Source organism: Oryx dammah, unplaced genomic scaffold (assembly GCF_014754425.2).
Source record: "Oryx dammah isolate SB20612 unplaced genomic scaffold, SCBI_Odam_1.1 HiC_scaffold_4, whole genome shotgun sequence".
Classification (NCBI taxonomy): Eukaryota; Metazoa; Chordata; class Mammalia; order Artiodactyla; family Bovidae; genus Oryx; species Oryx dammah.
In genome coordinates, this window is record NW_024070188.1 from 25,302,634 (window position 1) to 25,446,812 (window position 144,179).

Here is a 144,179-nt window from a genome sequence, read left to right on the forward strand (position 1 = left end):
TTTTATGTAATCTAGCTGCTGGATGAGGATCTTTTTTAAAAGTAAAGGATGAAGACTTCAGTACATTTGTATAAACTCAGGTATTTTCACACTTAACAGAGTACTTTAACTAGAAACAGTTATTCCAGAAAAATACTTGATGAATAAGGAAAATATATTCATTCAAAGCGACATAAACTTACAGTCTCAGGATATAATACCAAAACTTTGAATCTGAATTAAAGCCAAGAGAAGTTTCATGCAAGATGAAAATTAAACCAGTAATTGCTCTGTGGAATGGTTATCATCTAACTTCCCACAATAAATGGTGTACCTTAGTAAATTCTTCTTCTGATATCAAAGAGTTGAGGCTTTTGGTCTCTTACTTGTTAAAGGAGAAAGAGAACTTTTATTCAAAATTAATTTAGCAGCAAGAAATACTTAAGTCATATTTAAAAACAAATACACATATACACATTGGAAAGATATTTAGGTACTCTAGATTTTGCCAAACTCATAAGGAACAAAATTCTTAAATGATAATAATCATGATGAATATAACTTTTCAGAAACCAATGAAGTTATACACTCAGGCACTCCTTACTTGAAGTGGCAAGATTATATGATAGATTCTGTAATTAAAACAAGCACATAAATAAGTAATAACTGTTCAAATGGTATTATTTCTCCTTTTACTTAGAGGATACCATTTGAATTTACATTTGAAATTTTAAAAATGACAAATAGAACATTTTACCTTCCATCTCTGCCAAATCAGTAAAATGGCTACAAAAATCTATCCATATGGCCAATGAGAAATGCATAGTTAGAGAAGATTGGTAAATCATTTAAGCATTTAAAAAGTCACATATAATAACAATTAGACCTCCCATATTTTGGTCAGTGGACCACCCATCTTTTCAGAACACTTTTTTAATCCTTACAATAATCTAGCAGAGAAATGATACTATACCCATTTTATAGATGGGAAAGCTAAAACAAAATGAGGTGACTTTCCCAAATCTTAACTGCTTAGTGTCCAACTCAAATCCTGTGTTCCTTCTACTACACAGTAAAATCTAAAGGGGTGAATTACTCATTCCTCATTCCAATGTAGACAATATTAAGTATGAAATTGCTGTGACAGTTTACAGGTATTTCTGAGTACTTCTCTCACTGGTAGAAGTGTCCACAAGTGCCCTTTATGTGTTAGTACCATCTGTTAGGCTTTCTATCACAAGTTTAGATGTTAACCTTGAACAATGAAAAAAAGAAAAAAAACCTAAGTAACACATAAAGTGACAATTGCAGTTTCATCCCCCTAGTTGTGAGAAGATGCTGTACATCAGTGTCAACCATTAATCCTATTAATTAAAAACAAGAAACATCTACCATATTTCACTTCAGATCACAGCAAATGTTCATGATGCCCTTTACATTACCTAGTCTATAAATAAAATGTGAAGATGTTTATATTGACTTGTTTCCATAGTGATGGAAGAGTCTTTCCTTGAGTTGTCAAGGCAATGTGCAGTAGCCTAGCAAATTGGACAAGCACAGGACCCATTTGTCAAGTAACAGGTTTAAGAAAAGTCAGGATAATCCAATAAAGATGATCTAGCTATAAATAGAGCCATGAATCTAAGAATGTGAGCATTTTAGTTTTAATGACATGCTAGGATCATTTTTTTTCATGAAATAAATGTGAAGCCATAATAAGAAAGCACAAGATATACTGTGCACATCCAGGCAGCCAAATTATCTTTATATTAATGGTAAGATTTTCCCCCCAGAACAGCCAAGCTTTTATTACAGAAAAGGAGTCAGAATTTTCTGAGGTTTAGTTGGCAAAAGTGAAAGGTTCACCAACAAATTTGATATGTTCAAGGGGATTTTTGAAATCAACAGAATCCCCAACTATGAAAATAAATTTAGGAAAATTATTCCTTGGGTGACTTGTGGCAGGGAAATCGTTGAAAGAAGCAAATAGAGTGTCTCTCTTTCATGATAGAAGTAAAAAATAAATAATGCACAATTCAGCTTTGTATTTCTTGGGACATAGATGCCTGTTCTAAAACTACCAGGATAGTTGGGACCTAATATTAAAAAACAACAACAAACTATAATCACAATACAAGCACATCTCCTTGAGTTTTTCTAGTGTCTATTCACTAATAGACAGACTGAAACTATCAGGTCAGAAAAAGCAAGAATTTTTTCTCAGAAATAAAAAATATATAGCAACTTACTCCTGACTGAACATGAGAGAAGAAAGATAAGTCACATTTTAAAACAAATGTTATAAGAGTACTCTTGCCTGGAAAATCCCATAGACAGAGGAGCCTGGTAGGCTACAGTCTGTATGGTCACAAAGAGTTGGACATGACTGAGCGACTTGTCAATGTCAATAAGAAGACGTCTGTTATATCCTTGCTCCTGTGAACTACAGAGTAAGAAGATTACCCAACTACAGACTATGAAACAGGCAGCAAAAGACTGTCCATCTAAAACTAAAGCTTCAAGGCACTTTCTAATGAAATTTACAAAAGGGAAATGCCAGTGACAGCCTTAAATGACTACGATAACTAGAACTCTTCTTCAAATTATAAGGAAAGTTTTAAAGCCTTTTAAAGTTTGAAGCCTTTTAATAATGTCTAATGAGTTAAATTATTCTTTATGTTCAATTTCCTTTAGTTGTTTACTTAAGCCATTGACACAATGAAATCAGCTAATAACTTACAGTGAAAAGTGGAGCCAATTTTCAAAGCATTTCGTAACAACGTAATGGTCATTGTTGTTTTAGTCAAGGTATTTTTTCCATAAGAACTTTTGCCACAAGCAGTTTTGCCACACAACTGGCCATAAGACAATTTTGCCCTGAAAGATAAAAAGAACAAGGAAAATGAAAAGGAGATAATTAAACATGGATAATAACAAAATTCTGTAACAATTTTATTGTGAAAGTGAAAATACAAAAATTATTTGAATACATTTAAAATGTGTGTAGATTTATGGTTATAGTTGCATTCAGGTCTATCTTAGAGAAGCAATGGTACTTCCTTTCTAAAAGTTGATCATTAGGGATATAGGATCTAATGTCTGATATAAGTTCCTTATGATGAAAAAAATACCAGATTTCTTTGGAAGGGATACTGCTATTTCTTAACAATACATGTAAACACAGATAATTAGTAGTACATATCTAGACTATAATTTGGGCTTCCCCATTGGTTCAGCAGGTAAGGAACCCACCTGCAATACGGAGATGTAGGAAACATGGGTTCAATCTCTAAGTTGGCAAGATCCCCAGAGGAAGGCATGGCAACCCACTCCAGTATTCTTGCCTGGGAAATATAAAGGACAGAGGAGCCTGACAAGGTACGTTCCAAGGGGTCACAGAGAGTTGGACTTGACTGAGATGACTGAGCACAACACACAGCACAGATTACATTTAAATCTTCCATCACACGCCTAGTCCTTATATTTCACCAGCTCCACTAAGCCAGACTCTGTGCCAGTTACCAAGTTTCTACACCACTAAAAACCAAAACCTGTTTACCATTTTCAAAACAACTTGTACTTAACAGGAATCAAGTCACCATTCTTTGAGGAATGGGAGGAGCCTGATTCTTCTTTTGCCTCCATATTCTAACATTGCTGGAATGTACTGTTTAGTAAAGATGGCCTTAGAGAAGAAGCTGCTGCTGTATCTAAATTAGCTAAAGAATCAATAACTAACACTCTTGAAGACTGTTGTGAATTATAGGTTATTTCATATTTTATGATAAAATGGACTTATAGCCAATTGGTTGTGGGGCAAACTGCTTATGGCAAAGATGTTTATGGTGAAAATAGGAGACACAGCTGTTTTAGTCTGCCCAGTATTCTGCATCCCCTTCATTGGAAACAGCAGACATCCTGTCCTCATTCCTTTGGGAGAACTACTTGACACTAGATAATTCTGGTAAGTTGCCACAGTTCCTTACACTCCTGGCTACAACTGCCAAATAAGCATTGGAGTCATGACCCAAGCCAGACCAATTAGAATCTTCTGGAGTTTCAGATGTGGTTGCTGGCAGCAAAGAGTTCTCTCATGCCTCTGTGGACACTAGCTGAGGTAATGCTAGCCATCACCATCACCCTTTTGTCCCCTCCCGAAGACAGCCATCTGTAGCAAGAGAGAAGAGCCAACACAAACCAGAGTCAATAAGAACCAGAGCTGATGTCTGAGAGAGATGCGGTGAGGAAGGGACCAGGAGCACCATTTGAGTTGCTGAATGGAGTTCCACATTAGATAAATGTAACTCTGTCACCTCAGATTTTTAAAAAGACAATAAATTCAGCTATTTTCATCGTAGACACTATTTTAAGTCATCTTTCTCCCATTTGCAGTGCTGTGTTACAAAAGCATAAAAACCCCTTTCTTAATTTCCAATACTGAAGGTAAAAAATCTATAAAAAATATATATTTACATGGCAGCCTAAATTTCCCTTCGAAACATTTTCCTTGGTTACTTTTATTTTGCACTGAATAATTTGCCTATCTCCATCTTCAAATTTTAAATAAGGTCAAAAAATACTCTTGGCAATTTTCCTTAAATACATCAATGTTCTGTTGCCTTTGATTAAGCACTTAAGACTATCTGAAATGACTTGGCAAGGTGATAGGTTGCTGTTATTTTTACCCAAGGATTAGCTCTAAGTACAGAAGTTAAAGTGACTTTTCCTTGTCAAAATAATTTGGGGTTTTCATAGAAGACAGTGACTTCAAGGGGCAGCAAATTTTAAACTAAAGATTCAATGTTGGAGGATGGATGAAAACAGGGAAGGGAGAGGCAGAAGGAAGGAAGAAAGGAAGAGAAGGGAGGAGAATAAAGGAGGGAGGAGAGGAGAGGGGAGGATTTATATGATTAGATTCAGTTTCTCCTCTGACATTTGCTATCTCAAACAAAAGACACAATCCCAATTCATTTTCTCAAGTCAGAAATCAGAGCAGTATTTTGGAGTTCTCCTTTACCACTTCAGTGCCCTCACTAAATCAAGAACCAAGCTCTATAGCTCTAACTTCAAAATATCTTTCCTGTTCAGTAACTCATCCCTTTCTTTGGTGCTGCCCTAATCCAGGTCACAAGGATCTCTTTCATGGACTACTGCAAGGCTACTACTTTTGGCTAGCCCTGCAGTCTCCTTTCCAATTCCTACTAGCATCACCATTCATTTCCTACTCTTAAACCAAGATGAGAATTATAAAATGCAAATTTGATCATGCATGCTTTAAATCCTTCAGTGGCTTATGCCTGGTATATGCCATCAAATCCGTTCTTTACCTTCCTCAAGGGATCAGGTTGGTGTCACTTATTTTAGGAAGTATTTTAAAAGTCAAAGTACAGTTAGGTGCTTTTCTGATTTGCTAATCTTATAAGTAACTTACAATTTATTACAACTGTCCACTTGTTCCTCAGGACATTATAAACTGCAAAGTAAGAGAAATTGTTTATTTTGTTTACCATTTCTGGTAGTTAGTACAATTTCTAATGTATACAACAGACACTCAATATTTAAATAAATGAACAAATAAATTTTTAGTACTCCTTTTATCATTTATTACTTATTGAAATGGACAACATCTAAAGGAAAGTTAACATTAAACTGAAGCTAAGTATTTTTGTGTTGTGCATTACTTGCTAATTTGACATTCCTACATATTAAATCAAAAAGCCATTTCATCATTTACGTGTTACTCAACAAGAGTGTATTAATTTAGTAAAATGGATACTGTCTGAAATTAATCACTCTTAATTACCCAATCAACTAGAGATAAAAAATAATATTTTTGGAGATGGAGAAAGATAAAAAATAACAGTCCATAGGGCTGCAAAGCGTCTGACACAATTGAAGTGACTGAGCATGCACACGCATGAAAATTTTAAAAAGCTGGATTTTGAGTGCTAGTGATAGAATGCTGAAAACTAGCTGCTTTATTGACATCTGATCTACATTTTCCTGGAAATTTGATTGGTTAGTTTTCTTCGTACATTTCTTTATAGTAGTATTTAGTCAAGTGCTTTACGAGCCACTGTGTGCAATTACAAGCTGCACTAAAAATACCTGCCTATACTTCCTTAACAATTCTCAAAGTATGGGAAAATGTACGACACAGACCGTAGTCTACCCCATCAGTTAATCTCCCAGCAGGATGTTCTGATACCCTGCAGCCCTACATCTAAGATTCATCTCCCTAGAGCACCACTTGGATCACACCCATTCCTCTGCTGAACAGTCTTCCATGTTCAGTGAGGTGTCCTCTTCCCGTTTATAGTAAGCCTAAAATATTTAATACGTGTACATTAAAAAGAGAAATACTGATGGAAGTTCAAAAAGGAAAATATTACAAAAGTGAATGAAAAGAGGGCCATAAAAGGAAAATTCCCAGAAATCTTGGAAATTCTAAAAGCCAGAGAAAGATATCTTAGCTATGTTTATACCAATAAAAAGAAAAAGAAATAATGTGAAGTAATTTGGAAAATGAAAAATCACTCAATAGTTTCTATATATCTTCTTGAGAAAGAGAAGGATAAGATAAAAAGTATAAAGAGGGAATTGAAATTCAAAACAGTGAAAAGAATGTTAGTGAATATAGGAGAATATTAAATGAGTTTAAGTTTCCTTCTTTGGGAAAACTATCTCAGGTTACAGTAGTAATTTACAGGTAGGACAGTTTTTATCTCAAAGGAATTGACAGTAATACTGAGAGACTGTAAAAGAGAAGAAATTTTCTGGAAAACTAAAAGGGAGCACACCCTGCCAAGGTAATGTGAAAGCAGAAGAATCACAGAAATAGCACACAAGTAATTCTAAGGCCCAAAGCAAAAAAAAGAAAATGAAGAAAAATTGGCTGATCAGATATCTAGTTTTCAGTTGACACATTTAATGTAAATCAACCTTTATAGCAGATAAAAAAGCTCATATAATGTTAGTATTATAGATTTTACAACTCTAGATTAAAGAGTTCCTTTACTCACTTTGATAGTTAAGTCCTATACAGTGTGTTAGATTCTCAGTTGTTTCTAAGAAACATTAATAGTTCTGAGTGTGTGTAAATAAAAAACAGTCATGCTTGCAAAAGATTTACAGCCAGTGACAAAAGAAAAAATTAAAAGAAATTATCTTTGAGAAGGCTCAGGAGAAATAGAATAGCTCTATTCATCTATTCAAAAATTCCCCATGCAGAACAGGTTATTTCTCCTACTTGGAGAAAGATAAGATCAGAGAAGTGTTAGAAAGTAGAAGCAGAAGGGAGAGAGGGAGGGAGAGAAGGCGGTGGAGAGAGAGACAGACAGACAGACAGACAGACAGACTACTTACTTTCAAGAAAAGGGCTGCAGTGCCCTGAAATTTTGCCAATTGGATTTACTTTCCTGTCTTTAAGGAAAACTAAAAGAGGAGGTGAGACGGCAGAGCTTCCACTTGGGTGTCACATTTAATGTTTGCATTTTTATAATAAAAGGATGCGATTTTAAATTGATGACTAATGAGTTATATTTTGACATACTATTTTTCTGAGCACAACTACATCCTCACTTTGTCTTGACTACAAGGAATGCATTAAACTATGCTTTGTTGTTGTCATTTAATCGCTAAGGCATGTCTGACTCTTTGGCAACCCCATGGACTGTAGCCCGCCAGGCTCCTCTGATGAACATTTTTACTTTCCTTTTACGTTCCATGTTCTTTTACATTTAATTTGGTTAATTTGTGAGGTTAGAATTTTAAAAAGATCTGAACCAGGAATTTCATGACACCCCATGAACAGGAATCATAAACAAGCAGAAACAGAAACATCTGGAAGAGGTATTAAGAAATGATTTCAAAATGCCATGAGTCCCAAAGCCAAATCAAGGTTTTCTCTGACTGGGAATGAGATTCTGTCGTGGCTGCAAGTCCCAGCTGGAAGCACTGTAGTCTGGGCAGCAAGTGCAAAACTCTGTGTAACTATCCTGAAAGATATTATCTGCTATATAGAAGCAGGCTATTCATACTTGAAATCTAAATTCCCTCATGTATAAAGCCTCTGGATCTTCCTAAGCAACTACATGGAAAAAATGATTTGGGAACAAACAAGTTCAGACAAACCATTGCAATTTTAATCAATATTACAAATATCACCTTTTAAACCACCTGGACCACATGATTAAATAGAAACAAACAAGCATGAGGTCCTAAAGCTTGACTCTGCCTTCTGATGAGATCAAACGAATTTCTCAATGTGTACTGCACCCAGAAGAATGCAGTGATTCATCATGCCTGCCACCAATTTGATGGTCTTTTAAGTACCATTCTCTAACTACTTGTACAACATAACTTCAGGAGACACAAATTATAGTCAGTAATAATCCTTCAATAAGCTAGTTGTATATGTGAACTACAACTATAACATTTAGAGAAATCACACTTCTGTGGGAGGACACATTATCTTTTCAAAACTAGCAGTAAACAGAGAAGTCAGACCTACTACAGAACAAAACAGAGATAACTCTCTTTTGACATCACCATCACAAGAAAGAGTAAAATATCCAGACTTCAGAGTTTAACAAAACAAAATATAATATTATTCTTTCATCTGTTTATATCATGGAATCTGAACTAGTTTCAAGATTAGATTGAGATCTCATTCAGTCTAACTTATAGACTTTCCCACTAGTCCTCTTCATGCTGCTGCTGCTGCTGAGTCGCTTCAGTCGTGTACGACTCTGTGCGACCCCACAGACAGCAGCCCACCAGGCTCCCCCATCCCTGGGATTCTCTAGGCAAGAACACTGGGGTGGGTTGCCATTTCCTTCCCCAATGCATGAAAGTGAAAAGTGAAAGTGAAGTTGCTCAGTCGTGTCCGACTCTAAGCGACCCCATGGACTGCAGCCTTCCAGGCTCCTCTGTCCATGGGATTTTCCAGGCAAAAGTACTGGAGTGGGGTGCCATTGCCTTCTCCGCGAGCCCGCTAATTTATCCTTATACGAGTATATCAGGACAGTGAGTGACCTTTTCCTGTTGCCATGGAATTGATGATTAGGGCTGAGAGCTGGGAACAAGGGCCACCAAGCACTTCACTTTATAAAGGAAACTCAGATGTGAACCCCCTGCCATAATCTGCACACCCTACACATACACATCCTACACACACACCCTACACACACACACTCAGAAATCCAGTTAAGCAGCAAACTGCAGAAGGAAAAGAAGGAATTGTCAGCTCTATGAGTCCCCAGCCTTGCAGGCTATCTAGTGAATTTTCCTTCCACACTTCAAGCCAATGGAAAGAGCATACCCAAAGAACCACACAGAGAGACAGAGTGCCCTCTAGAAGCTGGCATTGGCATCTCATTCTTCCTTGGGATTTCCACTAAAGCAGAGGATGTGTTTGTCTGTCCCTTGTGCCTGATACCAGTGTCTGAATTTGAGCCAGCCTGTTGGTATCTCATCCAAGAAGGCAGGCTTCTGGGCAATGAGCCCAGCAGAGAAAGGCTGGGCGGGAGAACAGTGGGTGTACATAAGGCAAAGGGATATAGAGACACTGTTGTAAGAGATCCCCTATTATGCACTCAGGAGCACTCCATAGCCACAACCACTACCCCCACCCCAGTTCACACCCACTGAGGATCTCTGTTATGTACCCCCAAAAGTCAGCATTTGAATTTCTGTTCTCAGAGACCCTGGGGTTGCTTACGGTCATTCAGTGGTATCTAGAGGAGAAGCGGCCGAGAGACAAACATGTTAAGCACTTGAACTGTGCTGGACACAGTTAGTAGTCAGTAAATATTAACTACTATTATTTTATCCTTGGCATTCTTTACAATTCTTCTGATTGGCTCAAAGTATTTGTCTAAATGGTAACATTAAATATAACTAACAGATAGTTAAATAAGGACTTAAAGCATCTGATACAAATTGTAAGATACATAAGTCACAACTCCCAAAATAGGAGATTTACTCATTCTGCTTGAGATTTTAAATGAATATGCTGTTACAAGATATAGATCACTGCATGTAACATATTAATGTAAGTAAGTGAAATACAAGTTCAATCAGAGCACTTGAAATTACCATCTTTGAGTATTACTTCCTGCCAAGAATTATGAAGTTTTCATGAAAGTTATCTTGGTTTTCTCCTAAACCTAATTAGACATTTTGAATAAACATGCTGCAGAACTTGAGTCAAATCAAATGAGTCTGGGTCATAGATAATTTCAATAATTTGGAAGACAAAATTTAAGAGAAAAAGTTATAATTTAGCTAGAAAGTTTAAATAAGTAACTGATAAAAGTAAAAGATAAAATATATCTTTTTATATCATGAAGTAATTGTTTTTACATAGTTTTGCAAGTGAAAATGAATAAAAATGCATTATAAATCACCTAACTTATTTCCTCCAATAGCTTTGATACTTATGTACTTAAGAGAGTATAATTTAAATACTTAAATAACTAAGTCTAAAAAAGTATTTGAAAAACTAGAAAAGTAGACATCTTTTCATGCCCTATATTTTGAGAATCTCATTCATTTAAATATGTTATGAACAAGTTTTATCTCTTGTATTAATTATCTCAGGAGTATATAATAATTTTAATCATCTTTTAATTAAAGTCTGGTCTTACTTTGCATTTCTAGTCCTTTGAGTAATATTCTGCTAATTGCTTGCTCAAAGGGTTGTCAATCAATAAATCTTAATCTCACTGTGACACAAAACCAAGCAGAGCTGGATCCAATGGCAAATTACTTAAGTAAAAAGAGTGACGTCTTTAGAACAGACAGTATGATTTACTGCAGCACTACCGTATTGTAGAAGATGCCGACTGTTGGAAAGAGTAGATAGAGACTCCATTTTGTTAAATGCTGTGCTGTGCTTAATCACTCAGTTGTGTCTGACTCGTTGGGACCCCATGGAATACAGCCCACCAGGCTCCTCTGTCCTTTGGGATTCTCCAGGCAAGAATACTGGAGTCGGTTGCCATGCCCTCCTCCAGAGGATCTTCCCAACCCAGAGACTGAACTCAGGTCTCCTGCATTACAGGTAGATTCTTTACCATCTGAGCTACCAGGGAAGCCCACTTTGTTAAATAGGGTTTTCTTATCTAAAGGAAGTTACAATTGAAAATAGAGGTTTAAACTCTAGCACCCAGTCCTCACCAGGTAGGTATATGGTTATAGAGTATAGCATCTAAATAAGGATCACACAGAAACTTCTGCAAGTTCCACTGGAAGCTCCATGGCTACACTGAAGCCTAAGATTACATTTTTAATAAATAGTAATTCTAGTAATTCTGCATGGAAGCTAGAACAGATGTAGATCAGAGGCTGCTTCACCTGAGCCAGGTAGACCTCATAAATCTCAGGCTTTTTTTTTTGAAATTTCATTAGTTTAATTAATTTAGCACATGTTCATTTTAAAGCAGATGCTTGAGACTTGAATTTATCAAATATTTTGAATACTAGATTTATAGGAGAAAGTCCATATATGGACAAATACTATCTCTGATATTTCTAATATGAATGACCAGGTTCACAAACTATACTTACTCTATTTCCTTGTTAAAATGTTTTTTTTTACAGTACACCTGGATGCAATGCAATAGTTCGTTATGAACCAAGTCTCATTTACCATGTTCATCCTTTCCAGGATAACATATCCCAGACCCCACACTTCACTGAAGAATTTCAGAATGAGAATAAGGATCAGATGTCTCTAAGAAACATGCCAACAGGTTTTCAGAGCCTCAGTAAACTCTGAAGCTACCAAAGAATATTAATAAATACTTCCCTATTAGTTTCTCCATACAGTCTTCACGCACTATCTTCCACTTTTCTGGGACCCCTCTGGGAAACACTGGTGTTCTAAGACCAATAAGGTCATTATCATTTCTCCTACTGCTTTATAATTAGTAGAGTTCTAAAACTAAACTTTGTTTCATTCTTTCAGAAAAATGACAGTGAAGAAAACAAAAGTGCTTGTGAAAATATAAATGATCAGCATTCTGCTTAATCTTTAAAAGGCCAAAATAGGCCAATTTATTTTTGTCAAACTAATTTGAAGTCAATTCAAACAAAGTTATTTTTTACAAAACCACAAATAACATACATACAGTATGAACAGCTTCTTTCAAATGTCATTCTTTTTTTGTTTTTAATTTTTATTTTTACTTTACTTTACAATACTGTATTGGTTTTGGCATACATTGGCATGAATCTGCCATGGGTTTTAATTATCTGAAACATCTTTTTTTTTTTTTTTTTTTTTTATTTTTAATTTTTACTTCACAATTCTGTATTGGTTTTGGCATAGATTGACATGAATCCACCACAGGTGTACATGCGTTCTAGGTTCACACACATTTTAAAAATAATCACATGTGTGAAACCTCTGTGTGGTACAACTTTTTGCAAGTCTTTTACAACTATAAACATTGTTGGGATTATTCCTAAATTTTCATCCAGTAGGACAGAATTATTAAGCACATCCTATACAGAAATCACTTAAAATTTGATGCATGGCCAAAAGATTTTGGATATAGAAGCTTCCCTGCCATCATATCCATAATCTCATCATGGAAATAAAGCAACACCATGAAAATGACAGGTCAGGTGAAATTCTGCTCTTATAAACTAATCCCAAATAGTGAACCAGTAAAAGCACAGGAGAATCTAGCATTGAAAACTTATTAGTATTTTCATCTTTTCCTTTCACAAAGTCCCACAAAAACTGACCTTCAGTGGATTAACACAAGCTTTGATAGTATGTGTCAAATCCTTATGATTCAAGGGAAAAGTTACATGGCTAAATATTTAATGAAAAAGACTAAAATTAGTTTATTTCTTCCTGCTTAAAAATAAAAATAACAGAATAGCTTCCTTTCCAGTGTTTTCCCAGGTAATTTTTGCTACTGTGATACAGTCAATGTCAGTGAATTATGTATATGCATTTTGGAATGGGGTCAAGACTGAATAAAGGGGCTTGAGATAGAACTAGATGTGTGAAAAATTAAGACAATTGTCTAGATGATTAATTCATACAACTTAAAATCATTCTATCCGTTTAATCCAGTTTCACAAAAGGATGTGTTCCATGCAAAAATGACAAGCATCAGTAGAGTCTGTATATTGGCAGTCAATTTTTATCGATTTGACCTTAGAAAACTCTTAAAGCATTAAGAACCTAATTGGACACAAAAAGAATAAAAAAGAGGGTTTTTTTAATTTTTTGATTAGAAATTCTAGAAGAGAATTTTTCCTATTTAAAAATTCATTTAAACTAAAATCATGTAATCTCATATTGACATAAGATTATCTTACTCAAAAAGTAATTATAGTGAGCTTTCAGTCTATATAAGATGGCACGGGGTCATTTCTACCTGCTGTACCCTGGCAAAGACAACTAGAAGCCCTGCAAATAATGCAAGAGACAATCAAAGGAAAAGTCTGAAAAGGGAAAGAAGGCAGTGATTTGGATAGGGACTTCAAGACTTGGGGAACAAGGTAACAACAGGTCATCCTGTGACCCCTCACCCTCAAAGGAAGGCTATCCAGGCCTGGTGTACCCAGACTCTCAGCACAGCAATAGGAGATAGCCCAGGCAGGCCCATTCCTCTCCTGCTAGAAACACCAGGCAAAGTCTGGCAGAACAAGTGAGCAGGGTTTACTGGGGCCCTGCAGATAAGAAGAACCAGGGGCAATGCTATCCTTCCCCATGAGCCTGAGGACCTCCATCCAAACCCAGAGATGTTGGATGGCAATAGCAAGAGGAATCCCACCACAGAAAGGGGACCAACCTAGAACATATGTTTTGTCTCCCTAGCCTGGGGACACCATCCCCCAGCTGGAGGCTCCCAACAGCCAGGCCTGGGGAACTTCTTCTTCCTCCTTGGCATGCCAGTGAGGACCAGTGGAGCAGACCAAACAACTCTATAAAGGCCTTGAAAATTAAACCACTGAACCACCGTCCACAAAATTACATCAAGCCTGAACATGGTTACTGCCTGCTAAAATAAAAGCTTTCCGTAGGACCCACAATTTCCTTTCACCCAGTCCCTTCCATATTTCACTTTTACCCACTTTGATGGTGTCTCCTTTCTAGAAGAAGACCCATTCAAAGCAGCCAAATCATTCTATACTGAGTCTGCACAGATCAGAGAATGTACTCTGGAGGCTTCAGGGTGGCATGCTGAGAGTAGCAGAGAGGAAAAAAGAGAATGGAGTCCTTGCATAAGCCATAGCAAGAGAGACATTTTTTCCCTTATTGTCACATCGTTTTGCAAATTGACTCTTGATCTTGCTAACTACTGGTTAAGTGCAAGAAACATCTAATTTCTCTAATTATGGTAAATTGTAGCATTTCCTTTTTTTTCTTTTTTAATGGAAATCTATTTCCATATCTTTATGGTTGAACATCTAGAATTTTCATATATTCCCTCATGAAATTTAATATTTTCCTATTTCTGAGGCATTTTACATATAAAACCTAATCTAATGTAGGTGTATAATTTAGCCCACCTGAACATCACTCAAATGACACAACAGACCATCACTCAGTGTACAGGGAATACATGATTTCAACAAATCCACAACTTTGCACCACCCAATAGCAAACCAGCAAAAAAATTTTATAAGATCTACAACTATGCACTAGGTGAACTGATTTAAATAGAATTTTCATCATCACATCAAACCAAATAAGAGATTATTTTTCTTTAATGTGTCTTGACATTTAGTATTTCATGATTAATCCATCCATCAAAGTGTAGGATAAGCTATTACTATCTGTAAAATGGTGAGTCGTTACAATGCCTGTTACTAAAGGCTCAATTTTGTCCTCAAAATACTTGGTCCCTTCTTCCTCTATCTTGACAAATTACCAAGTAGAAGGAAATAAGTGTACAACATTTCTAGTAAAGCAGAAAGTCTCAACTCGCATTTCATACTAAGATTGCTATAAAAACTTAACCTTGTGAAAATATACACATATCTGATGTGCAGTAGGGCTGCACTGAACACTTCAGTCAAATAGTGATCTGCATGAGAAATAAATCCTTCCCTTTATGTAATTTAATTCACTCAGAAATGTGTCATAAAGGAATGCTTGGCAAGATAAAGAGCCTTTAAAATCCCTGCAAAGCTTACCTGACTGAATGGAAACAAAGGAACCACTTGCCTTACTAATTTCTTTTATTTGGAATGGGATTCACAAGCAAGTGACTCTACCATAAATGTTAGGCTTCAACTTAGAGCCTACATGACTACATTTACTCTGCCACATGTGTGTGTGTGTTGAGGGAGGGGGTATGTGTATATTGGGAATGGGGATAAAAAGCCCACAAGAGCAACACCACACAGCAGATGTGAATATGTGATAAAACATTCAAGTAGACTATTGTAACGGGCCTAAGTCAAGTGGCCACCTATGCTGGCAAGGTAAGACCCACATTAATAAGGTCACATGTCTGCAATTCAGGTTCATAGAGACTTTAATCTGAAGACAGCAGGGTAAATCATGGAAAAGGCATGTCTCCTTTATACCCATGGCTGATGGGTAACATTTTCAGTGCTGGATCTGGGCTCCCAAGGTCCTCAACCATTGCCACAAATAAGAAGCCCACCCTTGAACTACTTTCGATTAATTTCACAAAATTTCTGGGCAGTCTTGTGAAATAAACCATACATGAATTTTATACTTTGTAAGGGTGTCCCAAATGGGTGTGTGATACTGTCTTTGCTCTCCACCTTCCTGTCACTAGGAAGAGTTGGTGGATAGTTTCATCCACAATTCCCATGTGAGGATCTTGGCTCCATCCATGGATGTTAGGAGAAGCCAGGGAGCACTCCTCCTTTACCAGGACAGCACCATAGCCCAGTGTATAAACCATGGTGTATGGATGCATGTGTGCTAAAATTCTAGACCATATAAGTCAGCTTTGGGAGCCAGTTCTTCACGGAAACAGAGATCCATGCAAATTTACTCCATAGCTGTTATACCCGCTTCCAACCACAATTTTTCTTTCTAATAATATCTTATTTTGGAAAACTTTTTCTTTCACTACTTTTAACAGTAGCAAATAAGGCTAACCTTCAGAGTCTGAATTCATATCCCAGCTTCACCACTTATAAGCTATATGGGAAAGTAACATGGGAAAGTTACTTTAACAGTTTGTGCTTCAATTTTCTATTTTGTAAAATGAGAATAAATGAGTAATCACCTCATAGGTTTTCTCATTGAATTAAGTCAGGTAAATTATGAGAAATTATTAGAATCTGTCTCTCAATAATTAATAGCTATTATTAACATTATTATTTAAACAGGGTCTCAAATCTGACCAACACTGTAAAGATTTTAGTACAAATTAAGTAGACAATCCATAAGGGAAAGAAGCATGCAATTCTAAGTAATTTCATATGAAATTCTACCAAAAGTTTTCATCCTTTCCCATGGGCCTAATAGTTTAAAACTATTGAAATAATTACTTTTTGTTAAGGTGACAAGAACTTAATGGTATAGGAACTCTGCATTTTTCTTTCTACCATAAAACCAAGACAAGCATATGCTATGCTGTCTGAAGTACATCTTTTTTGTAATAAAATATGAACTACTAAGTTTGGCTCATGGTACATATAAAAATAAATGACAATCGCTAAGCAAAAGCATTAAGAACATTAAAAACAAGTAAGTTTGAAAATCATAGAACAAGTATTGGTATAAGGAAACAAAAGTTCAAATATTAAGTGAGGGTGGTAAAGTGTAGAGTCTAGGAAATTGTTTTTAAAAGGTTTAGGTCCTGTGTCCTAAATAAATCCAACTACAAAGTCCTAAGCAGCCTCACAGACTCTATGTTCCCTTGGTGGTCCCTGACGTATGTGCATAACCAAGGGCACGGGGACAGACACAGATAACAACAGCAGACATGTGTCAAACATTCACCCTGCATTCCGTTACTGTTTAATTCTGAATGGAACACTGACACGTAGAAATAATTATCCCAATTCTAAAGCTGAAGATAAAAGAAAACTCAAATTATTTGCTCAAGGTCATATAGCTGGAATTTGAAATCAGGTCTGTTTTTATTCAAAGCCTTTCCATTATCTTCACTACAACATGAAGGCTGTTTATATACCATGTCGCTTGGTTAGATTCTAAAACATATCATCCCAAGCATCTTTCTGATCACAATGCAATAAGATTAGATCTCAATTACAGGAGAAAAACTATTAAAAATTCCAGCATATGGAGGCTGAACCACACACTGCTGAATAACTAAAAAATCACAGATGAAATCAAATAAGAAATCAAAATTTGCATAGAAATGAATGAAAATGAAAACACAACCACCCAAAACCTGTGGGACACTGTAAAAGCAGTGCTAAGGGGAAAGTTCATAGCAATACAGGCATACCTCAAGAAACAAGGAAAAAGTCAAATAAATAACCTTACTCTACACCTAAAGCAACTAGAAAAGGAAGAAATGAAGAACCCCAGGGTTAGTAGAAGGAAAGAAAACTTAAAAATTAGGGCAGAAATAAATGCAAAAGAAACAAAAGAGACCATAGCAAAAGTCAACAAAGCCAAAAGCTGGTTCTTTGAAAGGATAAATAAAATTGACAAATCATTAGCCAGACTCATCAAGAAACAAAGGGAGAAAAATCAAATCAATAAAATTAGAAACAAAAATGGAGAGATCACAACAGACAACACAGAAATACAAAGGATCATAAGAGACTACTATCAGCAGTTATATGCCAATAAAATGGACAACATGGAAGAAATGGAAAAATTCTTAGAAAAGTACAACTTTCCAAAACTGAACCAGGAAGATATAGAAAATCTTAACAGACCCATCACAAGCACGGAAATTGAAACTGTAATCAGAAATCTTCCAGCAAACAAAAGCCCAGGTCCAGACGGCTTCACAGCTGAATTCTACCAAAAATTTAGAGAAGAGCTAACACCTCTCCTACTCAAACTCTTCCAGAAAATTGCAGAGGAAGGTAAACTTCCAAACTCATTCTATGAGGCCACCATCACCCTAATACGAAAACCTGACAAAGATCCCACATAAAAAGAAAACTACAGGCCAATACCACGGATGAACATAGATGCAAAAATCCTTAACAAAATTCTAGCAATCAGAATCCAACAACACATTAAAAAGATCATACACCATGACCAAGTAGGCTTTAACCCAGGGATGCAAGGATTCTTCAATGTCTGCAAATCAATCAATGTAATACACCACATTGACAAATTGAAAAATAAAAGCCACATGATTATCTCAATAGATGCAGAGAAAGGCTTTGACAAAATTCAACATCCATTTATGATAAAAACTCTCCAGAAAGCAGGAATAGAAGGAACACACCTCAACAGAATAAAAGCTATCTATGACAAACCCACAGCAAACATTATCCTCAATGGTGAAAAATTGAAAGCATTTCCCCTAAAGTCAGGAACAAGACAAGGGTGCCCACTTTCACCATTACTATTCAACATAGTTTTGGAAGTTTTGGCCACAGAAATCAGAGCAGAAAAAGAAATAAAAGGAATCCAGATTGGAAAAGAAGTAAAACTCTCACTGTTTGCAGATGGCATGATCCTCTACATAGCAAACCCTAAAGACTCCACCAGAAAATTACTAGAGCTAATCAATGAATATAGTAAAGTTGAAGGATATAAAATCAACACACAGAAACCCCTTGCATTCCTATACACTAATAATGAGAAAATAGAAAGAGAAATTAAGGAAACAATTCCATTCACCATTGCAATGAAAAGAATAAAATACTTAGCAATATATCTACCTAAATAAACTAAAGACCTATATATAGAAAACTATAAAACACTGGTGAAAGAAATCAAAGAGGATGGAGAAATATACCATGTTTATGGATCAGAAGAATCAGTATATTGAAAATGAGTATAATACCCAAAGCAATTTATAGATTCAATGCAATTCCTATCAAGCTACCAACAGTATTTTTCACAGAGCTAGAAAAAATAATTTCACAATTTGTATGGAAATACAAAAAACCTCGAATAGCCAAAGCAATCTTGAGAAAGAAGAATGGAACTGGAGGAATCAACCTGCCTAACTTCAGGCTCTACTACAAAGCCACAGTCATCAAGACAGTATGGTACTGGCACAAAGACAGAAATATAGATCAATGGAACAAAATAGAAAACCCAGAGATAAATCCATGCACCTATGGACACCTTATCTTTGACAAAGGAGGCAAGAATATACAATGGAGTAAAGACAATCTCTTTAACAAGTGGTGCTGGGAAAACTGGTCAACCACTTGTAAAAGAATGAAACTAGAACACTTTCTAACACCATACACAAAAATAAACTCAAAATGGATTAAAGATCTAAATGTAAGACGAGAAACTATAAAACTCCTAGAGGAGAACACACTACACCCTCTGACATACATCACAGCAGGATCCTCTATGACCCACCTCCCAGAATATTGGAAATAAAAGTAAAAATAAACAAATGGGACCTAATTAAACTTAAAACCTTCTGCACAACAAAGGAAACTATAAGCAAGGTGAAAAGACAGCCTTCAGAATGGGAGAAAATAATAGCAAATGAAGCAACTGACAAACAACTAATCTCAAAAATATACAAGCAACTCCTGCAACTCAATGCCAGAAAAATAAACAACCCAATCAAAAAATGAGCCAAAGAACTAAATAGACATTTCTCCAAAGAAGACATACGGATGGCTAACAAACACAAGAAAAGATGCTCAACATCACTTATTATCAGAGTAATGCAAATCAAAACCACAATGAGGTACCATTTCATGCCAGTCAGAATGGCTGCAATCCAAAAGTCTACAAGCAATAAATGCTGGAGAGGGTGTGGAGAAAAGGGAACCCTCTTACACTGTGGTGGGAATGCAAACTAGCACAGCCACTATGGAGAACAGTGTGGCGATTCCTTAAAAAACTGGAAATAGAACTGCCTTATGACCCAGCAATCCCACTGCTGGGCATACACACTGAGGAAACCAGAATTGAAAGAGTCATGTACCCCAATGTTCATCACAGCACTGTTTATAATAGCCAGGACATGGAAGCAACCTAGATGTCCATCAGCAGATGAATGGATAAGAAAGCTATGGTACATATACACAATGGAGTATTACTCAGCCATCAAAAAGAATATCTTTGAATCAGTTCTAATGAGATGGGTGAAACTGGAGCCGATTATACAGAGTGAAGTAAGTCAGAAAGAAAAACACCAATACAGTATACTAACACATATATATGGAATTTAGAAAGATGGTAACAATAACCCTGTATGCGAGACAGCAAAAGAGACACAGATGTATAGAACAGTCTTTTGGACTCTGTGGGAGAGGGTGAGGGTGGGACGATTTGGGAGAATGGCACTGAAACATGTATAATGTCATATATGAAATGAATCACCAGTCCAGGTTCAATGCATGATACTGGATGCTTGGGCTGGTGCACTGAGATGACCCAGAGGGATGGTACGGGGAGGAAGGAGGGAGGGGGGTTCAGGATGGGGAACACATGTATACCTGTGGCGGATTCATGTTGATGTATGGCAAAACCAATACAATATTGTAAAGTTATTAACCTCCAATTAAAATAAATAAATTTATATTAAGAAAAAATAAATAAAATACATACTTTTAAAAAACATTCTTTAGCATTGGGAATAAGTAACTACTGATCAGCAGAAGCCAGTTTGCTGATTCTAAGTAATTCTGAACAATTCTACTTGTTTACTTTTCAAGGATGCTCAAGAGGTAGCATAGAAGGACACTCAGAAATCATGAACCTGGACACCAAAAAGGCATGATCTTTCACTGGATACACTAAAGAAATGTGTGTAAACTAATAGTATAAATGACTGAATTTGAAATTGTTTGAAGGCTAACAATCAAGATTGCCAGGAGAAATATCAGTAACCTTAGATATGCAGATGACACTACCCTTATGGAAGAAAGTGAAGAAGAACTAAAGAGCCTCTTGATGAAAGTGAAAGAGGAGAGTGAAAAAGTTGGCTTAAAGCTCAACTTCAGAAAACTAAGATCATGGCATCCAGTCCCATCACTTCATGGCAAATAGATGGGGAAACAGTCAAAACAGTGGCTGACTTTATCTTTCTGGGCTTCAAAATCACTGCAGATGGTGATTGCAGCCATGAAATTAAAAGATGCTTACTCCTTGGAAGGAAAGTTATGGCCAGCCTGCTTCAGTTCAGTTCAGTCGCTCAGTCGTGTCCAACTCTTTGCAACCTCATGAATTACAGCATGCCAGGCCTCCCTGTCCATCACCAACTTCCGGAGTTCACCCAAACTCCTGTCCATCGAGTCAGTGATGCCATCCAGCCATCTCATCCTCTGTTGTCCCCTTCTTCTCCTGCCCCCAATCCCTCCCAGCATCAGAGTCTTTTCCAATGAGTCAACTCTTCGCATGAGGTGGCCAAACTATTGGAGTTTCAGCTTTAGCATCAGTCCTTCCAAAGAACACCCAGGACTGATCTCCTTTAGAATGGACTGGTTGGATCTCCTTGCAGTCCAAGGGACTCTCAAGAGTCTTCTCCAACACCACAGTTCAAAAGCATCAATTCTTCAAAAAAATAAATTCTGACACTGTTTCCCCATCTATTTCCCATGAAGAAATGGGACTGGATGCCATGATCTTTGTTTTCTGAATGTTGAGTTTTAAGCCAACTTTTTCACTCTCCTCTTTCACTTTCAAGAGGCTTTTTAGTTCCTCTTCACTTTCTGCCATAAGGGTGGTGTCATCTGCGTATCTGAGGTTATTGATATTTCTCCCGGCAATCTTGATTCCAGCTTGTGTTTCTTCCAGTCCAGCATTTCTCATGTTGTACTCTGCATATAAGTTAAATAAACAGGGTGAGAATATACAGCCTTGACGTAATCCTTTTCCTATTTGGAACCAGTCTGTTGTTCCATGTCCAGTTCTAACTGTTGCTTCCTGGCCTGCATACGGATTTCTCAAGAGGCAGGTCAGGTGGTCTGGTATTCCCATCTCTCTCAGAATTTTCCACAGTTTATTGAGATCCACACAGTCAAAGGCTTTGGCATAGTCAATAAATCAGAAATAGATGTTTTTCTGGAACTCTCTTGCTTTTTCCATGATCCAGATAATGTTGGCAATTTGATCTCTGGTTCCTCTGCCTTTTCTAAAACCAGCTTGAACATCAGGAAGTTCACGGCTCACATATTGCTGAAGCCTGGCTATTAGAGTAATGGAATAAGTTTCTCATGACCACAGAAAACCCCACTTCAATGTAAGGGTTTATGAGTAGGAGAATGGAGAAACAATGTGTGATATGGTCATCAATATTTATGATACATGCAATATATACTGAGTTCTGCTAAGTAATTAAAAGTAAATGATCCATTGGTACATACAGCAACATGAATGTCAAAAGCATTCTGAAATAAGACAGATATAAAATAGGACATACCGTGTGATTCCATTCCTATTGATTCCTGGACTTGGCAATAGTGTTCTGTGGTAATAGAGTCAGAGTAACTGTTGTTTCTTGTGTAGTTGATGAGGGTGAGTGGAACAGTAATTATCCCTGACAGAAATGGGCACAAGGAAATACCTGGGCTGATAGGAACAAGTTTATATCTTGATAGGAGTGTGTGTCACATGAGTGTATGCAGTGATCAAAATTAAGTGGACTAAATTTTTAAGATCTGTAAATTTCATAATGTGTACATTATTTCTTTGTTTTTGAAACTATGAACAGAACACTCTCTTTGTCATATTTCCCCCTCCAGCTACCATCTCTTTCTCTGAACCCCTTTAGATGAAAACTGAAAGAGTTCTCTATTCTTTTGGTCCTCAATTATTCCTCTCCTGTTATCTCATGAACACTCTCCAATCATACGAACACCTCCATCACTCCATTGAAACCTTCCCAGATCACCCACAGCCTCCAGCTGAAAAAATCCAAGAGCCAGTTCTCATTCCTCCCTTCACTTGATCCATCAGCTTGCATGTGACATAGCAGATTATGTATCTTTACTTTCAGGACATTTTTTGTTACTTTGGTTTTCCTTCCACCTCACTGATCACTTCTTCCTTGTATCCTTTTCTAGATGTTCCTTCTCTCCCTGATGTCTAGGTGTCGGGAGGCTCTAGGGTTCAAATCTTGGACTTTCCTCTAACTACATTCATGATCTAAATAGAAACATTAAATCCTATGACTTCAAAAGTCAATTTTATAGGCCAACAATTCCCTAATGTATACTTTTAGCTCTCAGCTTTCCCAAGAACATTCACCTCAATTATCTAACTTCTTATGCAATATTTCTCCATAGAATTGGTTTCTCAACCTTAAAATGTAAAAACCAGAATTCTTGTTTCTCTATACTCCACCAAGACCTGCTCCCTTTCAGCTTCCCCCATCCTACTGATGTCCTGACTATTCACAAATTGCTCCACTATATATCACTAAGATTCTTACGAGGATTTATATTATAGAAAAATGTTAGTTGCACAATCATGTCCGACTCTGTGACCACATGGACTGCAGCCCTCCAGGTTCTTCTGTACATGGGATTCTCTGGGCAGGAATACTAGAGTGGGTTGCCATTCCCTTCTCCAGTGGATCTTCCCCACCCAGTGGGGGGAACCCAGGTCTTCTGCACTGTGTGTAGATTCTTTACCATTTGAGCATACTATGTTTAAAGAATATTTCCCTTATATCCTTCAGGATTGTCATCTTTGACTTAATAGATTACTTTGAGAGGAGCACATGTGAAATTATAAGGTAAAAAGAGAAAATATACCAAGACAATAAATTTCAGTATCAAACCAAGTTATCAATTGTGGAAAATACCTCAGCAGTTTTCTTCTACATTACTGCATAACTTGATTTAACTTTATAAAGCCCAAGAAGATCTGCAGTTAGTAATAGATAACTGAACTGAAGAGAGGAAGGGGACAAGGGGCTATTTCATTCTGATGGGGATTCTATTACTTCATCATCCCTGAATATTATATACATGTATTTATTCTCTACAGTAAGACAATATGCAAAATAGTAATTAGCACTAATCATACAGAAATTATAAGAAATAATATCTTTAATATGAATGAAAAAAAGGACCATTTAAAAGGTACTGTTTAGAGTCAGATATTTTTAACATTCTGTATCTTTTGTTCTATGGTTAGAGATAGAATGAAGGTGTTCTGGACCAGCTTAAGTTGCAGCTACAGGTCCAAGTGGAGAAAACCAAGAACATGGTTTGATATTGGATATATAGCTTTGGAGTATAGAGGAATAAACAGAAATATAAATTTGGGAATGCCTTAGGCTAGGTTCCCTTGGCAGGGGGGGTGGTGGGTAAAAGGCCTGAAACAAAAGCATATATCCTTTTACTTTACTGAGAAATAAAATCCTAGAGAAATGGTTTTATTTGAACAATAAAACCAAAGGAGCTTATCTCACTGAGCAAGATAGAGATGCAAGAATGATATAGAAAAAGACAGGATAGCTTTAACATTTATGAAACACTGAAAGAGGGAGGAACTGGAGTGGAAGTAAGGAAGAGTTTGCAAGAAGGATGATGGCTGAGATGTTAAAATCAGATGGGAGAATGCTTTGAGTTAAAATTTTAAAAGAGTGCATTGAGCTGGCAAGCTGGAGTTTATCTTGGTTTTTTCTTCTGCTCTGATTCTTCTGACCTTGAGATGAACTCATTTATCCCAAGTGTCACTTCAGCCCATCAAAAATGAAATAAAAAATGAAACGAAGTAAAACAAAGCAAATCAAAAGATGTCCTAGGTAATGTCAGATCTAATTTTTGTGGAAGATTTTATGAGTACTTAAATTTCTCCAAGTTTTAGCTGCCTGGCCTAGCACTCACTCTTTTCTTTTATTTGCCCCCACCAAACAGTGGTAGCATGGCCAGAGGGAACAGGATGGAGAACAACTTTTAGCTAGCCTGAATATAGCAATGAACAAAGTATAGTCTTTGATTATACGAACTTTACATGCTAGCTGCAAATATAGAAACTAAGCAAATGATCCAAAGTATGATAAGTGATACAAATAACAAGTTTGGTATGATATGGGAGTTAACAATCTCTAACAGAAACATCCAACAAAAAGAAGCATTTCCTCAGACCTAATATATAAAACCTTAATGGTGACGGCTGCATGTCTGATTACGTACATACATTCCTGAGACTCTTGTAAAAATTCTGTCTCATATTCCCTTTAAAAGGGCTTTCCAGGTGGCTCAGTGGTAAAGAATCCACCTGCCAGTGCAGGAACTGCAGGTTTGACCCCTGGGTCAGGAAGATCCCCTAGAGGAGGAAACAGCAGCCCACTCGAGTGTTTTTGCTGGGAAATCCCATGGACAGTAGAGTCGGGCGGGCTACAATCTATGAGGCTGCAAAGCATCGGACGCAACTGAGTGACAGAGCATGAACACATAGAATAAAAACTGGAAGCTCATAAACTCTTTCCAAATAAATTAGCACTTAATCTGAGATCTAAAAGAACTATAAGAATTATCCAGATAAATGTGATGGGGATAAATATTTCAGGGTAAAGGTATGGATGAAGGTATTATGAAGATATTGATGAGTGAAAGCATATTTGATTGAGAAACCAAAGAAAGATCGTAACAATAACCCTGTATGAGAGACAGCAAAAGAGACACAAATGTATAGAACAATTTTATGGACTCTGTGGGAGAGGGAGAGGGTGGGATGACTTGGAAGAATGGCATTGAAACATGTATAATATCATATGTGAAACGAATCACCAGTCCAGGTTTGATACAGGATGCTTGGGGCTGGTGCACTGGGATGACCCAGAGGGATGGTACGGGGAGGGAGGTGGGAGGGGGGTTCAGAATGAGGAACACGTGTACACCCGTGGAGGATTCATGTTGATGTATGGAAAAACCAATACAATATTGTAATTAGCCTCCAATTAAAATAAATAAATTTATATTTAAAAAAATAAAATACTTATTGATAAAAAAAGAAAAAAGAAAAAAAAAAAGAAGTTGGTGTGATTGGAGTATGGAGAGCAAGAAGGAAAGGAAGAAAAGGTGAGACAATGTTATTTATGTGTTAAGTCCATATCCATGTCGGGCCCTGGACAGCAGAAGGACTTAAGATTTTATTCTAAGGCAAAAGGAAGCTAATGATGGCTTGTAGATAGGATATACTGGATGACATTCCTATTTATAAAAGCACTTGGGCTACCATTTGGAGAATAAATTGAAGGACACAAGCATGGATTCAGGAAGACTAATTGAGAAACTATTATAATAATCGGGATAGAAGCTGATGGTACTTGAATTACTGTGACAGCAGTAGAGATAAATATGTATGAACAGATTAGAGATGTTTAAGAAATAGATCTAATAGTGATTAAGGACTAGTTATGGGCATCCCTGGTGGCTCAGACAGTAAAGAATCCGTCTCCAATGCAGGAGACCAAGGTTTGATTCCTGGGTTGGGAATATCCTCTGGAGAAGGAAATGGTAACCCACTCCAGTGTTCTTGCCTGTAGAATTCCATAGACAGAGGAGCCTCGTGGGCTACAGTCCATGGAGTCACAAAGAATTGGACATGACTGAGCATATATATGAAATTAAGCAGCAAAATAATCATGATTCCCAGCTTCCAGCAATTGGATGTTTGAGAACATCATTTGTCAAGATAGGAACACTGAAAAAAGAAATGTTATAGTTGTTGGAAGGTTGAAGGGAGTGTTTTGGATCCTAGGCTTTGAGTTGCAATAAGAGGTCCAAGTGAAGAAACCACACAGAGACTTGAACATTGGATATATGACTTTGCAACACAGAGGAGTAAGATAGAAATACAAATGTGGGAGGATCTTAGGCTAGGTTCCCTAGAAAATAAGCCTGAAACAAAAGCATATGGTCCTTACATTTTACTGGGGAATAAAAAGCAAGAGAAGTAGGAGTAAACAGGAAAGGGAGATGAAACGGAAAGAAAAAGAAAATGTTAGGGAGACATTATGAAGCTGAAGAGTTGATTGCTTGCAGATGTCTATAGAGAGGCCATAAGAACTATTGCACTCAGAACAGACCAGCCAGGAGAAAATATTTATCTGCTGGCTCTCTATGGTCCTTGGCTTCCATAAGTCAACGTCCTCTTATCCAGGCAGCATATTACTCCTCTGCACTTTTGAGTACAACATCTGTGTTCTCAATGAAGATGGTAGGAAAGCCAGAGGCCCTGCAGATCAAACCAGTGAACAGGCCTGGAGATCTGCCTTTGCCAGGTGGCACTCAGTGCAAAATCTCCACAATCATTAGCAAAGTCTTAACCTAGTTCCAGGAGTCCAGGTACAGTGCAAGTCCATCTGGGGTGGTGCAGAAACTGGGTCTGCTATGGAGAGTCTGGTGACTGGATGGACAGCACAGACTTGAGAGCAGTGAACCTACAGAAGAAACAAACATGAAGAGAGGACCCTGAAAGAAGCGAATGAGACCACAAAAAAAAAATACACTGGAGAGTGAAATGATGAGGGGAAAAAAATGTGAATATGATATATTGGTGCCTTCAAATTCAAATGGTACCTTGCTGCTGCTGCTGCTGCTGCTGCTGAAGTCGCGTCAGTCGTGTCTGACTCTGTGCGACCCCATAGACAGCAGCCTAACGGGCTCCTCTGTCCCTGGGAATCTCCAGGCAAGAACACTGGAGTGGGTTGCCATTTCCTTCTCCAATGCATGAAAGTGAAAAGTGAAAGTTAAGTCGCTCAGTTGTGTCTGACTCTTAGCGACCACATGGACTGCAGCCTACCACGCTCCTCCATCCATGGGATTCTCCAGGCAAGAGTGCTGGAGTGGGGTGCCATGGCCTTCTCCGAATGGTACCTTAGAGATAAGTATATTTGGGAAAAAAAGATTTGAATAAGGAAAAAAGAAACCAATTCACAAATAGTGCAAAAAAAGACCAGTTTAGTGCCAGCTGCCTGGTGGGCTGCAGTCCATGGGGTCGCTAAGAGTCGGGCACGACTGAGCGACTTCACTTTTGCTTTTCACTTTCATGCATTGGAAAAGGAAATGGCAACCCACTCCAGTGTTCTTGCCTGGAGAATACCAGGGATGGGGGAGCCTGGTGGGCTGCCGTCTGTGGGGTCGCACAGAGTTGGACACGACTGAAGCGACTCAGCAGCAGCAGCAGCCGCAGCAGTATATACAAAATATAACAGAAACGAAATCTGATTGCATATTTATGGAAATCAGGTGACAGAAGCACTAGATGTTTTCAAACATTAGGAAGAAAGTTAACTGGTCTTAAAGTTTTCATCAAGGAAAACCATAGAGTGAAGTAAAGTTGCCTAGCAACCAAACCTCCCTGTATTTTATTTTCACAAAAATTGAAAGAGGTCACAAAAGCAAGCAGTATATGGGATCACTCAGACTACTCCAAGGGAGAACGGAGTGGGAACATGGACAACATCAACGAACAGCAGGGTTTGTGTGATTCCTGAATTTGTGTGTTGTGCTACCAGTCTATTAAGCCACTTCCAGTACAGTGGTTTTAAAAATTATTTTTGCAGCACCTGACTGATAAAACAGATAAAAGTGAGACTGCTCTGGTTGAGAAGGGGTGGGTACCTAGGGAGCTTCAGATGATGCTATCTTTTTTTAGTTGTTTGCTTAGTCACTCGGTCATGTCCAGCTCTTTGCGACCCCATGGACTGTAGCCTACCAGGCTCCTCTGTCCATCAGATTCTCCAGGCAAAATTTTGGAATGAGAAGCCATTCCCTTATCCAGGGGATCTTCCGAACCCAGGAGTCAAACCCAGGTCTCCTGCATTGCAGGTGGACTCTTTACCATCTAATCCACCAGGAACTAGGTGCTTTGTTAAGTTAAAATGACATGGGGATATTTTAAATTTTCTTTTCTGGGAGTTTATGTGTAGTATTGTTTGACGATAATCACATAATCTTTTGTAGAAAAAAAGAAAATGAATAAGGTATCAAAGGAAAATGCTTAACAAAATAGGCACCCCTTAAGTCTTAAAGCATCTGTTTGGTAGAAAACATTCCTTTAGAGACTTCCCTGGTGGTCCAGTAAGACTTTGTGCTTCCAAGGCAGGAGGCCCAGGTTCTATCCCTGCTCAGAGAACTAGATCCCACATGTTACAATTAAGATCCAGCACATTTCCTATTTTTTTAATTCAAGTTTCCAAACTCTGTGTCCATCCAGAACAAAGCACAGAACGGGGAGGGGGTGCATGTACTCAGTTGTGTCTGACTCTTTGTTGCTTCAGTCCTGTCCAACTCTGCAACCCCATGGACTGTGGCCCGCCAGGCTCCTTTATCCATGAGATTCTCCAGGCGAGAATACTGGAGTGGGTGGTCACACCCGCCTCCAGGGGATCTTTCCAACCAAGGGATTGAACCCACGTCTCTTGTATGTCTGCTTCATTGGCAGGTGGGTTCTTTACCACTAGCACCATGTGGGCTACCCAGGAAAGGCAGTGGTAAAGAAGGGGTGGGGGTGAGGGGTTGTGTACTAAATCAGTGTGGCTAATTCTTGGGAAGAAGTTTTAAAAAGTGTTAAAAATAAGACTTGCTCAAATTCTAAATTGGATTTAATTTCCCAAGAACCCGCCAACCTGATTTGCTAACAAATATAGATGACTATGATATACACTGATAACACAACCAAAATAAAATTCAGGAACACTGCTATCTTTCAATGCTTAGTCCTCCAGTTGAAAGTAAATGGATGATACACTCCAGCGATATAAACACTGAAACCCACTTGCACTAGAGAATTTGCTGAAGGACCAGTCCTCACAAAACACCACAGTGCTAAGCAACTACCAAGAATACTAACAGGTCTCCCACTGAGCTAAATCAGTTCCAACAAGAGGTAGCTTTTCAGAAATGCAATTCACTCCAAAGGAGATCCTTCTGGGAGAAGGGTATGACATTGCAGATGCCACTGTGTTCTTCAACACCTAACAAACCAAAGCCCTCTTCTTTAAAAACAAGCTTCAAATTAGTATCTGGTGGGCGTACCTGAAGTTTAACCGAATATATTCTGATACTCTGTCAAAGGTGACTTTTGAAATAAATAAAAGCCTAACTAATATGAATCCTCTATCTAATCAATGGGAACTCACTTTTAAAGCTCTTTTTAATCCTCCATTTGGTGAAGGTGGCAGGTTTTCAGAGATTTCATTCCCTGTGATAGAAATTGTTCAGTTTTATGTCCTCAGCAAAGGTAGGGTTCCTTGTCGTCAAGGGCCTGTTAATAACAAACCAACAACTGAATGACAGGTAAGTGGAACAAAGCAGAGGGGAAGGCCAGTAAACTTGCATGACATCACGTTGAGGAAGAAACTAATTGACTGAGGTATCAGAGGCTCCCAGATAAATTTGCGCACACCTTGCTTTCTGGAATAAAAGGGAGTACTTGGTAAATCAAACATAAGATGTGGGAGAAGTTTACAATTAATAGAATATGTACACTGTTTGTGTGTCCATTGTACTTTGTGGCAATATCCACTCCCTCTGCTGTCTTGAGAGCTGTGAGCACTAACTTTTTCTTTTATTCAGTAAAGGAAAAATAAGTGAATTTTCTAGAGGTAAATTCAGTTGTCTGTCTTGATCTCAGAAACTTGGAAAACAGAAGTTTGGTTGTGAAGGAACTTTAGATAACAGGCAATCCAAACCCTGCCCCCTTCCATTTTCCAGATGAGAAGAATAAGATGGAAAGAAATTCTAGTACTTGCCCAGCATCAGGCACCTAACTGGTAGTGGCACCTGACTGGTAGTGGCATCTACAGATAATGTCCACTTCATTTTACTTAGGTAATAGATGTTTGTCAAAAATATAAATAAGGCATGAGAAGTAAACAAATGATTTTTGATAACATACTTCTTATGACTTGGATAACATACTTCTTATGTCAGTGCAACTCTTGCAACCTTCTAAATGCTTGAACACCTTTAACAGTCCCTCCCAGCCACGGCAGAAACTCCCCCTCAGGACTATTATAACAAAGGGCCTGGCTTTTCTCCCCCCAGGACTCTCTGTAGGGCTCCCATAGGCACACTACACCCAGGCCCTGCCAATTTTCAGCCCTTTGTTTCCTCAGCCCCAGGGCTGCACATTCATTGCCTTGTTCTCACATCAGGGATTCACACTTGATGTTCCCTCTGCTAAAGGTCTCCTCACAACCCTTTAAATACAAGGGTTTTACTTTTCAGTAAAGTAAATTCTGATTTACTCAGAATTTAAAATTCAGATTCAGAACAAATGTGAATCTCCTCAGAGAAGCCTTCCTTGATCACTCTATAGTATACCCCTCTCCAACCCTTTCCTCTCCTGTATTTTATGTTTAATACTTACTACCTCCCTGGTTAGTGTCTGTCTCCTCCACTTGAATGCAGTTCCATAAGGCCATGGACATTTTCCATTTTTTGTTTTTCTCTCCCAGCTTTATTCCTAGCCTATCAGTTCAGTTCAGTCGCTCAGTCGTGTCCGACTCTTTGTGACCCCATGAATTGTAGCACGCCAGGCCTTTCTGTCCATCATCAACTCCCGGGGTTCACTCAGACTCACGTCCATCGAGTTGGTGATGCCATCCAGCCATCTCATCCTCTGTCATCCCCTTTTCCTCCTGCCTGCAATCCCTCCCAGTCTCAGAGTCTTTTCCAGTGAGTCAACTCTTTGCATGAGGTGGCCAAAGTACTGGAGTTTCAGCTTTAGCATCATTCCTAGCCTATAATACACAGTAAATATGTGTCAAATCTATAATCAAATGAATAAACGGATGGGCACTTCATCCTACCTCCTTAAAATGCTAATCCTACTTGTTCACTTCTGACTGGGCTCAGGTTTTCTTCTCTGTCTGAACCTCTCTGTATTCATATGAAGTCAGGATAGCATTGTGGCTGAAAGCATTCACTCTGGGGTCATTGTAAAATTGAGTTTTTCTTGGGTTAAATTTCATATCCACCACTTGATAGCTGTGAGATAAACTTCATTTTTCTTACTCAATTTTCTCATTGCATAGTCCTATCCACCTCACGAGATTTTTGTGAAGATTAAATGCGAAAATACATTTGATTTATTTAAATTTTGGCACAATGGCATTATTTCTTTTATTATTGTGGTTACTGAATATTTCACAAAGGCTTTCTGTTTCCTGTCCCTAATTGTGTCCACTCTTGACTCCTCTGGTCATTCCCTGTCTGTGATCAATGCGGCTCTCTCGCCCTCCCAGGCTCCTAAGGTTCCAGAATCTTACCATTACCCCAGCCACCCACCTTAAATCTAGCAGAGGAGGTTAAATCCTGCCTTATTAAACCCTGAAACTAATCCTTTGAAAAGGATATCTCCATTATTCCCATATTCATATCAGAAAATTGAGGAATGGGAGAAATTAAGTCAATCTCCAACTATTACACAGCTAGTAAAATTTTGAGCTGTGATTCAAATGCAGATCCCGCAATTTAATCTTAACTGCACTTTTCCTTTGAAGTCAAATTCCTTTACAATATGATCCTGTGCTTTTAATATCAGCAACACTGAACACACCACCCCCAATGCTTTTGCTATGCTCATCCAGTAAGCCTGCAAAGATTTTTCAGAGAATAACGATCCACATAAAATAGTATGAGGAAAAGGAAACTAGGGTTTTACCAAAAATTTGCATATGTAAAATAGAAATAACTTTGCATAAGGAACAAAGTTTTAAAAGGCCAGGTCTAATACAATGTATAGAATTAATTTAATCTGTCAAAACATAGCTGTTTGACACCGAAGATAAACTTAAGAAACTGATGCTTTTTTCAGTTTATTTTTGGCTCATACAATAAATAGAAAACGAAGCAAATACGCAATTTGAGCTTCTTTTTTTAAAAAAAAAAATCTTTAAACTTACATTTTACCAAAGATTTTTCTCTTATGCAAATAAGTTAAAAGTTCTTGCAATTATTAATAATAGTAGCATTATATAAAAATGAGATGCAGTAGTTAAACTCTGCAACTGAGTTCCTACATTCTAAGCACCTTTTTGTATTATGACATTTGCTAAGATTTTTGGAGAAAGAACTTTTTTGCAAAGGATCTAATCAGAAGGAAAGCTGAATCTTATGCTTTCTATGCAAATTTAGGGAGATGGAATTCATTGTGTATTGTAAGAATTTCTCAATTTCTGTTAAACTATGTCCCAGAATAATTGCCTACAGGTAAATTACTGCATGCCTGGCCTGTTTTTCCAGTGGTTCTCATTATCAAACTGCAAATGTATTTCCATGGAAAGTATGTGTTCCTCGAGGAGAATAAAAATTGTATCCAAAAAGGCATGAAAAAGAATTACAATTATTATTAATAAAATACTAAAAACACTGAAATGACAAATACCAGAAATGATGAATTAGACATGTTATGAGATTTAATAAAATGTGAACACTGCATTTTGTAACCCTTATGTCATTAAAATCTGCATTGTAGCTTCTCTCAGTTTTGGAAGCAGAGTGATGAGAAAGATATGATTAGACCAAGTCAACCATCCCTGCTGTTTCCTTTTTTTCTTTACTACTCTATAGAAATCATGTAAAATGTAGGATAATCCTTTACTATTTTCTTTACAATAGTTCTCATATTTTAACACAGAACAAATGACAGTTAGCTTGTATCATCAGTAATCTGTTGCTACAATAATGCTACATAACAAAACACCCCGAAAAGCTACGGTTTTATGGGGTTAAAACAATAGCAATTTAAGTAGCTCATAGATCTCAAGTCAGCATTTGAGGCTGGGGTAGGCTGGGAAGTTCTTCTAGTCTAGGCTGGCCTCACTCCTGCATCTCAGATCAACTGTAGGTCAGGTGGGATAGGATGATCTTGGTTGTGGCAACTGTGCTGTTCTTTGAACTTTCTGCTCTGCAGGCTAGCCTAGAGATATTCTCAGCATGTAACTCCAGCTATGTTTTTGTGGGAATTTCAGGGATGCAAGCACAAGAAAAGCTAGATAACCAAGAGGAAACCACTTAAAAACAATGGCTTAAAATAACACTTGTTTGTCATTGTTTGTTAAGTTTTCCAGTCTGCTGGGCAGTTCTACTGAAATGTGTTTGACATGAGAGTTTAGTCAGATGTAGACTAGGAAATATAGCTTTAACTAGGAGATCTCAGCAATGTGTTCTATGCATCTCATCTTCTAGAAAGCTGACCCAGACATGATTTCACAGTGATGACAGAGGAAAGCATAAAAGCAAAAACATGGAAACATTTTTTCCAGGTTATGCTTTCATCACATTTCCCTTGTGGTTCAGGGGTTAAAACTCTGAGCTTCTACTGCAGGGAATGCAGGTTCGATATGTGGTCAGGGAACTAAGATTCTGCTTGCTGCATGGCATGGCCAAAGAATAATTTGCTTCCCTTGGCTCAGACAGTAAAGAATCGGATTGCAATGCAGGAGATTCAGGTTCAGTCCCTGTGTCTGGAAGATCCCCTGGAGAAGGAGATGGAAAGCCACTCCAGTGGGTTTTCTCTTCCCTGAAGAAGTCCATGGACAGAGGAGCCTGGTGGCTACAGTCCATGAAGTCACAAAGAGGTGGACACGACTAAGCGACTTTCACTTCATTTTCTAGTATCACACTGGCCAAAGCAAAGGTATATTGAGCCCAGAATCAAGGTGTGTGGCAGAAACTACAAACAGAAGAGCAAATTAAAAGCAGAGGAAAATAAATAAAATGAGAACAGAAAAAAATGAAATTCAAAACAAAAACGGTAAAACTATGTCTCTCTTGAATATAGTAGCAGAATTTTCAATATTAACAAATTGAATACAGAAATATATAAAGAGTGTATATACCTCATAACTTGAGATTTATCCTAAAAATACAAATATGGTTCAAAAATCAAAAAAATCAAGCAACATGCCTCACCATACCAACAGACTTTCAAAGAAAACCATATAATGATCTCAACAGATGAAGATAAAGTATTTGACAAAATCCAATATTTTTTAGACATTAAATGCCACTTCCTCAATATAATTATCAAAAAATTGTGTCTATGCAAACCTATAGCTAACCTTATGCTTAAAGATGAAAGAATGACAAGACCAGCATTTTTTCTTACCTCTTCTATTCAGCATACTAGAGGTTCTGCCCAATGTAACAAGAGAAGAAAAAGAAATAAAAAGCATACAGACAGGAAAGAAGAAACGAAAGCATGTTACTGAGTGATGTGACTGTGTGCATAGAAAATCTTGAAAAACCCTCCAAAAACTTATTAGATTTAAAAAGTGAGTCTAGCATGGTTGCAGGTTTTAATGTCAATATAGGAAGATCAACTGCACTTTAACATACCAGCAAAAAATACTTGGATATTTAATAATCATAGTTATGTTAGCACCAAAAACATCAATGCCTTAAAAAATACGATTCTAAAAAGTATATACTAGATATTAGAGAAATCAAACACAGTAACTAAATGGAGATCTGTACCGTGTTCACGAGCAGAAGACTCAATATTGTCAACTCTTACAAAATTACACTTTACATTTAATGTAATTATAATAAAAATTCTGCATAATTTTATAGAAAATGACAAGTTAATTCTAATGTTTATATGGAAAGCAAAGGAACTTGAAAAAGCAAAGGAATTTGAATAACTAAATGATTTCTGAAAAAAATATAAGGTTAGCAGATTCACTGCCCTGATTTCAACATTTACTATAAAACTACAGAAATCAAAGGAAAATGGAATTTGTAAACGAACAGACAGGCAGATCAATTGAAGAGAGCAGATGGCCCAGAAACAGACCCACATATATGAACAATTAATTTTTGACAAAAATGTCAAGATTATTCCATGGAGAAGGATACTAATTGATTTCAACAAATGGTCTCTCTTTTTTTTTTTTTTTTTCAAAAAAAGAAATATGTTGTATTTTAAGCTGTATTATTAAGAAATTCAGACTCTAAAACTAAGACTCTTTTAAAAGAAAGCACAGGAGAAAATCTTTGTGGCTTTGAATTAAGCAAAGATTTCTTAGCTACAACACCAAAGCATGAGTCACAAAATAAATTTTAAAACTGTTTTCATCAAAATTTAAAATGTCCATTCTTTCAGACATTTTCTGGAAAATGATAAGATAAACCATAGGCTAAGATAAAGTATTTGCAGAAAATATATCTGATAGAGGACTAGAATCCAGGTTCAATGAAGAACTCTTAAACCTCAATAACACTAAGGTAAACAACTCTTTCCTTGTAAAAACTGCAGCCAAAACTCTGACCAGATCTGTCACCAAAAAAGAGATACAATGATGACAATTACACACATTGATACTTGACATAACTAGTCATTTGAGGAATGACAAATAAAATCACAACTAGATACACACACCTACTAGAATGACAAAAAAAATTTAAATGACATTAAATCTTGCTAAAGGAGAGAAACTAGATCACTCTTACACTGCTGAGGGAAACACAAGATGGCACAGGTATTTTTTAAAACAGTTTGAGAGATTTTTATAAAGTTAAGCATTCACTTCATACAATCCAACATTCCCTCTCCTAGGTATTCTGCAAGGGAAATAAAAACACAATCACAAAAAAACTTATATATTAATATTTATAAATTTTATTCAGAATTGCCATAAACTGGAAACAGTCTATATGTCCATCAACTAGTAAATAGATAAACGTTTTGTGATACATTTCTATAATGTAATACTACTCAGTAAGAAAAATGAATAAACCACAGATACATGCAACAACATGGATAAATCTTTAATGTGTTATGTTAAATGAAAGCAACCAGACTCAAAATGCTCCATGTGCTATAGTTGCATTTTACATGGCATTCTCACAAGGAAAAACTATTGGAAGAGACAAAAGTCCAGTGGTTGCCAGTAGGCACAGGGGAAGGTGACTCTACAACAGAGCAGGTGCGAGCCCTCTGGAAATTATGGGAATGATCTGTATCCTGACTGTGATGACGGTACATGGACTCTCTGCATTCATCAAAACGAACACTATCATGAATCTAAAGCAGTGAATTTTACTAGGTAAATTATACCTCCACAGACCTGACTTATAAAAAATCTATTAAGTGTTCTGCACCGTGAAACTGTTAATAGTGTTCGAAAAGAAATACTGTTAGTGTGCCAGGATCATCTTATAGCACAAATGGTATACTCCAAAATCTATACAACTACTTATTTCAATTTGACTAAAATGAAAGTCTTCAAAGGGAAAATACTATCCATTATTTATCTAAAGCAATTAAATGTACATATAATTAATTAAATTACATTTATTAAATTATTAAATTATATGTAATTAAATTAAATATAAAACTGCTCTTATAATTCATCAACATGTACATTAGCTTTTTCTTTAGTTGACTAACTGGGTCCTTCGGCTACTTCTTAGCCGAAGCAAGAAGAGCATAGCAAAGCCTTCCTTTTGCTTTTGCATAGAAGCAAAAGGAATAGTGTTAGTCTGTTTTGTACAGATTGTACTAGTGACCAATAAACTTATAAAAAAATTAGTTCGTAGCCATCTAACACCACACAGATTAAATAAAGAGTTCATAGAGACTATCAAAACTATTATAAGTTCTAATTTGAGGACTATTTAGCCATTTCCCACTTAATTTTTAAGGATCTTAAATCTGTTAATATATCCACTTGGAAATGTTCAGGGTTACTACTGGGCTTCCATTAACTGCTGACAGTCATTATCTATTTCATTTCTTTCAGTTCAATTCAGTTCAGTCGCTCAGTTGTGCAAACTGAATTGTGAGGTGTGTGAGGTACTTAGTGTTAAGTATTAACTGAGGTACTTTAGTTCAGTCACCCAGTCATGTCCAACTCTTTGCAACTCCATGGATTGCAGCACGCCAGGCTTCCCTGTCCATCACCAACTCCTGGAGCTTACTCAAACTCATGTCCATTGAGGTGGTGATGCCATCCAACCATCTCATTCTCTATCATCCCCATCTTCTCCTGACTTCAATCTTTCCCAGCATCAGGGTCTTTTCCAATGAGTCAGTTCTTCGCATCAGGTGGCCAGAGTATTGGAGTTTCAGCTTCAGCATCAGTCCTTCCAATGAATATTCAGGATTGATTTCCTCTAGGATGGACTGGTTGGATCTCCTTGCAGTCCAAGGGACTCTAAGAGTCTTCTCCAACACCACAGTTCAAAAGCATCAATTCTTCAGTGCTCAGCTTACTTTATAGTTCAACTCTCACATCCATACATGACTACGGAAAAACCATAGCTTTGACTAGATGGACCTTTGTTGGCAAAGCAATCCACTTCATTCCTTTACATTTCTTTATTTTGTACTACATGATCAGAATCAAGTACATAAAACTTAGAAAATTAAATTATGAAGACATAAAAATGTAGTTTGAAACTTCAATAAACTACTTAGTGTTTTAAAGTAAAAGCCCAGAAATTTAGGTACAAGTAGAAATATAATGCATTACTGTAGAAAACACTGTTAACTTTAATTGTGAAAAATTTGGGTTGAAGTACAACTTTGTACACTTTTGAGTTCAGATAAATATAAAGAACATAAAATTACTGCTAGCAAAATACAGGGTAGAAATAGACTATAAGGTTTTCTCAAAACTTTGTCAACCTTCTCAAATTAGTTGTGAGATAGTAAAAAAAATCAGTGAGTGATAGAGTATGTCAGTATGACTGGTCTGCACAGTAAAACTGCACAAAATGATAATGAAAAAGTCTTGTTCTGCTCTTTCCAGGGCATTGATAATCCATGCAGAACCAGGACAAGCATATTTGCAGATTTTGAATCTGGTTTACACTGCCTTCCTGATCTAGCTGCCCAAATGAGATTCATGTAACCACAAGACCATCTGCAAATGTGGGCTTACATTCCAGTCATCCCCTGCTGAGACACACACAGTGAACTTCACAGCCCTCGGCAGATGATTAATCTCATTATAATCTTTTGGTTAGATTTAAAAACTGTCCCTCAACTTTCAAAACTTCTTTCAAGAAATGTGGAAAGTATTCCCAACTGCCTATGTAAAAGCAAATACTTTGACCATCACATTTACATTTATAAAAACTTTACAAAGAATATTTGTCAAAGAATAGATTGACTTATGTTTCTTCCAATAGCAGTGTTCCTCTATTTAACCTCATTCAACATTTTCAAATGAAACAACTCTCTGAGTAGGAGTTCATCCAAATAAAGCAGCAGTCTTTAATAAAATTTCAATTAGTCCAGCAACTCACTCCACAGAAATTTTAACAATTCAAATGTTGAAAGGAGTACAGACATCCCTAACTTACTGGAATAAGTTTAGCAGATGTTTCCAGGGTGCAGGCTGATTGCACTACTTTCTAATTCATACCAAACTTTAAACATTTTCTCTGGCACAACCAAAGGACAATGACTTAAAAATACATTAGAAAGTTCTTCATGTTTCCTAATCAAATTATAATATAATATCTTAATTTAGTTGTTTCCCATATGCATGTTAAAATTTTTATATAGTATACAGATCCAAAGAGCTTTCAGTTATCTGTGAGAGCAGTGTGCTTAAAAAAAGATGAATGCAAAAAATAATGTAAGGTAAAATAGAAATTTTACTAACTTTTACGAAAACTATGAGATACAGATAAAACATGGTTGAAGATCTACTAAAAATATAAAAATTTTCATAATTAGAAGAGACCCTGATGATGGGAAAGATTGAAGGCGGGAGGAGAAGGGGATGACAGGCGGATAAGATGGCTGGGTGGCATCACTGACTCAATGGATATGAGTTCGAGCAAACTCCAGGAAATGGTGAAGAACATGGAAGCCTGACATGCTGCAGTCCATGGGGTCACAGACTCGGACACAACTGAGCAACAACATAATTGGTGTCAAATTTATCTCCACGCACAGTGCATTAATTGCACACCAAGGTGCATGTCAAGTAACTCCAAAAGTCAGCATCAAATTATCATAAAAAAATTAGGGCATTTGCATATTTATTCTCTGAATCATTATGACACCTATAAAAACAGGATCTACGCAGAGTCTAGAAAAGCAAAAAATGAGGAGCAAGGGTATGTTTTATTTTTTATTTATTTATTTTTATTTTACTTTATTTTATACATATTATTAGTAAATTTAGCTATAAGGCATGTTCACTTTAAAACATCTGTTTCTCAGTTGCGCTCTGTGCAATGGTATGATTATTAGTGGTCTTGTTACTTCCAAAAACATAAAGTTTGTTATTAACTTTGATAAGTATATAATTTCACTCTGCTCATCACACATGCATTACTGACATAGGATGTATTGTTTGTTTCTATTTCAATTTGGCACCACTTACTATTGTTTTTGGTGAACAACCAAGTTCACATTTTGAATGTTTCCCATGTGGATTATGAAGTACACATTTGGAACTAAAGAAGACTTCCAGCAGATTTTTGTAATATTGCAGGGCCTGTGAAGTAACAGATAAAGAATACTGGCTCTGAAGAAAATATAAAGGATGATTACCTCAAACAGAAGTAATAGATCATTTAAAATATTAAATTGTTATGAAATACGTAGATGAATATAACATGGTTGGGGTGCATTCCTATGACTCAAGGAGCTGTGATGAGAAAAATCTATGTGGTCCAATCCTCATCCTAAAATAATAGATATGAGAAGTATATGGTTCCTTCTGAAATGGGTTACAGTTACTTATCAACTTATTTTAATTATTCTTCTTATTTTAAAGTAACATATAGAAATATTCACTAACAATGCTTTTTACTGAGTGCTGGTGAACTGAAAAGAAAGCAGCATTTAGTGTACTTAAGAGCACAAAAGCTAAACAATAAATTCACAAGGTTCATTAATCCTGGGACATTAGGAAAGCTGTCCTGATAAGGAGATATGTAACCTAAGACTTGGGAATGACCATGAATCAGCTAGACAAGGGTAGAGGTGGGAGAAGAAGGTTCACAGAAGAAAGCAGCTCACTGTCGGAGCTTAACGGTGAAAGCAGCACCGCGAGTTAGAAGTTGGAATAGGGCATTCGAGGCAGTGCAGGCGGTGAGAGAACGTGGCGATAAAAGGTGATGCTAGATGGAACAACAGGGGGTGTGACATACAGTGCCTCTCACATCAGGGAAACATTTAGAATGTAACCAACAGTATCTTGCTAGCAGTGAGATGAAGGCAGCCAGCAGAGCATAATGTGATCAGTGGTTTGTGAAGAATGGATTAAAGTGAGGCAGATATCAACTGGGAGCAACAAATAAGGAGTGTGTTTCAGGTATCCATTCAAGAGAAAGTAACGATTTAGACTAAGATGGTAGCAGGGGGATAAACAAAAGTGAGTGGATTCAAATTACAAATAATCTGCAAGACTCATGAACCGAGCTTGAGGATGCATGCTTGCTAAGTCAATTCAGTCATGTCTGACTCTCTGCAAAACTATGGACTGTAGCCTGCCAGACTCCTCTGTCCATGGGATTCTCCAGGCAAGAATCCAGGAGTGGGTTCCCATACCCTCCTCCAAGGGATCTTCTGGACCCAGGGATCAAACCCATGTCAAGTTAGAGGGAATAAAAATGATTTCTGGAATTCTTTGACCCTCAAGACTCAAATAGTTGTTTTTGTTTTTGGGGTTTTTGTTTTGTTTTGTTTTGTTTTTTGCTTTTCTACTGCTGCACAACAAATCATCAAAAATTTAGTGACTTAAAACAGTATACACTTATTCATTCATGGTTCTGATGGTTAGAAGCCATGGCTGTAATCTCTTCTCAAAGTATTGCAAGGCTGAAATCAAGGTAATGGCTAAGCTGAATTCTTGTTTGAGGGCTGTAAGGAAGTATACGGCTATACTCTTCTAAGCTCATTCTTACTGGTAAATCCGTTTCTGGAGTTTGTTTAAACTGAAGTCTTTTATCCTGGCTTGTCATTGCTCTGTGTGCAGCTCTCAGCTCCTAGAGGACATCCACAGTCCTTGTCACATGTCCTTCTCTATCTTCAAGCCAATGATGATGTGCCGAATCCCTCTCATGCTTTCTTCTCTGCTTTTAAGTGGCTTGTGTAGTGAGGTTAGGTCCATCTGGATAATCTCCCTTACTTAAAGTCAACTGTGCCATATAACATAACTCAACCATGGGAGTACAGCCCCTCATGTTCACAATCCCAGGGATTCTACAAGGCAGTACACCTGAGTGGGGACATCTTCGAGTTTTGCCTCCTGCCACAAGTAGTGACACAAATGAGATGATAGATACTGGAATAGGAAAAGGCAAAAGAAAAAAACTGAATTCCACTTTGGAAAAGTTGGACGGAGAAACCAGCGAATACTCAAATGAAGTGAGCCATTGGAAAGGCCAGGACTAGAGAACAAGAAATGAGAGTGATTGACATATAATCAATAACTGAACCCATGAGTATGGATTATATCACCTATGGAAAGGTACAGAAGGCTTAGGACCAAGCCTGGAGAAACTACAATATTGAAGGAATGAGGATAAATCAAAAACTAGTCAGCAAGGGGAAAATCAGCAGAACTTGCTAATATGAATTACAAGGGGAGAGGTGACTGAAGAAAGTCATATTTGTTTCTCTGTGTTAAATTTTGCTGAGAAACTTAGTATGAAAAATGTTCAACCATTCTCCTGGGGATGTGGTGATGTGGATTTAGGGGTTACAACGGCTAAAGTTGTCTCTTTAAAATGGCGGATTCAGCAGCCAGACTGAAGAGTAGGAGGAAGCTGAACTTCAGAAATGGAATCAATAAAAGACTACCAAGGAAAGGTGGAGAGTCTGTTTGTTTCTTTTAAGATGGCAGAATTGGGCACATTTAAGCTCAGAGGATATGAAAGGAATTTAGATGAGAGACTAGAAAGGGGACAGACCTTGAAGTAGATGATTAGAAGCCCCCTGAGAAAGTACATTTTCTAAAAACACCTCTATCATTATAATTTGGCCAAGAAAGGAAAGGATAATTGTGGAAGTCACATGATTTATATTTATGGTGTAATGAGGATGTTCTTATCTATTTTCTAAGTAAAGTGGAAGTGAAGTCGCTCAGTCATGTCCGACTCTTTGTGACGCCATGGACTGTAGCCCACCAGGCTCCTCAGTCCATGGAATTTTCCAGGCAAGAGTACTAGAGTGGGTTGCCATTTCCTTCTCTAGGGGATCTTCCCAACCCAGGGATTGAACCCGGGTCTTCCGCATTGTAGACAGACGCTTTAACCTCTGAGCCACCAGGGAAGCCCAAGTAAAGTAAGAGAGAAATAAAGTTTTTGAGAGAGAATAAGAAAAGAATGAAACCAAAGGCTTGCAAAGAGTCGGACACGACTGAGCGACTGAACTGAACTGAACTGAAAGGCTTGAGGAGAAATGTTTCATAGTGCCTTTCTATGCTGAAAGGGAAAAGAAGCTGACTAAAGTAGTATCACAAGAGTATCTTGTAGGCATTAAGACCTAAATAAAATTAGATTAATAGAGGAATCAATTGGTTTGTTTATACATTTTCTCAAATAGTATGAAGCTACAACTCCTGGAAATACCAATGGAAATTAATAACTATATTCATTAATCCAGGTTGGTATTTTTGCTAAGGGGCCAAGATAAAAAGACAGTAGAGTAAAACAGTTTTACATTGTCCCAAGAAGATGGTAATTAAAAAAAACAAGTATAATGAAAGTAATAACATAGAAAAGATAAGACATGATAGTGAATACCTAATGGATAATACATGGACCCAGATGGCTCAGTGATAAATAATTTGCCTGCCAATACAGGAGACACAAGTTTGATCCCTGGGTCAGGAACACCCCTTGGAGTAGGCAATGGCAACTCAATTCAGCATTCTTTCTGGAAAGTTCCATGGGAAGAGGAGCCTGGCAGGCTGTAGTCCAACCAGGTCACAGAGTTGGACACACCTGAGTGAGCCCTCAACGATTCAATGATAATATATAGGGAGAAAATGAAATTGTTTTGGTAAGACAAATGGGTTGAATAGTAGGAATAATTGCACCTTTCAGAAAAAAGGATGAAAGGTTGCAGTGAAAGACTAATGTCTGCATCTGTGACTTCAGAGAAGGGTTTGCTTTCTATCTTGTAACTGCATTTTAGCTTTTTCACCCTTCATTCTTTGTTTATGCTTTCAATACTCACTGCAAGTCCTTTTACACCATAATTTTCCTTTCTTTTAGCTGATAATTTTGTTTCATGTCTTGAAGTATTTATTTTAGTCATATTTAAAATAATTTTGTTTAAATTATGGAAAGCTGAGCACTGAAGAATTGATGCTTTTGAACTTTGGTGTTGGAGAAGACTCTTGAGAGTCCCTTGGACTGCAAGGAGATCCAACCAGTCCATCCTAAAGGAAACCAGTCCTGAATATTCATTGGAAGAACTGATGCTGAAGCTGAAACTCCAATACTTTGGCCACCTGATGCAAGGAACTGACTCATTGGAAAAGACCCTGATGCTGGGAAAGATTGAAGGCAGGAGGAGAAGGGGACGACAGAGGACGAGATGGCTGGATGGCATCACTGCCTCAATGGACATGAATGTGAGCAAGCTCCAGGAGTTGATGATGGACAGGGAAGCCTGGCGTGCTGCAGTTCATGGGGTCACAAAGAGTCGGACGCAACTGAGCAACTGAACTGAACTGATACATATATATATACATATATATACATACATATACATATACATATATATACATACATATACATATACATATATATACATACATATACATATACATATATATACATACATATACATATATATGTATATACATGTATGTGTATATATATATATGTATCAGTTCAGTGGGCTACAGTCCATGGGGTCACAAAGAGTTGGACACAACTGAGCAACTTCAGTTTCACTTTCACTTTCATAGTCTACGGAGCAAGCAGCACTGAAAGAAGAGGACCTCAAACAGATCTGCTCAAATTCTAACTTCAAATTTTTCTTCTCAAATACTAAAATTTGGTATATAGCTTTGAGCCTTAGCATATTTGAATGTCCTTCTCTTCTTTTATGTATGATTATAAATTGAACTGGTATATAATCTGAGAATACATTTAAGCATTTTTCAATATGTATATTGGAATAATTGGAATGATTCCTACAAACATGGATTCTTATTTTGAGATCCTTGGAAAAGGACGACAAAGGAATGTTTGAGAAATAATTTGTAAAACTGACAGGACTCAGTGACAAACGGGTTAAATCTAAATATATAATGATTCAAAGGCAAATTCAGGATCTCAAGTTGTATGAAAGCTGATGTAGATAGAATGCAGGTAACCACTGTGAAATGAAAATATGTCCTGTCATATCAATAAACAAATGTCACAGTCATCATCAATTTCTGGCCTCCAAATGTGAGTGAGGGCTCCCCAAACTGCAATCCAGCAGCTGCCTCTACCCCCTGCAATGATTGCTGAGGAGCTAGGAAGAATGCAAGAAGCAGCCATCTGCCATACTTGCCACTCCTTAAGATGAACAAGCAAACAGGATTTGGCCCCAGATAGCTGAGGTGCAAATGAAAGGAATGAATTCAGTGAGCCCAGAGGCTTGCATCTTCACATACATAGAACACTAAATTTCTTAACTTGATATCTGATCTTTGATATTCAGACCGCCTGCTCCCTTTGTTGCAAACCTGTGTGTAGCCTGACTCCCACTCGCAACTCTTCAGAGCAGTTTTCTCAGAGCTACTGAGACGCTGTCTCCCAGGCTCAGAGTCTTACATATTCCCACCAAATAAAATAACGCTCCACTTTCAGGTTGCGACTATATTTTTAGTCAATACTATCCATCCTCAGTTTCACCCAAACCCTTGGTTATGTCCAGTGGCTCTTCACAGATTCCTGGTCAGATCATCCTCCCAGATCCCAGGACTACTGCTTCTCTAAATTCACTTTTCTCTTCAAATCCCTATTTCATGTCTCACTCCTTACTCCCACTGCCAGGAGACAACTTTGATCTTATTTCAAAGAAAGGAAGCCATCAAGACCAGTTTCTCTCTGCTTCTCTCTGAATCACTTTTAGATTTAGTCACTGCAGTACCTACTTTTACCTCTTCCTTTCTGCCTAAAATGAGAAAATAAATATGTTGTGCAAAGTTATCCTCTCCCAGGAGCTATGGATTTCCTTTCCTATTGTATTTTGACTTAATACTTGAGAAAGCAAATTATTTTTATAAATTCCAAATACTATATCTGGAATTCTTACAACTATGATATTTTATACTGTTTAGAGCATAATGAACAAAAGCAAAGAAAGAAGGATCAAGAATTTGGACATTGTATCAAATTTAATATTAATTTTATGTCTTTAGAAAAGTCACTTCACATTCTGGACTTGAGACTTCTCATTATTAGCTCTGGTATATAGAAACATTCAATTAGAAACCTCATATTATTTAGAACTCTCAGTCACAGTTCTGTTTTCTATAAAATAGGTTGGTTGAGACTTTCAGTTTCAACTTCATAGTGTAAATGTAGATTTTCCCTTCTTTGACAATTCAATTCAGTTCAGTTCAGTTGCTCAGTCGTGTCCGACTCTTTGCGACCCCATGAATCGCAGCATGTCAGGCCTCCCTGTCCATCACCAACTCCTGGAGTTCACTCAAACTCACGTCCATCACGTCAGTGATGCCATCCAGCCATCTCATCCTCTGTCGTCCCCTTCCCCTCCTGCCCCCAATCCCTCTCAGCATCAAAGTCTTTTCCAATGAGTCAACTCTTCGCATAAGGTGGCCAAAGTACTGGAGTTTCAGCTTTAGCATCATTCCTTCCAAAGAAATCCCAGGATTGATCTCCTTCAGAATGGACTGGTTGGATCTCCTTGCAGTCCAAGGGACTCTCAAGAGTCTTCTCCAACACGACAGTTCAAAAGCATCAATTCTTTGGCGCTCAGCCTTCTTCACAGTCCAACTCTCATATCCATACATGACTACTGGAAAAACCATAGCCTTGACTAGATGGACCAATTACCCGTACACAAAAATGACAATAAAACAGAGAAACTCCACTTTTATTAAAACCATGGGATTGCTAAAACCTCACTACAAATAATAGGAAAGTGGCTTCCAGAAGCTCTGAATGTCTAAAGTAGTATTAAAAAAAAAAACAAAACCACAGTTCAAGGAGACCTAGAGTTACACATCTAATAAAAATCAGGCCCAGTGCACTCCTCCAAGTCAATAGCACAAAAAGATATTCACTCCAGATAAGATCAGCAGCTTAAAGGCACAGCCATTTTACTGTACCTCATGAAACTGTGGCAATAATTTGACCAAGTCTTCAGCTGAATCACGCTTCTGCTCCATCTGGCCTTCACAGAGTTCACGTGACAGAGGTCATCTGGTTGTAACCACCTGGTGGATGAGCCGCCTGCAGTGTCTGAAATAGTTTCACTCTTTTGTCTGGTGCCCCCGTGGGAAGGACTGAAATACTGAGGTCAGCTGGAACTGTCTACACTTCTGTCCACGTGGTTCCTCCACTGGCGACCACAGAATACTTGGACTTCTTACATTTTATTTCAACGTTCTCAGAGCAAGTGTCCTAGTAAACAAGGCAGAAGTGACCTCCTATGACCTATCCCCCAAAGTCACAGAGCATCATTTACCACTGTTCTCTATTAGCTGAAACAGTCATAAGCCTAACCAGACTTAACGGGAACCCTAAACTCTGAACCCTTGGTGAGAGAAGTGTCAAAGAATGTGCAACCATGTTTTAAAGCTGTTATCGGCAAAACCAATTAACATTTTTTGGGCCACATGGAAAACAAGTGTGCAAGCTACTGTTGAGAGCCTCCAAACATCTGGTTTGATTATCAAAAGATTTTGAGTTAGAGCCTAACAGGAAAACACTAAAAGTGCACATTGCAAAAACGACTGGAGAGGAAAATACAATAATGTTAGTAATCCTATAGCTGCTACTTTTACTTGAATAGTGAGGAATAAACTGAAAAATAGTGTACTCATAACTGTTATTGTAAATAAAATTTCTTTTTACCCATGAGATGGTCCTATTCTTGTAAATAGCTAGTACAGAAGTATAAACCTTATTTCAAACTGGTTCATCAATAAGAACCAAAACTAAATGCTAAAACCAAAAGGAAGAAAAAGAAACAGGAAAATACTTATAGCAAATAATGAATATTAACTTTTAAAAGTTACTAATGTTAATACAGAAATTAAAAAACTGTTCATACACATGTAACTATAAAATTAAATTTAAAATTTTTACTGAAACAGTCACTTCTATAATAAAAGAAACCTAGAACCATCAGATATCAGGCAAATATGATGAGACTATGAAAAACTATAATATGTAACCTGGCTGAACTCATTAAAAACTTGAGGAGAGCAACAAATCCATCAGAGAAAAGAGGCCCCACTGGAATCTACACCAAAAAGAGAGTTATTACTGACAACACAGAAAAAGATAGAGGCCAGGATTTGAGTAAAATGAAGAAAAGGAAATGAAGTCAAGTCTTAAAATGGAATACAGTTAAAAGTTAAACATGAACTACAGGTCAAAGAAATACAAAAAAGAAAAAATCTAATAGCTGGAGTCCTAAAATAAACAATGGAACAAAATAATTTAAATATATATTTTAAGAAAACATTCCAAAAATAAAAAAAAAGAAGCTGAATCTAAAGACAAAAAATGTGCACTATATCCCAGGAATTTAGAATGATCAGTACCAGGACGTATCTTAGTATATTTACTATATGTCACAGATAATAAAAGAATCTTTTGGTTGAATAGGCATAAGATTATGGTATGGGGAAAATACTGCCAGAATGAGTGGTGTCCAGTTTCTCTGACATAGAGTAAACTTTAAAGAAAGTTGAGTAAGGTCTTGCAAAGTCAACAAGAAAATGAAACCTAAGAATTTTGTGCCCAGAAAAACTGTTTAAAAATAAAGACAAAAGAAAGCATATTTAAATAAGTAAATGCTCATGGATTATTGCTTCTGATGGCTCAGCTGGGAAAGAATATGCCTGCAATGTGGGAGACATGGGTTCCATCCCTGGGTTGGGAAGATCTCCTGGAAAAGGGAACAGCTACCTACTGCAGTATTCTGTCCTGGAGAATCCCATGGACTGTAGAGCCCATGGGGTTGCAAAGACTAGGACATAACTGAACGACTTTCACTTTCATGGATTATAGATTCCATGAACCTTCTTTAAGAAAGTACTGGAAAACACACTTCAATCAATGAAAAACTGTTTCATAAACAACTGTAAAGAGGAGTGATACTGAATGCTGAAATTACTTAACTCTAGGATTAAGACAAAATAAATATGGTGATTACAATGATAGAACAGAACATAAATAGTATAAGCCCTGACAGAGTAGAAATAAAACAGCTGACAAAAGTCAGAAAGAGAAGAAACAAGAAGATAGGAGGTAATAAGTATGGTGATTCCCTAATCTTGTACATTAAAGATCAATAGATGTGAATTATTAAAAAGCAATAGTTATATTTAAAATAGGAAATAAATATTAAATATATGAATTAATGAAAATGTCTGGGTAAAGGAAGGGAGAAGAGAAAGAAATTTTAAATATATCAATTTTATCATTGTTCAGCATTTCAGAAGGAAATCAATAGATACATGACCAAAAATAAAAATTAAATCATTATAATCAAGAGATGGGAATACTAGACCACCTGACGTGCCTCTTGAGAAACCTATATGCAGGTCAGGAAGCAACAGTTAGAACTGAACATGGAACAGACTGGTTCCAAGTAGGAAAAGGAATACGTCAAGGCTGCATATTGTCACCCTGCTTATTTAACTTCTATGCAGAGTACATCATGAGAAATGCTGGGCTGGATGAAGCACAAACTGGAATCAAGATTGCCGGGAGAAATATCAATAACCTCAGATATGCAGATGACCTCACCCTTATGGCAGAAAGTGAAGAAGAACTAAAGAGCCTCTCTATGAAAGTGAAAGAGGAGAGTGAAAAAATTGGCTTAAAGCTCAACATTCAGAAAACGAACATCATGGCATCTGGTCCCATCACTTCATGGCAAATAGATGGGGAAACAGTGGAAACAGTGGCTGACTTTATTTTTGTGGGCTCCAAAATTAATGCAGATGATGCTTACTCCTTGGAAGGAAAGCTATGACCAACCTAGATAGCATATTCAAAAGCAGAGACATTACTTTGCCAACAAAGGTCCTTCTAGTCAAGGCTACGGTTTTTCCAGTAGTCATGTATGGATGTGAGAGGTGGACTACAAAGAAAGCTGAGTGCTTAAGAATTGATGCTTTTGAACTGTGGTATTGGAGAAGACTCTACAGAGTCCCTTGGCCTGCAAGGAGATCCAACCAGTCCATCCTAAAGGAGATCAGTCCTGGGTGTTCACTGGAAGGACTGATGTTGAAGCTCAAACTCCAATATTTTGGCCACCTCATGTTAAGAGCTGACTCATTTGAAAAGACCCTGATGCTGGGAAAGATTGAGAGCAGGAGGAGAAGGGGACGACAGAGGAACAGATGGTTGGATGGCATCACTGACTCGATGGACATCAGTTTGGATGGATTCCGGAGTTGGTGATGGACAGGGAGGCCTGATGTGCTGTGGTTCATGGGGTCACAAAGACACGAGTGAGCAACTGAACTGAACTGAATCATTAGACAAAAACATAAGCTCCAAAGTTATCTTTTTCATTTATTCCCCCCACCACACACACAAGCTAGGAAAATAGCATAATATAAACTATGATAACAGAGCTAAAACCAAGCCACTTGTTTATATAAAAAATAATAGATACTAAAAGAAAAAGCTCAATTACATTTTATACATAAGTAATTAGCCAAAGCAATGTTACTTAGAAATAAATTTCTTATGTCATTATAGAGCAAATGAAGGAAGTTACTTAGAAGGATTGAAAAATAAAAAATTGAAAATACATACTAGACAAATGTAAGTAAATATCAGAGGTTGTGACTTTAGTATTAGATTAGATTGATTTTTGAGGTGGAGAGCATTAAACAAGATGAAGAAGATGAGACTCAAGTTTCAAACCACAGGAAAATCTAACAGCATGAATACATCTGTACCAAATAACATTGCATTAGTATACATGAAGGAGAAAAAGGTAAAAATACAAGGAGAAACAGAAATACACTAATAATAGGAAACTTGAATTCACTTCTCACAGTCAACAATGGTTCAAGTGGATACAAATTAGTAAGGTACAGAAGACAAAAATATGATGATGACTTTTATTTATTTTTTTTTATATTTAGTAAGGCATTTATTTTTTATTTATTTATTTATTTTTAATTTTTACTTTACAATTCTGTATTGGTTTTGGCATAGATTGACATGATGACTTTTAAAGTGGATCTAATGGACATACATCAAACCTAGCATCTTGAAAAGACAAGTGACAATTTCTTTCTAAAGGGCACATGGAACACTCACAAATAATATCGTCAAGTATCTATTCTAGGGATGCTAGGATGATTCAACACTTTCAAATCAATCAATGTGATACATGATATTAACATAATGAAAGGCAAAAATCATAATCATCCCAATGAAACACTATTTGGCAAAATCCAACATTTATTTGATAAAAACTCTTAAAAGTGTGTAAAAAGGGAACATTCCTCAACAAAATAAAAGCCACCTATGACAAAACGACAGCTAACATCATACTCAATGATGAAAGGCTGAAAGTTTTTCCTCTTAAGACCATAAACAAAACAAGGATGCTCACTCTCATTATTTTCAACCCAATGTGGTATTAAAAGTTCTAATCACAGAAATGAGACAATAATTAAAAGGCATCCAAACTGCAGACAATATATAGAAAACCCTAAAGACCCTTCATACACACACACACACACACACACACACACACCCCAAAAAAACCCATCAAAACCAATAAATTAATTCAGTAAAGTTACAAGAAACAAAAACAATATACAGAAATCTATTACATTTCTGTAGAAAGAGGTATTAACAAAACAATCCCATTTAAAATTGTATCGAAAAGAATAAGATACCTAGGAATAAATTTAACCAAGAAAGAAAAAGAACTATACACTGAAATCTATACATTGATGAAAGAAATTGAAATTGATAAAAACAAATGGAAAGAAATACCACCCTCACCAATTGGAAGAATATTGTTATAATGACCGTACTACTCAAGCAATCTAGAGATTCAATGCAATTCTTATTAAAATACCAATGGCATTTTTCACAGAACTACAAAGAATCTTAAAATTTGTATGGAACCACAAAAGAGCCCAAATATCTAAAGTCTTGAGGAAAAAAAAAAAAAAGCTGGAGGTATCTATGCCCTGATTTCAAAATCTTTCACAAAGCTACAGTAATCAAATGGGTTTCCCTAGAAGCTCAGACCATAAAGAATCTGCCTGCAATGCAGAAGACCTAGGCTAGATCCCTGGTTTGGGAGGATTCCCTGGAGAAGGGAATGGCAACCCATTCCAGTATTCTTGCCTGGAGAATTCCAAAGACAGAGGAGCCTGGCAGACTACAGTTCATGGAGTTGCAAAAAGCTGGACACAACTAAGCAAATAACACATAGTAATCAAAATAGTATGGCACTGGCATGAAAACAGACACATGGGTCAATCGAACAGAATAGACAGCCTAGAAATAAACCCATGCATATATTATATATATAGTCAATTTACAACAAAGGATGCAAGAATATACAATGATAAAAAGGTAGTCTCTTCAATAAGGTAGTACTGGGAAAGCTGGACAGCTACATGAAAAAGAATGAAACTGGACCACTATCTTACACTATATACAAAAAACATTCAAAATTGATTAAAGATTTGAATGTAAGACTTGAAACAATAAAACCCTTAGTAGAATATAAAGGCAGTAAGCTCTTGACTTCAATCTTTGCAATACATTTTAGACCTGTATCATTAGGCAAGGCAACAAATGCAAAAATCAATTAAATGGAGCTATATCAAACTGAAAAGTTTTTGCACAGTGAAAGAAACTATCAAGAAAACAAAAAGGCAACCTACTGAATGGAAGACTATTCGTAAATTATATACCTGATACAGGCTTAATATTAAAAATACATAAATAAACTGCGTAGCTTAGTTTCAAAAAAGCAAACCTATGGGAAAAAATGGGCAGAAAACTTGAATAGACATTTTTCCAAGGAAAACATGCAGATGGCCAAAAATTACATGAAAAATGTGCTGAACATCACTAATCATCAGGGAAATGCAAATCAAAACCACAGTGAGATATCACCTGGCACCTGTCAAAATAACTTATCAAAAAGAAAAGAAATAAGTGCTGGTGAGGATGTGGGGAAAAGACAACTCTCATGGACCGTATGTCAGAAAGTAAATTGGTGCATTGATTAAGGAAAACAGTATGGAGCTTCTTCGAAAATATCAAAAATAGGACTACCATAAGATCTAGTGATTCTATCTCTGGGTCTTTATCAAAAGAAAATGAAAACACTAATTTGAAAACTTACCTGCGCCCCAGTGTTCAGAGCAGCATTTACAATAGCCAAGGTTTGGGAACAACCTGTGTCCATTGATAGATGAATGGATAAAGAGGAGTTGTATATATATATAATGGAGTATTACAGTCATAAAAATGAAACCATGCCATGTGAGACAATGTGCCAACATCCACTGGATCATGGAAAAAGCAAGGGAGTTCCAGAAAAACATCTGTTTCTGCTATATTGACTATGCCAAAGCCTTTGACTGTGTGGATAAGAATAAACTGTGGAAAATTCTGAAAGAGATGGGAGTATCAGACCACCTGACCTGCCTCTTGAGAAATCTGTATGCAGGTCAGGAAGCAACAGTTAGAACTGGACATGGAACAACAGACTGGTTCTAAATAGGAAAAGGAGTACGTCAAGGCTGTATATTGTCACCCTGCTTATTTAACTTCTATGCAGAGTCCATCATGAGAAACGCTGGACTGGAAGAAACACAAGCTGGAATCAAGATTGCCAGGAGAAATATCAATAACCTCAGATATGCAGATGACACCACCCTTATGGCAGAAAGTGAAGAGGAACTAAAAAGCCTCTTGATGAAAGTGAAAGAGGAGAGTGAAAAAGTTGGCTTAAAGCTCAGCATTCAAAAAACCAAGATCATGGCATCCAGTCCCATCACTTCATGGGAAATAGATGGGGAAACAGTAGAAACAGTGTCAGACTTTATTTTTTGGGGCTCCAAAATCACTGCAGATGGTGACTGCAGCCATGAAATTAAAAGAAGCTTACTCCTTGGAAGAAAAGTTATGACCAACCTAGATAGTATATTCAAAAGCAGAGACATTACTTTGCCGACTAAGGTCCATCTAGTCAAGGCTATGGTTTTTCCTGTGGTCATGTATGGATGTGAGAGTTGGACCGTGAAGAAAACTGAGCGCTGAAGAATTGATGCTTTTGAACTGTGGTGTTGGAGAAGACTCTTGAGAGTCCCTTGGACTGCAAGGAGATCCAACCAGTCCATTCTGAAGGAGATCAACCCTGGGATTTCTTTGGAAGGAATGATGCTAAAGCTGAAGCTCCAGTCCTTTGGCCACCTCATGCAAAGAGTTGACTCATTGGAAAAGATTCTGATGCTGGGAGGCACTGGGGGCAAGAGGAGAAGGGGACGACCGAGGATGAGATGGCTGGATGGCATCACTGACTCGATGGACGTGAGTCTGAGTGAACTCTGGGAGTTGGTGATGGACTGGGAGGCCTGGCGTGCTGCGATTAATGGGGTTGCAAAGAGTCGGACACGACTGAGCAACTGAACTGAAGTGAGACAACATGGTTGGACCTAGAAGGTATTAACCAGTGAAATAAGTCAGAAGAGAAAGACAACTACTGTGTGAGTTCGTGTATATATGGAATCTAAAAAGCAAAATAAATGAGCAAATTAAACAAAATACAAAAAGACTCAGAGATAAGAAAACAACTTGGTGCTTGCCAGAGGGGAGGAGAGTTAAGATACAGGCAAAGTATGTGAAGGAAATTAAGAAGCAAAAACTTCTAGTTACTAAATAAACAAGTTATAGGGATGTAATGTACAATATAGATAATATAGTCAATGATATTTTAGTAACTTTGTAAGATGACAAGTGGTAATTGGACACACTGTGGTAACAATTTTGAAATTTGTATAAATACCATATTAGTTTAAGGTGTATATCATAGTGATTCAATATTGTTTGTCAATTGTACCTCAAAAAAAAATCACCTGTTTATTCCACAATAAAATTTAAAAGTAATAATATGTTTAACACTAATTTAAAAAGCTGCATGTACCCCATAGCTCACAGCAGCATTATTCACAATAGCCAAGATAAAGAGGAACCTAAGTATCCATCTGGATAAAGAAAATGTTTAAATATCTAATTTTTAACATTTTTACCTCACCATGTTTCTAGATCCAGTTATACAGAGTTTCTCTTGAATGTTCCAGTAGCAGAAGAGTACAGTATGTTGCTTTCAGAACAGACAGAATGTCCCTACTTGGTGTCCCCCATGGGGAGGCTTAAATAGGTGTTGTTGCTCAGTTAAGGCTTTGTTTCTTTGTAATCAGATCCCCAGGTATAAAGGAATGATTTTATCTACTTCTTACCTCGTTTCTCAGTCTTGATATTTCCAAGCTTTCAAAGCTCAATAAATCATTTTATACTTTCCTTTAGTATCTTTCCAATCCCATCAATTTATAAATGGGAGCTTGGAATTCTCAAGGAAATCAAAGGGCTTTGCTCAAGCTGCAAGCAAATAACTGGCCAAGCAGAAACCAGAATTTAGTTCTCACACCCTGAAATTTAAATATTTAGAGACAACAATCATAGACATTCATTTACTGCCCCATCCCTTCACCAAGTTAGAAAAGCAAGTGTTCATATCCTTAGAATGCTTAATTTGTGGGAAAAGAACAATAGATATATAGGTAAAGAAAAAATACCTACATAAATATGCATAAAATAGAAACATTTCCCCCCACTGGAGAAGACTTTAATCAAAGATCAAAGTGATTATAAGTCTTATAAAAGGAAAATCCCATTTATTTCAATGAAAATATTCTATGAAAGCAGATCTGCCACAGGCCTGCTTGATGGCTCATCTTGACTTCAGAATAAGCCATCCCCCACCGGCTATCTAAAGCAACCTATTTGGTGGTTTTATATAAGGTGGAGAACATTGCCATGATCCAGTTCATATTAGGTCTCTGAGATAACAGAAGCAAAAGGACTCAGTATATATAATAACCAGTTCAACAGCTGAGAAAGACAGCATATGGCAATGGAAACGTAGGCGTTGCTTTGATTTTGGAAAAAGAAGCGAGAAATATTCCCAGGTCAAAGTTCACTGCCACCTGAATGAGATGATTTATTTTTCTGCAACAGAGTGAACTTTGTGTGGGCATAGATTTATAGCAAATACAAAAATACCTGCACAAATCTCAGCAGGAGTTTGAAGAAACACCATTTTCCCATTACTGAACTGATTACAGGTGCAATAATAATAGTATTTTCATTTAATTAAATAGGTTTTTTTTCCCAATTCCTAAAAGCATACAACACTTGTTAAAATTAATTAACTTATTTTCAATGAACTTTTCAGCAAAAGAGAGAAAGATGTATGACAAGTAAGCTCAAACTGACAGGCTTTAAATAATAGACCCCTAAGTAAATTGATTTTAATTTAAACAATCAAGTAAAATAAAGCTAATAGCCCTCTTCATCAGAAGTTTTCTATCCTGCCATATAATTTTTCTTAAAATTTTGTAAAGTAAAACTTGTAAGATACCCCCTGGGTCTGCTCCAGTATGCTTCAATATGTTTCAAGTTTTATATTGTAGATTAGAAACAGTCTTCCTTCTAGACTTTCAAGAAACAGGAAGATACTATCATGAACATTTGCATGTTTTACAAACTCTGCTTCACTCTTATTTCACTTTAATGTTTCAAAATTGTGCATATGAACCTTTATTTTTTTTAATTAATTTATTTATTTTTAATTTTTACTTTACAATTCTGTATTGGTTTTGGCATAGATTGACATGAATCCACCACAGGTGTACATGCGTTCCCAAACATGAACCCCCCTCCCACCCCCCTCCCCACAACATCTCTCTGGGTCATCCCCGCGCGTCAGCCCCAAGCATGTCATATCCTGCATCAGACAGACTGGCATTTCGATTCTTACATGATATTATACATGTTTCAATGCCATTCTCCCAAATCATCACACCCTCTCCCTCTCCCTCTGAGTCCAAAAGTCCGCTATACACATCTGTGTCTTTTTTGCTGTCCTGCAAAGCTGTGGTACATATACACAATGGAGTATTACTCAGCCGTTAAAAAGAATACATTTGAATCAGTTCTGATGAGATGGATGAAACTGGAGCCGATTATACAGAGTGAAGTGAGCCAGAAAGAAAAACACCAATACAGTATACTAGCATATGAACCTTTAATGTCTCATGAAAAACTTCACAATCATGAATGGATCAGCTGAGTCACCCATGCTTCACTTTCTTTGCTACCCTAGAGGGGAGCTGTCTACCTACTGCAACCCAGAGTATGAACACTCAATTCCACCGAAGAAAATTACTCCACTGGTAACCTTCAGCAGGACCCAGCAAGTGTGCCTATGATGGAAAGCCTGACACTCGTGCTATCCTCACCTGCGGTGTCATGGTACACAAAACTGACAGGATTCATCACAACCTGGTCACAAGAACAATCTGTGGACCACCTGGCCTTACCAACCTATGGAGGTGAAGTCATCTTAACATCAATAGTAATGCATCTGTTCTTGTTTCTCCCTACAAAGAACCTCAGCCATTTCCATTACAAAGTCACCTATGACAAAATCAAATATTTCTGAGAAGCACTTAAGGGGCATCATATGTGGTCCCAGGCTTTGTGCCACAGCCACCACTTGGCATCTACAATGTCTCTTTTGCCTAATTCTTGTTAATTGGTTACTGCCCATAAAGCCCTGCTATTGGTGTCAACGCTCCTCAGAACAATGCCACAGTCTTTGTCACAGATGCTTCCAGTAGCGCTGTCTTTCAAAACCACAGCTGTGTGCTTTCTGTTTTCTACTCCACGCTACGTTCAGCATCAACCACAGTGCCTGGCAGAAAGCAGACAACACCCAATGAATAAAATAGGAAGATTTTCAAACTTAGGTGCTTTTCCTAAATCATGTTGGCCTTGGAGTACAGAAAAAAGCAGGACAAAGGCTAATAGAGTTCTGCCAAGAGAACACACTGGTCATAGCAAACACCCTCTTCCAACAACACAAGAGAAGACTCTACACATGGACCAAATCAGATCGATTATATTCTTTGCAGCCAAAGATGGAGAAGCTCTATACAGTCATCAAAAACAAGACCAGGAGCTGACTGTGGCTCAGATCATGAACTCCTTATTGGAAAATTCAGACTTAAATTGAAGAAAGTAAGAAAAACATGTTGATGTGTGACAGAATCAATACAATATTGTAAAGTAAAAAAATAAAATAAAAGCCTCTAAGTTCAAAAATGAATAAATAAATTTTTTATAATTAAAAAAAGAAAAACCACTGGACCATTCAAGTATGACCTAAATCAAATCCCTTACAATTATACAGTGGAAGTGAAAAATAGATTCAAGGGATTATTTCTGATAGATAGTGCATCTGAAGAACTATGGATGGAGGTTCATGACACTGTGTAAGAGACGGGGATCAAGACCATCCCCAAGAAAAAGAAATGCAAAAAGCAAAATGGCTGTCTGATGAGGACTTACAAATAGCTATGAAGAGAAGCAAAAACCAAAGGAGAAAAGGAAAGATATACCTATTTGAATGCAGAGTTTAAAGAACAGCAAGGAGAAATCACTCTCATGCATTGGAGAAGGAAATGGCAACAACCCACTCCAGTGTTCTTGCCTGGAGAATCCCAGGCATGGGGGAGCCTGGTGGGCTGCCGTCTATGGGGTCGCACAGAGTCGGACACGACTGAAGCGACTTAGCAGCAGCAGCAAGGAGAAATAAGAAAGCCTTCCTCAGTGATCAGTGCAAAGAAATAGAGGAAAACATTACAATGGGAAACACTAGAGATCTCTTCAAGAAAATTACAGATACCAAGGGAACATTTCATGCAAACATGGGCTCAATAAAGGACAGAAATGGTAAGGACCTAACAGAAACAGAAAATATTAAGAGGTGGCAAGGATACACAGAACTATACAAAAATGATCTTCACAACCCAGATAATCATGATGGTATGATCAGTCACCTAGAGCCAGACATCCTGAAATGTGAAGTCAAGTGGACCTTAGGAAGCATCACTGAACAAAGCTTGTGGAGGTGATAGAATTCCAGGTGAGCTGTTTCAAATCCTAAAAGATGATGCTGTGAAAGTGCTGCACTCAATCTGCCAGCAAATTTGGAAAACTCAGCAGTGGCCACAGGACTAGAAAAGGTCAGCTTTCATTCCAATCCCTAAGAAAGACAATGCCAAAGAATGCTCAAACTACCACACAATAGCATTCATCTCACATGCTAGTAAAGTAATGCTCAAAATTCTCCAATCCAGGCTTCAACAGTACATGAACTGTGAACTTCCAAATGTTCAAGCTGGATTTAGAAAAGGCAGAGGAACCAGAGATCAAATTGCCAACATTCACTGGATTATCGAAAAAGCAAGAGTGTTCCAGGAAAATATCTATTTCTGCTTTACTGACTATGCCAAAGCCTTTGACTGTGTGGATCACAACAAACTGTGGAAAATTCTGAAAGAGATGGAAATACCAGACCACCAGACCTGCCTCCTGAGAAATCTGTATGCAGGTCAGAAAGCAAGTTAGAACTGGACATGGAAAAACACACTGTTCCAAATTGGGAAAGGAGTACGTCAGGACTGTACATTGTCACCCTGCTTATTTAAGTTCTATGCAGAGTACGTCCTGAGAAACGCTGGGCTGGATGAAGCACAAGCTGGAATCAAGATTGCTGGGAGAAATATCAGTAACCTCAGATATGCAAATGACACCACACTTATGGCAGAAAGTGAAGAACTAAAGAGCCTCTTGATGAAAGTGAAAGAGGAGAGTGAAAAAGTTGGCTTAAAGCTCAACATTCAGAAAATCAAGATTATGGCATCTGGTCCCATCACTTGATGGCAAATAGATGGGGAAACAGTGGAAACAGTGACAGACTTTATTTTGGGGGGTGCTCAAAAATCACTGCAGATGGTTACTGAAGCCATGAAATTGAAAGATGCTTACTCCTTGGAAGAAAAATTATGACCAACCTAGACAGCATATTAAAAAGCACAGACATTACTTTGCCAACAAATGTCTGTCTAGTCAAAGCTATGTTTTTTCCAGTAGTCATGTATGGACATGAGAGCTGGACTATAAAGAAAGCTGAATGCTGAAGAATTGATGCTTTTGAACTGTGGTGTTGGTGAGGACTCTTGAGAGTCCCTTGGACTGCAAGGAGATCCAATCAGTCCATCCTAAAGGAAATCAGTCCTGAATATTCATTGGAAGGACTGATGCTGAACTGAAACTCCAATACTTTGGCCACCTGATACAAAGAACTGACTTGTTTGAAAAGACCCTGTTGCTGGAAAAGATTAAAGGCAGGAGGAGAAGGGGATGACAGAGGATGAGGTAATTGGATGGCATCACCGACTCAATGAACATGAGTTTGAGTAAACTCTGGGAGTTGGTGATGGACAGGGAGGCCTGGCGTGCTGCAGTCCATGGGGTTGCAAAGAGTCGGACACGGCTGAGCGACTGAACTGAACTGAACAGCATTCTCAAGTGAACTTACTTGGTCTTTCTCTTTAGGTTATGTGATACCGAGAATTTGTTTTTCATTGCAGTAAGAAAAGTCGACTCACTAACCCTTGGAAAATGCAATGATGCACGAAAGCCTGTATAACAGAGCCCAGCACAATCACTGGGATAAGTAAGGTTTGCTCATTGCATTCTCTCATGGTCTTCTGCACAAATTTATGAATCGCTTAAGTGTCTCTAGGTGACTTTGGAATCTTTCACCTCCTTTTGTACAAATTTGGATCACAGGCCCTTTTCATCATCATCCTGTTTGTTTAGCTAACTGGTAGCCTTCCTACAAATTTGTCTTAGATTTTACATTCTCACCAAAGACTTCATGAGCTTTTAAGCCCTTCCAAGTACAACCCCACAGCACTCTATTTGGCAGTATCCCAGCACTCATCCACCTCTTGACTCCAGACACTGGACTGTTTTCTTGGAGGGCAGTAAATGTTCTCTAGTTCACCAATGTATCCCCTGTGTCTTAGTGGGGCCTAGCCAATAGTGTTTCACGAGTGCTGAGAGAACAACCTGCAATGCGTCATGTAGAGAGCACCTTAGACATACTAAATGTCTATAAGACATTTAACAAAGTTGAAAATTATTTAGCTCCAAGGAGCCTCTTGAGCTACACCCCACTGGCCCAGCTTCAAGACCAAAAAGGCCAGAGTCAGAGAGAGAGACATTAATTGCTTCATAATTAGGGGAGCTTACATGTCTACAGCAAGGCCCCAGAGCAACATCCCACTAAGTGCAATAGACAGAAGGCAGGATATGGCAGCAGCTTTTGCTCTTGGGATGGTTGGGGGAGAGGTTATAGGGAGAATTGACAACAGATTGGCTGATGGGTTACCAGGGAAACTAGTGAGGGGAACCCTCCTTACTGCCCCTTTGAAAAGCTATCAAAGTGGAGATGTTCTAATCTAAAGGGAAGAATAATTATCAGCTGAGTTCGGGGAAGTATATAGGAAGATCAGCCACGTGAGTAGACAGAAGTGAGGCAGGTACTGGTTGAGCAGGGGATATACAGAAAGCAAGATAACAGTCATCCTGGATGGCCTGATCATTCACTCCACCCCTACATATCCTGCACCACCCTCATAAGCTGGGTCCAGCCCTCTTCTGTGGTATCCCTCAGGTCAGATATGTAGGGGAGTCACTACAACCAGATACCACAAATACCATATAGACAGTAGCAACCAAAGAGTATCAAAAGCAAGATAACTCATATACTAAGAACAGTCACTAACCAGGGTGTTGGAAAATTCTGGAGCCAAGCACTTACTGGGTCAGTGGAGAGGGAGTCAGTGCAGAAGTGTCCTGTCCAGTTATAAAGAAGGTAAGGCCATTCCTTGTTTTTACAGAGCCACGACCATGAGAAGAGGAAGGTCCCAGCTTTAAGACATCCTGGTGGCCTAGCCAGGAGTCAGCAGTCACAGTACCTGTCTGCCACACCATGTTACATTGAGTTCCACTGGGGTGGACCCATTCAGTTCAGTTCAGTTCAATCGCTCAGTCGTGTCTCACTCTTTGTGACCCTATGAACTGCAGCACGCCAGGCCTCCCTGTCCGTTACCAACTCCCAGAGTTCATTCAAACTCACATCCATCGAGTCGGTGATGCCATCCAGCCATCTCATCCTCTGTCGTCCCCTTCTCCTCATGCCTTCAATCTTTCCTAACATTGGGGTCTTTTCAAATGAGTCAGCTCTTCACAACAGGTGGCCAAAATATTGGAGTTTCAACTTCAATATCAGCCCTTCCAATGAACACCCAGGACTGATCTCCTTTAGGATGGACTGGTTGGATCTCCTTGCAGTCCAAGGGACTCTATAGAGTCTTCTCCAACACCACAGTTCAAAAGCATCAATTCTTCAGCACTCAGCTTTCTTTATAGTCCAACTCTCACATCCATACATGACCACTGGAAAAACCATAGCCTTGACTAGATGGACCTTTGTTGACAATAATGTCTCTGCTTTTTAATATGCTATCTAGTTTGGTTATAACTTTCCTTCCAAGGAGTAAGCATTTTTTAATTTCATCTTGCTATAGACCCAGGAATTAGACTCATTTCACAGTGAGGCCATTGCTGCCATTTATTCCTCAAATAGATTTCCTCTGCTCAGGCTAGGGATGAAATGTAAGACATCTAACAGGCACAGCATAGTGGAGATCATGACTATTAAGCAAAATACAAGCACTAACAGCATCCCAAGATAATACTACACCTGCTGTCTGCAACACAGTTCAGAAAATTCAAGTTTTCAGTAATACAGGAATGTGTCTAAAATCATGTTAATAATCTGAACCACAGCTACTCCATTTTGACTTTCTAGAATCCCCCTCCCCAATAGCCAAAGAGATGTACAGTGCATTTTCAGCAGGCCACAAAGCAGGCTACTCTGGTCAGTAGAATTTAAGTTAAACCATGGGTAAACCAGAATTATTTTTCCATACCGCCACATGTGAAATTTTTTCCATCATTTCTCTTTTTTTTTTAAATTTTACTTTACAATTCTGTATTGGTTTTGCCATACATTGACATGTTGTAAACCTTTTGATAGACCAGAGTACATGTACTTTGAAGCCAGGGTAAATGCAGATTCCAGCCCTAGGTGCAGATCACGTCCCTTTAGGTGAGGCAACCTTTGTATTTGTCTAGGTATACACATTGCAAAGAAAGTGATCAGATAACATGAACAAGTTTAGAGGTATGCTGATTGGGAAACATTTCAGAGGATGTACATTTTATCAGTTACACCAAATTGCTACACAAATATTATACGTGTGTTTTTAGCAGTAGACTTAAAGCAAGCAGTGTTACATATCATGAGTATTTGTGCTCTGTGACAACTTCACTAGAGAATTCTCCTTTCATCCTGAACATCAGAATAAAAGTATGACTGACACAAGAACTTTCATAAATACGGACTTCAATTAAAGGAACTCAAATTTAATATCCACTAAAACATATTATTTTTCCTTCAAAAATTACCCTCCACCAAGCACAGCCAAATTAAGACAAATTTGTTTGCAAAATAAGTCTGGTCAATTGACCATATAGGCTCCTCCAAATTAGCTATAGTGGAACTCCTCGGAAGGAATCTCAGACTGAATTCCCAAAGCCAGGGAATCCATGTTAAAGGCTTGCCATCAGACCCCACCTCAGTGGATTTCTTTCTTCTAGAGATCCCCAAAATATGGAGATTCCAACTCAGGCCAGGAGACAGTCTATCTCATCTACCTGTTAAGGCTGATCAGAATGGGAGTCTCCAATTTCTGGAGGGACCAGGCAGAGAGAAAAGAAAAATGTTTCAGTTTTACCCACAGGTGTAGTTTAACAAACTGCTTTAAGTCATAACCAACTTGCTAAGAATTCCCTTGTTTCTGGCAAACACAGATCAAAACCAGTAATATTCCAGACAAAATTATAATCATTTTCACAGTTTACTCTGTAACCAATGTTATTGTTAACTTTTTATGAAGTGATAATGTTTTCCGATGTCTAGAGATCTCTTCAAGAAAATTACAGATACCAAGGGAACACTTCATGCAAAGATGGGCTCAATAAAGGACAGAAATGGTACGGACCTAACAGAAACAGAAGATATTAAGAAGCGGTGGCAAGAATACACAGAACTGTCCATAAAGATCTTCATGACCCAGATAATCACAATGATGTGATCACTCACCTAGAGCCAGACATCCTGGAATGTGAAGTCAAGTGGGCCTTAGAAAGCATCACTACGAACAAAGCTAGTGGAGGTGATGGAATTCCAGTTGAGATATTTCAAATCCTAAAAGATGATGCTGTGAAAGTACTGCACATAATATGCCAGCAAATTTGGAAAACTCAGCAGTGGCCACAGGACTGGAAAAGGTCAGTTTTCAGTCCAATCCCAAAGAAAGGCAATGCCAAAGAACGCTCAAACTACTGCACAATTGCATTCATCTCACATGCTAGTAAGTAATGCTCAAAATTCTCCAAGCCAGGATTCAACAGTACGTGAACCGTGAACTTCCAGATGTTCAAGTTGGATTTAGAAAAGGCAGAGGAACCAGATACCAAATTGCCAACATCCACTGGATCATGGAAAAAGCAAGGAGAGTTCCAGAAAAACATCTATTTCTGCTTTATTGACTACGCCAAAGCCTTTGACTGTAGACCACAACAAACTGTGGAAAATTCTTCAAGAGATGGGAATATCAGACCCCCTGACTTGCCTCCTGAGAAATCTGTATGCAGGTCAGGAAGCAAGTTAGAACTGGACATAGGAAAACACACTGGTTCCAAATAGGAAAAGGAGTACATCAAGGCTGTACATTGTCACCCTGCTTATTTAACTTACATGCAGAGTACATCATGAGAAATGCTGGACTGGTTGAAACACAAGTTGGAATCAAGACTGCCAGGAGAAATATCAATAACCTCAGATATGCAGATGACACCACCCTTATGGCAGAAAGTGAAGAAGAACTAAAGAACCTCTTGATGAAAGTGAAAGAGGAGAGTGAAAAGATGGCTTAAAGCTCAACATTCAAAAAACTAAGATCATGGCATCTGGTCCCGTCACTTGATGGCAAATAGATGGGGAAACAGTGGAAACAGAGACAGATTTTATTTTGCGGGGCTCCAAAATCACTGCAGATGGTGACTGCAGCCATGAAATTAAAAGACAGTTACTCCTTGGAAGGAAAGCTATGATCAACCTAGACAGCATATTAAAAACCAGAGACATTACTCTGCCAACAAAGGTCCATCTAGTCAAGGCTACGGTTTTTCCAGTAGTCATGTATGGATGTGAGTTGGACTATAAAGAAAGCTGAGTGCCATAAAATTGATGCTTTTGAACTATGGTGTTGGAGAAGACTCTGAGAATCTGTTGGAGTGCAAGGAGATCCAGCCAGTTCATCCTAAAGGAAATCAGTCCTGAATATTCATTGGAAGGACTGATGCTGAATCTGAAACTCCAATACTTTGACCACCTGATGCAAAGAGCTTCTCATTTGCAAAAGCCCTGATATTGGGAACGATTGAAGGCGGCAGCAGAAGGGGATGACAGAGGATGAGATGGTTGGATGGCATCATCGACTCAATGGACATGAATTTGAGTGAACTCCAGGAGTTGGTGATAGACAGGGAGGCCTGGCCATGCATCAGTCCATGAGGTTGCAAAAAGTCAGACACGACTGAGTGACTGAACTGAACTGAAGGTTTTTCATTAGGATTCTCTAATTTCTTACCCAGTTCAGCAGTATGATCCAAAATTTATCAGAGACCCATACTTGAAAAAAAAAACTCCTTTCTATGAATGTCCTTAATGATGAAGCACTTTTTGCACATGCATCAGAGTACAACAGTAATTGCCTATGAATGGCAAGACTTAAAAAGGCACAGTTAAACACCTGATCACAATGTAATCAATAAAGAAACTTGGTTACAATGATTAGAATCACAAGCGGTTATCTTAACTCTTAAAAACTCTGGCCAATCTCTTTTTTTATTTCTGAAAATTTACAAGTGCTTAATTTCTTTTACTCCTTTTCCTATTTGGAACCAGTCTGTTGTTCCATGTCCAGTTCTAACTGTTGCTTCCTGACCTGCATATAGATTTCTCAAGAGGCAGGTCAGGTGGTCTGGTATTCCCATCTCTTTCAGAATTTTCCACAGTTTCTTGTGATCCACACGGTCAAAGGCTTTGGCATAGTCAATAAAGCAGAAATAGATATTTTTAAAGGTGCACTTCCCGTGCAGATAATTGAAATCTCTTCTGCTGTAAGAAAAGATACTACCTAAGGTGTGGCCAGAGACACCTGCAGGAAGCATGTCCCTACCTTGATATTTGAAACCATGTGCTGTTGAGGTTGATGAAATGCGAGTTAGGGAGACCTGGAGGAGGAACAAGAGGAGAAAATGAAACAAATTATCACGAAACAAGCAAGTGCTTCCCACTGGAAAAGGATTTGCAAAATAAAATTTGTAGTGAAAATAAATGCAGATTAAAGGTAGGACAAATATAAGGAGTAGCTCCTTTTCGTTTATCCAAAGAAGATTAAAATCAATGTTCTTATTGATCTCTAATTAGAAAACATCAAGCTCTTGAGCAGAGTTAAGCAAAAAAAAAAAAACCCAAGAAACTATAGATTTTTAAAAATTTTTTCTCATCATTAATCAATCAACCATACAGTGCATGAGATTGTAAGATCTTAGAACCAAAACATTTTTCATTTCAACACAAGGACCATAGTTTTCATCATTCATGGGGTCATAGAGTAGAGGAGTGTGTGTGCACATGAATTGCGTCTGTGTGCAAGACTGCTTCCACTTGGCATCCCTGCCACGCACCACAGAAATAGTAGTATCTACATAAACAGTTTAAATAAATGCATGAATTTAGCTCAGTATATTTCCAGCTGTATGCAGTTCAACCTGCTCTACTTTACTGGTGGCAAAGGCCTCAGCATGAATGTGTTCTGTCTATATTCACTTATAAATACTCATATCTATATCACTTTGTTTATTTTTTGACAGACAACTTGGTTTAGCAGTGAAATATTAGATAGAAAAAATTCCTGATTGATTTGACCTTTCCACCCATGTTTGAAGAAATGGGCATTATACACTTGTAGCCCTGGATGTTCTGTGAAACATGGTTTTCAGGCTCCTTAAAGCCATGAAAATAGAACTATGAAAAACTATGAAGAATGAAAACTATGAAGAATTAGCTTCTCTTTAAATGGTTTGTCAGGTATCACTTCTTTGATTCATAGCAACAAATACTGCAATTTTCATAAATTACACACTGCTATATTCTTCAGAAACTGAAGAGAGCAAAGGGAAGGTTTTCAGAGGTAAGGGGGTGGGAATCAGCTATAGAAAAGTTTTTCAGACTATTTTGAATTCTAATTGTCCTGCAGTAGCTTTGCATCTGTCTTCGTAAGAAAAGTCTAAAATTTCAGTTTTAGAGGAAGGTTAAAAATAACACCTTCCTTGAAAAAGTATGAATTTGAAATTAGTTAGCAAATATATCTATACTTTGGAATTTTCTAACCAGAAAACACTGATGGCGTGTGTGCGTGTGTGTGTGTGCACATGCGTGTGTGTGTTATCACAGTTGCCATGGTAATCAAATAAGCAGCCCTAGGCTTTCTCACAGCTTCACTGTCATTCAGATTACATTTTTCTCACCATCATTTTTCACTGATACGCTTTAATGAAAGCAATATTATATTTCACTGCAAATTAATAAAGATCCAACAGCCATTAATTTCCCAAGCATTTGTTTTTAATGGTTATGAAGTTCATGTCAGGATGTAAAATACCAGGATTTTATCCTCCTTGAGCCTTTTGAGCAGAGCACTCACAGCTGCAGAGCACTACATAATTGTATTTCCCAACTGCTAAGTTCATAACTATTAACCTTTTGGCAAGGATCACCAGAGCTACCATGTCATAAATCACCTCCTGACCTCCTTAGATCAAACAACTTGAAAAGTAGAGTCATGGCTGTGGCAGCCTGGCATGGGTGGCCCCACCCACCCAGCAAGATGAAGCTTCTTCCTAGCTGACTCTTTCAACTAATTTTAAAATGAAGTGCTTAAACTCTTTAATCAGCATCACACCACTCTACAGAGCAACTCTAAAAATTCTGTTTCCATGGTAACAACTGGAGACGTATTCACAAGTCCTCATATTGCCTACATAATCTATTTAATTACAAAGGAACCACGAAACTAGGTATGTGTGTATGTATATATCCATAAAATTAAACCTACAGATGTATATTCCTGCATGAAATTAATCCTGGACAGAACTAATTGCCAAACCTCATTGTTTTAATAGGATTTTAAAATATAAATGTCTAGGAAAATCTTCAACATCTATGAAAAAAGACAGCAGAGAATAAAAATCCTCATACTTATTTTTGGATCTTACCTTAATTGATTTACAAACTCTGCCCAAGATGAAACCTGTATTTTCACTCCTCATAAAAATTACTTTGGAATGTATGTATCAGTATTCCTAGAAACACTGACTTATTTATCTGATACATAAAGACCAATTATCCTGCCTTTCAATTCACCTGAATTTAAAACTAGACAAGTAAATGCATAAATTAATAAGATGCAGGGCAGAGGGGTGTGATAGGTCATCTGCATTGCTTTACCTTTGTCTCCAAAGCATACATTTATTCTCAGCACATATCAATGTGCTGATCAATCAATCAGTATGCTGATATATCAATGAGTCTTAATTCTATACAGGGTCCTGGAGGTAAACCAATGAAATCCAAATAAGCAAACAGTTCTTATTAAAACTGATGAGCACACCATGTGCATCGGCAGCATCTAATGTGGACTGTGGGGTTAAGCCAAGAAGGCTTCCTGGAGGAGGTGAAATCTGAGCTGAATTTTGATGAATGAGGGGGGAATCTGCCCAGTGATGTGGAAAGGGAAGGATCAAAAGGCATTCTCAGAAATAAACAGCATGTGCCAAGAAAGCAGAATACTCTAAGTAAGATAGCTTATGTAGTGTGCTGTAGCTAGAACATGGGGTACACCAGGGGTTGCATAGGGTTAGGCTAGAGAGACAAATAAATAGCCATCAGTCAGGGTTAGTGGAGACATACAAGAGTCTTTAGTAGTATCTGAATTTTATAAAGATCATTCTGGTGGCTGTTGAACTATGTACTAAAGGAGGGCTCAAGGTAAAGAGAGACCCATGTAAAAATTAAGAGAGCCTAGGTAAAGGGAGTCTGGTGGAGATGGTGGGGATACATCTGAAAAAAAGTTAAAACGGCCAGTTTTTGTTGACTGCTTTTATCCAGGAAATGAAAGAAGCCATTTTAAGGCATCAGGTTTTGTATTAATACTTCCATTATTGACTTTTAAAAAAATATTTGCAATCACTGCCTCCATTTTCTCATATTACCCTCATTCCTCAACCCACTTAATTCTCGATTCTACCTCCACCAGTCTATTGAAAGAACTCACACTAAAACATCTCTGTCTTCCACGTTGCAACACCCAGTGGATCTGTACTTTACAGCTGGGCTCATTCGACCGCATCCACTTGCTCCACCCACAGCATCTGAGATGCAATATCTTCTTGGTTCTCCTTTTCCTCTCATCATCTCTTCTGAACAACAATCCCATGTGCCTTAACCACTGCAGGACTCAGATTTTCCCAAATGACCACAACTCAATATACCAAATCCTAAATTTATTATCTTTCCATCTGTCCCTCACCCTTACCCCAACACAAACTTTCGCAGCCCCTTCATCTCAGTAAATGGTTCTACAATCAACTGGGGTATCTTAAGCCCTAATACTCATGTTTCTATTAATTCTTTTCTCTATCTCAAGTCCCTTATTTAACCAATGACTGCATCCTGTTGATTCTAAGATCTAAAAATCTCTCCATTCCCACTGTCATCACCCAAATCCAAACTACTAGCATCGGTTTTAATAACTCCCCAATTGGGTTTCCAAATTCCCTCTTGTATTTCTCCAATTTGTTCTCCAGACAGCAATGTAATTTTTTTAATGCAAATCTGACTTTATAATTTTGCTACTTAAAACAGTTTAATGATTTTCTATTGCATTATGGATAAGTCCAAAACTGGTAACATGACCTATGCTGACCTTGATTATCTTGCACCTGCACTTTCCATTCTTGTCTGGCATCACTCTCCCTCTAAGATTTCAGAGATTTCTGTCTACAGCAATACCAACCTGAATGCGCCCAATTTCATCATGAGATTTCAGAGATTTCCTACTGTTAACTAATATCCAATATGTGGTCAGAACAGGTTAAAAAGTTGAAGGGTTAAAGGTCAAGAACAAATGAGATGACAGTAGTGCCATCTGTTTGTATACTTAATTTACAAAGAAAGACAGTAGAAATTAGGATAGGGAAAAAACAGTAATTTTCCAAGAATTATTTGTTGGTTTGGCTTGTTGATAAGAGTAAGTTTGTTGATTACAGTAACAAGACAGATGGGGTAACAGTACAAACATCTTGTGAGTTGATGCACCAAGTTTCATTCAAGGAAAGGAAAGTAATGGCTTAGTAACAATAGTAGGAAGCTTAGATAGGCCAGTATTTATTAACAGCCTGCATTATGGGTACACACCAGGCCACAGAATACTGCAGAGAGAGTTGAAAGCTCTGGATTCAACACCTGATTTTGCCTCTCATGCTAGGCAATGAAATATGTGAAACAAAATATTCTCTCCAGTAAAATGCTAATTAGGCCAACTTCCCTGTTTACCTCACAGAGATGCTAAGAAGACTAAGTGAGACAATGTACACGAATAAACCCCATGTTTTTAATAAACTCTATAGTCTTGGGGAAGTTGCTCAGTCGTATCCGACTCTTTGCGACCCCATGGACTGTAGCTTATCAGGCTCCTCTCTCCGTGGGATTTTCCAGCCAAGAGTGCTGGAGTGGATTGCCATTTCCTTCTCCAGGGGATCTTCCTGACCCAGGAATCGAACCCAGGTCTCCCTCATTGCAGGCAGACGCTTTACCATCTGAGCCACCAGGGAAGCCTATTCTCATATAAAATGGATATACTCCAGACAACATCTTAAGATCTTATTGTCTCTAAACAAAGTTTTTTTTTTTGTTATCTAGAAGTAATTTAAGTAGTATAAATGCTTAATATACTACCATCAAATGCCTAAAAATCCTTCATTACCTAGTTAAGAATCCTAAAAAAAATGAAATAACGTTACTGAAAGCTGGGCAAAATAGCCAATAATGCATCAGGAGGGTGGGCTCCCCACCAGTAGACTCCAGACTGTGTGTATGCTGTCCCCTGCAGGTGTAAATGTCAGGATCAGACCATCTTTGCAGTCTACATCTCCTGCTTCAGTGAGGGTCTTAGTTTCCCATTTTCCACTACCAGGTACCACCAGGCCTACCCTCACCACCTCACCAGCAGGCAATCACAACCCTCCTGTTATCCAGCTGGCATTCTGGCTTAGGCAACATGCAGAAGACAATTTTAAGGTCACCCATTTCATAATCAACATCATGAAATCAGAGCTCAGCATCCATAAAAAGAAAGAAACCTAAAATTTATTTTCTGAAGAAGCAATATGTTATCTAAAAATAAGGACTAGCCACGCATTTAAAGAGGCAGCTCCAGGCCTGAGTTATGAAGTAACTTGCCAAGCTTCATGTCTCCCAAACCCCAAAGCATATGTCTAATGCTCCAAAGTAGTGTGTTCCCCTTCCAAGTGATCTATTTTGTGTTGCACAGGATCCAGAAGAGTCCTTCAGCAAACATAACTCTTGTATGTAGGTAAGCGCTGATTTAATGAATGACCTAAATTATTGGTTTGTTTTTTTTTTTCAAAATCAACATTCAGGTGGAAAATGTCTGTAAATTTAGTATGTGTTGAAGGTTTCCTGATTCTTAGTTTTATACTTATATATTTTCTAGCAATAAAACTCAAACCTTGACAATGGGAGTGCTGCTTACTCATCTAGTATGGCTACAGGAGAGTGATATAATAATGCTGTCTAAATGGACTTGTACTGACATGTTGAAATCATTGTAATGAAGTTTCCAAATGGAGAGATTACAACTGACTCTTACAGACTTCATAAGTGAGGTGACTGTTCTTGTATTTTATATTTCAGGTTCAACAATATAAACTAAGTATCCAGTAGCACTGTTTTTTAGTAACAAAATAACAGATTGCTCTCTCTTCCATTTGAGGTTTATATTTTTAACACAAATCCCTCTGTGCAAAGATTTTACAGTGACGGCTCTAAGATACTGGCAAGTTCCATTCAATTTAAGTCCTGGCAATAAGATGGGAATAAAGTCTCCTTAATTCCCTTTCTAATCACCTAGCCCAGGATAAAGAGGGTTACAGGATTAAAGCCATTGCTGTCACATAAGATTAATATATCCACATGTAAATTAGATTCAGTATATAAATCTGTCATATGCTCAAGGCTGTACCAAAGAAAAATCTTACCAGTGGCCAGATAACTGGACATTACACAAAATAGGTTACAGAGAATATATATGAAAACAAGTCATTGTGACAGAACTTGATGGAAGAATAAGACTATAGAAAAGTCATAAAAATGTCATATTTGTGATATAGTTGGAAAATATTAAATATTAACCTATATTTAATTTCAGAGACATGGAAGAAATAAGAAAGGTTTATTTAATAAATAAACATTTATCACCCAACAAATATTTATGGTGTCTCTGCTACATGTGGGCACTGTTCCAGATTCTAGAGAATCATCATAAAATCAAACAGAAAAATCCTCTACCTTCATGGAGCTCATATTCGTATGAAAAGAAATATATAATAAATAAATAATAAAGCATGAAATCCTTCTTCTGACCCAGATGAAGTAATAGGAAATCAATTTAATCTCTCACCTAGAACAATCATAAAATGGAAAAATGTATGAAACAACAGTTTTCAAGACACTGAACATCAGACAATGAAGGACAGTGATCCCTGAAATTAATGGATTTTTCCTCACTGATTATTTCCCCTCTCGTAGCTTGAAATATATGCATTTAATTTTTCAGTTGTTACCCTTCATTCATTCAGCAAATACTTAATAAGCATCTACTATGTGCCTGACAATCTTCCAGGTACTAGTGATATAAAAATTGGGAAGAGGAGAGGTAGATAGATAATAAATGGGTAAATAAATTTATAGCAAGCCAGATGATGATAAGTATTATTGTAAATAGAGTAGGGGATTGGTTGTCTGTGGGACGAACACTTGCTATTTTAAATGAAGTTATCAGACTTCAAATGTTAGAAAGCAATATTTGAGCAAAGGATCTACAGTATGTCGAGAAGAAAGCTATGCAGGTATTGGAGAGAAAGCTGTATGACCAGTTGAAGTAGGGGAAAATGGTATATGCATGCCATGAAACCTGAGGAATTTCTTCACAATATAGGGTGCATGGTTCAATGTAGAAGGAGGGAAACCTCAATGACTCGCAACTCCCCCAGATATAGAAAAGGGGATGTTGGAGAAATAAATGGAGGCATCTCAGAAGAACTGTATATAAAATCCCTAATTTGGCAAGGTAAAGGCAGGCAGTGGGGCAGGTAGCCAAAACAAACAAAATCAGTGCAACAGGAATTCCTTTAAGGCTAAAACAAAGCAACAAACTATGTGGCATGGCTTCCTTCCAGAACAGATGTCCCCCACAGGCAAACAATACAAAACAGAGTCACAGAGGGAAAAAAAACCCTATCTTAGTGTGATTTTATTCCAGAACAGGTGGCCAAAGACAGAAATCTAAGGTTCCAAATCCACTGAAATAAGCGATAGAGGAAAACAGCATTAAAAATAATAGGAATTTGCTCATTGAGAACAATAGTTCTTTGCTACAGACCACCTCTCCACCCTTTCAAGAATGTCTAGAAAAGCTGGTCACAATATTTACACATACATGAAAAAAATCTACCAGAAGCCACCAGAAACCTATTACGTCAAATAGGACTTAAGCAGACAAGGGTCACAGAGGAAAAGGATGCTCATTGGAGACAGCTAACATTATGCAGCCTTGTCTTCGGTGATTTGTCGATAGTTGGATAGACTGAAAGCCTGATCAGAAAATGGCTGCTAAAAGACTGAGAAGCTGAGCAGTACTACTGGAAATTTCATGAAGTTGAGGAGACAACACATTCATTTCAGCATACATAAAGGAGGAAGGGCACTGGTAAATACCCCAGTCACCAAACTAGGACATTTGGAAGAACTACACTGTAAGAGTAAGGATTCCCTGAAAATGGACCAACTCTAACAGATGTATGAAGACCAGTTTCTGACCAGCTTAATGCCATTCTGGACTGAAGTAATCTTTTCCACCAAGCAAAAAGACACTTCTCTGTCAATAAAGATCATTTTAACCAGTCTCAAAGTATCTCTACACTTTTCCAAAAACTATTATCTGCATTTGAAGAAAAACTGCCATGAGTCAAAACAAAATAAATGAAAGCCAAGAGAAAAAACAGAAAATAGAAATAGTTCCATACATATTATAATACCAGATACTGACTTACAAAATATGAAATTTAAAATAATTGTGATTAATATGTTCAACAAAGCTTACAAAATGAAACATTTTACCAGAAATCAAAAATATATAAAAAAAGAATTACATAGAAATTCCCAAGCTGAAAAATATAATAACTGACTCTAACAACTCAATAGATGGATTCAGCAATAGATTAGATACAGCAGAAAAGAAGATCAGAGGATTAGTATACAGAAGATAGGTCAATATATCCAGACTGAAGGACACAAAAGCAAAAAATTCTTTAAAGGTAGAAAACACCCACAAATATGCTAAATAGTATTAGGAGATAGGGTTCATCAAATTTTTTCTTTTTAGGTTTTATTCTGACACAACTATTCAGCTCCTCAGTTGTAGGATAAAAGAAGCATATTTCACTTCAGTTGCTCAGTTGTGTCCGACTCTTTGTGACCCCATGAACCGCAGCATGCCAGGCCTCCCTGTCCATCACCAACTCCCAGAGTTTACCCAAACCCATGTCGATCAAGTCAGTGATGCCATCCAACCATCTCATCCTCCATTGTCCCCTTCTCCTCCTGCCCCCAATCCCTCCCAGCATCAGGGTCTTTTCAAATGAGTCAGCTCTTCACATCAGGTGGCCAAAGTATTGGAGTTTCAGCTTCAGCATCAGTCCTTCCAATGAACACCCAGGACTGATCTCCTTCAGAATGGACTGGTTGGATCTCCTTGCAGTCCAAGGGACTCTCAAGAGTATTCAACATCACAGTTCAAAAGCATAAATTCTTCTGCACTCAGCTTTCTCTATAGTCCAACTCTCATGACCACTGGAAAAACCATAACCTTGACTAGATGGACCCTTGTTGGCAAAGTAATGTTTCTGCTTTTGAATATGCTATCTAGGTTGGTCATAACTTTCCTTCCAAGGAGTAAGCATCTTTTAATTTCCTGGCTGCAAACACCATCTGCAGTTATTTTGGAGACCAGAAAAATAAAGTCAGCCATTGCTTCCACTGTTTCTCCATCTATTTGCCATCAAGTGATGGGACCAGATGCCATGATCTTAGTTTTCTGAATGTTGAGCTTTAAGCCAACTTTTTCATTCTTCTCTTTCACTTTCATCAAGACGCTCTTTAGTTCTTCTTCACTTTCTGCCATAAGGGTGGTGTCATCTGCATATCTGAGGTTATTGATATTTTTCCTGGCAATCTGGATTCCATTTTGTGCTTCCTCCAGCCCAGCATTTCTCATGATGTACTCTACATAGAAGTTAAATAAACAAGGTGACAATATACATTCTTGAGGTACTCCTTTTCCTATTTGGAACCAGTCTGTTGTTCCATGTCCAGTTCTAACTGTTGCTTCCTGACCTGCATACAGGTTTCCCAAGAGGCAAGTCAGGTGGTCTGGTATTCCCATCTCTTTCAGAATTTCCCACAGTTTATTGAGATCCACACAGTCAAAGGCTTTGGCATAGTCAATAAAGCAGAAATAAATGTTTTTCTGGAACTCTCTTCCTTTTTCCATGATCCCATGGATGTTGGCAATTTGATCTCTGGTTCCTCTGCCTTTTCTAAAACCAGCTTGAACATCTGGAAGTTCACGGTTCATGTACTGCTGAAGCCTGGCTTGGAGAATTTTGAGCATTACTTTACTAGTGTGTGAGATGAGTGCAATTGTGTGGTAGTTTGAGCATTCTTCGGCATTGCCTTTCTTTGGGATTGGAATGAAAACTGACCTTTTCCAGTCCTGTGGCCACTGCTGAGTTTTCCAAATTTGCTGGCAGATTGAGTGCAGCACTTTCACAGCATCATCTTTCAGGATTTGAAATATCTCAACTGGAATTCCATCACCTCCACTAGCTTTGATCGTAGTGATGCTTTCTAAGGCCCACTTGACTTCACATTCCAGGATGTCTGGTTCTAGGTGAGTGATCACACCATCGTGCGGCATAGAAAACATGTAAACACATGGGTGTGGCTGTCTTCCAACAACCTTCATTTAGAAACAGATGTGGTAAGCAGATCATAGTCCTGTAACTGTACTTTGGTGAACCCAATAGAGGAGAAGGTGGAAACGTTTAACATTCATGTGATTGAGGTCCCAGAAGTTGAAGATAGAGATAATGGGGAAGAAGCAATTTGGGGAGAGATATGGACAAAGAATTTTCCAAAATCAGTTTAAAAATATTATGTCACAGATTTAGGAAACCTGTTGCTGGTTCATCACCTTAAAAACTGATCAACAAGGATAAAGTGAACATCTTAAAAGTAGGCATAGTATAGAGATACATTACTATTAAAGGAGCAACAATAATGCTGATAGCCACTTTCTCAACAGAATTACTGAAAGCCAGAACACAATGAACAGGATCTCTTACACTCTGAAAGAAAGTTAGCTCATGGTCTAGAATTCTAGAGTTAGCAAAAATACTCTTCAAAAGTAAAGATAAAATAGTGACATTAAAAAAAAAAAATAGTGACATTTTGTCACCAAAGGGAAAAAAAAAAAACTAACAAAATGCATCACCAATCAACAGCATAAAATATAAACAATATAGAGAATTCTCCAGGCAAAGGAAAATAATCCCAAAGGAAAGGGTAACACATTTACAAAGAATAAAATTAATAAAGAGTTAAAATGCATATGTAAATCAAACAGATATTTATAACATAAAACAATGATAATGGTTTATTATACAGATTATAATTTATTACAACTAAAATACATGAAAATGATAACAGAAAAAGTAGAATAAAAGGAGTTAATGATAAATGCAAATGATAAAGACATTTTTAAAAAATATTTGGCTCTAATAAGTCAAGCATACATGCAGTTACTCCTGGTAAAATTAACACTAGAATATAAAAGGAAATACAATTAAAAGCTCATAGAAGGGGGAAACAGCATGATTGAAAAAAAGGACAATGGAAATCCAATGATAAGAATCACCCTACAGAATCAGAGTCAAGGTTAAATTACATTATGACAAGAACAAACTCAGAGAAGAGCAAAGAGAAGAGTAAGAATCTGAAAGTCCCTGCTGGAGTGGAACAAGGCTGGAACAGGCTTGTGAAGAAAAATCAGGGTGAAATGGTGATAGAGTTGGAGGACTGGTTGAAGGGAGGGAAGGGTGGGGAAATGGGGTAATAGGAGGTCAGCAAGAGGAGGGGCTATGAGGTCTCCACGTGAAAAGGAGAATCACTAAAGTATTCTGAATATACTTAATACACAGAATCACTGAAGTATTCTGAAGTATATATATTTGAAATATATTTGAGAGACTTTACCAGGCAAAGTTACCTTGTAGATCATTAAAACATAGATAATGAATGTAACACCTCCAGACTAGCTAATATTTAAAAAGGAAAATAGCATTTTAGTAGCAATATAACTTATTCACAGAAAAATTCTAGCTATCCAACCCTATTTTAAGCAACTTTAGGTTTTGACATGCACCACAAACTTCATATCACACCATGAAAATAAGCAGAAAAATGTTGGGGAAAAAATGATGATACATGTCAGTAAGGAAAGATTAATAACAACTGAAAGCAAATTTAATTATGGAAAGGGAAGGTGTATTTTGCTACTTTTCTGATGTGACTAAGAGGAATTAACACAAATTCCTATGATGTCATGGCTTTTTTCATATTACATTATTTTAGTTACTGAGAGTGTGAGAGGATGTAGTGAAATAGAATTTGGGGTCAGGCTTTAGTTAATTTAATTTCATTGTCTGGTTTCTTTAATATTTAAATTAATCATCACAGGACACATAATGAAATTCTGAATCAGGTAGCACTAGTGATGGTATCTGTGTGACTAAAGAAACATTAAAAACATATTAAATGCTGGCCTATGAAAGTTGACCTTTTACTTTCCTAATAAAACATTTGCAATGAGAAACAATGAATACTGCTGTCAAAATGGATCTGTTGATTCAGAGTTTGGTTGAATTTTGCTTGTTCTTGTCATAGTGATGATGGTATGAAATAGAAATTCCAGACTCACAGCATTGCCCATGTCCAAAATAGAACAAAATCTAAAATGATGAGCAAAACAGAAAGCAGCGAGGCCAATTTGGCCCCGCATTCAGAAGTAGGCATTAAGAGCCAGGCGTTTGGTTCCCCTGGGATAGAAAATTTCAGAAGTGTTCTTCATGGATGGGAGATAGAAAGGCTAGAAAACTTAGCCAAATCTGCTTGAAGTCAGGATCATTGGTGTCACTGGAAATAATCTGCTGTGGTTTTAGAAGGATGCTGACTCAAGGAGACACAAAAAGCATAAAATCAGGAGTTGAACCAAGCTGTGCATTTGTCTGATAAAAATATGTTCATAATCCCATTACCCATGATGGTGGAAGATCCCAGATGTACTTCTAGGACCTGATTCTGGATCAGTAGCTAGGGTTGCTGGACAGATACAATTACAAAACTCAAGACAAAAAAGTGTTCACAGAGAAAGAGTGAACAAACACAAAAAGCAAGCACACAGAAAATTTTCTACTCAAAATAAGACTTGAAAACAATTTTCCAAAATATCTAATGCTAAGAATTTTTTTAAAAATCAACAAGTAGATCATTAATTTACAAATTCAAATCAAATTACCTTTATTAAAAGTCTGAGGAAGTACTTTAAAATTAATATATTTTAGATATTTAAAGAGAAGACAAAAATAAAACCTCCTTTAAAGTAGGGCTGAAATTTTTAAGAAAAAGCAAATGTAACAAGAACAAGTATATACGAACAATCTTGAAAGTAAAAAATAAAGTTCTTCAAATTTTTTAAATGCAACAGAAAAGATTCAGTCCAGACCAGTGCTTCTCAAACCATTTTTGGTAAAGAATCATTTTTTTTTTTCACTATCTGATAGTTTTATAAATTAAAATAAAAATGATGAATAATAAGTAAATGAAAAACATCAAAAGACATGTGAAATACAAGCAAATTTTTGTGGCATAAACATAAAACTGCATTTTAATAAAAGTAATATAAGAAATATCAATAACCTCAGATATGCAGATGACACCACCCTTATGGCAGAAAGTGAAGAGGAACTAAAAAGCCTCTTGATGAAAGTAAAAGAGGAGAGTGAAAAAGTTGGCTTAAAGCTCAACATTCAGAAAACGAAGATCATGGCATCCGGTCCCATCACTCCATGGGACATAGATGGAGAAACAGTGGAAACAGTGTCAGACTTTATTTTTTGGGCTCCAAAATCACTGCAGATGGTGACTGCAGCCATGAAATTAAAAGACACTTACTCCTTGGAAGAAAAGTTATGACCAACCTAGATAGCATATTCAAAAGCAGAGACATTACTTTGCCGACTAAGGTCCGTCTAGTCAAGGCTATGGTTTTTCCTGTGGTCATGTATGGATGTGAGATGGACTATGAAGAAGCTGAGCGCCGAAGAATTGATGCGTTTGAACTGTGGTGTTGGAGAAGACTCTTGAGAGTCCCTTGGACTGCAAGGAGATCTAACCAGTCCATTCTGAAGGAGATCAGTCCTGGGATTTCTTTGGAAGGAATGATGCTAAAGCTGAAACTCCAGTACTTTGGCCACCTCATGCAAAGAGTTGACTCATTGGAAAAGACTCTGATGCTGGGAGGGATTGGGGGCAGGAGGAGAAGGAGACGACCGAGGATGAGATGGCTGGATGGCATCACTGACTCAATGGACATGAGTCTGAGTGAACTCCGGGAGTTGGTGATGGACAGGGAGGCCTGGTGTGCTGCGATTCATGGGGTCGCAAAGAGTCGGACACGACTGAGTGACTGAACTGAACTGAACTGAATATAAGAAAAATAAAATAAGTTAATACATTAACTAAATAATTTCAAAAATTATACAACTTTGAATGTTTGCATATAGGCAATTAAAACACAGAATCACTACTACATTAGTAACTTTCTGAAATTCTGCAAATCGTTATTAGTGAAATCATGATTTCTCCTTCTTAAACACTTTGAATGATATCAATGTATATAAATAAATATTTGAAGTTTGTGATGTGACAAATGGGGTAGCTTCTTGTATATTAACTTATCTAGTTTAAAACATATTGGCAAAAATACTCCTCAAAGAAGATAATGTATTTATAAAATGCTTCACATGTTTTGTGTTAATATTAGTAGTAGAGAAATCAAATTCACCAGAGATCTTAGGATTTTTTCTAGCTTTAATCCAAAATGATGCAAATGACACTTAATTTTCAAATCTCATCTTCAATATTTCATTACTATCCAATCTAACAATTTACACAGTAAAATGATAATTTAATATAAATTACTTTCTAATTTTAAAAAATGGGCTCTGATGCCATGATTTTTTTCTGTCCATGGATTTCTTTAGGTTAAAAAAAAGAAAAGGAAAGCAATCTCCTGCATAAACCCTGTCTAACTTGAGAAAATATTATGCAATATTTCTCAAAATTATTAAAGTTATCATAATTAATTAATTAATTTTGAACTAAAAGCAAGGTAAAACTGAGAAACTGTCACCAGTTGGAGGAGACTATGGGGACACAGCAACTAAATGTAGCATGGACTGGATACTGGAAGAGAAAAAGGATGTTGGTGGAAAAACTGGTAAAATCTGCATAAAGTCTGAAATTTAAGTTTAGAAAGTATATAAAGTGTATCTAATTTATAGATGTTTGGGAATAGATCTTTGCAGATGTGCAGTAGCCAGACAGTAATTTACTTCTTTGACAAATGATACTAACTTACTGAACTTGTCATAATAATTTGTAGAAACTTACTTTTCCTTTCCATCTTATCTATAATGGATAAACATATATATTTCCTCCTTTGCATGGAAGTATTGAGATCATTAAACACTGAACTATGAGACAATTAAACAGGACTGATTGTCTAATTCAAATGTTTAAAAAATTAAAACCAAATAGGTTTCTAATCTTTTGGAAACACTGAGAGTTTATGCCCTAGTCCTCACATTCTTAACAGGACTTTGCTCCTGGAAAACTATCGTCTTACCAAGCACAGCACTGTTCATGACTGACTGTTTTATTACCACATAATAAAGAGAGTAATTTTAATTAACATATTAGTCTTTACCTAATTCATAATTCTATGTCATTAAATGCATGATTCTACTGATATTTCCTCTCAATAACCACTGAACTCAGCATATAACATCAGTAATTTAAGATAGTTCTTTTTAAAATCACATATGATTGGTAACTTAAATATGCAAGTCTAAATAGCCTGTCTGATAAAAGTCAAATCATATTTGTCATGAAAAAGTATTTAAAATTGAAATTAAAAGACCAACCCATAAACTTAATAATTATACTGAAAGCAGTCTTAACATAACAAGTATAGCTTTTAATATTTTTTAATTAAGAAAAAAATTTTAAATGTTTTCAAGTATTTCAGACAAGCAACTAGTAAGACAACAATAGAGATAACATAAAGAACAAAGCAAAAGATATAAATTAAAATGAGTAAAAACTAATAAGAAAATTGATTCAATAAAATTGGTTTATATAAAAAAGCAAACTACCTAACATAAATAAATATTTACATATATTGATACAGGATGACACAATAAAACATGAATTTTAATTAATATGTTTGATTATGAATTTTATTAATTATCAATTAGTTAATTGATAATTACAAATCTTACCCTCAACGATCTCACTCATCCCCAAATCCCCAGGCTCCCACTGTTTCTACGAAGGATTCATTTTGACAAACTAGCAAAGAAAAATATTTCCTATCAAAACAAATTGTTTCAAAGAATGTTGAAGATGAGTGAAGTGCCTCATTTTCTATAAAGGACTAGAATAACCTGAAACTAAAATCAGAGAGAAAGAGTATAAAGCAAATTTTACAAACCAACCTCACTTTTGAACACATGTAAAGAGCGACTAAACACACAGCACAGCAAAAATACTACACTGAACTCTAATGTAAAATGTATCCAAAGAAAGATGAATCATAAGCAACCTGGCTTTAACCCAGGAACAAAGGAACATGCAACATCAAAAAATCTAATAACATAGAACATAGCATTAAAATGGGAAAAGAAAAAAAAATCCATCTCAGAAAATGTTTATAAGCCTACAGTGCTACTCAACCTTCATTCATGGAAAAAGCCCAAAGAGGCTGAGACTAGAGGGGATAAAAATTACCTATGAAAAGCCTAAGGACCATGCCTTTTGGTTTGTGGGTCTTAGTTCCCAGACCAGGGACAGAACATAAGCCTGGGCAGTGAAAGTGTCAAGTCCTAACTGCTGAGCTGCCAGTAAATTCAAAGTTAAATGTAATGATGAAATTTTAAAATCATTCCTTTTAAAATGAGAAACCAACCAATACTTTCATTCAGCATTATACTGCAATTTTTAGCTACTGCAGGGAGACAATAAAAAGAAATTAAAAGCATAAAAATTGAAAGATGATATTAGGCAGAAAAAAATGCTTTTTACCTTGAACATGATGATTGTTTAAATAGAAAATGTGAAATAATCTATAGATGAATCATTAGAGTGAAGTTCAACACTGTTTCCAGAATGAACATAATAAAACCAAGGGTCACTCTATATCTCAGTAATAGAAATTTAGAAACAGCAAAAGAGAAAAATCTTAAGACCCATCACAAGCATGGAAACCAAAGGTGTAATCAAAAATATTCCAACAAACAAAAGCCCAGGAACAGATGGCTTCACAGATGAATTCTACCAAAAATTTAGAGAAGAGCTAACACCTATCCTACTCAAACTCTCCCAGAAAATTGCAGAGGAAGGTAAACTTCCAAACTCATTCTATGAGGCCACCATCACGCTAATACCAAATCCAGACAAAGATGTCACCAAAAAAAAGAAAACTACAGGCCAATATCATTGATGAACATAGAAGCAAAAATCCTCAACAAAATTCTAGAAAACAGAATCCAACAACATATTAAAAAGAGCATACATCATGGCCAAGTGGGTTTTATCCCAGAGATTCAATATTTGCAAATCAATCCATATGATATACCATATTAATGAATTGAAAGATTAAAACCACATGATTATCTCAATAGATGCAGGAAAAGGCTTTGACAAAATTCAACACCCATTTATGATAAAAAACTCCGCAGAAAGCAGGCATAGAAGGAACATACCTCAACATAATAAAAGCCATATATGACAAATGCACAGCAAACATTATCCTCATTGGCGAAAAACTGAAAGCATTTCCCCTAAAATCAGGAACGAGGCAAGGGTGCCCACTCTCACCACTACTATTTAACATAGTTTTGGAAGTCCTAGCCACAGTAAACAGAAAAGAAAAAGAAATAAAAGGAATCCAGATTGGAAAAGAAGTGAAACTCTCACTGTTTGTAGATGACATGATCCTCTACATAGAAAATACTAAAGACATCACCAGAAAATTACTAGAGCTAATCAATGAATATAGTAAAGTTGCAGGATATAAAATTAATACACAGAAATCCCTTGCATTCTTATACACTAACAGTGAGAAAACAGAAAGAGAAATTAAAGAAACAATCCCATTCACCATTGCAATGAAAAGAATAAGATACTTAGGAATTTACCTAAAGAATAAATTTACCTAGAGAAATAAAAGACCTATATACAGAAAACTATAAAACACTGATGAAAGAAGTCAAAGATGATACAAATAGATGGAGAAATATACTATGTTCGTGAATTGGAAGAATCAATATAGTGCAAATGAGTATAATACCCAAAGCAATCTATAGATTCAATGCAATCCCTATCAAGCTACCAATGCCATTTTTCACAGAACTAGAACAAATAATTTCACAATTTGTATGGAAACACAAAAAACCTCCAATAGCCAAAGCAATCTTGTGATAGAAGAATGGAACTGGAGGAATCAACCTGCCTGACTTCAGACTCTACTACAAAGCTACAGTCATCAAGACAGTATGGTACTGGCACAAAGACAGAAATATAGATCAATGGGACAAAATAGAAAGCCCAGAGATCAACCCACACACCTATGGGCACCTTATATTTGATAAAAGAGGCAAAAATATACAATGGAGAAGACAATCTCTTTAACAAGTGGTGCTGGGAAAACTGGTCAACCACCTGTAAAAGACTGAAACTAGATTAGATTACTTTTTAACACTGTACACAAAAATAAACTAAAAATGGATTAAAGATCTAAATGTGAGACCAGAAACTATAAAACTCTTAGAGGAAATCATAGGGAGAACACTCTCTGACATAAATTACAGCAAGATGCTCTATGACTCACCTCCTAGTGTACTGGAAATGAAAAACAAAAATACACAAATGGAACCTAATTAAATTTAAAATCTTTTGCACAATGAAGGAAACTATAAGCAAGATGTAAAGGCAGCCTTCAGAATGGGAGAAAATAATAGCAAAAGAAAGAACTGACAAAGAATTAATCTCCAAAATATCCAAGCAGCTCATGTAGCTCAATGCCAGAAAAATAGACGACACAATCAAAAAATGGGCCAAAGAACTAAATAGACATTTCTCCAAAGAAGACATACAAATGGCTAACAAACACATGAAAAGATGTTCAAAATCACTCATTATCAGAGAAATGCAGATCAAAACCACAGTGAGGTACCATCTCACACAGATCCGAATGGCTGCTATCAAAAAGTCTACAAAAAATAAATGCTGGAGAGTGTGTGAAGAAAAGGGAACCCTCCTACACTGTTAATAGGAATGAAAACTAGTACAGCTACTATGGAGAACAGTATGGAGATTCCTTAAAAAACTGGACATAGAACTGCCACATGACCCAGCAATCCCACTGCTGGGCATATACACGAGAAAACCAGAATTGAAAGAGACACATGTACCCCAATGTTCATTGCAGCACTGTTTACAATAGCTAGGACATGGAAGCAACCCAGATGTCCATTGGCAGATGAATGGATAAGGAAGTTGTGGTACATATACACAATGGAATATTACTCAGCTATAAAAAAGAATGCATTTGTTTTGAGTCAGTTCTAATGAGGTGGATGGAACTGGGGCCTATAATAGAGTGAAGTAAGTCAAAAAGAAAAACACCAATACAGTACATTAACACATATATATGGAACTTAGAAAGACAATAACAACTCTATATTCAAGACAGCAAAAGAGACTCAGATGTAAAAAACAGACTTTTGGATTATGTGGGAGAAGGCGAGGGTGAGATAATATGAGAAAATAGCATTGAAACATGTATATTACCGTATGCAAAATAGATGACTAGGGCAAGTTCAATGCATGAATCAGGGCACCCAAAACTGGTGCTCTGGGACAACCCAGGGGAATGGGATGGGGAGGGAGGTGGGATGGGGGTTCAGGATGGGGGGACACCTGTACACCTGTGGGTGATTCATGTCACTGTATGGCAAAACCACCTCAATACTGTAAAGTAATTAGTCTCCAATTAAAATAAATAAGTTAATTTTTAAAAAATATTAAAAAATGATTCATTCAACATTATACTGCAAATACTTTCATTCATCATTATACTGCAAATTTTACTACTGCAAGGACACAATAAAAAGAAATTAAAAGTATAAGAATTGAAAGATGATATTAGGCAAAAAAAAACCACTTTTTACCTTAAAGATGATGATTGTTTACATAGAAAATATGAAAAAATCTATAGACAAATCATTAGAACGAAGTTCAACACTGTTTTTAGAATGAACATAATAAAACCAAGGGTCTTCCTATATCTCAGATCTTTAGAAACAGCAAAAAAGAAAAATCCCATTTAAAATAACTACAAAAACCTAAGATAAATAAGAACTGACTGGTTTAATATAAAATGTGAAAATTCATGAAAAAGTATAAAACTTTATAAAGATCATAAGATAAACTATAAATTAATTATATATCTTGTATTATATATTTAATCACAAGATAATATTATAAAGACCTCATTTCATTCTGAGTTATTTGTTCTATACAATTTCGATTAAAAATCTATAGTTTTTCTTGGAACTTTGTATACAAACCTCAAAATAGAAAAGAAAGTGTTGAGGGTTTAAGGGGTAATAGCATTTGAAGACTTGCCAGGTATAGAGATTTAAAATATACTACCAGAGAATAATTTTTAACATAAAGACAGGATAATACACAGAACAGAATGATGTAGTGGACTGGAAGGTGCTCCTTCAGTCTTCTTTGAGCTGGTGCTAACACTGTATGCAGCTGGTTTCTGGGATCAGATCCATCAGGGTTTGCCTGGGCAGAGGGCTGCCTTCACTGTGGCACACCCTTCCAGAGCAACCCAAATCCAAGGACTGACTGTGAAGGGGGTATAAAAGTCAGAGCTTTTTACCCACCAGGGTACAAATTTTAGGGCTTGTTATATCCAGAGCTTTCTGCAGGGCTGGCTGAGTCTTGATCTCAGAACGAAATGGGAAATTTTATTTCAGCCAAATTGAGAACTGCAACCTGGGAACAGCCTCTCAAGAAGGCTCTGAGAACTGTTCTGCCCATCAGAGGTCAAAGCACAGTTACATAGGTTTTTCAGACAGAGGGCTCTATATCGAATGATGTATTATTGGTAGTTCATACAGTCTAGCAAGGAGTGGGTCATGGGTCATGCGGCCCCTTACAAGAATAAGAAGGAATGTTATTTTTTAAGGAGTTGTCTTGTTGGTGCTAGGAGAATGCAGTTGTGGTTGAGCAGGTATTTCCATGGATTGGAGGTGTTCGGTTGATGCATAATGCAGATACACAAAGCACAGTAGAGGGGAGAGAGGAAGCCAAAGGGCTGGAAAAAATATTTATGTTTAAATTTTACTTTTCTTGCCATAAAATATAGGTTTTATTTCACACCATGTATCACAGGTTGACTTCTCATCTGCCCAGTTCTACGTCCTTCTCCCCTTCATAGATGCCAACTCTTAATAAATACCCTGCACACCAAACTCTATCTCAGCACTGCTTCTGAACCTCCCAGCCTGTGACATAATGAGCCAGAAACAATCCACAGGCATAGGCATCCTGATAAACAGCAGAGGTCACGCTATATCACTAGAGATATATTCCATCCAGTATAAGATACAGGGACAAATGAGTATGTGGAACAGATAAATATATATTACATTGTACACAACAATCTATTGATTCATGATCTAAATTCAAAAGAATAACCTTAACATTTTAGAAGACTCAACATGAGAATATTTTTAAGACCTTGGATGAAACTTCCAGATGACAGACGACACTAAATAAAATTGAAAGAGAAACCACAAGCTGAGAGAATACATTTGATGTACATATAATTGAGAAAGTGGAAATTTATAAATAACTTCCATGGATCATTAAGAAAAGGCAATCCAATAAACAAATGAGTAAATATTATGAATACTCAACTCATAGAGGAAGAAAAGGAAACTACCAATGACCATAAGAAAGATGTTCAAATTCATTAGCAATCTAAGATGCAAATAAAAAAAAGTATAACATCATTTCTCTCCTACTAATTTTTAAGAATTTAACATTCTGACAGTACCTAATGTTGAAGCAGTTGAATTTCACAGGCGCTGCTCATAGGAAGGTCAACATTAACCGCTGCAGGACAATTTACCAATAATTCCTTATCAAAGTACATACTCTAATAATACTCTCCCATATTTTCATTAAGAGAGTCATACTAGAATATTTATTTAGCATTATTTAGGAGAAGGCAATGGCAACCCACTCCAGTACTCTTGCTTGGAAAATCCCATGGACGGAGGAGCATGGTAGGCTGCAGTTCATGGGGTTGCTAAGAGTCAGATACAACTGAGTGACTTCACTTTCACTTTTCACTTTCATGCATTGGAAAAGGAAATGGCAACCCACTCCAGTGTTTTTGCCTGGAGAATCCCAGGGATGGGGGAGCCTGGTGGGCTGCCGTCTCTGGGGTCGCACAGAGTCGGATACAACTGAAGCGACTTAGCAGCAGCAGCAGCAGCAGCAGCAGCAGCAGGAAGAAAAAATGGAAACAATCTAAGTAGCAATCAATAGGAAATGGTTAACTATATTTTGCATGTTCACAAAGGAATATTATATGGTAATGAATATTCATGAAATATGGTCATTGATATCATCAAGAAAAAGATACTGAAAATAGTGTTCAGAGGAAAACAAGGTGTATATATAACCATACACTATAATACTATAAGTTTTAAAATAATCCAAACAATAATATATATTTTATGGATGTATGTATTGGCTCAGACGGTAAAGAATCTGCCTGCAATGTAGGAGACTAGGGTTTAATCCCTGGGTCAGGAAGATACCCTGGAGGAGGAAACGGTAACCCACTCCAGTATTCTTGCCTGGAAAAGTCCCACAGACAGAGGAGACTGGCGGCCTACAGTCCATAGGGTCGCAAAGAGTCAGACATGACTGAAGCTACTTAGCATGTATATATAAGTAGAAGTGTTATAAAAGACATCATGTAAATAATAAAGACCAAATTCAGAGTGGAGTTTCCATCTGGGCAAAAAGGAGAGTGAGTGGGATCAGAGAAAAGTATAGAATACCTTCAACTCTATCAAATGGTTTATTACTATTACTTTGAAATGTAAAACTGATGCTGGTACATACTTTTTAGTCTGAAGCTTCTATGACAAAAAAAAAAAAAAAAGAAAAGATTTTAAAAACCTAAGTGAAAGAATAAATGAGTATCAAGTTAATCCCTAGAGTTGTTTTAAAGAGATAATAATCTCTCTTTAAAAGACAAAGAAAATAGATCTAAGAGTTGTCACCTATTTTAAATTTGATTAAAGCATTCCTAACAGTACACAAGTGAGCTTGTGCTGAGTCATGTATTTTCTGTAATTCCAATAATTATAACTATGAACCTATATCCCCTTGATTCACTTTAATTTAAAAAAAGTGTTAGTTGCTCAGTCCTGTCTCACTCTTTGCAACTGCGTGAACTGTTGCCCACCAGGCTCCTCTGTTCATCAGTTTTACCTTCTAAGGATATTATGCTGCTCCTGCTGCTGCTAAGTCGCTTCAGTCGTGTCCATTCTGTGCGACCCCATAGACGGCAGCCCACGAGGCTCCCCCGTCCCTACTCTGGGGCTAAGTCTCACTTATATGTAAGAGAATATTCTATGTTTTCAAACCCAGGGAACTTTTAGTTGTACTGATCTTGGTTAATGGAACTTATTGGTCAACTAATCAACAAATACTGGGGACAAAATGGATACTCAAATGTTCGAAAATTGTATACTCGCTGCATACATAGCCCTCAAAGTACAGTCTTACACTTCCTGTATATGCTGTTTCTGTGGATTTAGTCTTCATTTCAATTCCAAACACTTCTCTTGTTTTCCTTGAAGTGAATGACATCTATCAGCAATCTGGTATTAAAACAAAATGAGATATATATATTTATAATTATTTAATTAGCTCCTTAAGTATACTCAATATTACAAATACCTTTCACTTCCAGATAAATAAGAACTTTGGGACATATTTTTAGATAAGTTATATTTTTTTATTTAGAATGAAACATTTCTGCTGCTTTGGTGACATTCTATAAAAATATAGCAAACATTAACTGAAGCAAATCTTTTGCTTTGTTTATTTTGAACTATATTTTTCTTATTTTCATCATATAAGAAAAAAGAGAAGACAAGAGAAACAGGTATTCATAACGATTCTACTCCAGCAATCAAGCCTTTGTTAATTTTTTTGTCCTCCACTCTAGTACTTGAAATAATCATGTATACCATACTGTTTACATAACAGAAGTAGATCCATCAGGCAGTATTGCTTGAAGCAATTTGTCAGCCTTATAGCTCAAAGTGATGTTTAGTCGCTCAGTCATGTCGTTTAGTCGCTCAGTCATGTCTGACTCTTTTGCGATGCCATGAACTGTAGCTTGCCAGGCTCCTCTGTCCATGGGATTTCCCAGGCAAGAACATTGGAATGGATTGCCATTTCCTTCTCCAAGGGATCTTCCTGACCAAGGGATCAAATCTGTGTCTTCTGAATTGGTAGGCAGATTCTTTAGCACTGAGCCACCAAAATGTCCCAATCCCTTCAGTTCAGTTCAGTTGCTCAGTCGTGTCCGACTCTTTGCGACCCCATGAATCGCAGCATACCAGGCCTCCCTGTCCATCACCAACTCCCGGAGTTCACTCAGACTCACGTCCATCAAGTCAGTGATGCCATCCAGCCATCTCATCCTCTGTCGTCCCCTTCTTCTCCTGCCCTCAATCCCTCCCAGCACCAGAGTCTTTTCCAATGAGTCAACTCTTCGCATGAGGTGGCCAAAGTACTGGAGTTTCAGCTTCAGCATCATTCCTTCCAAAGAAATCCCAGGGCTGATCTCCTTCAGAATGGACTGGTTGGATCTCCTTGCAGTCCAAGGGACTCTCAAGAGTCTTCTCCAACACCACAGTTCAAAAGCGTCAATTCTTCAGCACTCAGCTTTCTTCACAGTCCAACTCTCACATCCATACATGACTACTAGAAAAACCATAGCCTTGACTAGATGGACCTTTGTTGGCAAAGTAATGTCTCTGCTTTTCAATATGCTATCTAGGTTGGTCATAACTTTTCTTCCAAGGAGTAAGTGTCTTTTAATTTCATGGCTGCAGTCACCATCTGCAGTGATTTTGGAGCCCCCAAAAAATAAGGTCTGACACTGTTTCCCCTGTTTCCCCATCTATGTCCCATGAAGTGATGGGACCAGATGCCATGATCTTCGTTTTCTGAATGTTGAGCTTTAAGACAACTTTTTCACTCTCCACTTTCACTTTCATCAAGAGGCTTTTTAGTTCCTCTTCACTTTCTGCCATAAGGGTGGTGTCATCTGCATATCTGAGGTTATTGATATTTCTCCCGGCAATCTTGATTCCAGCTTGTGCTTCTTCTAGCCCAGCGTTTCTCATGATATACTCTGCATATAAGTTAAATAAGCATATTTAAGCATATAAGTGAAATAAATCTGCATATAAGTTAAATAAAAATGTCCCAATAGTTGGCTGTAATTATCTATTTGCTTCCCACAAGCTTTCCGTGGGCCTACAATGCATATTGTTCTCTGAAATCCATGTTTTCTTCTCCTGCATCTTGCATCAGGCATGGCCTGGTGACTTGTTCTTACCAGTGGATGAGTGACAGCGACATTTCACCTACTCACCCTCACCCCAAACTGCCTACTCCTTTCCCTGCTCTGTTTCTTCCCCAACACAGGTCACCATCTGAGAAGCACAAATTTAACTCAATTCATTTACTTTTTGTCTACATCTCTCTGTTAGAAAGCTAGTTCCATAAGGGAAAGGGCTTTTCTCTGTTTTTTACTTATAGCCCCAGAATCTACAACAATGCCTAAGGCCACATAATAGTTTCTTAATAATTACTGATTTAGTATCTATTGAATTTCAATAGAAATTAGAAAATATCTAATCCCATTTCATAATCAAAGCTTCAAATTATTTAAATTGTCTTTTCTCTCTCAATTAGGGTCTTCTGTAGGTAGAAGCCCAGAGGAGACAATCTGCTTACACTTCTCCCACCTTCTAGTCTTTGTCCCATTTAGCTGAGCAAGTTTCCTCACCCCTCTTGGGTTGGAGTGGAGATTGAGGGAGAGGCTGGGCCTGTGTCAGAGGAGCAGGGCATTTCTGAGTGACTGTTTACATTAAGATGACTCTGAGCACTCAGAGCCAGACAGGGGCATAAAGCTGATGTGTTCCTTGTAAACTCTTCTGAGACCCCTGGGAACATTCCCATGTATAGGTGATTCATTTTCCTCTGGGCAAGTGTTCATCCCTCACCCCTCTGTGCATTGATGACATAAAAACAGATGCTCCATCACTCTTTCATGCAGCATTCTTGAAAAGAATTTAAAAGATCCATAGAGCAGGTCTGTTGTCCCTACTTCAGTTCAGTTCAAACCCACCTCTAAGTCCACAAGAAATAAACATCCTTTGTGCCCAACAAAAGGCCAAAGGGCAGTTCAATCTTATCCTGGCATCAAACCCTTTTCACTCACCCATCAAAGAAGCTAGCCAGCAATCTCCTGTCTCCCAGATTTCTTACTTCAGTAAGACAGCAAGTTCACTGCATGGCTCTGATGGAGCCCTTCTCACGTGACTTGAGAAGAATACAGAAGCAGCCATCCCCCACCAAAGACACACCCAGAATAAGGTTTGACCAAATGTCTGGGTATCCAAGGTCCAGTCAAGTTGACACATAAAATTAACCACCACAGGGTCTTAAGAAAAAAAAAAAATACTGCCTGCCACAATATCCAAACTACAAATAAAAGAGAGTGTAAGTCAAGAGTTAGGATCTAATCTCCCCTCATTGTGAAAATGATGATGTGCTTTGCCAGGAATGTCTGCCTTAGCCCTACTAAATTCTCCCTCATCTTACTTCTGTGTCACACACTGGTCCCCTTTCCTGTGTCCATTGATCTCTACTCCCCTGTTTCAGAACTTCTGTGCCTACTGTTGATGCTTTTCAGCACATCTGTCTACAGTTGCTCAAGGTTCAGTCTTGGAGCATAAAACCTTCAACAGCAATCTTTCTATAGCTCTCACAAGCCCTACTCCTCATCTGCGCTGCACAAAATCTTTGCCGCTCTAGAACTTCAAGAAAGCTTGTTACTGTTACTGGGTTCTGAAAAATGCCCTGAGTGACCTTCCCTTGCCAGAAACTGCTGTTCTTCCTTATATAATGCTAAATAAAAGGGTTTGGAAAGCACACAGTCCTGGCTTCAAACACTGGTTCTGCCACTTACAATTTGCATCACTTTGGGAAATAAAATTAATCACTCTGAGCTCCACTTTTCTTACCTAAAAAAGTAGTTAAGACATGACAAATGGGTGATAATAACATAAAATGATGATGAATATTAAATATTTAGCACAGTAGCTGACACAGAGTAGAATTACTACTATTCTATTGTTATTTTGGTGGTGGTTGTACTTATATCCTTGTTGCATCAGCTCGAGAAAACTGCTTATATGGGCCACTTTAACTCTGGCAAGAAGCAAATTTCCTCTAGCCAGGGCACTCACTAAATAAGTCCACAGCATGCCTGTCTCTGTAAGACAACCTGGTAAGAGTAATATAGAGATATGGTAAGCAGTTCTCTGCCCTGTGAGACTGGCCAAGAGTTTACTCTAACAATTGTTTGTTACGTGTTTGAAAGAAGACAAGAGAAATAACATTAATTAGAACCAGATATGTACCTGCCACACTGTTAGGATTTTTATACTTGAACTGAACCCATCTGAGCCTTAGTTTAATTACCACTAAAATAGGAATAAGAATAATACAAGCTTCATAGTGTTGTTGCAACAATTAAATGATATAATGAATTAAAATTACTCACAGTGCCTGAGTAAATAATTACTATAAATCAAGAAATGTCATTAAGGTAGAAGTATTTTATTTAAAAAATATACATGTATATAATTTTCTGCATGATATTTGTCATAAAATTATTATTCTTTCAGAAAATTACAAAGAAGTGAAAGCTTATTTGTCAAGTTGGTGTGAGCTTGAGAAATTAGTCAGAAGAGGTGGTAAATTATACAAGGTTACACTGTGCCTAAGGCATAGAGCTTAGACCTCAGCCTAACTCTGTGCTCTTTTCAATACACTGCTTCCTCCCTTACATCCATATAGGTTAATTATTCATAATTTTAAGTGATTTTTGCACTAGAGACAAACAGTTCAAAAACTTTTAGTCTCTGAACTCTTTAAAACTCTTAAAAGTTATGGATCATCTAGTGTTCAAATCTTGGTTTCTAACACTATTTTCTAATAAAAAAAGAACCAGGTATCCCTGAAGAAATGGCTGATTCTAAGACTGAGGCAAGAAATACACAAAATGAGCCTGGAGCATCTTGTAATGTCAGAAAGTAAGGGAGTGGAAAGTAAATCCACATTGATAGACATGCATCAGAGGTACATAGGAGCCAACAGAAAGATGGCTCACAGGCCGAAGTTGGAAAAATTTAAGCGATGAAACAGATAAAGCAGAAAGCAATTATAACTCACCATGTAAAATAAGTATCCATGAGTTGTACTGATATAAATAAATAAGTAGAGAAGAGACAAGTCTGCTGTAGAGAAGAATTCCAAATAATTTATGCAGATACTCTGCCTTTAAGGAGGGGGTGACTATAAATGTGAGCTGCGTGTATTGACTTTCTTCCAAAGACTACAGTGTGCCAAGTTGGGGGAGGAAAGAATGATTTATATCAGAGAAACAGCAAGTACCACCTGAACCAGGTGATGAAGGTCAGAATCACAGGTGATAAATCAGATAGTAAGTACTTTGATATGATGATATGAAAATGACACTTCATCTCTCTGGCCTTTGTCTCAAAAACATGTAACTCCAGTCTAGTCATGAATAAAATATTAGACAAATTCCAATTGAAGAGAATCCTTCAAAATCCACCACTAGTACTCCTCAAATCCTCATGGTCACCAAAACATAGGAATGTCGAAGAACTATCAGAGCCAAGAGGAGCACAATGAGAAAAATCCCATCCACTGGTTAGGACTCAGTGCTTCCACTGCAGGGGGCATGGAGTTCCTTCCCTGGCCTGGAACTGGGATCCTGCATGACATATGGCATGCTCCCCTCCCCAAAAAAAGAGGAGCAAAATACGAAATGAAAGCTAAATGAAATGTGGTATCCTGGGTGGGATCTAGGACAAAAACAAACAAAGCAAAAAATAAATAAATAAACAAATAAAGCAGCATATTGGGTTAAATTTTTTTTTTAAACTAAGAAAATCTGAATGAAATGCAAACTACACATAGGGTAATATATCACTATTGGTTTATTAATTGTGACAAATACACCATACTAATGAAAAATGATTAGAGAAACTGGTGCAGAGCACATGGGAACAACTCTCTGTACTATATTCCCAATTTTTCTGTAAATCAAAAAGTGTTCTAAAATATAAAGTTGATTTTAAAAAGATCTGAAGTAAACTTGGACAATATTTATTAGAAGTGAGCTGTTGACATCAGCATCTCTGTTATATTATTATCTCTACTTATAAATATGTTTGAAATATTTTCTAGTAAGTATATTTTTAAAGAATATTTTTAATCAGAAAATCCCAAAAGGAAGCTAAGTCACTAAAAGTCAATTGATTGAAAGAAAACAGAAGTTTTAGATTCACAAATACTAGCAGTAAAAATGATTAGAAAATTCTGGATGTTATTTTTAAATTTAAAAAACAATAAAATATTATAGTAAGGAAAATTGAGGACCTCAAAAAGCTTTTATGTGTGAGAGTTATATGTATCAGTTATTTCCTTATTATAAACTAAAACACTAGAACACACAAGCACAAATCACATTAACCATCAGAATTGCTATGTCATTCCACATTACATAGTCTCTGGAAGACTCTACTGTACATTCATGAAAGAATAAAGGGAAATAAGACCATAAACCTTAAAATCCTGGGATAAGGCTCCGTTTTTCATAAACTATTTCTTTTATTTTATACATTGTTAAATTTGATTTGCTAATATTTGAGAGTTTGATTTGAGGTACTACCAGAAATGCTGCAATGAACATCTTTATACATAAATCCACACATGTAGATACTTTTATTCCTGATGAATAGGTTCCCAAAAGTGAGCTGAATGATGAAAACCCTTTGGATATCAATAGTTCTGTCAGACTGTACTCCTAAAAGTTTGTAGTAACTCATTTTTCCTTCAGTCTATGAAAGTGCTATCCCACAATCTTAACAACACCAAATGTTATCAATATTTTATTAATATTTCTTATTAAAGAAACTAATATCAGGACCTCTAGTTTCTACATAAATGATATTAATTCATAGATATTTACAGGACAATGTGCAAACATCTCACAATTAGAGTTCTTGTATAACTATAAAACCAAAATTACAAACTAAATATAAACCAACTAAAAATCCAACACAATTAAAACATTAATTCAGTGAGACAGATGATACTGATGTACTAAAACAGATAGCAGAAGTTGGGACTACTATTAGTGAAATGTAGCCTCAGGTCTGTTTCTGCATTTAATATGTTTTCTTGTTTTCACTTCAATTATACTAATGTAAAGAATGAATGCCTATTCATGTTAGCCTGCTTTACAAAATGATATTCATGACTTTAAGGTTCTGCTGTGGGTTCATGATTATCAGACTCCAGATTTAACTGAAATTCTGCCAGTTACCCATCTGCTAAAGTAAGTTTTATTTTAGTGTCCTGTAATAACTCTTAAAAGTCTCATATGAAGATAAGGTTGTCATGTGGTTCCATTAAATTTTGCATTAAGCCTTACTAACTTGCGCTTCCTTGGTTATGTGCCTTTATGTTCTTATTTATTTAGTTGTTTATTTTCTGACCCTTTTTCTGACTCCCATTGTAGAATAAACTCCTATGTTTATTGTAGTATCCCTCCATCTAACCCCAGCCCTGGCCAAACAAATACTCAAATTAATTAATGTACAATTTAATTACTGATGGAATTAGGTACAGAAACTGCTTCATTGCTTATTTACCACCACAGTTAGAGGTAATGTACATACCACTTGAGTGGTATGTACACAAACATGATCCACATGATTCAAACTGTGGTTATGGTACCAACATTAGCAAATCTCACTTGGAAAATTCAATTTTAGATCAAATGTAAATAGGAAAATTAAAATTGCATAGCAGTACTTCACTGTAAGGCAGTTACTTAAATGACTGAGAAATGACTTATTTAAGCTTTCTGTAGACAAACATTGAATGAAAGCAAAAAAAAAAATTAGTTCTCAAAGATTGTATATTACAGAACTTCCTGGAGGTCATTCAGCTCTTTTGGAAAATATTAGTCTACAGTATATATGCCTACTGTCATTTGATGTCATTTGTTTTTTGTAGGAGAAATTTTTCTTTTCTCCAAAAAATTTACAGATTCTACATTCAAAAGCAATTGCATTAGGATTGTGGGGAGGACTCCTGGTGTCAAATTAACCCCCAAAATTTCAGATAGTACAACTTAGGTGGAAATGAGAGACAATGCTAACAACCCCATAATTCATAGGTACACATAAAAAGTCAAGGTCAACTGAGTCTCACATACCTGCTAGGAATCAAAATTTTAAAAGGAAGATTTTTAGATATAAGGGTTAAAGGTAGGTGGCTTCTGGAGAGTATCTTTTTTATGCTTACATACATGGAAATTAAGTTTTTTGACCTATGAAAGGTGACTGGATTTGTTAAACCCTGTAGATCCATCCTAATTTTATAGTTTATATATAATTCTGAGTAAGTTTACAGACCAAATCTATGAGAACTGCCAGTTGTCCAACACTAAACTCTTTTTGCTACACATTTCATATTAGGGTGATAACTGTCTCAAAATCATGCACAAGAACCTAAAAATATTTTTTATGTATTTCTTTTATTTGAATATTTATAAAGAATATATTTCTTATAAGTTTTACAATTTACCTTAAGCAAAATCATAGTTTCTTCACGAATTCTTAACAGATTTTTAAAAATAATCATTATAACACACATTAGTGTTTAACATATGGAAGACAGTTTATATTACTTTCATACTTGAACAATGTAAATAGATCTAAACTCCAATTCACTTAAATAAAATTGATTTTAATTTTCTATATATATTTTGAAGAAGGTGAACATCCTTGCTAACATCTTTAAAACAGTATCTTCCCCTTCCAGTAAGCTGGCTCTTATTTATAAAAAATTCCATGGATGGAGGAGTTCATGGGATCACAAAGAGTCAGACACAACTGAGCAACTTCACTGACTGATGACACTTTAATATTTTGAATTTAATAAAGTCAGTTGCATTAAGTTAAAGACCATGACTGGTGTTTTTCCGATGGTATCCCAGAGTGCACACATTGCAAAGTCTCAATATATTTCAACAGAATGAATTAATGAATAAATGAATGAATGGCCATGACAAACAAGGAGAGAGTACCAAGGCTCAGGAACTGCACAACTTCCAAGAATCTCTTCTGGATACAGGGACACAGTTTTAAAAGATCAGAAAGACAAAACAGTACCCTATGACTATCCAACTCTAAAGGGAGATGCCCAGCCTGGCTCCATAAGAAACTCTCAGGAACAGCTGTCAACCTGCATCAGCGGCGGTGGCCCATTGGCAGAGCCACAGAGCTCTGAGGACAGTGGTGGAATAGATGGTAGTAGCTGGTTCAAGAGAAGAAAGTAAACAGAGGTGAGGAAATGGGGATAAACATAAAGACAACTTTCCTTTTATCAGGATAGATTCCATTCCTTGTTTTTAGCTGGAATACCTCGATAACAGAATTTTAGAAGGCATGAAAAAAAAAAAAAAGGATTGTATCTTTCTATTTGAACCTTTCTCACTGGTAATAAGATGTATGTTTCTCCCTGCTCAGAAGGATGACCCATTTAGAAAACATCAACATGCTCCCTTGCCCTCTAGCTTTCACTCGTCTTTGGCCAGCAGAAAGCCCACGGAGACTGGGGGAGGAGAGAGGTCAGAGTGCATCTCCTCTTGGTACCTCCATGCCGGGTCTCCCAGAGCTGTCAGCAGCACTTCACCAATTAGCCTTGCTCCTGTCAAGATGATCTTGCTCTGAGGCTCCCATTCCACTTTAGGCTGTTCTTTACTGTTCTTAATGCTAGATGGTAATTATTCCTCAGTTGACTCTGTAAATGGAAATTTCATCAAAACTTTCTTCAAATTATCCTATTTCAAATTTGCCTGTTTCCTTATGGATACATAAAGATTGATGGAAGGCTACATTTTGTTTTCTTTCCTCTGACTTTGGTCACCTTTTTCTACATACACAGAAGAGTTCCGTTTCTTCTCCATCTTCACCATCTCTAGTCTCTAAGAGAAGGCCAAAAGAATCCTTGGTGCCTGCAAAAATCTCACAATATATCCTCCGACATCACCTATTCCTTAGAGTAGATTGGGATCAGAAAGCATAGGTTTGAACACTGTCTGGGCTGGGAAACAAAAACATCGGTGAGAAAGTTTATTTTCTCTTCAAAAGTACATATTTTACCTTTTTTAAGGGAGCCAAAGTCTGTCTTCTTATTGCTAATATGTATTGATTTTAGACCTAACACTTTGGAACTACAGAGAACGTGTATATTGCATTCCCTTATCCTCTCCACGACAGGAAAAGAATTCCCCTTCACTGAGGGCATGCTAATAACCCTATGCTGCACAAGGTGTTTGTTCTCCATTTACTACCAAGCCTGGGGGCGTTGCTGAAACAACGCTGGTTAGATCGCATCCCCTATGTTCCAGTCAGGGGCAGGTCAGAGATCACTGGTTCTCTGGCTTTAAATCACAGGCTCCTTCCCTGCAGCCATACTGTTTATCTTCAAATATCTGAAAACAATACTATTGACTTCCACATCCTATTTTCCTTCTTTGGGTTAAAAGTGTATAGCTGCTTCACCATTCCTGGGTAACATCATTTTTACTCACTTTCCTGTCTGGCCACTCCATACTCTATGTATTCCTTACAAAAAAATACTCTTCAATTTTGCATTCAGAATTGAAGGCAGCTCATCCAAGAGTGGGCTTCCAGGTGGCTCAGTGGTACAGAATCTGCCTACAGTGCAGGAGACTCAGGTGTGATCCCTTGGTTGGGAAGATCCCCTGTGGGAGGGCATGGGAACTCACCCCAGTATGTTTCCTGGAGAGTCCCAGGGACAGAGAAATCTGGCAGGCTACAGTCCTTGGGGTCGCAAAGAGTCGGACACGACTGAAGCAACTTAGTATGCGTGCAACGAGGACTACCACCCTTTTTGTCTTCCTCGGCTACCCTCTGAGCATGCTGCCTAATAACCCCTGTTCTTTGAAACCTGTATTGTTTTCAGTTCATCTTAACTCACGTTCAATTCTTTCCTCTATCTACCACAACCCATAGTTTTCCACTTGGAGTTTGAACCTGAACTCCAGACAACATGTTGTTTTCTCTGTTAGTGTAACAGTTCCAGCCTGACCTTCTAGTTGTCTCCACAATCCATGCACTGTTAACATCACAAAGCTAAACAGACTCCTTGCCACCTGGATGCGCGGCTAAATTCAAACAAACATCACTATGACCCCAAGAGCTTTGAAATAAAAGCATTTTATAGGAATTCTAAAATCATTATTAAAACCGTCTCCCCTTCCCCCAAAACATTACACTTAAGGTCAGTACTAAAAATCTCACTACCTCTCTCTCACGAATTCACTTCCAGCCCAGAGTCCCCTAGAATTCATTCCTTGCAACTCTCCACCTCTGGCCACAGAACTCTTTAACCACTGACACTCCTCAAAGCCCACCATCTGCTGTGGACTTCATGCCACTCTAATTCCTTCTCTCAGAGTGCCAGTTCCCTGGAAATCCATGGAATAAATTCCCCTTCTCTCTCCAGCATCATCTTAAATACTGCAGCCTTCTTGTCTAGCCTCTTCTTATGTACAAACTTGGTGAGCATGCCTTTCACAGCTTTATCCAAGTCATGGTGAAAGGTCTTTGTCTAGTTATTTATACCCTAAGTCACTCCAAAAAATAGCTGAAGAGGAGATTAACCTCACATTAATATCTATCCATTGGTAATAAGCATATGAAGTCAAGGCCATACAAAAGAAAGGAAGCAGTTAGAGCTTATGTAATTACAGTCTGTGAATGTTACTCTTGGTGCTATGCATTCTGGCAGCAAGAGCAAACAAGAGAAAGATTCTAAATACTATAATTTCCAATATATGACAAAAGAAAACACACCAGTTCTTTAGGAGAAATAAACATTTTCCTCACACAGTCAAGCTTTATAAAAGTATTCTTTGTGACAGCCAAATGAATTTTAAGCTCCTTAAAAATGGGGACTATTTTTGGTGCTTTCCTCTCTACCCATCTCCCCAAGACTTCTGCTGTGCAAAACAACAAAGCATTCTGGTCGTAATGTGTGTTGTTGACAAGAATATTGGGCAAGTGGCTTTTTCCCATGTGTGATATGAGCCTGGGAAGAAGTGGTTACAGTTTATGGGTACAATAGTTGTTAAAGAAGTAAACTTGTTGACTAGGTCTGTGAGATATTCCAGAGAGGCCAATCTGATAGGAGTAAAACATCAGCCAGTTACTGAGATGGGGAAAGAAGAAGAGTAAAAGGGAAAAGCCACAGAGATGGAAGGCGTTAAAAAAAAAAAAAAAAAAAAAACAGAGAGAGAGTTCTGTTGAGTTTGGGGAAGAACAGATGTTCCCCAGGGCAGAAGTTAAGCTGTGACACTTTCGATGGCTGTGTGTGGTCAGAAGCTATTCATTTACTAGTAGCTCCTGTTTAAAGAGTTAATTTGACCCAGTTACTGTAGCATTCGACTTTGTTCATCTTCCCACACACACCAAGTTGAAATTCTTTTCTTTCTGAAAGCTATGATGTTGGACTAAACAACACATCCTTGTGGGGTACTCATTGGATTTTAATGAGCATCTGGGCAGACCCTGGGAGAGAGCTGTGTTCTCACAGTGCGAGGGCAGGCTCAACACTTTCAGCTGTTGGCACCGCTCATAGGAGATAGTGTTCTCAGGAGAAAGAGTGTTAGTAGACCTTTATTTGTGTGTGTGTGTGGCTGCAGAGAATTGGCTGCAAAAGAGAAGTTCAATTCTCTTGTTTCTGAAAGCAGTAAAGAGGTTTCCAAATGACTTTCTCTAATGCGTTTGGTAAGCTGCCCTCAAACACTGTTGTTTGAACCTCTCAAAATGTAGGTTTAAAAATCCCTCTAATGTCTTTCATTATAAATAATCTGCCTAATATTTGAAAATATGAATTTGTTTACAAATTTCACATTTTAATGTAAGTTTGTTTGCCAATTGCCCATATTGGAAATAAGATGGTACCCTGAGAAGTTCTGAAAGAAGAGGATGAAAAAGGGGGAGTTTCCATGACAGTTGATATAAGCTATCCTACCTGATATAACAGCTGTGCAGAAACTTCTTCTGACCACTCCACCACACAACAATGGAGGTGCTGATGCTGGCGGTCCTGGTAATGTCCCAAGAAGAGAAGAATCAAATACAGAGGAAACCACCAATATGGAGTAGCCCATTGTACCACTTCATATATTCTATTCCCTTCACCTAGAATGCCTTTCCCTTCTTAATCTTATCTTCTTGTCTTAGTTTTATTAAATTATTACTTATCCCTCAAAATCCACCTCACTTTGTACTTCCTCTGTAAAGCTTTATCTATGCATCTTAGGAAAAACTGATTTGTGCCATTCTTGTGCTAAGACCTATGCATTTCCAAAACACTTTTTACTGTACCTTGATTTCAAGTCCTTACACCTCCTACTCTTCCACTTTGCTGTTGCTGTTCAGTCGCTAAGTCGTGCCCAGTGATTTGCAACACCATGGACTCTGCCAGGCTCCTCTGTCCTCCACTGTCTCCTAGAGTTTGCTCAAATTCATGTCCATTGAGTCAGTGATGCTATCTACCCATCTCATCTTCTGCCGCCTCCCCCTTTTGCTTTAACCTTGCACAGCATCAAGGTCTTTTCCAATGAGTCAGTTCTTCACATCAGGTAGCCAAAGGATTGGAACTTCAGCTTCAGCATCAACCCTCTGAATGAATACTCAGACTTGATTTCCTTTAGGATTCAGTGGTCTGATCTCCTTGCAGTCCAAAGGACTCTCAAGAGTCTTCTTCAACAACACAGTTCGAAAGCATCAATTCTTTGGTGCTCAGCCTTCCGTATGATCCAACTCTCATATCCATACATGACTAATGGAAAAACCATAGCTTTGACTATATGAAACTTTGTCAGAAAGTGATGTCTCTGCTTTTTAATATGCTGTCTAGGTTTGATATAGCTTTTCTTCCAAGGAGCAAGAGTCTTTCAATTTCATGGCTGCAGTCATCATCTGCAGTGACTTTGAAGCCCAAGAAAATAAAGTCTGTAACTGTTTCCATTGTTTCACCATCTGCTCGTCATGGAGTGATTGGACCGGATGCCATAGTTTCAGTTTTTTGAATGGTGAGCTTTAAGCCAACATTTTTTTTTACATATGCCAGAAATTATTTTATTTTATTTTATTTTTAATTTATTAATTTTTTATTTTTACTTTACAATTCTGTATTGGTTTTGGCATACATTGACATGAATCCATCACAGGTGTACATGCGTTCCCAAACATGAACCCCCCTCCCACCCCCCTCCCCACAACATCTCTCTGGGTCATCCCCGCATACCAGCCCCAAGCATGCCATATCCTGCATCGGACATAGACTGGCAATTCGATTCTTACATGATATTATACATGTTTCAATGCCATTCTCCCCTTTCACTTTCATCAAGAGCCTCTTTAGTTCCTCTTTGCTTTTGGCCATAATGGTGGTGTCATCTGCATATCTGAGGTTATTGAGATTTCTCCCAGCAATCTTGATTCCAGCTTGTGCATCATCTAGTCCAGCATTTTTCATGATGTACTCTGCATATAAGTTAAATAAGCAGGGTGACAATATACAGGCTTGACGTACTCCTTTCCCAATTTGGAACCAGTCTGTTGTTCCATGTCCAGTTCTAACTGTTGCTTCTTGACCTGCATACCGAGTTCTCAGGAGACAGGTCAGGTGGTATGGTATTCCCATCTCCTGAAGAATTTTCCACAGTTTGTTGTGATCCACATAGTCAAATGCTTTGGTGTAATCAATAAAGCAGAACCAGATGTTTTTCTGGAACTCTCTTGTTTTTTGATGATCCAACAGATGCTGGCAGTTTGATTTCTGGTTTCTCTGCCTTTCCTAAATCCATTTTGAACATCTGGAAGTTTATGGTCCACATATTGCTGAAGCCTGGCTTGCAGAATTTTGAGCATTACTTTGCTGGCGTGTGAGATGAGTGCAATCGTGCAGTAGTTTGAACATTCTTTGGCATTGCCTTTCTTTGGGATTGGAATGAAAACCGACCTTTTCCAGTCCTGTGGCCACTGCTGAGTTTTCCAAATTTGCTGGCAGATTGAGTGCACTTTCACAGCATCATCTTCTAGGATTTGAAAGAGCTCAACTGGAATTCCATCACCTCCACTAGCTTTGTTTGTAGTGATGCTTTCTAAGGCCCGCTTGACTTCACATTCCAGGATGTTTGGCTCTAGGTGAGTGGTCATATCATCATGATTATCTGGGTTGTGAAGACCTTCTTTGTATAGTTCTTCTGTGTATTCTTTCCACCTCTTCTTAATATCTTCTGCTTCCATTAGGTCCATACCATTTCTGTCTTTCATTGTGCCCATCTTTGCATGAAATGTTCCCTTGGTATCTCTAATTTTCTTGAAGAGATCTCTAGTCTTTCCCATTCTGTTATTTTCCTCTATTTCTTTTCATTGATCAATGAGGAAGGCTATCTTATCTCTCCTTGCTATCTTTGGAACTCTGCATTCAAATAGGTATATGTTTCCTTTTCTCCTTTGCCTTTAAGCTTCTCTTCTTTTCTCAGCTATTTGTAAGGCCTCCTCAGACAACCAGTTTGCTTTTTGCATTTCTCTTTCTTGGGGATGGTCTTGATCACTGCCTCCTGTACAGTGTCATGAACCTTCATCCATGGTTCTTCAGGCACTCTGTCTATCGGATCTAATCCCTTGAATCTATTTGTCACTTCCACTGCATAATCATATGGGATTTGATTTAGGTCATACCTGAATGGTCTAGTAGTATTCCCTACTTTCTTCAATTTAAGTCTGAATTTGGCAATAGGGAGTTCATGATCTGAACCATAGTCAGCTCCCAATCTTGTTTTTGCTGACTCTATAAAGCTTCTCCACCTTTGGCTGCAAAGAATATAATCAAGCTGATTGCGGTGTTGACCATCTGGTGATGTTCATGTGTAGAGCGTTTGCCATGATCAGTGCATTCTCTTAGCAAAACTCTGTTAGCCTTTGATCTGCTTCATTGTGTACTCCAAGGCCAAATTACCTGTTACTCCGGGTATCTCTTGACTTCCTACTTTTGCATTCCATTCCCTCATGATGAAAAGGACATCTTTTTTGGGTGTTAGTTCTAGGAGGTATTGTAGGTCTTCATAGAACCATTCAATTTCAGCTTTTCAGCGTTACTGCTTAGGGCATAGACTTGGATTACTGTGATATTGAATAATCTTAGCCATGATCTTTGTTTTTTGAATGTTGAGTTTCAAGCCAGCAGTTTCACTCTCTCTCTTTCACCTTCATCAAGAGGCCCTTAAGTTCCTCTTCACTTTCTGCCATTAGAGTGGTATCATCTGCATATCTGAGGCTGTAGATATTTCTCCCAGAAATCTTGTTTCTAGCTTATGAGTCATCCATTCTTCCACTTAATTGTCCCCCCCAAAATGTGAAATATTTAAGAATAAGAACCATTTCACTTTTTATCCTCATTCCTACTGCAGTGCCTAATATTTCTGAATGAATGAATGAAAATAGGACAGAGGACAGGACAGAGAAGGGCAAGACAAAATAAAGCTGAAGAGACTGGACAAAATAAGAAAGAGAAACAAATAGTATAGGCCAAATATATGTCAGTCTGGAGAAGCAGACCAAATCAAGAAAAGAGAGAAGAACAAATAATGCAAAGATATATGTTAAAGGATAATCAGTCTATATCATAAACAAAAATCACATGGAGAAAATGGGGACTGAATGACAGAGGCACTGAGCTGGGGTAAAGCAGTCTGAACTGTCAGAGGACCATTTCTCTTTATAGGGAGCCAAACTGATACCCCATGAGATACAGTGCTGGACTCAAACCTAAACTGATGCTTTTCCAGCAACTAGATTGATGAAGACCCTGGAAGAAGGAGTGCATTTGTTGTGATCAGGGCAGTTAACCTTGGCACTGAGTGGAAAATGAGAGCTATAATAGCAAAGCAGTTATTTCCAGGGACAAGAAGAGATGTACATCAGTTTTTATTCCATGACTACATTGCTTTAAATTGAGGACAGGAGTAGCCAAAGAGAGAGAACTTAGTTCATAAGTTTTGACCTGCCACAGGGGTGTCCTCCCAGCTCTACAAATGTGCTCTGAACATGTGGTTCATAGGCCACACCCTGCTCCATATGAGGTCGCCTCTAAATTTTGGAAGCAAACCATATTAACTCATTTGTATCTTGATTTTCTATCAGATTATAATTTCCTCAGGGAAAGAGACTATGTGTGCTTCTGGAACCAATCCTGGTATAAAACTGAGAGCCATTCCTCAAAAAGTGGTTGGTGAAACATGATGTTAGTTTCATTATTGGTCTAATTTGACCATAGAAATTAGCATTAGTTATCTAGATTTCAGCCCATTGAGAACTATTTTCCTCACTGCTTAGTCTCTGCCCCTAATTATTCCATACTTTAACTAGGGAAGGGCTGATTATAAACTTTTATGCCTACATTTTTTCCCAAGTTCTCCATCCTACTATTAATTCTATAAAGCCTCATTCTTTTCCTCAGAGACCTCTTTGCCACCACCTCCACCCTTCTCCAATCTTGAATGCTAGCCCTCTAGGCTGCCATAAGCCACTAATGCTGGTTCTTTTTATCTTTTATTGCTTTCTGATGTAAAAACTGTTTCCTGAGTCATTCTTTTTCCCAGTTAACACCATTATTTTGTTAATGTACCTCCTCAGGAGATTTCTGAAGAAAGGGTATCTGACATATTAATTTTCTTATTCAGATAATGGCTATACTCTGCCATCACACTTGAATAGCATTCTAGATAAGTTTAGGATTCCAGATGGGAAAGGATTTGTCTTCAGTCTGAGATTGTGAAGGCATCATTCTTCTATTTTCTATCACCATAATGCAAATCAAAAGTCTTAGACCAATCTGTCATTGCTTTCTAGCTTAACCGCTTTTCCCTCACTAAAATTTTTTAACTATCTCATTTTTATCCTTGAAGTACTAAAATTTTATATTGATGTGTCTAGATATGGATCTTTTGGGGTTATTATGCTCAGTCACATATTGGCCCTTTTAACAGAATTTATGATGCCTCTCCTTGCACTCTGAAAAATGTCTTTGTACTGTTTTTTTTTTACAGCTTCTTCACTCTGAGTTCTTAACTTTTCTTTTATTTTACTTCTGCTGTTCAGATACTGGATCCTAGGTTGAGATTCTACCCTTCTTATATTTTTTTAAAATTTTTGTACCACATTCTAATTGATTTTCCAAATATAATCTTTTACTTATTTTTAAATTATTTTCTTGGCAAACGCACTTTTAAGTTGCTAATAGCTCATCTTGATCCCTAAAGTCCTTTTTCATAGTATGTTGTTCATATTTTTCGTTTTTCTTTTATCATGGTTACATCCTCTTAATTCTCTCTGATTCTAATAATCAGGGTATATGTATGTTGGATTTTTCTTTCTTTCTTTCTTTCTTGCTTTGCTTTTTTTTGCTTTGCTGACTCATTGGAAAAGACCCTGATGCTGCAAGGGATTGGGGGCAGGAGGAGAAGGGGTGACAGAGGATGAGACGGCTGGATGGCATCACTGACTCAAAGGACATGAATTTGAGCAAGCTCCAGGAGATGGTAAAGGATAGGGAAGCCTGGTGTGGAACAGAATTTATGATGGAAAAAAAATTTCCTCTGCTTCATCCAGCCTGGCATTTTGTTTAATATATTCTGCATATAGGTTAAGTAAACCCAGTGACAATGTATAGTCTTGACGTACTCCTTTCCCAATTTTGACTACTTTTGACAATGTAAGTGTTATCAAATGAATTGGACCTCGCTGCTTGCAGCTTATCAAATCAATACTTACAGATATAAGATTTCCCTGATGGTATGGTGAATAAGAATCCGCCTGCCAATACAGGGGACATGGGTTCAAATCCCTAGTCCAGGAAGATTCCACATGCCACAGAGCAAATTAGCCCACACTCTAGAGCCTGTGAGTTGCAACTACTGAGTTCAAGTGCTGCAACTACCAAAGCCCATGTACCTAGAGCCCGTGCTCTGCAACAAGAGAAGTCAGCACAATGAGAAACCCACACACTGCAGTGAAGAGAAGCCCAAGAGTAGCAATGAAAACCCAACATAACAATAGATATATATTTTTTTTAATCCTAACAAAAATAAAAATGTGGATAGAAAGGAAAGGTGTCTTTAATCATAATGCTGGCAATCTGAGAATATAGGGGATTCAATGAAGATTAAGATTTTGCTCAGCCACGAAAGTTTTAAAGGGAAGAAAAGAAGTAATCTCAGTTAATGAGATAGACAGTAAGAGTCATCACCTTTCCCAACTGTACACAGGCAAGTTAGGTAAAGTATTTTGTGATTAAAAGATGTGACAGGTGTGCTTGGGCTGGAGATGAGTAGCACATGGGGGTGCCTGGTTTAAAAATTAGTTACAATTTAGCTTTGCTAAAGTGACAAGGAAAGGGGCTTCCTGCTGAAGGCAGTTGCCTGCAAAGAGCTCCTTACACAGGATGCAAACTGCTAGAATGAAAAGGACTTACCTTGGTGTACATCCAAGCTGGCTCACCTGTTTCTCTCTTTGATTCTCACCTGGGCTATATTCAATGACTCCAGGCAGTTCTTGTGAGGAAGGGGTTTAATGTGCTTTTCTGTTCTACGCAGAGCTTTAACAGGCAATGAGACTGAGCACAGGCTTTCAGAAAGATAGAGGACAGAGGGAAAATGGCGTCCAGGAAGTCAAGTGAAGGATAAGCCTCAAAAAGGAGGAAGTGCTGGATCCTGGTGCAAATAGACCACAAGTTGCTACACTGGCTCCTGGCCAGTACTGACTGTTCGAGTAGCATTTGACCCAAACTGGGCCATTGAGTAGTCCCTTTCCTCTTTTTGAGTTTGTTTGTTATTCATTTGGTTTAGATTGAGGGAAAAGAGTTAGCACAGTATCTCTCTACTGGCTTTGGCAGTAACATCTTTTGTTGTTGTTCAGTTGCTCAGTTGTGTCTGACCCTTTGCCACTCCATGGACTGCAGCACACCAGGCTTCCCTATCCTTTACCATCTCCTGGAGCTTGCTCAAATTCATGTCCTTTGAGTCAGTGATGCCATCCAGCTGTCTCATCCTTTGTCATACCCTTCTCCTCCCATCTTCAATCTTTCCCAGCATCAGGGTCTTTTCCAATGAGTCAGTTCTTCGCATCAGGTGGCCAAAGGATTGGAGTTTCAGCTTCAGTGTCAGTCTTCCAATGAATATTCAGACTTGATTTCCTTTAGGATTGGTTGGTTTGATCTCCTTGCGGTCCAAGGGACTCTCAAGAGTCTTCTCCAACACCACAGTTCAAAAGCATCAGTTCTTCAGTGCACAGCTTTCTTTATGGTCCAACTCTCACATCCATACATGACTACTGGAAAAACCATAGCTTTGGCTAGACGGACCTTTGTCAGCAAAGTAATGTCTCTGCTTTTGAATACTCTGTCTAGGTTGGCCATATCTTTTCTTTCAGGGAGCAAGCTTCTTTTAATTTCATGGCTAAAGTCACCACCTGCAGTGATTTTGGAGCCCAAGAAAATAAATTCTGTTACTGTTTCCATTGTTTCTCCATCTATTTGCCATGACGTGATGGAACTGGATGCCATGATCTTTGTTTCTTGAATGTTGAGTTTTAAGCCAGCTTTTTTACTCTCCTCTTTCACCTTCATCAAGAGCCTCTTTAGTTCCTCTTTGCTTTCTGACATAAGGTGGGGTCTTCTGCATATCTGAGGTTAGCAGGTATTTCTCCTGGCAACCTTGATACCAGTTTGTGCTTCATCCAGCCTGGCATTTTGTTTAATGTATTCTGCATATAGGTTAAGTAAACCCAGTGACAATGTACAGTCTTGACGTACTCCTTTCCCAATTTTGAACCAGTCTGTTGTTCCATGTCATAACATTTAGATGCTGTCATTAACCACGTTTCTACCATGACACTGGTCTACAGTGAGAGAGGAGCACAGAGCCAAACAGCAAAGAAATGGAGCTGAGTGACAGAGGGCATCCAATCATTGACTGAGATGCTTATTGGACTTTCCTCTCTCACCAAGCTGCCAAGTTCTTACCGGTGGGTTCTGTGAGGTACTCAAATACATTTCACTTTGCTTAATCAATCCTGGAATGTATTTGTGTCATTTGCAATTGAAAGAGGCTGCTGATTAAAGCAACAATATTTCATCTATGATTTTTCCCAACTTTAAGATTTATTAATACTCTACAGAATCTTTTTTTAAAGATACCTAAGCAAAGAAGGAAAGGAGCTTGAAAATGGCAGAGGAAATATATATGATTTTCCCTAAAATGGGAAGATTGTAAGAGTAAATTTTCAGAGAAATACCACTCCTTTCAAAATGATAGAAACATTATAAATAAGTTACACATTTTAGGGCTCCATATTTGGTATAATTCTAGGTTCATAAAAACCTGGGTTTTCAGCTTTCAATATTATGTACATAATAAGGAATGCCTAAAATGGACAGAATTTTGCTAGGAAAAAAATTGGTATCTATTCATTAAGTCTAGAGAAACTAAAAAATGTTAGCTTCCCATGTGGACCACTTGCTTTTTAAAAAATGTGATTCACTATCTTTTTCAAAAAAGATGGTGACTGCATCCATGAAATTAAAATATGCTTACTCCTTAGAAGAAAAGTTATGACCATGCTTACTCCTTAGAAGAAAAGTTATGACCAACCTAGACAACATATTAAAAAGCAGAGACATTACTTTGCCAACAAAGGTCCATCTAGTCAAAGCTATGGTTTTTCCAGTAGTCATGTATGGATGTGAGAGTTGGACTATAAAGAAAGCTGAGTGCCAAAGAACTGATGATTTTGAATTGTGGTGTTGGAAGACTCTTGAAAGTCCCTTGGATTGCAAGGAGATCCAACCAGTCCATCTTAAAGGAAATCAATCATGAATATTCATTGGAAGGACTGATGCTGAAGTTGAAACTCCAATCCTTTGGCCACCTGATGGGAAGACTGATTCATTGGAAAAGACTCTGATGCTGGGAAAGATTGAGGGCAGGCGAAGAAGGGGACGACAGAGGATGAGATGGTTGGATGGCATCACCGACTCAATGGACATGAGTTTGAGTAAATTCCGGGAGTTGGCAATGGACAGGGAGGCCTGGCGTGCTGCAGTCCATGGGGTCGCAAAGAGTCAGACATGACTGAATGACTGAACTGAACTGAACTGAAGGTACCTCCAAAAGCAGAGAATAGCATTCTTCAGTTGCTGTTGCAAGGGCAGAATGAGTACAGCAGGAGAGTTACACACTTAAGCTTCATCAGGAGCCAACAAGGATGCACGGGGAAGGGTGTTTCATTTATATTCTGAGGAACATAACCAGCTAAGTGATAACTTCTGCTAACTTCTGGCTCCTTCAGGCTACTAATTACAGACTTCTTTCTGAGTCCCAGAAAGAAAAGACACAAGGATCAGATTCATGGCAGCTGACCTATAGCCACTAATGTGTTGCCTGAGCAAAAACACAAAAGTTTTTTAATAGTTACTGAGACTTGAGAGGGGAGAGGTTGCTTATTACCCAGTTATTATATGTAAATACTAGTCATATCTATTCTACATAGCCCCTCCCTATCAAATGAAAATATAGAGATACTTTTGACTCTCAGGAAAAATCCAGGAGACAACCCTAAGCCTTGACTGTTTACTAGCTAGCACCAGATTAGATTTATATTTATGTCTATCTGTCTATATTTTCTTTTATTTCTTTACATACTCATATAGAAAAGAGCATAGCACCTGTATATTAATAACCCCTCAGTCTCTGCATATCCTGGGGTATAAACTAGGGATAATAGTAAACCTACTCCACAGAGTTGTTACAAAGATCAAATTTGTTAACAGATGTAAAGTACTCATGATGGTGTCTGTGACACAGTAACTGCTGTACAGATCTTAACTGTTTATCAGTGGTGCAGCAGACCATAGCCATTCACAATGTCAACTTGATGTATACAATTTAAGGCTAGAGGGAGGGGTGGCAGCAAGTTGCGTGACCCTGAGAAGACACTGCTGACTGCTAGAAGCTTCTAGGGGTTACTGTGCATTGATCCAACAAATACGTATGAAACATTTATCATACCCACAGTACGATACTGTGTAGTAAGAGAGTTATGAAGGTGAATGTGAAATGTTTCAAATATTCTTTAGGAAAAGAATAAGGAAAAAAGGTGAAAATGCAGGAGAAAATAGGGGACAGTTAAATGATCACATATAAAAGAAGGCAGATATATATGTGTGTATATATATAATTGTGTGTGTGTGTACATATACATACATGTACATATATCTGCATATGAACAAGTTGGCCTTGAACAGAAAAACACATCTAACCATTGGTGCCCACTTGAAGAGCAATAAGGATGAGAATGCACTTTGCCAAATTTGTAGGTTGGTTGGACAAGCCAAGAAATGTCAAGGAGATCCCACCTAGTGGGTTCAATTTTCCCATTTATATTTGTCAAGTGGGCAAGTTATCTGCACAGGGACAGGTGGAAGAGGGTTTTCTGGTAACCTGGAAGAAAATGGGGAAGGTCTGAAATAGACATTGAGGGGAGTGGAAGTGGAAACTAAAGCAGAAAAAGGAAAATGTTGAGAATCACTAGGGATCCAGTTGATGTTAAGGTCCTAATTTATGGGGACACCATTCAACAGGCTTAGTTATAGGCTCAGCAGTTTTCTACTGCTTGGATAGAGGAAAGATAAAGTAGGTAGTAACACTGACCCAGAGATGGGACTCTGCATGCTATGTACAGAGAAAGAATAATAATTATTATCATTTATAATAATAAGACTTCCCAGGTAGCACTAGTGGTAAAGAATCCACCTGCAGATGCAGGAGACACAGGAGACCCAGGTTTGAGCCCTGGGTCAGTAAGATCCCCTGGAGTAGGAAACGGCAACACACTCCAGTATTCTTGCCTGGGAAATTCCATGGACAGAGGATCTTGGTGGGCTACAGTTCATGGGGCTTCAGAGTCAGACATAACTGAGCAACTGAGCATACAACACTTATAAAGAATTTGCCATATGCCAAACATTAAGTGTTACCTGTAGTATTCCTTAATCTTATCTCCAAAGATTTACTCCTTCTGTTTATGGCCATAATGCCTCCTGTAGCCATGTGACTTGCTTAGGGCAGTGGAATGTAAGCAAAAGTGGTCATGCACCAGTTCTGAGCAGAAGCTTCAGGGAGAATTTTGATTCACCTAGAGTGCTTGCTCATTTCCCAATTCCCAATAACACTGATTCCTTCAGTCTGAGTCCCAGAAAGAAAAGACACAAGGACCAGATTCACAGCAGCTGACTTATAGCCACTAACGTGTTGCCTGAGCAAAAACACAAATGTTTTTAAGAAGTTACTGAGACTTGAGAGGGGAGAGGTTGCTTATTACCCAGTTATTACATGTAAATACTAGTCATATCTATTCTACATATTCCCTCCCTATCAAATGAAAATATAGAGATACTTTTGACAGTCAGAATGCCAATAAACATCAAATTTAGACATTTTATTTTTTTAAAAAAGACATCACTTTACCAACAAAGGTGTGTATAGTCAAAGCTATGGTCTTTCCAGTAGTCATGTACAGATCTGAGAGTTGGACCATAAGGAAGACTGAGTGCCGAAGAATTGATGCTTTCAAAGTAGGGCTGGAGATGACTCTTGGGAGTTTCTTGGACTGCAAGGAGATCAAACCAATCAATCTTAAAAGAAATCAACCCTGAATATTCACTGGAAGGACCAATGCTGAAGCTGAAGCTCCAATACTCTGGCCACCTGATTAAAGAGCCAACTCGTTGGAAAAGACCCTAATGCTGGGAACGATTGAAGGCAGAAGGAGAAGAGGGTGACAGAGGATGAGATGGTTGGATGGCATCACTGATTCAATGGACATGAACTTAGGCAAACTCCAGGAGATGGTTAGGGACAGAAAGGCAACCCCAGAACCTAGGAGAGTATCAGGCATTTAGTAAGCATTTAACAAATATTTGTTGAATGAATAAATAAAGATATATACAAACCAAAACGTATAAACTTGAGAATAATTCTGGAGGAAAATGTCTTATTATATGCTAAAACAAAGGCAAACAAACACACACAAAGAAAAATAAAACAAAAAAGAGCCTCTGGTCTTGATCTCCACAGGTCCAGTCCCTTCTGAACATGAAAGCCTCATAATCGTTCTAAAACCCAAATCTCATGATAAGCCCTCTTGTTGCTTCAGGTTCTTTAATGGTTCTGAGAGTTTTGAAGATAAGGTCACACAGTTTGCTCTAGTATGGAAGGTCTTCACAGAGGTCTATCTCTCTAGGATCAACGAGTATGATGCCCTCACATTCTCAATGTTAAGTCTACTCGTAAGGAATGACTGGTGTGTTTTAATCACGTGCTTAATTCTTGCTTATTTCACTTCCTGGGCTTCCCTGGTGGCTCAGCAGTAAAGAATCCTCCTGCCAAGCAAGATATGTGGGTTTAATCATCTGGGTCAGGAAGATCTCTTGGAGAAGGAAATAGCAACCCACTCCACAGAGGAGCCTGGCGGGCTACCATCCATGGGGTCACAGAGTTGAGCATAACTTAGTGACTAAATAACAACAACATCTCACTTCCTTCTGGGGAATTATTTACCTGCCCTTGTCGGTCTTCCTAGGGCATCAAGTAAAACCCAATCACAGTACCTATGGTGGGAAGAGGCTTCCAGGTGCTTAAAAGCAAAAAACAGGTAGTCCTAGATCAGCTGCCAACTATGCCACACTTGCTGAGAAGGGTAAGTGAGCTGAGAGGAAAGTGAGGTTGCTTGGGACAGCAGAAAAGGAAAAAACAGCTTTTAGAGATTGTTTGGATAGAAGAGAGAGAAAGAAGATACTCTGAGAAGCTGAGAGTAGAATTTAAAAAAAAAACAGATTTTTAAGGTGATTTACAAAAAGCTTGCTGTGTGGGAATGATGAAGTCACTTCACAAAAACCCTGCACCTATAATACTCTCTTGCATTTTAGGTGATGTATTTAAAACATTTTATTCTCTACATTGTGTTTTCTGAGAAAGAGCTAGGGCTGTCTTAGGGCCATGCTTGGAACTCAGTCCCCTTATGTGGGATTTCTAATAAGTGAAGCCTTAAGGGGTGACATAACCATATCCTCAGGTGGGTGATTGCCCTGGTGTTGCTTCTAATGAGGAAAGACTGTCCTCAGAGGAATCTGGCAGTCAGCCCTGGTGACTCACAGGCTGTAGGACAAGAGGCCAGTCTGGTGTCAAGACAATGCCAGAGAGAGCTAAGCAGAGGCCACCCACATGGATCGCATCTCCTGTGGTCACTGGTCTAATTAGCTGCCTCACCTCACATATTGCAGGCAGATTCAATTCAGGGCTAATGGTACAGTCACTTGATACCCAAGAGTTCAGGCCAAATAAATGTTTGTTAGATGAATAAAGAATGTAACCTGGCCTGGAAGCTGTCATCAGTAATATCAAGCCCACACTACAGAGTAGAGTATTCCCATAATATTTAGGACTATAAAAAAGTCACCTAAGAAATAACAAGTATAATATGACCGCCACTGGGGCCCCTTCCACAGGCTCAAGGTTTATAAAATTTATGTTATAAATATCCAGACAGAATAAATGTGAGTTCCTTTAAATTTCATGGTGGAATCAAAGCCTGGGCTACAAAAGTGAAAGGCTTTGTTGTTGCTTCTACTAGAATTCTACAGTGATTATCAAGAGTTCTTTATTTGTACAATACCCTGAAGGGGGGAGTGGGGACACGGCTAGTGCTGAAACAGAAGAGAAGAAATTGCATGATGCTCCTGTAAGTTACTACCTACTTCAGACACAGAAACAAAGAGCCTCTTTGAAATCACTGTGACATTGAAACCAAAGTTCAATTTCAGAGTTAAGATAGAATGTCAAGCTCTTGGTTTCCATTTCTTGGTTCAATCCAAGATTTAAGTTTATCTGCAATTGATTATCACAGCTAACCTAGATATTACATCATATTTTAAGTCCTATGCGAGAACACTCTTAAGACCATATTCACTTTCCACTATCCTAACATTTTTTTTTATTATATTAGACTCATCTATCTCATTCTAAAGCCTTTCTAAAATCTAGGGATTTACAGCTAGTCTTTAATTTTTCTAATTCTGACCTTAAAAAGTGAATATATGGGGAGTTATATTCAATATCCTGTGATACACCATAATGAAAAGGAATATAAAAAAGAATGTATGTGTACTTTGCTGTAGAGTAGACATGAATACAACATTGTAAATCAACTAAACTTCAGTTTTTATAAAGTGAATATACAGAGGCAAAACACATTAAATTTGTTAAAAATACTTAAAAACTTAAGTTTTCTTAGCTGCCTGAAAAATAGCTATCACTTATTGAACCAGGATACTTTAACATATGGGCTTCCCTAGTGGCTCAGACGATAAAGAATCTGCCTGCAATTCAGGAGACCTGGGTTCAGTCCATGGTTGGGAAGATCCCCTGAAGAAGGGAATGGCTACCCACTCCAGTATTCTTGCCTGGAAAATTCCACGGACAGAAGAGCCTGGCAGGTTAATTCTAATTATCACAGCAACCCTCTTGAAAATAATTATCATTTTACAAATGGAAAAATTGAGGCCAATATTATCTAAGTTACTTGCTGAGCCAGTCTCAGGCTGCACTGAGATTTGAGCCATCACCTGTCTAATTCCAAAGTTCTTGTCATTTCTCCCAAATTGTTATATCAGATAAATCTGGCAGTCAGGAAATATTCACAAATTAAAAATCTTCACCAATGTTTTCAAAACTTCAGTGTTTTGTATTTCTGTCTTCATGATTTTGTCATACCAGCCCATGAGTGGTATTTGCTTACACTTTTCTATCAATGAAGTTATCTTTAACATGTTTATTTTTTAACAAAACTATTGCTACAGCACTGAAAAATCACTACTACTTGTTATAGACTATAACCGTAAAAAATAAATAAGATGAAAATAAATGATGTTATCAGATAGAAATTGAAGCATAAAATAAACACCTGTAATACTGAATCTAATTAACTTAAAACAATTCAAAATAATTTCCTCAAAGATAAGAATAAAACAAGATTAGTCAAGAATGAAAAGGTAATAGCTTGATACCATTTAAGAAGAAAATAAGATCAATATGACAATCTCACTTTTAGTTGTGACTTATCATTGAGAATTTCATCTCATGTGTGTGTTCTAAACCTGTAGGAGGTATTGAACTGACTTTTCTGATACAGCAGGACACTGAGAAATCATTCCTAACAAAAACTGCATGACTGTCATTCAACAAACTTAAACAATATCTTGAATTTTCTCTGACTGTATCAAATTTGGGTTAAAAAAAAAAGGGTGAAAACAAAATCTACTTCTTAATCACTCATGAATACAGTCTTCTTAGGAAGAATTATTAGAAAGTTTATCAGGTGTTTCTTAGTACTTCTTGGGAGTGTCCAAAACAACTATCCTTTAGTATAGTGCCTCTGGATAACTTTATAACCAAGGTGTTCAGAAATAATCACAGACATTCAACTCATCTCAATCAAGGTAGATATTCGACTGATCTAGTTCTGTGATCATTGCAATCACACCTACCATTGTAATTACTGATAAAATCTCACCTTTTGAAAAGATAGATATTTGGTTGTTCATTAAAAAAAAAAAGAAAACTCAGGGTATTATAATTTGTAAAGCAAGACACTTATAAGATCTCATTCCTCCAGGAAAATTTGAAGTCCCTCAGACAACCTATATAGACAAAAGAGGACTTTCTGAGAAAACACTAACCATAATAGTTACTTCATTCTGAGAAAGAAGTCCAAGCTGTATGGGCCTAATTATCATGGCTGTTAAATTTAATAGCCTCAATAAGTGCTCTCGAAAATCTCCCTAGTTTTTCAAAGAGGAGAGCCCTTGAGCTTACTGTTGGGAGTGGAGTTTATGTTTTTTTCTGGGTATCCTCACTTGAATCCAGAGAAACATCTCTGAGCAGAAGATTCAAATCACTCACTGTCTACATTGTACATTATAGTTCACCACAAACTCACTACTGGGTTAAAATTATCTTCTTCAGTTGTATGAATTGTCGAGTTTAGCAAAACAACACATTTTAATGGATGTCCTTGTGTTCACTTCCGTTTGAAAGAAAAATATTATATATAAGGCTGTTCATACAGCACAGACTGCTGTATCTATCAGTCTGCAACAACTTTCTGGCATAAAAGCTTATTTGGGGCCATTACCATAATGCTACCACAATCTGCCATTTTATAAAATCCCAGATTATAATCTTTTCCAACATTTATTTTCTAGATGTTTTGATGAATATCTCACAAATAATATTTGTAAATGGAGACTAAGCAGCAATTTTAAATAATTGCCTTTAAAAATTGTTAGTTTTTAATAATCTACAGTCTTACTCTTGCACACACACACAAAAATTAAAGCTATGACAGGATAACAGGACAGATGTTTTATTTCTAATTTTTATTGAATTTTTAGCCTTTCAGAGTTAGTAGTTCTTGCCTTTCCTTGTGTGTTACTCTATAAATGAGGGCTTCCCTGATGGTTCAGTAGTAAAGAATGTGCCTGCCAATGCAGCTGACGCAAGAGATTCAAGTTTGATCCCTAGGTGGAGAAGATCCCCTGGAGGAGGAAATGACAACCCACCCCAGTATTCTTCCAGAAAAATCCCATGGACAGAGGAGCCTGGTGGGCTACAGTTTATGAGCTGGACACAACAGAGCACACACGAGCACTATAAATAAGTCTGCTATGGATTTTGCATTTTCATCCTGGTCATGCTATACATGACTGATCAGAAAACTTGTCTGTCCTTCTACTTTGCTAAGAAAAAATAGGTTTTTTTTTTTTTTCCTAGTGTGCATTGTTTATTTCAAAGCTGCATTTGAGTTTGAGTGTTGCCGGGAGCCAGCATGAGGAACTCCGCCCATGGCAAAGGTCATGAGGAAGGAGGCTTTGGCATACACAAAGGTGGGATCGAGCCTCAGGAAACCCCCTGTTTTCGAGCATCTACCCCCAAAACCAGAGTCTGTTTTATGTTCTCACCTACACCTCTGACTTTACGGGGGGCTCTCCCCCATCACCATTTTTTTCGGAGAAGGGGCTAACTTGCAGCTCCAGTTAATAAAAATTTTGGGACGTGACAAGAGTGTTTCAACTTACAAACTCTTTTGAAGGTTTTCTAGCCTGCCTGAGCGGGTTCGTCCGGCCACATGTGACTGTTTACAGCCTCCCAACCGTGAGAGGCATGAGATGCTTTAAAATTTTTTAAATACAGACTCTTGAGAAGTTACAAAATTATTAGTATAGTATAGTGGGTTGATTAAAAATTATATTGGTGAAGAGTTTTTCATTTGTTGAGCCAATATTTGCTGCTAAATCTCCATATTTTTTGCCCTTTAATGAATATAACTAGCATATAGGAGAAATAAGTATTAACCTTTAAGATTAATCATGTTAAACCTTAGGCTAAGTAAATTTCTTTTTTGATTGTAACCGACTACACATTCACCCTATAGGAATGCAACTTTATTTGGAGGGTGGCGCTTGGTTTAAGAAAAAATCACCCCTGGAAAAAATAAGTTTTTTGGTTGACTGACCGTTATCAGAAAGGGCCATAAAATGTGAGCAGGCCTCATGGCCAAAAGATGATGTAAAACCCATAAGACCTTTGTATAATTTTATATGAAGCATCTGACTTTGACAAGGGTCAGGTCTGCTGACCCCTGCATGACTCTGTATTCATCCCTATGTATAACAAAAAGTATATAAGCAAACCTGAAAAAAAAAAGAAATGAGATCAGTTTTTGAAAAGACTGATTCCCCCATGTTGTTCTTTCCCCTTCTGGCTGAATTCCCATCTGGTAAGTGGGTACTCACCAAGCCTGCTAATTTTGCCTGGGCTTCTAAGATCGGACCGGGGAGGCCTCAGTGCCTCCTCTCCTTTGGGAGAATGGAGAGACGCCTGTGGCCTACGTAGGTGGTGATTGATAATCCACGTAAACCAAGTTATTCAGCCTCCTTTTCTCCACTAATTTTCCTACCACACTATCCGTTTCTAATCTCTCTATATATCTGTAATTCAATAAATTTTTTCCTAGGACGCCGATTCCATCTCCCCTTCAAATTACCCTAGATCCACTGGGGCTAGACCCCAGCAGAGTGTCCTCAGAATTTGAGTGCCCTCAAACATAATGGAATATGTTCACTCTGTTACCATTCACATTTCAAATAATTTTTATCACATTTGTCAGAATTATTACTTTTTACTTGGTCTTTTATGACAATAAATAAGATTCAGGCTGGTTCATTCATTTTGTCCTCACATCTATCTCAAGAAATGTGGCCAATTTCATCATACTCACCACTACTTCTAACATTTTCATCACAAATTTGATCTTCTCTAAACTTCAAAATGTCTTCTCTATGATGTGTAATAAAAATCTATCATGGAGCTCTATTTAAAACTGTGCATATTAATGCATTCTTCCCACATCTAATAATTCCTAATAATTTTACACATTTGTGTGGAAATAGGGTTTTAATGAGCTACAGAGATGTGAAACCAGATGTGTCTACTATATACACACAAAAAAGCACAGAGAACCATTCTGCAGAGAATTGGAGAAAGAACTAGCTTTTCATGGAAAACAGGCAAGAAACCATATGGTCTCAGGGGAAAAGAGATTAAAACAATAAGTGCCTTAGATGCTGACAACTCTATGTTTTCCTGTATCATCTTTCCTGAGACTTGATAGCACTTTCTGCCCTTGGGTTCTAGGAGATAGTTTAATATCCCAACAATAAATCCCCATTTTTTCCTAAAGTAACTCAAGTAGATTATGGTTACTTGTAATCAAATAAACCTCTTCTAAAATAATTTCTGACTGACCTTAGAGTCTGATTAGGTTAACTGGATGGTTATGAACACACAACCTAAAATTAAATGAGTTTTTGTATACTGAGAGTATGAAGCCTTTTAAGAATCACTGGCATGAAGTTACACTATTTTAATAATAAAATATTTTAATCTAGGCAATAGCCACCCACTGAAAAAGAAACCTAATGGCAAAGTTGGGAAAACTGGCATAAGAAATGAATACAGCCAACACATAGGGTTACTGAAATTTTTATAGACATGAGGCCAAGAGAAAGCTCAGGAATCCTCTGATACTTTTGAAAGATTGGTGTAGATATATTGCATACAAATCCTAAATTCAGGAAAATTGAAAGCCAGAGACATCAATTCTGATAATCAATGCAAGATTTCACCATAAGTTCCTTAAGGTCCTGGCAACACTACAACTGCCTATGACCATGCATCCCTCTCATTGTCCAAGAAATCAGGGTAGATGTGCACCATATGTGCAACTCTTGACAAAATCAGGCTTACAAGTCTATTTTGGAAACATATCATTAACCACTGGATGGATATATATATATATATATATATATTTTTTTTAATCACAGCATATGTTGTCCTAACACAAAAAAGGAATTCTACAACAATGAAATATACAGTGTATTCAGCAAAACCAAAGAAAATATAACTAGCAAAAAGCCCAATCATATTGATGTTTAAGTGTAGAAATCAGTGTCCACTTCCATTCTCAGAGCTAATAGTGCTGTTATATAAAACTTTTACATTAAATAAAGTATTCTCAAATTACCTGCACATGTTAGACCCAAATAAACATTACTTCATTTTCTTTTCCCCAATCTTTAGATGAAAGATTAGCAAAACTCTTTAGAGGATAGAGATTAGAGTTTAGGTTTCCCCAGTATGAAAAATATACTTGGATGGTGAAAGAACTGGCAAAATAAATAAATGAAAAGCCAAATTTATAAACATGACTTTGTAATTAAACTCTTTCCTTAAATAATCTACTTAAAATAATCAGATTGTTTTAATGTTATACACTCATATTCAAACTTAACTGATTCTCATCTTTATGGAAATTGAACTTAACTCCAAAACTTCAAGATATGACTGTGAATTTGTGTGTATTTTCTTCTAATGGTACTAAACCCTTGTCTTTAGTAATTATCTCTAATGCTAGTTGGAGGACTCTCTCCAAAATACATAGCCTTAGGTATTACTTAAGGAAATTATGTTAACTCACAGTTCTGATTTTAATTATTTTTTAATCTATAATCACACTGAAGTCATATTAATTTCAAGAATGTGACTTTGGGAAAAACTCTGGCTATAAATATATATGGAAAAAGGATTTTTTTAATTTGATATCAAAGTGTTCAATCTCTAGCATTATGTTATGAAAGTCATTGCACATTTGAAAGCAGTAAGCCCTTCCTTCCCTGGGATTCCAACTCAGAGATATATGGAATAATTCACACTTGGATCAGAGAACTATTTTGCAATATGAAAATAATTATGGATAGAAGAGTCCATGAAGAAAATAAACTCCAATGACTCCAAATATATATAGTAATAGAAAGTATTATATATTATATTATATATATTATTATTATATATTATAATTACTATATATCTATATAGTAATAGAAAGTATTTAGAGACAATCCAGTGTTTTGCAGGAAGGGCCCACTTGGCTATTCTACCTAAGAATGATTTAGCCATTCAAGCCAGTATCCATCCAAACAATGTCATAGCTCCTGGTTTACAGCATCACACTGGATATGAGAAGAGATGGAATAGGGTTGATGAATTAGTTGAATGCAATTTCATGAAGTTCAATTCAATGACAATGAAAATTCTAAAAACTGATGCCACTCCCAAACCAGCCCCTTTTTGGTCCATTTTGGCTCTCATTTAATGGGCCTACTTCTGCTCAGAAAGTCTGAATATCCTAGAAGCCATAGACACAGTCCTGCTGGAACCACATCAGATTTCACAAAACCTCTTGGATCAACTAACTGGTATCCATATTTTATCCAAGAACATATACTATGCTGGTCTCAGGCCTCAAAAAGTGCCCTAAAAAGTGAAATGGCAACTAACTAACATCCTCTCCAATAATCTTATTTATATTAATAATTTGTTAATGAAATAGTAAAAATATTTTGTTCAAATTAAGAAACTTGCTTGTTCTTATCATCTGAATTATAGCAACGTAAGTTCCAGTGTCTTTTCTCAAACTCATGACTTCCAAAAGAAAGCTGTCACTTGGTCTAATTCTGAACACATTATTTCCAGCCTAGTTGAAACCACCCTTCACATTTGTTGTGGTATGTGTACCCCCACAAAGGGAGATATTTTTATAAAATTTAATTTAAACAATGACCCAAATTATAGACTCCCTTGACTCCCCAGAATTCAGTGCATCTCTGAGTTGCCCACAGTACCTGTCTTATAAAAAACAATTAAACAAGGGAAAAAAACCCAATCAGTTCCATATTATGTAATTTTGACACACTCTCATGAAAAACTCACTTTATTGAAGTCAGCATTTTATTTAAACTATTATGTTTATTTTCAGAGATTCATGTTTTTCCTTATGAAAATGAAATCATAACTTGGGGCTAGCTATGGTGTCTCTTCCTGGAACTTATATATTAAAAGGCAAGGCCCTAAAGGGTCTCATTCATTCAGGCAAAGTGTGTATTAGAGTTAAATATTTTCTGTGATAGTTCACTATTAAGCACTGCCTTTTGGAGATAAGTCCATGGCATGGGTTATTCTCACCAGAGAATGTGAATGGTATACACATAGAATGATAATAATCGTTATGGTTATAACAAAGCAGTTCTACTCAGTTACTGTCAATTTTGTGGTGTGTTGTATTTTTAAAAAATAGAATTTTTAATCATTAGAAGTTGATTCTATTATATGATTTACTTGACCAACCACTGAGAGTACTTGCCTGATAGTTCAAGTTGTCAGAATTCCACCGTCATACTATTTTATTTTAAGTTGGCTTCTTTGGGGATACAGATTTTTAAACATTAGTTATACTGGTAATAAAGCAACTTGGGTTGAGACAGATCCAGAGTTCTCAAATTTGAGTGTGCATTAAAGTGCCTGTAGGGCTTATCAAAACAAAATTGCTGAATAAGGTTTTCAATAGGTCTGAGGTGGAACCTGAGAATTTACATTTCTAATGAGTTCCCAGGGATCACACTTTGAGAACCTCTGAGAGAGAGGGCACATATCATCATAAACTTTTAAGAGAACAACCCTGGGGAAAATTGTGAAGCAAATTTTCAGAAGAGAATTTAGGTCATTTCCCTCACAGCCCAATTGTTAAAGAATCTACCTGCAATGCAGGAGACCTGGGTTCAATTCCTGGGTTGGGAAGATCCTCTGGAGAAGGAAATGGCAACCCACTCCAGTATGCTAGCCTGGAGAATCCCATGGACAGAGGAGCCTGGCAGGCTACAGTCCATGGAGTCACAAGAGTCAGACACGATTTAGCGACTAAATCAATATCTAAATTTCAGGGTTCCCTAGTTACGAAAATATGGAATGCCTAGTTAAACTAAATGTCAGATAAATAAAAAATGAATTTTTAGCATATGTATGTCCCATATACTACATTTATTTGACCAGGCACTGGAGTATTTTCCTGATAGTTCAAGTTGTCAGAATTCCATACTCATACTATTTTATTTTAATTTGGCTTCATACTGAGAAATAGACATCGTTTATCTGGAATTCAAATTTAACTGGATGTCCTGTACTTTTTCCCTCTAAATCTAGCAACCCTAACCCATATAGAAGTATCAGCAAATTGTTCTTTGGGTATAAATTGTATATCTTAAAATTATTAAGTTCTCATGCTGTTTTGCTCCATTGTCCCAGTATATACCACAGTTTTTCTCTCATCTTTCCACTGGACACAACAGCAAAGCTTTGGAGGCCTTGGAGATATGTGGGATTCCTTTAGCTTCCACTCAGTCCTCAGAGAGGGCCTGGACAAAAGAACTCACAACTTTTGGAGTAAGAAAGTGTTCATACTCTCACTGGAAATGCTTCGGGGCACACTGATTCTTCAAAACTGTGTGGAAAGTAGAAGAAACAAATCAATAGAAGCAGGAGAGTTCCACTCACCAAAAATGTCCCACAGAATCTAATACCACACACACAAAGAAAAGACTCTACCTTTCCATGGCTCTGTGTGTCAGAAGGCATGTATTCATGCGGTCCCTCCAGGACTCACAGAGCATCTGGCAGAGTTAGACAACTGAAGAGGGAGGGAGAGGAGAAGAAGACAATTAGAGGAGGAATAAATGAGAGAGAGAGAGAATACAGAATTTGTTTTCTTTGTGCTTTCTGTGAAGATGAAACTTTGAAATCACATTTAGAAAAAAAAAAAATCTGGGGAACTTCCTGTAGGTTACAGTATATACAACCACAGGCAGCCCCTTTGAAGAAAACCAGTTGCCATGATTAACATTATACATTCCATTTGCCATCTTTTTCTTCTTTATACAATTTCAGTCAGTCAGTCCTAGATTTATTTAATGTAGAATTGAGTGTATAAACCTGTTATAATGGAGTGGAAGGTGGATGTTGTCAAGGATTTTGCTCCTAAATTCCTTCACTCTGTGCTGTGTTGTGCTTAGTCACTCAGTCGTGTCCAACTCTTTGCGACCCTGTGGACTGTAGCCCGCCAGGCTCCTCTGTCCATGGAGATTCTCCAGGCAAGAATAATGGAGTGGGTTTCCACATCCTCCTTCACTCTGCTATATGTTAAATTAAAATAGGTGTTCCTAAACTTGATTGGACATTGGAATTATCCGAGAAACTCAAAAAATAAATAAATGAGTTATAAATATATCAAAAACCTATCTTCAAAGATTCAATTGGCTTGGAGTGGTATTGGACAACCATGGTTTACAAGTAATGAATTAAAATGATCACACTGCCCAAGAATATGTCAAACTGCTTGGATAACTGAACAAAAGACAGAGCCAGTAAGCCCTCAACCAAAATGATTATTGCAATAACAGCAGCAATTCAAAGGAATATTACAGTGATATCACTGAAACTGGGATTTCAACTTTTGAGGAATGCTTTCAGAATTGTAGTACTTACCAGAGAACCAAACTTAGGCAATGGTATGTGAGGTTACCAAGTATAAGAAGTCTATAGAAAACTCCCCATGGAATCACAAACTGAAATTATGTCTAATCGTTTCCCCATCCTCCATAGCTACCTGGTTTTTATAGAAACTGGGTGGTAGGAAGAGGTTAACTTCTGATTTGCTCATTTTGTTAAAACGATCCACCCACAGCTCCACCAGCTAAACTGGATCCCCAGTATTAGTCACAACCCAGAGTCTTAAATTAAGAGGCCTTGAATCTTCTGCTATAGACTAACTAAATGCAACCACAAACTTCAGCAGTGCAAGAAAAAAAACTTGAACCACGTTATAACATGTCATAGAAACAGTACAGAGTTGCATAAATGTAAAGGGAAAGATGGGCTGCCATATATGTGAAAGGCCATGCACTGAGAGTTTATATACATTCAAAGTCCTAAAAACAAGTATTCTGAGTAGAATCATCTCACTGTCCCAAAAGGAGGACACTGTCAAAATTTCAAGGACTAGTATACATACCTTGTTCACACTAAAAGTTGAACTACACCAGCAAGAGTCTCTGCTCCAAAACAGTGGAAAGAGACTTAGAGGCTAAGAAGTTCATATAAGGATAATTTACAGATAGAAACTAGTAAACAATATTAAATGGCATGGTCACCCTAAATAGGTCCTAAAATTCTCATTGATAACAAAGTCAATTAGACAAGAGGGAAATGGAAGTAATTTAATCAGACATCATGAAGAAAGACTGATAAATGGAAACCAGGTTTGAGACACCATGGTATTTTTAGGGAAAAAAAGAAGTAATACAAATATATACCTTAAAGATAGAAAGCCAACAGGTTTTTCTCAGTCCCTGGAGATAAGAAAGCACCCCAATCTTGGTTGAAGACCATAAACTTGATTCTCATATGAATGGTATAGTAGTACAGTGCTAGATTACTGCTTTTGTCCTCTTACCTCCTAGAATTTTTCAGACTGCAACATGCTTAGGATAAAGCTGGAACTTGCCCCAACTTTACTTTCGTAGTGACAAAGACATAAATTTACTGTCTAATTGACCCGAAGCATCTTTTCCTACCATAACCAAAGAAATCAACTTTGGAAGAGAGAAGCTTAAATCTCCATTTCCCCTCTCTCAGCCCTAAGGTTTGAACACGGAAATCTGAAGGCCATACTCTGATCATGGCACAATCTCCACAGTCCCCTAAAGGAATCAGGTTCAGTTAGAAGGAGAAAGAAAGAGAGGGAATGTGCTCTAAATAAAAGAACTCCCAAGGCGATCTAAACAAATATCCACTCAATGAGAAAGATCTCAAATATGTGGAGCACTGAAATGAAATTGAGGACTGTATTCACCAGTGATGCCCCATGAGAATTTCACATAAGAAAGTAATCAGCATGAAGCAAAGACTCCTTTGTGCCTTTGAACATGCAGTCACCTGGTTCCCTAACCATCTTGGAAATTGAATACATCAGGGGTCAGGAGCACGAATCTCAGTGGCTACTTGTGACCAGAAAGTGGTGTAATGTGACATAGGGTATGTGGAGAGCAGGAAAGGAAAAAGGAAGGAAATGAGTCATCATTTCATAAACATGAGAAAATCAGAGGTATTTCTAGCTACTGTCCCTTGTAGGAAACTTCATGGGAAGGATATGATTTCAGGGAAGTCTTATGTATAGTCCAAATAAAACCATACATGTATGGTTTGTATAAACCACCAAATCAGTCCCTTTAAAAAGATAAACTATAAAGATATCAACATTATTCTTTCCGGTTGCTGGACTGTGGTTGTATATATGTTATTAATACCTTCATTAAGTCAGTCAGTCATACACTCAAAAGTAATCCTTGAGTTCCTACTAAGAACTACGCACTATTTAGGGACTTTTTTATATGTGTTTTTTCTACAGAGAATGTGATGAATGAATGTCCAAGATTTATTAGGATCATGTAATAAGGAAACAAATGAATCTGCTGATTATATTCTATATAAACAAGCTGAAGGCTGGCTTTCTTTCATGAATCTATAGCAGTGATGAAAACAACCATACGTAAATTTTTCAGTCTATTGTACCACCTGGGGGAGAAAAAAAATTCTTAAACTTTTATATAAAAATCTGTTCACATTTGGAAAGAATCTTCAGAAAGCATATGACTTAATACATCTGAAGAAAACACCATGTTCTAGGACCAAAAAAAAAAAAAAGTAATGCACCATGCTGTAGGACAAAAAAAGAAAGTTCTATACAGAGGTTTTGTCTACGCATAACATTAAACCCAATTAAGTGGTTTAAAAGTAGAGAATTCAGTTCAGTTCTGTTCATTCTACAGTCGACTCTGACTCTTTGTGACCTCATGGACTGCAAAACACCAGGCTTCCCTGTCCATCACCAACTCCCAGAGTTTACTCAAACTCGTGTCCATTGAGTCAATGATACCATCCAACCATCTCATCCTCTGTCGTCCCCTTCTCCTCCTGCCTTCAATCTTTCTCAGCATTGGGTCTTTTCCAATCAATCAGTTCTTTGCATCAGTTGGGCAAACTATTGGAGTTTCAGCTTCAACATCAGCCCTTCCAATGAATATTCAGGACTGATTTCCTTTATGATGGACTGGTTGGATCTCCTTGCAGTCCAAGGGACTGTCGAGTCTTCAACACCGCAGTTCGAAAGCATCAATTCTTTGACACTCAGCTTTCTTTACAGCCCAACTCTCACATCCATACATGATTATTGGAAAAACCACAGCTTTGACTAGATGGACTTTTGTTGGCAAAGTAATGTCTCTGCTTTTTAATATGTTGTCTAGGTTGGTCATAACTTTTCTTCCAAGGAGCAAGCATGTTTTAATTTCATGGCTGCAGTCACCATCTGCAGTGATTTTGGAGCCCAAAAAAATAAAGTCTGACACTGTTTCCACTGTTTCCCCATCTATTTTCCATGAAGTAATGGGACCAGATACCATGATCTTACTTTTCTGAATGTTGAGCTTTAAGCCAACTTTTTCACTCTCCTATATCACTTTCATCAAGAGGCTTTTTAGTTCCTCTTCACTTTCTGCCATAAAGGTGGTGTCATCTGCATATCTGAGGTTATTGATATTTCTCCTGTCAATCTTGATTCCAGCTTGTGCTATATCCAGTCCAACGTTTCTCATGATGTACTCTGCATATAAGTTAAATAAGCAGGGTGACAATATACAGCCTTGACATACTCCTTTCTGGATTTGGAACCAATCTATTGTTCCATGTCCAGTTGTAACTGTTGCTTCTTGACCTGCATACAGATTTCTCAGGAGGCAGGTCAGGTGTTCTGATATTCCCATCTCTTGAAGAATTTTCCATAGTTTGTTGTGATTCACACAGTCAAAAGCTTTGGCGTAATCAGTAAAGCAGAAGTAGATGTTTTTTTGGAATTCTCTTGCTTTTTTGATGATCCAAAAGATGTTGGCAATTCTGTCTCTGGTCTCTGGTTCCTCTGCCTTTTCTAAAGCCAGCTTGAACATCTGGAAGTTCGTGGTTCACATACTGTTGAAGCCCGGATTGGAGAATTTTGAGCATTACCTTGCTAGCATCTGAGATGAGTGTAATTGTGCAATAGTGTGAGCATTCTTTGGCATTGCCTTTCTTTGGGACTGAAATAAAAACTGACCTTTTCCAGTCCTATGGCCACTACTGCATTTTCCAAATTTGCTGGCATATTGGTGCAGCACTTTCACAGCATCATCTTTTAGGATTTGAAACAGCCCAACTGTAATTCTATCACCTCTACTAGCTTAGTTCATGGTGGTGCTTCTTAAGGCCCACTTGACTTTGCATTCCAGAATGTCTGGCTCTTGGTGAGTGATCACACCATCAAGATTATCTGAAGATCTTTTTTGTATAGTTCTTCTGTTTATTCTTGCCACCTTTTCTTAATATCTTCTGCTTCTGTTAGGTCCATACCATTTTTATCCTTTATTGTGACCATCTTTGCATGAAATATTCCCTGATATCTCTAATTTTCTTGAAGAGTTCTCTAGTCTTTCCCATTCTATTGTTTTCTTCTATTTCTTTGCAGTGATCACTGAGGAAGGCTTTCTTACCTCTCCTTGCTATTCTTTGGAAGCCTGCATTCAAATGGGTATATCTTTCCTTTTCTCCTTTGCCTTTCACTTCTCTTCTTTTCATAGCTATTTGTAAGGCCTCCTCAGACAACCATTTTGCCTTTTTTGCATTTCTTTTTCTTGGGGATGGTTTTGATCCCTGCCTCCTGTACAGTGTCACAAACCTCTGTCCATAGTTCTTCAGGTACTCTGTCTATCAGATCTAATCCCTTGAATCTATTTGTCACTTCCACTGTATAATGGTAAGGTATTTGATTTAGGTCATACCTGAATGGTCTAGTGGCTTCCATACTTTCTTCAATTTAAGTCTGAATTTGCAATAAGATGTTCATGGTAGAGAGTTCTGACAAAACGTAGTCCACTGGAGAAGGGAATGGCAGACCTCTTCATTATTATTGCCTAGAGAACCCCATGAACAGAGAATTCAATGGCTCATATAATTGGAAATCTAGAAAGAGGGTTTCAGTTACCTTAACAGTGGTTCTTGCTCAGTTTCTTTGTTTTCTCCCAACTTAATCCCCCTTTCTATGTTAGACCATCCCCAGGCTGATTTCCCTCGAAGTAGGAAGTGGGTGTGGTGTCCCAGGCCTTATGTCTACAGAGGATGGCACTTAGAGGAAAAGAAAGTTCCTCTTCTGGTGCCTCTCTCTTAGGAATGAAGAAACTTCCAAGAAGCCCAGAGAAACCTTCCCTTCTGTCCCTCTGCCTGAATTGAGTCACATGGTCAGTCAGGGATCAGTTTCTCTGGTCAGGGGAAATGCCATTTGTTGAACAGCCAAAGCTTGACCTTCTGAATTACTTACTATGGAAAGGAATATGGATTACTTTTCAACCAATTAGGTCGCTCATAAAATTAGGGAAGGGATAGAATTCCCCTGAAGTTTCTGTGCTGCATGGCAAGAATTAGACTTCTGAATGAACACCAAGATACTGTAACTAAGAGGGAAGAGGGAGTTGATGACTAATAGGTAGCAAAAAAAAAAAAAAAAAAACACTACAGGAACCTTTATCCACATAAAAATGCTTCCCGCTATTTCCCACCTAAAGACAAGAGAAAACCAATTTGGTGTCTTGGCAATACATTTGACCCCATAGATGTTCTGCATCATTTGATAAAAGTGTCTTGTTTGGGATGTAATGTACATGATGAATGTAATTAACACTGCTGTATGTTATACATGAAAGTTGTTGAGAGTAAATCCTGAGTTCTCATCACAAGGAAAGAAGGTTTTCTGTTTATTTAATTTGTATCTATATAAGATAGAGGATGGCCATTAATTTTACTGTGATTATCATCTCATGATAAATGTAAGTCTTATCATTATGTTTTCTACTTTAAACTTATACAGTGCTATGTATCATTTAACATCTCAAAACCAGAAGAAAAATCTTTTTTTAAAAAAGAACTATTTACCTTCTTTAAAACATGCCTTATTAACAAGTATACACTCCCATGGATTTTATGTTTCTAAACATTTCAGTGTGATTGTATTAATGCTCTAAAACTAAAAATGAAATGAGGTCAATTTATTAGCTGCCTTTTGTTGATGAACCAGAAATGAAAATGTTTTGGGAGACCATTTGATGTTTTCCTGAGTGTGGTTATTTATTTATAACATAAAAACCTTTTCTTAGTTATGGGAACACTAATGTTATCTGATAGGTAGCACCACATGGGAATTGTAGTATCTTAAATATTCAGTCCAAATGGTAACCTCACTGCATATTATTCTGCAAGCATCTTTATAGAGAGTTGTCTATGTGACATTTATTACCAATCTAAAATATTCCCATTGTGATTGCAGGGAAACATTAAGAGAAAGCTGTTCTGTCAACTATGTTCATGGACTCTGCAATACCAAAACATTTTAAAATAAGATGAAATAAAATGTATTAACAATTTATAGCTTGAGGATGCCTACAATAAAGCCTCCTTGTTTTCTCATAGATATTTTATATAGGATTAGACATTATGACCTTGAGGTAATATTGCAATAAAAACTTATTTCTGGTCTGAATTCTCAAACTTGTTACAGGCATTAACTTGATAAGTAAATAATATGCTTCATTTTTTTCTATCTTTTCTTTTAAATCGATATCTTTACATAAATCAAGAATAGACTTCTATGTTAAGACAACCAAATGAAAATATTAACCAGTAATTCCAACCAGCGTATTACAACAGACTATGCAAATAGAACCAAATTAGAAAAATTCAAGTAGAAGTTGTTTTTTCTCTCTTTTTAACAAATCCTCAACTGTAAGAAATGATTTGTTGTTTAGTCACTAAGTCCTGTCTGACTCTTCTGTGATCCCGTGGACTATATAGCCCATCAGGCGCCACTGCCTGAGGGGTTATCCCAGGCAAGAATACTGGAGTGGGTTGCCATTTCCTTCTCCAGGGGACCTTCCTGACCCAAGTCTCATGCAATGGCAGGGAGATTCTTTACCATTGAGCCATTTCTTACTTTAAATTTTGTTTTTCCTGTGCTTGAGTACTTTTATAAGCTTTCCAAGAATATTTCTTTTTTCTACTCAAGGGTTCCTTTAGGAGTATATACATCTTTAATATTTTGTTTTCTTTTAATATAATTCTGTTTTTTTCCTTGGTACCTTGTCTTGGATTTTCTCATTTAAAGGGTATTTTATACAAAAGCATCTACCAATAAGTCACTGAGTTTTCTTATATTTTAGCAGTAGAAAAAGATCATCTTTCAAACCATATAGCTGGAAAAGAAAGGACTCTGATAAATATCTTTGTTTGGCCTTAGGCGATAAGTAGGTTTGAATCCCAGGCACATGTGTCTGTGGGTAAAGAGTAGAAGCCAAGAATAGGATGATTAGAATTACAGAGACTGATCATTTTAAGAACAACATTTTTGGACAAAGTCTAAAATAAAACCAGATTAAACTTGTATTAGTCTTGAAAAAAACAGTCCATTGAGATTCTGTTACAAGAACAGAGTCAATACTCTCCTAAATTTTCTAAAATTTATTTTGAATCATCACCTTGATTAGTTAAAACTTTCAGGGTAAAAATAATGACACACAAAAATGATCTCAGAAAGGCATACTTATAATTCCTGATACAGAACACTTGATTATTCAGTTTTTGTTCCATGACTGGAAATCTTTAATTACTTCAGAAAATAATAACATATTTGTTGAATGACACCTTCTATTTAGTGATTTACTAGATAACCACTCAAGATGTATTAGGTAAGCGCTAAAATTATTTTTATGTAATAAAAGTAAAACAATATTTAGAAATGTTTTATTTGCATAATTTTTGGACCATAATTTACAAAGTATAAAACTTATAAACCTTTTCAATTAATATTCTCATTAAATTTAATTGATTCAAGTGACAAATAATACTAAGCGAAGCCATGGCATTACTTCTAAAATCTAAGTTTCAAAAGAAAACTACAGAAATGATCTGGCTTACATCATTAACTGCCAAACAATATTTATATTTAAAACTAAATGGAATACTTTTCCCAAGACTAACACAAATTTAATGTGATTTTATTTTAGACTTTGTTAGCTTCCATTTAAATGATAGTAGCATGTTTTGTTCTTTAGACAAACTGAAGTAATTTTAATAAGACAATAATATTTAAATAGCAACCATCTCTAGTTTTTTTTAAAATCTAGTCTTTTGAAAATTTTTGACTTTTTAAACTCAGGGCACCTTTACTGGTACACTGGAAGGTCTATCACTGGGAGAACTGGTTGTGAGACAATAACAACTTTTGATGATAAGTCATTTATTTGATGCAATACTGCAAATATTGCATTCAGTGATTTATAAAATCATAAGGAGAACACTCTGGTCTACTTCCAAAATTGTATATACTTTTAGGCAGTAAGAGTTCATAGTTTTATTTATGACTTTGTAGATGAAGTTATTTCTGTAATGAAAAATGGGAGGAAAATATTGAGAAGGAATTATATTTACAGACAGGCTTCCCTAGTGGCTCAGTGATAAGGAGTTCACCTGCCAATGTAGGAGATGTGGGTTTAATCCCTGGGTCAGGAAGATCCCCTGGAGAAGGAAATGACTATCCACTCCAGTATTCTTGCCTGAGAAATGCCATAGACAGAAGAGCCTGGTGGACTACAGTCCATGGGATCACAAAGGAATTGAAAACAAATTAGTGACTAACAACAACAGTATTCACAGAGAACTTATTTAATGTGCTATGTTTTTAAAATGTAAACATACATTTTTAATGTATACCTAAGTAATATTTAATAAAGCCAAAGTAATTATCTTATCATAGTATCATGTTGTCAATGACAAAAATAAAAACACTGTAGTGATTATAAGCTTCCCTTGTAGCTCAGCTGGTAAAGAATCCACCTGCAATGTGGGAGACCTGGGTTCGATCCATGAGTTAGGAAGAGACCCTGAAGAAGGGAAAGGCTACCCACTCCAGTATTCTGGCCTGGAGAATTCCAGGGACTATATGGTCCATGGGGTCACAAACATTGTAGTGATTATAAAGAAAACAACAGCATCTGTCAAAAAGCATTATGAAACAGACGTGATGAAATAAAAGAAAACCATTAAAATAATGATGCATAGTTATCTCTGTTGATCTACAGAAAATCTAGGATATAACAAGTAAAAATAATAAACTACAAAGAAGCACATGACTCTACTGTTAAAAACACATATTTATATATAAATATTTTATGAATAGCATTTATCCTTCGAGGTGAGATTAAAGGTTATTTTTGCTTTCTTTTTTATACTTTTCTATATTTTCTGAATATTTGAAAAGAGTGCATATTGTTATTTGAAAAAAAGGTTATAATTTTGTTTTCTAAGTAAGGTTTAAAACTTTAAAACAGAAATAGATATAATATGATTTAAGGAAATCAAGTAATTATGAACTTAATTATATGTTCTTTTTCTATCTCCTAATCTAATTCTTACTATGTTGATTAAGAGTTGATATTTTTGTATTTTTCCTTGGTAACAAAGGACAGTCCATTTTCTAGGCAGCAATTCTGTATCATCCAGCAATATGTTGTAATCCTTTTCTATCCTTGTATTAAAATCATCTTTGGTTAATCATAAGCTGCCTTTTAAATGAAGAGACATGCTTTTTACGTAGTATATGGACTGTTACTTTCCAGGAGGCTAACTTGGCTAACAGATCAGCTGACTCTGCCTTTTCCTAGCTGTACTTGCTCTCTTTCCTTCAGGTATAACACCCTTGTGTCAACGTAAGGATCTCATAGAGGAAAGAGCCTCAGTTTTCTATGCCTGTGACCCTCCAACCATGGATTTGCTAGAGGTTCTCAGCATTCAAATCTATCCCTTACTAAATTTCTCCCTGAGGCTTGTGACCACAGCGGACCTACAGCATAGTGTTGCTGCTGCTGTTGTTTAGTCACTAAGTCCTGTCTGACTCCTTGAAACCTCATGGACTGTAGCTCTGTCCATGGGATCCTCCAGGTAAAAGAATACTGGAATGGGTTGCCATTTCCTGCTCCAGTGGATCTTCCCAACCCAGGAATCAAACCAACGTCTCCTGGGTCTCCCACATTGGCAAATGGATTCTTTACCATTGAGCCATCTGGGAAGCCCATACAGCATAGTGTAACTGGTTCCTAAATTCTAAAATGCCCAGAGCAAATCAATTCCGAGTGCTACTGCTAAATAAAATAAATCTTTTTATGGTCTTCAGATAAGACCTCAGATAATTATTTCAGAGGACTGAATATATCACCCATAATGATAACTTCCTTAGTGTGTTTTCAAAGCCTAGCATATTTAACAACTGTCCCAGCCAAGAAATTCTCAATATCAGCTCATTTCCATTGCATTGAAATTTATTGAGCGCATTCTACATGGCAGGCCCTGGGGAAATCACAGAAGACAAGAAAGGCCACGTCCCTGCCCTCATAAACTTGCAGTCTAGAAAGGAAACCTAACTTCTAACACACCCTTTCAACCCAGCGTGATACAGGTTATGAAAAACAAGAACAGGGAGCCTGGGAGGACCAAGCAGGGGGCCTATCCTTACATATGAGGTCATGGAGGTACAATAATTTCCTGTGATTTCTGAAACAAATCACCACGAACTGGGTAAAACAACTGAAAGTGATTCTTTCACAGTTCGGAAAGCCAGAAGGCAAAACAAGGCGGCAGCAGGGCCTCACTCCCACTAACTTTGCTAGGGGAGAATCCATCTCTCAAACAACAACAACAAAATGTTTTGCTGGACTTTTTTCTAGTTAGATATTGTATTCCTTTGTTCAATATTGAATTTCTTTTCTTTCATTTGCACATTTAAGCTAATAGGTTAAGGAGCACTGGCATTAACACTTCTGTTACCGTGCCTGTTAGGACAGAGCAGTTCTGCAGAGGCAGACTGTACCCTGAACAGGCCCCTGACTCAAGAGTCGGATTGAATCAGGACCATGAAGATAGTCCTGTGGGGAAGCTGGATAGCCTCCTCCCTAAATCATTGCTCCTGAGAACTCATCAGGTCTTCCAGCTAAACTGCTCTTCCCAAAACAAACAAACAAACAAACAAAAAAATCTCTAGATACTGTGATAGTTTAGAGGGCTACTGAAATTTAGATTTTGCATCTTCTATATAGAAAAGTATAGGTAACAAGGCAAGTATCCCATAATACAGACTGGGAAGAAAATAGAATATATCACAGTGAAAACCCTCAATGTAATCATCTCCTCAGTTTTTTAAATATTTCTTTCTTCCAATTTTATTGACAAATGATTAACATAGAGCACTGTATCAGTTCAAGATGTATACCACCATGATTTCATGCATATACATCATGAAGTGATAATCACAGTAAGTTTTGTGAACATGCGTCATTGCATACAGATACAAAATAAAATAAAAAGAAAAGAATAATTTTCCTTGTGATAAGAACTCTTTCAATTGTAATAAAACTGAGTCCTAAAATTCCATAATGTTTTAAAAAATATCAGAGCCACTTAAAAAATACTAGAATGTCTCTTATAATACAGTCTTTTAGGGGAAAAAAACAATTCATTGATGGTCAACCTTCTGTCAGTTTATTTTCCAAAGAATTCTCCATGTGTACAATTATTCTCAATGCCTTTTCCTCACCAATGAAAGCCCAGATGAGGTTAATACAAGTAGGGATCAACTTAAGAACTGAGGTGGTTATGATACACCTAGTTTGGCAAGTTTCTTTAAAGAGACAGAACGCCAACCCACCTAGCCATATCCACCATTGCAGCGTCAGTCAACAGTAGAGACCGTTTAGAACAATCATGCTGTGTAAGACTCCAAACTACCACAAAGAACTTCCTCATAACCATTTCCCTTAAGATAAACAAAGCACTGTGATGTGAAAGGGGCTTAAATGGAGCAAAAAGACAGGAAGGGGTGTCACATACCTCACTGATCACTGGCAAAGTGCAGCTGGTCAAAAATTAGCAGACAGATCACTTTCTGATAGAGAATGAACAGGCTGTGAGAGCTCATTGGATTTCTTTCCCCAAGGACTGAATGAGGAAAAGGGAAGGGAAGTGAGAAATTTAACCCACTCTGTGTGGAGTAAAGGGAGATGAGCTGCCATCGCTTCCATTCCTGCCCTCAGCTCAGGGGGCTGTCTGGTTCAGACAACAGTGTGAACCCAGAGGAAAAAAAAATCAGTACACATCAGCCCAGGAAGGAAGGCATGCAGGAAGGTCAGAGCAACTAGATCACCGCTCTCTAACCAAGAAGCTAAGTGGAAAGTGTATGGTAGCATCAGTGAGAAATTGAGAGAACAGTCTTCTGAGACAGCCTAGAAGATAATGTGCTTATTGTTACCCTATTCTCTAATGTAACCTAAGCATTACATAAACAATCTGGCTGGTCTTTGTTCCTCATTCTGGGTGAAGTGAAAGTCGTTCAGGCTTAGTTGTGTCCAACTCTTTTCGACCCCATGGACTATACAGTCCATGGAATTCTTCAGGCTAGAATACTGGAGTGGGTAGCTGTTTTCTCCTCCAGGGGATCTTCCCAACCCAGCGATTGAACCCAGGTCTCCTGCATTGCAGATGGATTCTTTACCAGCTGAGCTACCAGGGAAGCCCAAAATACTGGAGTAGAGTGGGTGGTCTATTCCTTCTCCAGCAGATTTTCCCAACCCAGGAATCGAACTAGGCTCTCCTGCATTGCAGGTAGATTCTTTACCAGCTACCAGGGAACCCCTATTTGTTCCTGGTTCTGGGAGGAAGCCTTTAAACCCTTGTAATTTCTTGGGTGATAAGAATTTCTTTATTATTCATGGTGGCCCCTGGCATCTGAGTTTATGCTAATGAAGTGATTCATTGTAGGCCCCTGGATAATTTTAGGATAGGGACTAGTCAGGACAGAAAGACCAACTCTGTGATTGGAGACTGGAACTTTGATGCAGCCCAGTCTCTAGGAAGAAGGATGTTGGAAACAGCTCAGTCACACAGCCAAGGGTTCGATCATACCTATGTAGGGAAATCCCAATAAAAACTCTGGATACCTGAGCTCTGGTGAGTCTATGCTGGTAAATGTATTAATATGCCAGGAATACAGTGCATCCTCAGGACACAGAGCATTTAGAACCCTACCAGACCCAGTTCTATGCATCTCTTCTCATGGCTTGTCCTTACTTGATAGAAAAACTGTAACGATAAGTTCAGTACTTTCCTAAGTTCCATGCATTATTCTGGTGAACTATCAAACCTGAGGGGATAATAGAAACCTTCCAAAGTGTAGCCAATTGGTCAGAAGTTCAGATGACCAAGGAACCCCAGAGTTTGCAGATGGCATGTGAAATAAAGGAATACTCATAGAAGGCATAAACTTGATCTCAGAAATATGACCTAACTCCAAGTACAGTCAAAGCTACACTGCACTCAGAAAGTTCCCACTGTTCTCGAATAGCTTTGAGATAGATTCATCTCTGAAATCTAATGTTTAAAGCACAGGCTCTTGAGACCACTTGGCCCCCTTCCATCTTGACTGACCTGTACTTTCCGCAGGATGAGAAACAATTTAGTTTGGTCACCGTACCCTTCTATGCCTAGCCTTCCTCTCCAATTATCTCCAACTTATAGTCAAATATCTCCAAACCAAAAAAATTTTCTCTGTATTTACCTGAATTCTTATGGAACCCCTACTTATGGTGTTAATGCAGAAAAGCAGACTAAAAGCTATATTCATTTTCACCCCAATGTGTAACCCCTTAATTGTGCCCATAAAATCAGGAAGGACAGGTAACAGCAGGCTGTAACCAGAAAGGAAGTCTTCAGTTCAATTCAGTTCAGTTGCTCAGTCATGTTCAACTCTTTGTGACCCCCATGTACTGCAGCATTGCCAGGCTTCCCTGTCCATCACTAGCTCTCAGAGTCCACTCAAACTCATGTCCATTGAGTCAGTGATGCCATCCAAACATCTCATCCTCTTTCATCCCCTTCTCCTCCCACCTTCAGTCTTTCCCAGCATCAGGGTCTTTTCCAATGAGTCAGCTCTTCGCATCAGGTGGCCAAGGTATTGGAGTTTCAGCTTCAGCATCAGTCCTTCCAATGAACACTCAGGACTGATTTCCTTTAGGATGGACTGGTTGGATCTCCTTGCAGTCCAAGGGACTCTTAAGAGTCTTCTCCAACACCACAGTTCAAAAGCATCAATTCTTTGGTGCTCAGCTTTCTTTTTAGTCCAACTCTTACATACATACATGACTACTGGAAAAACCATAGCCTTGACTAGATGGGCCTTTGTTGGCAAAGTAATGTTTCTTCTTTTTAATATTCTGTCTAGGAGAAGATGATGGCACCCCACTCCAGTACTCCTGCCTGGAAAATCCCATGGATGGAGGAGCCTGGAAGGCTGCAGTCCATGGGGTCGCAAAGAGTCGAACATGACTGAGCGACTTCACTTTCACTTTGCACTTCCATGCATTGGGGAAGGAAATGGCAACCCACTCCAGTGTTCTTGCCTGGAGAATCCCAGGGACGGAGGAGCCTGGTGGGCTGCCGTCTGTGGAGTCGCACAGAGTCGAACACGACTGAAAAGACTTAGCAGCAGCAGCAGGTTAGTCCTAACTTTTCTTCCAAGAAGCAAGAGTCTTTTAATTTCATGGCTGCAGTCACCATCTGCAGTGATTTTGGAGCCCAGGGAAGTCTTACCATTAGATTTTCTCACACCTTTGGGGTCCAGAATGGAGGCAAGCATTTCTTTTTGTTGCCTGTTGATTAAGTCCTCAGCCTTCAGGAACCTATTTCAGATGGACATTAAGAAGTGCTCTCCTGCCCTCGTCTCCTCCCTCTCTTTCTTCCTTTCTCCCCATCCTTTCAGACTCTTCTATCTCTTCTTAAAGCTTCATGGAGAGAACAGAGGAGCAGATCCATTGAGTCTTCCATTCCATTGACGGTGGCTTTATAGCCTGAAGTACCTTCAGAGATAAACACCTGCAAGAGAAACACATGTTCCACGCCATTATCAAAACCTTTCAATAACAGCATGACCCACTCAAGGCAACAGGGTCAGTGTTTCTTTTTTTTTTTCACCAAGAAGATCCTCCTTGGAGCAAAGAGTGGAAAAGAAAAAAAAGGGGTGGGGGGGAGTAAGTAAGGAAATGCAATAAATAGCCTAAAAGTGTAAGTAATCATTTTTTTTTAAACTGATTCTGACCCTGCTGTTATCATAACACATTCCCAGGTGGCACTAGTGGTAAAGAACCCACTTGCCAATTCAGGAGACATGAGAGACACAGATTTGACCCTTGGGTCAAGAATATCCCCTGGAGAAGGAAATGGCTACCCACTCTGGTATTCTTACCTAGAGAATTCCATGGACAGAGGAGCTTGGCAGACTCCTGTCCATGATGTTGCATAGAAGAAGACACGATTGAGCAACTAACACTAACTGACTAATAGCTAAAATCAGTCTCCTAGTATGCAGTGAGATGGTAAACCATATACAGAAATCCCTTTCTTCTCAGATTCTCATGCCTTGGCTTGGTAATGGAAAGGACCAAATAGTATGTGGACAACCAATTATATATCTGAATTTAAGTTCTGTCAACTCTGTCTATAACATGAAAACAATAATAATATCCTTTCATCATTATTGTAAGGATAAAGTCAGATAAAGTATATAAAGTGTTTGACCCAGAGAAGACATGAAAAAGATGTAGTAGCTATTACCATTTTCCTTTTTTGATCTTATCAACACAGCTAAAACTTCCAGCTTAATGTTGAATACAAGCCTTGTTTGGTTTCTCATTTTAAAAGAAATGCTTCTAAAGTTTCATCATTAGCCCTTGCTTTAGGCTTATGTTTTTAACAGGTGATTTTCTCTGTGCAAGGTAGTTTCTAACTCCAGTTTGCCTAGATCTTTTTGAACATCATCTGACATGGTCCTATGTCTTTTTTGTGTGTGTGCCATCTTAATGCTGTGTTCTACATTATTAGATTTTCCGATGGTTGCATGCTTCTTCAATCTGTGGATTAAAAACCAGGTTGTTTATGATTCTTCTTTATTTGTATACATCTTATTTTAGAGCTTTAAGGTAACATATTTACATCTGTTCAAAAATGAGATTGGCCTATAAATTTATCTTTTGTGCTATCTGTGATTCTAGTTTCGAGTTACTCTAGACCTGTAAAATGAGGCACTTATTCAATTTTTTTAAATTCTCTGAAACAATTTGTTGCAATTTTTTTTTCTTTTGCTATCTTGGCAAAAGAAATCCCATCTAGAAACAGTGTGAGCCTGGAGATTTGTGGGGGGTTGGGGGGGCGGAGGGGGGAATGAAGCAATTGGGGGTAAGATTTTTGATTGTCAATTCAGTTGATTCACTGATCAGTAGTTTATTCACATTTCAAAGCTACTTCACTAAATGTTCAATGCTTCTGTTATAAAATATAACATATTACTTATGTTTATAACATAAGCAGTATGCTGAATGATTATAAACAGACTACTTTTAAATCTGGCAGTACTGGTTTGAAGGTTGTCTTTCTCAATTTCTATCCATTGATCTTAATCAATTTGCTAAGCCCCCCTAATCTTTGAGTTCCTCATTCATCAAAGAATGTTTTAAGAATTAAAAGAATAAATGTATACAATTATTCACCAGAGTATCTGGAAAACTGTGAACATCCAGTTGATATTAGCTATTATTAGCAGGGGTTGTCATGTAGAAAATAATGGATTTTTAGGAAATAAATTCTTCCTGATATTTTGCACATGTGATTCAGCTGGGTATTCTGGTGAAGGTGGGACCTGCCAATCTCTCTAATGCAGAGACTCTACATTGATGTACCTGCTTCAATATTAAAACAATAAGTAGGATTTTTTTCCTTCCAATTCTGACCCATCTTCCTGGGTATGACAGACAGATACCCCTCTATGTTCATCTTGATTCTTTAAGTATACCTAATAAGATGAGCTGATGTGCACTCCAGAAGGGTTTCTCTTTCCTCTGTGCTGAGGTCCCTGGTTGCACAAAAGGTGTGAAGTGATTCTATGCACAAGTCCACATGCAGTGAGGGTAACAAGGAAGACAAGTTCCATGGCTGACTTCAGTGTTTGCTGGACTCAGGCAGCAAACATTGAGTTCACCTCTACTACTTACTGCTATAGCTTACTTGGTTCAACTCAGTACAGTTCAGTCACTCAGCCATGTCCAACTCTTTGTGATCACATAAACTGCAGCACGCCAGGCCTCCCTGTCCATCACCAACTCCCTGAGTTCACTCAAACTCATGTCCATTGAGTCAGTGATGCCATCCAATGATCTCATCCTCTGTCGTCCCCTTCTCCTCCTGCCTTCAATCTTTCCCAGCATCAGGGTCTTTTTCAATGAGTCAGTTCTTCACATAAGGTGGCCAAAATATTGGAGTTTCAGCTTCAGCATCAGTCCTTTCAATGAATATTCAGGACTGATTTCCTTTAGGATGGACTGGTTGGATCTCCTTGCAGTCCAAGGGACCCTCAAGAGTCTTCTGCAACACAACAGTTCAAAAGCATCAGTTCTTCAGCGCTCAGCTTTCTTTATAGCCCAACTCTCACATCCACACATGACTGCTGGAAAAACCATATCCTTGACTAGACGGACC